The sequence below is a fragment of the Artemia sp. Qi Xiang Cuo genome, chromosome 6 (genome assembly GCF_049724085.1).
Source record: "Artemia sp. Qi Xiang Cuo chromosome 6, ASM4972408v1, whole genome shotgun sequence".
Classification (NCBI taxonomy): domain Eukaryota; kingdom Metazoa; phylum Arthropoda; class Branchiopoda; order Anostraca; family Artemiidae; genus Artemia; species Artemia sp. Qi Xiang Cuo.
This window is the reverse complement of record NC_142799.1, coordinates 24,337,554-24,481,732: the sequence shown is the minus strand read 5'-3', so window position 1 is coordinate 24,481,732 and position 144,179 is coordinate 24,337,554. Positions and strand designations below refer to the sequence as shown.

The following is a 144,179-nucleotide window of genomic DNA, read 5'->3' as shown; positions in this document are numbered from 1 at the left end:
GTTTTTTCAGAGGTTCGGCTTTCGTCAAGTTATAGGTTCGGAAAAGTGGAAGATTCCCAAACGGCTGTTTTTTTTAACATCGCACATACCGTTTCCGCTTTCTTCAAATATCTGGCCTTTTTCGAACCTATGGCATAAGAGCGAAAGAAGGAAAGGCAAAGCAATTGAGACAATTTCCTTAATTTTTACGGTAACTCCCACGGAAGGCAGTTTTTTTTCGGATAAAGCTAGAGGCAATTTTTTTTTATACAAGCCTGCTTCAGGGCCCATGTCGATTGCTTGCCCACCCTAAGGTTTGGCTGAAATGGTGCCTCTGGCTAGAATCCCATATGTAGAGACACTTGTCTAGCCAGAATTCAATGTCTAAGCATCAACCATTCATAAGTAAAATTTGGCACTTAGCAAAAACTACAAATTTAATTTTAAATTGTCATTTCTTGCCAATCAATAGAGCTTATGCAGGCAAAACTCAAAATTATAATCCTTATTTTTACTGTCACTAGATAGTGGATGAGATAAGCAAAAAAATTGTCTTAGTGTGCTTCACTATTAGGCCTTTTTTTTAGCACTAAGATCTTACATCTAAAGATTATTGTTTTTTCAACTCATCCTTGTTCTAAGATCTTACAGCTCACTGATCTTAGCAAAAAGCATTTAAGATGCCATCTTTCTGCCATATAGAAAAAAGATGAGAGAACTTTGATGATCTACTCATCATTGTTCTCAGACTGCTGATCAGAATGATGAAAGACATTTGCACAAAAACAACAAAAGATTAAAGATCTTAGTTAAAAGATTTCATTTTTAAGATTTTTCTGACAAAATATGTAAGATCTTAGCACATTTATGTGTTAAAAAACGGCCCTATTATCTCTGGTGTTGCATGTTTCCTAAAATGAAAAAAAAAATAATGAGAAAACAAAATTAAATTTCAGTTTGAAAATGTAAACATAGATGATGAAAATAGTGGAACTTGACACATTCTGATTGGCTGTAATCAAAAATCCTAGACATTGAGTTCTAGAGTCAATGTCTAAGCACCTTGTCTAGAGTGTGTAGCTAAGCTCCAAATTTTACTTGTGAATGGTCATTGCCTAGACATTGAATTCTGGCTAAGCATGCTTGTGAACTCTGCTTGAAGGCCTCCACACTAAGGGCTGAGACTGCTCCCCTGCTTAGGGAGCTCCAGAGCCCCATGACTATTTGGGTAGTTGTTCTGTAGTCTGGTGTTGTCTTGTTTGCAATGCAGCCTCATGGTGTGTCCTCTAGTTCTTGTTGACTGGTCAAGTTCAAGCATATTTTGTTGCAAGGACTGAGTGTGTAGCATTTTGTATGCTATGATGACATTCCCACACTTCTCTCAGTAGGAGAGGAACTCTGTAACTTCTCTAAGCAGGATGGGTAGTCCAGGCTTTTAAAACTCTATTGATTTAGTTGCTTGCCTTTGGACACTCTCTAGATTTTTCTTGTTGCTTTTATTTATTGGGGTTGCCATTAAATACATACCACAGACATACACACATACCAAATTCACCAGTTTTGGTTGAAGAAGTCCTTTGTATAGCTTGACATCAGCTTTGGTCACCGACTTTGGAATGTTCTTTTTACAATTCCCAGGGTCTGGAGTGCTTTGGAGGCAACTTGACTAAGCATGTTGGTCAAATTTCAATTCATCATCTACAAGCATACCCAGGTCTCTTTCAGCATGTGAGGAACCAATCATTTGCCCAACACCATCCATTCCACACATGTAATACTGACTCTTCACATTTTTTCTGCTAAACTGCAACCTCCAGAGTTTTGCCCAATTGTAGTTTGTCTAGGTCAGGTTGTAATAAGGCTTGCTCTTTGCCTTTTTTCCAGGGCTGATGATTTTCAAATCATTGGGATACAGGTTCAGTTTTTTTTTTACAGATTGTGGGGCAATGTTGATATAGATGTTATATAATGTTGGACCAAGGATTGTTCCATGTGGGACTCCACTTTTCACTTCAGTGCCATCTGAGTAAAATACCTGACTGTTTTCTCCATGCATCTTTACACTCTCCCTTCTATTTATCAGGAATGCCATCCCCCACTCAACAACCTCTTGGCCTACCCCAATTACAATTATTTTGTCTGTTGTCAATTATGACATATTTTGTCAAATGCTTTGGCATGATCTAGGAGAACAAGGTCTACTGGGATTCCTCTATCTAGAAGCTCTGACAAATTGTACACATCTATCAGATTTGTATCAGTAGATGGTCCTTGTCTAAATCCATGCTGACTGCATAATAAGATTGATGGAGGTGAGATGTCTGACAATGGCAGTATTTACTATTCCTTCCAGAATTTTCTGAACAAAAGATATAATGCCTATAGGGCATTAATTTGATGGGTCTATTCGGCTGCCACCTTTAAGGGTAGGGGTGATTCCTAAATTAAAAAAAACATTTATATGGATTAAAATTCTACTTAAATTACAGGAATTGCATTTTCAGAACTAAATTCAGAGAAACAGAAACTGAACTGAAATTAACAAAAAAATTTTTTTTTTTGTCAAAATTTCTATAGGTATAGAACACATTTCTTTACCTGTCTAGTAGGCGAATTTCTAAGACTTAGAATTTAGAAGAGGGTTAACATGGAAGCTTGGTATCTTCCAGAGTATTTTTAGCCTGGGATTCATTACTGAAAGTTTCATTTTCTTAACCTAACCTCTTTCCAAGATAGCAAAAAGTACCTAAACTAGAGTTTTACTGAAGTTCCCCTTGTGTCTTCATATGCAAAGATGCTTGAATCCATAGTAGAGATGCTAGTGTCTTGAGAAGTCATTCTAAAAAATAGGACTGCATCAAAATCATCTTCATTCTGACACCTGCATTTATTAAAGACTAACAACCTCATTTTTGCCATAATTGAAAAATATAGCTTCTTCACAAATGTCTATTGGTATTGCTGTATATGTATCAGTATTGGCACCACAGCAACTGCAATTGCTCCCGCCAAAGTTTCCATATGTAGTCTACCGCATAGCCTACCGCAATCTTTTAGAGAGGTAATTGAGATTAAACAATATATAAATATAAATTTTACTATAAATAGAGATACAGGAGGTATTTCCTTAAGCCCAGTTTATAATAACTTAATATTAAAAGATTCAATCAATATTTTTCCCCAGTCTAATTTAAGACAACCTGTCTGCATATCTAATGAAAATTGAGGTTGCAGGCAGGCAAAATCTATAACTAAGCAAAGAATATTTGTTAAATCCAATTGGTGAATTGTCTTTCATTGATTCTGGCTGGGTTTTTTTCAATGTCTTTTCTCTTCTTGTAGAGTTCACTTCAAAAGGTTAGATTTTGTCAGGTTGATTTTTTTTTTTTTTTATTATTATTATTATTATTATTATTGAGCACTGAGGACGACTTGGTAGAGGTCCTTGTCGAAATATTTAATTTGTTTTCGTTTTCATTGTTTGTTACTGGCTGATAAATCCTCGTTTTTTCTCACCTATTTGATTTTATTTTTCATTATATCCTTTCTTCTCTTTGTTTCATACATCTGGTCAGCAGCAAACATGAGGGATGGATGGCATATCCTTCCAGATCTCCTTCCGGACCTATATGGCTAGATGTTAAAGTGTTCTTGAGAACGAAACCAACAATCATTTGGGAACATAACCCTGGAAACTTTTTCTGGGTTAGAATGGTGTTATGGCCCAATTTGAGCTAAAAATAGTTTTTTTTTAGCACAAAATGGTGCCAAACTTTATTTTTTTAATTTTTAATCTTTTAGCCAAATATTATTGTTTGGGACCCCCCCCACCCCCGTGCAAGTAAGCATATGAATATATATTTTTTTGCTCAAACTAATTGAAAAAAGTGGCGTTGCTTCTCGCTCCAGAATCGTAAAGAACGCCTACTCCTTATGTATTCTTTTAGATTTAGGAAATTTCTTTGGTAAACTGTCCTGTTGTTCCAAATTGCTGTAAAGAACATGGAAAAGAATGGGAAATCTAGTTTTTAAAGGACCTTTAAAAAGCTTTATCTCAACCCCTAACCTCCAAAGGAAAATCTGCTGTTTGACTTTTGTACGGCAATGCTTCAAGACTTGGGGGACGGTTTAAGTGCATTTGTACTAAGGAGGAGCACAATACATATTTGATTTTTTTGTTTTCCTAGGATCAATTTCTGTCTCAAATTATTATCAAAGAGTTTTGGGGGAGCCTGGTGTTAAATAACAACTTAAGCTCCCCTTGACTTAGGTTAGACAGGTAGTTTGATTCACATATGTAAGATATTTTTTGGAGGTTTTGAGATTCTGTGGTATGAGAAAAGGTTTGGAAAAAAAAGCACATAGCTTAAATTGTGAATAAATTTCACTTAACTCCTAATTCCACACCAAATCAACCCCTAATCTTACTTGCCACCATAATTGCGGCAATATTTGGCATAATTAAAAACTCATTCAATTGGAGCTAAACTATCAAAAAATTTGTTTATACCACTTCCTTGGCATACAACAGTGTACAACAATATTTTGGTAGAAACATATGGTAGAAAGAATGTCACTGTCGTAGATTCAGTCCTCATTTTTTTAGCATCTGTTAGATATAATGGATAAACAATAATTTTCATCATATAAATTAAATAAATAAATCAAATAAAAGTCGGATAATTAAATCAATAATAAATATTCAAATATAATCATAATGGGGTATTATATATAATATTTAATATCTGGGTACATTTTTGCATTTAATTACGCCTGCTTGTATCAGCACCTGGAAAAACTTCGTCTCCGGCTATACAGATTGTATCGAATGTGACATGTATTACCCATATAAAAAAGCTTTTTTTAATCTATTATCTTAATTCGTTCTAGGACTTGCATCACTTACTAGAAACTTTACGGGCGCTGAGCTTGAATGATTGGTTAGGGCAGCTTTCTTATCTGCCTTGTGTTGTAATGTCAAAATTGAAAACAAGATCGTGGTAGACCCAGACATTTCACCAAAGATGAGACTAACATGGGACGACTTCTTGTTTGCGGGGAAAAATGATGTTAACCAGTAAGTTTTTTTTGATCTCATGAACCTTGCTTTATTGAAAAGCTTAGATTAAAGTCTTCTTCAACAGCACAGTTGAGCCCCGAAGGAAGAACCGTGCTCATGTTATCACGGACCTTTGCGCAAACCACTTCGGAGATGTTTTAGTTCTTTTTATGCGCTATCCACGACGGAAGCAAGAGGAGCCCGATCCAAGTTTTAAGTTTTCTTAGTGGATATCTGGAAAAGTAGCAACTTCACTGAATGCATTTGCTACTCCTTTGGTTATTTTCTTAACAGCTTCGCCGAAGTTTTCTTGGTATGATTCGAGCTGAGATTGTTGAACCGTTATAATATTGTGCGGGCCGTCACAAAAAACGACAAAATGTGTTCCGTTCTTCCTTTGTACTATGTCCACGATTCGAACGGGCCATTTCGGATAACCTTGGAATTTTACTTATGCCAGTCATCTAATTTCAAGTCCGCCAGGCATCTTATTAATTATTATTTAGGCATATTATTAGGCATCTTAATTTAAGATTTATTAATTGATTTACACCAATGGCTCTTTTATGTATATTTCCATTGATTGTATGTTTAATTTCTGTTCGTCTTAAATTACATTTACACATTAATTACAAACTATTTTTTCTATATTTAAGCTTGATTTTTTTTTTTCGTTTTAAGCATTAATAATTTATTAATTACTTTCATTTATTAACTGTGCCCTCTACTTTATTTAATAAAGATAAACTTCCCAAAAATTATTGTATTTTTTTTTTAAAATTACATCTGTTTGATTGTCTATTTGAAATTTTGCGCCCCTAAAATTTCTGTGCCCTGGGCTAGTGCCCCCTGTCCCTTGGTTTGAAGCCACATAATAAAAAAAAAATTTTTTTTGCAGATTCCACAGGTTCATCCACATTTCTTGTTGATACTGTGATATGTGATACTTTGTAATGACTGTAATGCCCGTGCCACATCATAGTCACATCTATCGATAAAGAAAGCCAAATATTATGAATGACTAGGCAATTTTCTTGATTTTAGCGTCAAACTTATATTTAAAAAGCAAAAAATTAAAATTGCAAGAAATTAGTTTATAGAGTTTGCACCAACAGTAATTTGTGTCCAACTGTTCTCTACTAATAATAAGTCTTCTTAATTTTTGTCAGATTCCTCTCCCAGATGGAAAAACCGCTGTTTTAAGCTTCAATCTTTTCTAGTTTAAAAAAATTATGCCTTAAACCGTGCCTCTGATTGGTCAGTCAAGAAATTTATGTTTTAAAGTTGAACAATGTTCAACTCGAGAAATTACGAACGACGAACGTAATTGGCGCTGTAGTCGGGCGTAATTTTGGTTTTATCGACAAGTGTGACAATAATGTGGCACGGGCATAAGTGGTATAGTATAGCCTACTCAGTAATCGGTACTGTATGATGAGACGTATTGTTAATAAACATTAGCAACAGTAGTAGTATCCGATCTAACATTATCTATGTATGCTTTATCTGAGTGTGTGGTTTTTTATTTGTGTATGTGTATCACTATATGTGTATGTGTGTATATTTTAGAATGTGATGTCTGCCATTAAAGCTCACAAGAAACAAGATTTAGTGGAGCAACGGGCAGCCGAAAAAGAAAGAATAGAAGTTCAAGCGATAGGACCTGGCCCTTCGTCAAACTCAAGTGTAGTAACCTTCATAAGATGAATGAACAACACTTTTTAATAAATAACAGGTGGTGAAAAAGAAAACATCTTTATCATTCTCTGTATGGGTATATAGTCTTTAGCACCGAGAATTTTTTTTTAATTATTTTATGTATTCTATCAAAACAATGTTAAGCCACAAAAAAAAAAAAAAATTTAAGTGAGAAATATTAGAAAAAGAATTTATATGATTAAGGTAACATGATTACCCAGTACCAAAGAAAAAATAATATAAGAATAGAATTTACAGCTAAGAACAAAAAAAAAACAGAATAGTAAAGATAAGAACAGACAATGTCATGATTAATAAGGGCAAATACTAAAAAAAAAAAAAAAATTTGCGTTCGGACCAATGAGGTCCGTGCATTGCATCTGCATTGTCTGCAGTGCAGTGTCTGCATGTTTTAAGTTTTAATGTTTCAATTTCTTTCAGTGGATGTTTTTTTTTGTTTTTTTTTTTAGATTTTATTATTAGTAATGACGGTGGGTGCGGCAAAGATATTAAATGTTTAGAAAAGTTTGTCAGCCTATCATCTAGGATGAAACGAAATGCTGGGCGTCCTTGAATAGAATAGAGGGAGGCCGTAAGGAAAGTTTTAAGAGAAGTTAGAAAATCCCGGGAGTTGTAAAGAGAGAGGCTTTGACGGGATTGGGATAGAGAAGTGTGCGTAGCTGTTTTGGCCTCAAGCGGCTTGCTGATGCAGTGAGTAATTAATAGTAGTAGTAGCAGTAATAGTGTTGAAAGGTGAAATCAAGCCAGCGTTTTAGTTGTTCAGTATCTAAACAAGATAAAAAAATTGAAGAAAAAAAACTCGTTGCGAACTGTGACCCTCTGTTTTTTTGTCGTGCCAATCGGAACTCACGTGAACCTCTTGTTTGTTCACCTGAACCACCATCAGAATTACCTATATAGATGAACAAATAAATCCTAAAACGAATCTGAGCTTCCCCTTACAAGTTCACCCTTACCTTTCTCCTTACTTTTAGGTTCGAGTAAGAAAGTCGTCCATTTGGATATTTTAACGCCCAAACTTCATAGAGGACCAAATATTAGTCCTTTATATCTGGGGTCGGTTTTAAGTTTTAGTGCCGTTCTTTTGTTGTTGTTGTTTTTTCTGATTTCTTTTATCTCAAGTTGATTTACGTATTTTTTTCTAGGTTGAAAATTTAGCCGAGCAGTAAATTTAGAAAACTTCTGTGTAAGCTTGTATCTGTTGCCGTCTTTGTGTGTAATGGCATTCATTTTTACATACTAAGTCGTTGCAACAGATCAGCCTTCTTGTAATTTAAAACTTTAATTTTAAAATCAAGGGTTCTCAACTTTTAAGTTCATTTAATTCTCAGTAAAATTGTTGTTTATGCTCTTTTTTTTCCTTTTCACATTTTAAAAGAAATTGAACCCTTTACATTTTTGAATCTATTATCATTTTTACTCATCCCTCGCTAAACGAATTTACTGCTCATCCAAGCTCTTCTGCTTATGCTCCTCATGGCCTCCGCTCCTCAACCAAGGAACCGCTTCCTGAGTCAACAAGTTGAAAAAAAATGTATTTTATTTTCCCTCTATTTAATAAAATGTCGTCCTCAAAGATTTAATTTCCAGAATTTTCAACTACTTTGAACAAAATGGCTATCCCAAAATTTTGATTGGATGTGTTTGGGGAAACGATGGGCGTGAGAGAGGGGTTAGTTGCCCTCCAATCACTTTGGACTATAAAAATGGGTACTAGCCTTTTAAATTTTCAATCGTATGAGCCCTTTTTGTAGTTTCTCCGACAAAGCTCAATAAAATCCTTATATGCCCCAATGGCATAACTTACAACCCTTGTCCTGGGGGCTGTTTGTCATCCTCAAAGACATAATTTCTTGAATTTTAAACTACGTCAAACAAAGTAACTATTTCGAAATTTCGATAAGAAGTGTTTGGGGAAATGATGGGCGTGAGGGGGGGGGGGTAGCCCTCCAATCACTTTTGACTATTAAAGAGGGCACCTTTCAATTTCCAAGCGAATTTTACCTATATATATTTAAATGTAAAATTTTCCTTGTCGAAACCGTCAAATGCAGGTCTAGATGATTTTTAAAAAGAAAAATTGCCAGACACTCAAAAACAGTTGGCTGATGGAATAAATCTCTTGATTTTTCTGAGTAGATTGGGTCTATCTTCTAAGGATGTTAGGATAATGAACCAGTTTCAAAACGTTTAAAACTCAAACGACAATATAAAATATCCCTGACTACTTATGTTTTAAAACGATAGATAACGAACAAATTTAAACAAATATAGACTTTACTCAACACCATGGTTAAAATAAGCATAAAAAACAAAACATAATATTAAACAAAAGCTAATCTGAGTCTGAACCAGATTCTGAAAGGTGTAAATCATCACTCAACAAACTTGAAGACAAGCTAGCATTTTTGCCTTTGTGTGTTCCCAAATTTCCACTTGTACCGCCAAGGCCTCGTTGGATCTTGGGTGCTGAGAAAGTAAGACAAGATTAGTCAAACTATTCATGGCAATATATGCTAATTTAATTCATTTGAAAGCCGTCTACAGAAACAAAAAAATGACGAGCATAAATGATAAAAGAATAAGACAGAAAACAATATTTTCATAAGAAAAAGAAGGTTATCAACTGTAAGTTTTCTACTTTTGATGCTGATTCCGAATATGTACAACTTATCATATTTGGATGGTACCAATCAAAAGGGATTAATACAAGAGCATTTACATAGCTTTGGAAATAAGAAAGAGGGGTGGGGGTGCCTATTTGAGAGTCGAGAAACGGTGGTTTCTGTCATTTTAAGGATGGTCACAGAAACTTACAAGTAGTTTCGGGCTCAGGAGTTTTTGCATCAAAATATTCCCTGTGAAAAATTTAAAGATTGCTCAATCAAACAAATATTTTGACTTCGATTTCCCCATTTAAATCCCAAAGGGGTCAAAAGTCGGATTTGTGAGCAGAAAAACCCCATCTCTTTAAATACAATTTCATGATGCATAAAATCTGCTTTGGAAAGAATTTATTTCAGAAAATAACTTATTCAATCAACTCTAATAATCAACAAATTACTGTTCATTTATGCAAAAATAAAACCATAAAAACAAAACAAATCGCCTCAATTATGAGCCCTCCCCCCTCTTTATGCTTTACTAAACGCATATTAGAAGACAACGAATATGCTAAGCTAAATAAACAGCTACTTAAAGATTTAAAACAAAACAAAGTTATCTTAGATGAGATGTTGCAGCCCCCTCAGCCCCATACTTCTTACACTGACAGAGTATTAGACTAAAAAAAAGTTCAAACCAAAAAATTGTAGGCCATTCAAGCCAAACAAGCATTTTGGTATGCTTAAAAGCACGTTACTGTCTGGAATATTCTAACCCAGAAAATAGCAATTTTTGGAAAAAATAAAAATTCAATTCTTTTTCGTTGAAAATAATTGCCCTTCCCCTACTCTTAGTCGAAATGACTTTTAATTTTGGGAGAACTTTAAAAATCAGTTTTAAATAAGGTTTCATCTGCACCTATGCATAGAACCCCACCCCCCCCCGTTTTTTTATACTTTGAAGAGGGAAGGGGGTAAATCGCTCTAATTTGTCCTTTTCAATATCCATAAAGAAAAATGTAGATACCAATCTACTCTAGAAACCCTTCTTCCGGGGTTTTCCTTCATATTACACGAACACAAACTCACCAAGAGGAGGTGTCTGGTGACTTTTAACAGGACTTGTCCGTAGAATTCCAGTTTGACTGGTTGGCGGCAAAGCTTCTGGAACAGGTTCCATGTCTGGATCTTCACTATCACTTGATTCACTGGATGAACTGCTGCCCGAGTCACTAGATGAATCCGTTAACATCAAACCAACAGACTGAGCGGAATTCTGGAAATTCAAATTCAAAAAATCATATTTATGGAAATTCAAATTTATTTGGCTGAAAAATCTATACAAAAGGTCCATGAGTAACATGTTTGACAACACTAGCATTAACTCTTTGTTTAGCTTCTAGTTTACAAAATGGTTATTTTGTTACCCAAATAGCTGAATTCTGGAAATTCGAATCAATTCAAACACAGAATTCAAATTTATGGAAACTCAAAATTAAGTTTATTTGGCTGAAAAATGTATAAAACAAGAGGCACATGTTTGACAACACACTGAGGTAAATTCTGAAAATTCAAATCTTTTACTTTCTTAATGACCTTATAAAAATAACAACAATTATGCTGAAAGATGACAAACAAGCACTTAGATTTTAATTTATTTGGTCTAAAAATCTATAGAACTATATACCGTCGATAAAGATCACAGACCAAATCTAAATGCTCTAGAGAACGCACAAGGTCTATGAGTCACATGTTTGACGTCACTGGTATTAAATCTTTGTTTAGCTTCTGCTGTACAACTGGTAAAAAAAAAATGTACCATTATTTCTCCAAAAAGCTGCAGAGACTTCACGGATGCTGATGAGCTCAATAGTGACAAATAGAAGCAGCATTAACACGCTGCAACGAAATGCTGCACTGAAAAGGAATTTCACTTCGTCTGACGAAAAAAATAAAATCTATGCGTATAAGTATTTGATTTCGGATAAGAATTAAGAAATTCATTTTAACAGCAGGAAAAACCTTGTGTAAAATAAATAAAATCTTATAAAGTGCTATTATAATTATTTTTAGGATAAACACGTAAAAAAATAATTTTTTATAGATTTCGCAGCCCGAGAATCCTGCTTTCAACCGTACAAGGCCGCCAGAATTCATATGGTCATATCGCTCAGTTCTTTTTACTAGACACAATTTACCATCTTCTCTTCTCAGAATTAAGGTCAGGTTCATATAGAATATGGTACATTTTATCAACTAAAAATGACCAAGCAATATTGCTCTATGAATGATGGGCCAAAGAGTATCTTACTAGAGGGGAAGCTGGCACTAGTCTTGACAGAAATTAACACCATCTAGCGTGTGACGACACGACATTGTTTTCAAATTCTGTAATCATTTTTTTTGTAAGGAACTGAGATCAGACATTTATTAATACCCTAATTTTACCGATTACATTAAGTAAATTAATTATTGGTATTATTACACTGAAATAAACAATAAGTGTTGCCGAACGCTAGATGACGTTGATAGTTTTTTGTTTTTTTTTGGCACTAGCGCCAGTTTTCACTCTTATGAGTTACGCAATATCTTTGTGATGAACGCTGTTTATGATTTTCTCACATACTTATCTTAACAAGAACACTAATAGCACTTTAATCTGGAACCAAAATTCTGGAAATGAAACTATCCAAAGCCTCTCACGAGAATTTTCTTAAAACCAAAACTCTTTAAATACTTATCTAAAAAACAACATGAGATTTATTTTCAGATTATTTTTTAAACAGAATTTAACCAGTCAGGTGAATGTGTTTTTTTTTTCAACGCAGAATCGAAACCGAGGTGAGATAAATAATTTACGATGTCTACCATAATTATATTTTATTCAGAAATGTTAACATTTTATAATTATTAATTCAATAAAAGTACAAAATCTTTAATGGTACAAAATTTCATTACTATTATTGAGCCTATGACAATAATTATTAAACTTCAGCCCTAATGTTTATCGCCTTATAATGGGACTCCCGAAACCAGCCAGAACCTAAACTTTATCAATTTAACATAATCCTTATGAAGTTAAAAAATTATTATTATAAGCCTAAATTTATAGGTTAAGTTGCTTAATGAAAGATAACAAACAACTTCAGCTTTAAAAACCAATTTAACATAATTTTAACAAAATATGGTAAAGTGTGTCATTCAAAAAGACAGTACAGCATTGCAAATTCTGGTTGATCTGTCTATTTGACAACAAAATTATGTAGCCTTTCTAGCTCAAAAATATTTCTGTTTCAATTACTAAAATTTCCTGTTTATTCTAATCTTCTCTAAAAAAGCATTCAAAAGAGTCTAATTTCTTCCGAAAGAAAACTAGGAAGACAAGCAACGTTTTTTTTTATTATCAAACATATTAACCACACTTCACAGCGAGAAGTCGCTTGGCCATTTTCACTTGAGAGTTTACTTTTTCCATTGCACTTTATTATGGACTAATAAATTTTATATCATAAAACCTATTTTTTTTTTATATATATATATTTTTTCGCCCCTTTTTCAGTATTTTATGCCTCTAGAGACCAAGAAATGGAAAAATGTAGTATATTAATTTAATTTGTTAAAATAGGATTCATTTTCCAGTCTTTATAAACTGTTTACTATTGATTGATAAAAAAAGATTGGTGAGTTGAGGAAAACGAGTTAAAAAACAAGATCACATTATGCATAGCCAAATCCGTTCCTCGTTTTCATTTATATTCATAAATTTTCGAAAAAAAATTAATTATTTTCTTCTTTTCAGTTGATTTTGTAAATGCATTTATTGATTTTTTCATGTTTATTATTTTTTTTTTCTCCAAGACGAGAATTTGTCGTGCCGAAGACTCGAACTAAAGTTACTACGGCCACAGGGAAGTGTTCTAACTAGACCCCGGCGCCATACCGATGAGGGAAGACCGGCGGCGGCGGGGCCAAAAATCGCGTATCGCGCCGCGCCGCTGATACGATGTCGGTGGCGCGCCGCCGGCGCCCTCAATGTTGACCCCAAACATATTAGTTTTAATAAGTCGTTATCAAATCACAGCTTAAATTTACAACAGATTCGAGCCTATTCATGAGTTCAAAATTCACAAGTCGCTGGCTGGAAACTGGTCTTCTTCGTTATTCATCAAGAGAAGTAGAAATCTGGTAGAAACGAAATGGCTGTGACGTTTCAGAACCCTTGCACAATACTTAACATAAATAATTATCAAAATTAGTAGTTTTTTTCATCGAGCATTACTGCATACAAAACTTCAAATAAATTATCACAAAATTCGTCAGTTATCTGGGTAACAACTTTGAATATATAAGTTTGAACTTAAAAGCTGAGTTTGTTTAAAATGACTTTTGCATTTATCTGCTTCATCTCCATTAGAACAGTTAAAATGGGCGAATTTGATGTTGATTGTTTTTTTTTTGCTCTTTTGGATTCCTAAAAAGCCTTCTTGTATTAGAAACTGGTTTTTAATAACTATTTAAAAAAAAAATGCATTTTAAAGTTTTTTTGGCTTCTTTATAGAATATATGTCATGTAGGCTAAGGCTGAACTGCTGCTTTTTTATTGGTTTTGGATGCTCTTTTGGATATTATTCATTTTTTCTTTTGGTGATTCATTCCAAATTATAAACAGATAAATACCTAACATCAATCAAATTATAAACTGCATCTAAAAGGAGTAAATTTATCAAATTGAAAAATACATGATGAAAACTTCACATGAGAACATTTCAATTACAATGAAACGAAAAACACTTAATGGTTTATTCGGTATGAAGAAAAATGAAGTGCCATCTATTTTCTTAGGTAAAAAATGAAAAGCTCATCCGTATTAAATGTAATTACATGAAATAATATGCAAACTGAAGTAGCTCCAGGAAGATGTTGGGATTTTCATCCTAGTTCGTCACTTTTAATCGAAGCAAAATGTTAGGACACTTAGTATCAGCTATTGAGTTTAAGCTTTGATTTCCAAATGCTCACAAAAATTACCAAATTTAAGAAAGTCGCAACAATAAGTCACATGTGGTCAAAATACTCAAAGACTCCTCTTTGATCCCCACCCAGGCTCAAAGCTTCTGCTATGGTCATTTCCATGGAAATCTCCAGAGTTTCTTCTTAAAATATCTTTTAAGCGTGACTAGGAGTCTTTAGCCTTTTTTGCTTTTTAACAAAGATTTGAAAAGAGTGATATAATATTCAGAATGTTACATTTGCTATATTTGTGTATATTTTTGATCATCATTTGTGGGGTGATCGACTTTTTTAAACCACTGAACGTTGCAACATCTAGTACCTTGAGGTCATAAGACTGTCAAAGACTCCTCCTTGAACCTCCCAAGTTGAAAGCTTTTATTATGACCTGGCCTTTTAATGTAACTTGGGCACTGGACAAAGGTTGCCATTGTCACTCGAGCACAACGTTAGGTGGGGATGTCGATATCGCTCTCGTCACACCAATTCGTTTTAGTGTGAATCTGCCTGGTACTTATGAATGAATGTTTTCAAAGTAAACCCGTTTCATCAATAAGAATAAAAAACAGGTTGGACGCATATGTCCCTTTCCCTTTTGACGACAAAACCATGCAAGTGCTGTATCAAGTATAACTCACGAAAATCTTTGTTAATTTTTGTCAACTTTTCAACTTTTTGGCATCCATGCTTTCAATAAAAAAATCAAGGTACCATCAATGAAATATAGAAACCCCCTATGCCCCCCCCCCCCTCTGGATACAATCTTGATAGGATACCGTCTCTGCTTTAAATAAAAAAAAATAATTAACTTTTTGGCACCTCTGCTTTCAAAAAATCGAGGTATTATCATTTAAATATGATAGCTCACTAACCCCCCCCCCCCCGGATACCACCTTGATAGGATGCCGTTTCTGCTTTAAATAAAAAAAAATTAACTTTTTGGGATCACTGCTTTCAATAAAAAAAAATTCGGGATATTATCATTTAAATGTAATACCTCCCTACCCCCCCCCCTCTGGATACCATCTTGATAGGATACCGTCTCAGCTTTCATTCGAAAAATAATTTACTTAATATATAACTAGGTCACTATATGGTTCAAACAAACAAGCAAAATAACGTTAAACAGCTTAGTGTTCATTGAAAAAAAATTGAGGGTATGAGTAAAGGGGTACACAGACAAAAACAAAAATGTCAAAATTTCAGATATACCTCAAATTACTGAAAAACTGAGTCATAGATTCGCCGTGGTATTCAATAAGATCTAAAGAATCTAATTAAAAGGGAGCACACACAAAAGCCAAATTAGGCCAGTAGCCTATGAGAAATCACAAAATACCCAAGACAATAAACAAATCCCAATGGGGGGCCCTGGGTCTATCAAAATATTTCAATGGTTTACCAGGGTATTTGATATCATTTTCTTCTGTCTCCACTTTAAATGAAAAAAAAATAATTATCTTTTTGGCATACCTGCTTTCAATAAAAAAAATGAGGTATTATCATTTAAAAATGATAGCCCCCTATCCCCCCCTATAGGCAATAATTTACAATTTATTTATGAAGCATATTTTTGAAGTAACTTCCGGTTCAATCTTTAATTCCCAAACCTTGTACATAGCTTAGTCTATAGCAAAATTTTGTCACAATAGAAGGTTTTTTTTGGAGGGGGGGGGGGGGTAAAAATGTGTCAGAAAGAAGATTGTATTCTCTGTCAGGGCTCAACAATTGAGTATTAAACATTATGAAAATCTTATATTAAAACAGCAAAAAAAAATCTGCAAATTTACAACTCAACTGTAGAAACAATGTGACGGCTGTCAATTTCAAAATCGAACTTAAGGCTGAAGCTATATAGTAGTGAATATGTTCTATAACTCTATTCAACTTGAAAATATAATTCTTGACAACGAATGATGTAAGAAATAGCGATTAGGAAACTGCATTTGAAATGGCTTAAACTCATTTCATAAAGACGATTCTTTTTTTGTCAACATATGAAGAACTGTGTATATTACAATATTTGCAATTGCATATTGCATCCGTCTGGTTCTTATGCAAAGTAACAAAAGAGACGAAAATTAATGAACAAGAGAGTAGTGAAGAATTATGGTATGCAAAGTAATATTTGGCAGGGAAAGTCACTGGTGATAAATTACTAGGGGTGGCACCGTGATTGCGTGATTTTCGGGGATTCGGGGAACCAAATTTTGTTTCGGGGTGACGCATAGATTTTTGGTAAAATACCCGAAAATTCGGGAATAATGTAAGCCCTGCTTGATTTCTAATCAGGCAAATCGAAATACTAAACCACACGAGAAGAAAAGGCTCCGACTTTGCGGTTGAATTGCCGCAAAATTAATTTGAAGTCGACCGAACGCCGCCGTTTCTGCCGGCGGCGGCGTGCCTGCGGCACGCTGGCGGCGGTACGACACTTCGGCGGCGTTTGACCGGGCCTCTCGTCGGCGGCGTTAGGTCGATCCGTCGGCGCGGCGCCGGGGTCTAGTTCTAACGATTGCGTTATCAAGCCTTGCATAAGATTTTTTTTTTACACTTTTTGTTGTTCTGAATTTATGGATCATTAAATTTGACACTATATCTAAATCTAGCGGCAAAACACATATAGTCATGCGCTTCGAACTTCTCCTGCTTATGCCAAAGGCTTCCAGCCTTCAGGGGTATCTAATTTTAGGCAGCAAACGATTTGTGAAAAACCAAACAGTTCGTGGTACCGAACATTCCCGAAAAGACAATTAGTCTTAATGAAAATTACACCATCAAATTCAGCGTCAGTAGGTTTCAAGCTCCCATCTACAAAAAGTGGAATCTTGTATTTTTTGCCAGAAGAAAGATCACGGATGCGAGTTTATTTATTTTTGTTTGTTTTTATTTTTACCAGGAGTGATCTCATCAAATAAAAGCTACAATATTGGCAGAGAGCTCATTCGAACGGAAATTAGAAGCTCTAGTGCCCTTTTTAAGTTAAGCTCCTTACGTTAATTTTAAAAAAAAAACAGATTTTTTAATCCTAAGAAGGACTGGGATCAAGAGTATACAAGAAAGGAAGAATTTTAATCTTTTGTTATTGTACTATCATCGGAAGCGCATACTCTAATAAACTAAGCAAGTTATTGAACGTTTGGAAGTGGTCAAAAAGTAGACAAATTATGAAGAATATTACGAAGGCTAGGAAGGAGAGCATACAGGAGGTGGGAATTTTAATGTTATACTATTGCACTGTCATTGGAAATACATATACTGATAAAACTTGAATTTCAGAAGTGGTGGGAATGCAGACAACTTATGAAAAATATTAAGAGGGCTGGGAAGAGGAGTATACACGTTGAAAAATGTTGATGTTGTGCTATAGCACAGTCGTCAGAAGTGCATATACTGAAAAATTTGGAAGTAATTGAACATTCAAAAGTGATCGAAAAAAGAATCACAAATTCAGAAGAAAAATTGAAGGCACTTGAATCGATGAGGGAAAGAACAATTACTATCATATACTTCCGGATTACAGACTGTACTTCAATTTCATTGGTTTATTTTTTATACTTGCTTACTTAGACTTAGGTCTTCCCACGCAGGCTGTGTGCTTTTGGCCAAAGTTCTTCGAGCGACGATCTCGAAAGCGCAACATCCTTCTCAAGGCCCTTTCCTAGTGTTTTCTTCTGTCGCCCACGTCTTCTGATGCCAGAAGGAACCCAACACCACACATCGTGGGGTAGGCGGCCCTCAGTCCCTCACCCATCCGCACCATGTGACCCCAATATCGCCATCGGTTAGTCACAATTCTATCGATCACGAGCGACTGCTTTGTCTTTTCACGTACAGAGGCGTTAGTGAGCTTATCAGTCCACTGGATACGAAGGATGCGCCGAACACAGATGTTTTCACTACCCTGGATTCTCATTTCCAGCTACTGAGTCAACGCCGAAGATTCGCAGCCGTACATTAATGCGGACAGGAGGTCATTGTTGAGATGCCGGAGCTTTAGGGAGTATACTGGCTTCCTCCAAACATATTTTAGTTTATTAACGGCGTTTCTTGTGCGTGCAATGCGTTTGGTAATTTCCCACTCAGGGCCACCATCACATTTAATGACACTACCAAGGTATTTGAACTCTTTAACTTCTTCCAGTACATCAGATCTGATTTTAAGCAGTGGGACAGGTAGGGTATTGACGCTGTTTTGCATGACTTTTGTTTTCTGTGTACTGATTGACAGACCAACTCACCCGGCCATACTGGAGCGTACAGCGATATTATTTTGTAGCTCCTCTCTTAAATGAGATAGGAGGGTTATATCATCAACAAAATCGCCGTCACAGAATGTGCGGGTTAGGTTCAAATGGATTCCACCTCTGAAATTACATATTCGAAGTTCATAGTCAATGAGAGTAGCAAATAAAACTGGGGAGAGGATACATCCTTGGCGGACACCAGACTTTACACTGAACCATTTGGTAGGGTCCCCATCATCAGTCCGTAGAGCACATAACTGATCCTCGTATAGCCTGACAATCATACAAATAATCTTGTCAGGGAATCCATAATACCAAAGTATTTTCCATAGTGAGTCTCTGTGGACCGATTCAAACGCTTTCAAAAAGTCAATGAAGCCAAAAATAAGTTCAGTCTGCCATTCATTTGCTTCTTCTACGACTACCCTCAAACTGAATATCCTCATCTCTTAGTATTGCGTCGACTTTTGACTGAATACAGTTCAGTAGTACTGATCAGAAAGTTTTACTACCTACCGACTGCAAAGTGATGCCTCGCCCTTTATTATCGTTGCATTTCTTTCCGTTTTTAAAGACCTTGACAATAACCCCTTCCTTTCCATCGATGGAAAATATTTTTAGTTTCCCAAATCTGAGAAATAGCCTTGTGAAGGGGCTCGGCAATGACTTCAGCTCCATACTTCAAGACTTTAGGCTGTAAGCCGTTAACTCCTGCAGCTTTGCCATTCTTCAGCTTATGCAATACTGTCATGACTTCAAGTAGGCTTATAGGTTCTTCGCTCACGTCAAGTTGGAGGAACGGTAGCTCAGCCGGAGGGGATACAGGGTTTGTAGGCAGTGGAAAGTTTTAGTACCTCATTGAGGTATTCCTTCCATCTCTTATCGGTGTCTTCCTTTTTTGTAGGAGGTTGCCCAGCCTTACTATCAATTGCAGGTGCCGGCTTTCTGAAATCTCCAGTTATTTCCTTTGTGATATTACAGACTGTCCGACTGTCACCCTTGCTGGCGGCTGCCTCTGCTTCAGCCGCCTTTGTCTCAAGAAAGAGCCGTTTGTCAGCTCTGGTAGACTGCTTTACGGCCTTGTGGGCTTCCTTATATTTAGATTCCGAAAATCTTTGTACTCGACAGTGAACTCACTCTCGCATGATTCCAACATAATTTTGGCTTCTTTTCGGTCATTCATAAGTTTCCAAGATTTGTCGCTGATCCACTGCTCACTTTTCTTTTTTGCATACCCGATGTTTTCTTCGGGGGCACCCCGCACACATTGTACAATAGACTCCTATCTCTTGTTTACTGTTGCAGTTGTGTCTAAGTCGAAAGACTTGCAAACCCATTAAGAAGATTTATACAGTACGCTTGTCGAAGACTCTTGTCCTGGAGCTTCCGGACGTCAAAAAACTTGATAGGGTTTTTAGATTTCTTCACGGTCTTCAGCTTAAGTTTGAAACTGGCAATCACCAGTTGGTAGTCAGAATATGAATCTGCACCACGGTAAGTTCGCACTTCCTCCAGCAATCGTCTATGACGCTTTTTCACTAATATGTAGTCAATCTGGCTTCTTGTAACACCATCAGGTTAAGTCCAAGTATATTTGTGTCCTTCACGGTGGGGGAACCATGATCCACCTACTATCAGGCAATGGCTGGCACACATATCAACCAGACGCAATCCATTATCATTGATAACACCCAGGTCATGGCGGCCTAGCACATCAGGCGCAAAAGTATTATCACTACCAACTTTGGCATTAAAGTCGCAGCACACAACTAATACATCGTGCTCAGGTACTGTATTGAGTATGTCGTTCACATCACTATAGAAACTGTCTTTGGTGTCCCCAGCAGTATTGTTTGTGGGGGCATAGGCTGCAACAACAGCAAGTCTAGACTGGGAGCTTTCAAAGCGAGCCTTAAGAATTCGCTCATTCATAGGTACAAATCCCAACATCGACTGTTTTGCTTGTTTACTGACAACTAGGGCAACTCCGGCTTCGCGTCTCTTCTCTTTACCTGAGAAGACGACTACATAGTTGTCAACATATATTGAACCAGAGCCTGTCAGCCTGGCTTCAGAAATAGCTGCTATTTCAATCTTATATGATTGAAGAATTCTAATCACGCCCTCTAGACGACCTGGTTGTGTGTCAGGATTAACAGCCCTGACATTCCAAAAAGCAAGACGAAAAGGTTCACTCGCTGTCAAAAACCGAGTCTGGGGACGGTCAGTAGTCGTTACCAGAGAAATTAAATTATGTCTGAGGCTTTTCGTTGTCATTTCGAAAATCATCTAAAATTTTTACAGGGATAGGAGATTAGCCTATCACCTAACCCTCCTCCTTTCCTGGCTTGGGACAGGCTGCTCACCGAGCCCCGAGAGGGGCTTGTATTTTGATACAGGTTTTATTCAAACGTTAATGTATACGTCAAACTTTTAGACATTAAAAAGAACTTGAAAAGAATACTGGTTCTTTTGCATGAAATTATTAGCCAATAAAGTAAACAAAGTCTCTGATTCATAGCCTTTTTACAAGTGAATCATTTGTGGCATAACTAAAGAAAGTGTTGTTTTATGAAAAACATTATTTGTCATCAAATATTACCATGATGTCAAGTCTTGAAACTTATTTGGCAACTCCGGTTGAAGCTGGGATAGGGATTTTTCTTTATTAGCTGGCCAACAGACCAAGTAGAAGCTATAAACTGAATGAGATGGCTTAAGAGTGTTTGCCAGTGTCTTAACTTCAGGTGACTCAATACACTAACGAATCTGAACCACCTACCTATACACTAGCACCCACCCTACACTAGCACCTGTGTTTTAATAAATTAAAACACAATTTGACAATTGTCTCAGTTTTTCATATAAAGTTAATAAGACTATTCTCAGAACCTATTTGCGGGTTTACAAGGCATTGGGTAAGACCGAGCAGATAGGCCAATCAGAAAAAAACTCGAATAATAAAAAATTCAGTAAAATCAAAGTATAGTTAATTAATTATTGATTCATGTTAAGGATCCTCTCAAAACAAGGAGTAATATCAAAATAAGACAAACAAATTTTGGCCATCAAGCCAGTTTGACTAATATTGTATTGAAATAGGCTTTTAGGTACTACCTGATTTGCGTCTGGTGGTGCAGGCGAATCCAGAACCTCAGTTAGTACCAGAGCAGGCATACTTGAAGGTACCTTTGAAGGCTTAACACTACCTCTAGAACTATTAGCATGTGACGTACTTGGTGGTTTAATGACTCCATTTTTATGCGTGGGCGAAATCCTAGGGGGAGATACTTTTCGATGCTTCTGAGCTTCCCTGAAAGATAATAAATCATTAGTAAGCAACCAGAAAGGTTAAATACTTTCTTTTGTGATACGTCCTGTAGTGGTGAAGTGGGTTTGATCTCAGCTTTGTAATACAGGACCCAGAGTTCAGACCCACTGCAGGGCTCGACATTATTTTTAGCTAAACTAGCTGTGTGGTTAGAACGCTTGACTTACAAACCTGTGTTTGTAAGAACAGGGGTTCAAGTCCTGGTATCACTGATTACTTGGTTTGGAACGGGGTCAACGTCGTGATTCTGTAAGCTCAACCAGAGTCATCATTAGAGAAAGGAAAAGGGAGAGAGAGAGAGAGAGAGAGAGAGGGGCCATGCCGTGTCTGTTTTGCAAAGAATGGTAGCAAACCCGTCACCCAAACTTGCCACAGCTGGGCTCAAGTCCCAGAAACTGTACTGCCAAACAGAGCATCAATCTACTGTGCTACAATACAGTAAATGAAGATTTGCAAGAATGAATACAATATAAAATAAGCAACGTTATTATATTATAAATGCTTACTTGTGACTATGCTGCTTAGCATGCAACTTCTTAGTCCCAGCAAGAATGTCCATAGGAGGCATTGGTCGATTAATTTTGCTACTCCCTTCAGCTCTAAAGAAATAAACATTCATTAACTCACATACGACCATACAATTGATAAAACTTGATTCTATATGACATAAAGATGTAACAGATTTATGGCTTAACATATATGCCTATATGACGGAACACATATTCTATATGACATAACAGATTAGATATTATTGACTTCATTTGCAGTACAGGACACAAGTTCATCAATGCTTGTAGAATAGGGTAGCATTTTATTGTTTTGGAAAACTATAGTTTCTGACTTGACGAGTAAAAGCAAAATTGACAATGATGAACTCGTGATCTGTCATCGCTTTAAGGATGGCGATGAATAGCAGCTGAGTCTTCTCTTGTTGAAGATTGTTGGTACTGTAAGTAATAAGTTTATCCCCACTGATTCAATGGTTACATCTTCACCATTCTTTGTTACCATCTTGATATATTCTCAAGATTCTTGGACAATAATGCAAAAAGACATCTACATTATGAACATTAGAAGCCTTCTGAGATGATCGATTCACTTAATACTGATCACATGATGGCAGTCAGGCATGACCAAATAGTAAGATAGAATAATTTTATCCATAAACACATGTAAAAAGTATTAAAAAAAGAACAAATTGAACATCCCCCATTTGTCCCAATTTCTCAGAGTTTCTGGGAGGCGGCAGTGAGGAGTTGGAGCAATGAGAGAGCAGGACAAAATTGGCATAGGAAGGCAGGATGTAAGGAAACAAAGGAATATCTTCCGAAGTTCAACCCCACCCTGACTTAACATTTTCTATGACTGAAAAGGTCCAAGACAAGAACGGTTACAGAAGCCATAACAGGAATTGGAATTTTTGGGGAACATCTTTCCCAAATAGGGAGGGGTGAATCACCATTATGCTATAAATGCAAGATGGCCACTGTGGAAACAAGAAGACATCTGATAGAAGAATGTCTAGCTAGGATTAGACACTGGCTTGACAAGGAATATCTCCCAAAGTTCAAACCCACCCTGACTTAACATTTTCTATGACTGAAAAGATCTAAGACGAGAATGGTTATAGAAGCCATAATAGGAATTGGAAATTTCGGGAAACATCTTTCCCAAATAGGGAGGAGTGAATCCCCCTTATGCCATAAATGTGAGATGGCAAATGTGGAAATAAGAAGGCATCTGATAGAAGAATTTCCATCTAGGATTAGATAATGTTTTGATAAATTTCATAATATCGTTGTTAAGCTAGAGGAAATAGTAAGGGAAAGAGAAGTCTGACAGATGGCAAGATATATGGTAAAGGTGGGGAGGTTGAATCCTTCATTGGCCCCATCCCTCCAGCCATAAATGGAACATAGTTTTTGGGGTTTAATGTAATGAAGGCCTGAGCCTGAACTCACTGATAGTGGGTCCACCCCTCCTCCTAATAATACCAATAATAATAATAATCCCCCATCCATCTAAGTAACACTGAATCGTTTCAATATCCAAATTCCCTAAACACCAGAAGTCCCAATAGAGTGGCAAATCTTACCAGTCAGCAGAGCACTCCACAGTCTAATATAGGCATGATGACAATTAAAATCTGACATTAATGCAGCGAGTTTTTACCATTAAAAATAGAAATTTAGCTGGTTTGAAAAGTAATCAAAAAGAAAACAGTGAAGATGCTTGAAACTGAAAACAGAGGTAAGAAGTCTCAGAGCTATCACATGGTTTATAAAAACCACACTCTGAGCTAATTTTATACATTAAACTACTTATTAATACACGAAATCCCCCTTAGAAAGCATTTATAAGGATTTTGCTAAAAATGTATAGCCTACTACTGATGGGGAACATCTTGTTCTGTTTCATTCCATGGGTGATAAAAAAGCACAATCTTTGCTCTTTATAATTTTCATCAATGAAACATGTCCAAGCAATCTCAACCTTTCTTTCATTATAGCCCAAGAAAGTGGGATAGAACAATATTTTTTGCACAACTTCTTATTTGACATATGGGTAGTCAAACTTTCCAAATCATACCTGAGACCCATTATTAAAGCTGGTTTATCAATAAAATTGACAATGAAAACAGAAGTGTGGTCAATTGTTAAATACAATACTTTTTCAGTCATTGCCTGCAATAATTTTCTCATCCAGGCCTCTTTTGCTGCAAAGGGACTACCCAGGAACTCTTTCCCTACTAAAACACAGCATGTATAAAAAAAAAATCTGATACAAACCAGACATTAATGAGCTTAAATTTCTTGCCATGGGTATACAAATTGCTTGCTTGTACATTTCCCTATGACAGACTTATACCATAAAGGGCAAGTTATAAGATTATATATTTTAGAGTCAGAATTATACTATCCTCAACTTGGTGTACTTTTAAAATTATATGTAAAGCTAACTTGTTGCTATTGTGAAAATCAAATTTAAAATCCCCAAACCTGAAACAAACAGTAATAATTGTCTAACAGCACAAATAACCAGGAGTCAATACTTAAGTTTTTATATGTTGAAACTTTAATGAAAGTTAGCCAAAGCTATTTGAGAACAAGTCTTGCTTGGAATTACTTTCAGACATAGCCATATAAAAAGACAAAAATCAGCTGCAGAATTTACTTCTATGCCTAATAAAAATAAAGAAGAAAAACATTAAACAGACCTTGTCTTTTTCAGCTGTACATTTACACTGGTGTACTTTTAAAATTATATGAAAATCTAACTTGTTGCTATTGTAAAAATCAAATTTAAAATCCCCAAATCTGAAACAAACAGTAACAATTATCTAACAGCACAAGTAACCAGGAGTCAATACTTAAGTTTTTATATGTTGAAACTTTAATGAAAGTTAGCCAAAGCTATTTGAGAACAGGCCTTGCTTGGAATTACTTTCAGAATTACCATATAAAAACGACAAAAATCAGCTGCAAAATTTACTTCTATGCCTAATAAAAATAAAGATGAAAAACACTAAACCAGTGCTGTAACTTACTTGAAGTACTTTTACTTCAAGTACTACTTAAGTAAAATTTTCAAGTACTTGTACTTGTACTTAAGTACAAATTCCACAGAGTACTTATTACTTGTACTTCAGTAAAAAATTGCAGCTACTTATTACTTCAAGTTGCAAATAAAAGTCAAGTACTGTTTCAAATACATTACGAGGAACCGTTCCATTTTTTTTTTTTTTTTTTTTTTGCAAATTTTTAATTTTATGGTTGTGCTGCGTATTGGTTTCGTTTCGTAATTGCTGTGGTTTTCCGTTTCCGTCGAGCGCATTTCAGAAGAAGAAGAAACAAGGTGTCACAAAAAAAAATGGCTGACGCAGGCAAACAACAATTACCGTTTATTCTTCAAGGCAAATATTTTTCTGTAAAAGGAAAAATCGAAAAAGATGGCGCACTGAGTGCATGGTGCAAGAACTGTCCCAACAGGGTTCTCAAAGGACACCTGCATGCACCTTCAAATTTCCACAAACACTTGCGTGTAAGTCTCCTTGTCCTTTTTATGTCTGTTTGTACTTTTTTTCTCTCTTAAACTTTGACAGGTATCACCATACAGATAGCCCAGTAGTTTCCTTACAACACAACCTACACATCATACGCAACTTTAATCTGTTTGTTGTTTTGGTCTATTCGGATATCGTTCAGATTGGATTGAACAAACCTAGGCTAGAGTTGTGTAGCCTGGATCTCCTGTAGGCTAAGCTTACTGTTAATCCAGCATTATGAAATTAATGCACAATTTACCCCACACCTAGCTTGATTAACTTCACCTCAGGAGAAGAATGTTCAACGAACCAGAATGGGCCGAAATTAGTTGTGGTAGGCTAGGTGTCATTCAAAAGGGTCTCGGAACCAGCAACCAGCAGCTTTACATTTACGAAAACTAATGGATTGCTATGAGCCTTGGCTTCTCTGTGTTAATCTTGAGGCTAAGTTGTGTATTGAGATTGTTGTGTATGAGGCTGATTGGGATTGGAATAATTGTTATAGAATGTAGAATTCATATATAATTTTTGTTTTTGTGTGTGTTTTCCATTTGCAGAACTGCAGAACTTGCAGAACTTGCAGAACTTGCTAATTTGCAGAACTCAAAGGAAGTATCAAATTTTCTTGAACAAGTAGGCTAGCCTAGGCTATTTGATTAGGCTGAATATTTTAGCCATATGGATTGCTGAATGTTTTGAATGCATTGATAGTTAATAGTAAAGTCTAATGACAAATACACAATTTAGTTTAAGCATAGCCTAGGCTAATTCTAGAAAATACTGCCCAATCTTAAACACATGATCCTATAGGCCTTGTAGGATACAAAACCACTCAAACATAAATAGATTCAATCCCAGACATGTGCTGTAAAGAAAAAATAGGCTACTAGGGTTTGCTAACTTTTCTTTAAGCTTAATTTTCAGTATAAAAAAGTTTCTGAGATCAAATTGAGCTAATCCCAACAAGGTAATCTAAATCTATACATATGCAAGACTAAGAGCTTGCTTGGAAATATAGGCTCTATTTGAATCAAATTATGCTCGGTTGCTTGTCCAAAGTTAGTGATTATCCAAACACCAGGGGTGCTTGGATAATATACCCAGTTCTTCATCAGCAGCTGATGTGTATTACCAAATAAAGCTAGTTTAAAGAAAAATCAAACTGTTTTGTTAAGCCTAAAGGTGTATCTGGCTTTGTGGGGGAATAGACAAGGAAATAGAAAATCTAATGGTATATTTCATTTTTTTCTTTATCTGATTTATCCCCTTTAATAAATATTAGAGCTAAAAATATGTTTTGCTATTACTAGGCCTAGACTAGTCTATACTTACAAAGCCTATCTTTAGTCTACTAAAAATTTCATTTTCCTGACCTAGCCCCATTTTCCATTTCCTGACTTGAAGTAAAATCAAGTAATTGGAAGCATTGCATCAAGCCACAATGTCCATTGGGCTTGTATAGCCTAAGCTTAATAGGCTTGCCTGCTTGTGATCTACTGATCCATCCATAATTAATACACCAGCATTCAAACATTCAATTAGATTTTCATCCACAAATATATTGTCAATTAGTGTTGCAGATTTCCCAGTAACTCATGTAAGGATAGTTATCAGTGGATATAGAAAAGAAGAAATTACTAAATTGAGAAAATCTGGACAATCTGAACTTTTAAGGAAGTCAGTATTGAAATCTCCCATTTGCACTTTATATTTATGTTCACTATTAAAATTTTAAATTAAATTATCCATCTCCCTTATAAAAATTTAATTTTATGATATTTTATATAATAAACCACTTGTTATTTTTTTTTTATTTATATAATAAAAAAACAACTATATTTTTTTTTTATAAAAATTAAAGATTTTTTTATAGTATCAAATTTATTTTCTGGGTTATAGGCATTTTGTTGAGATTGAGAAGCTAGTATAGCAGGAATGTTAATTTTTCCCATTAAATTTAATGTATTAATAGGGAAATCCTGAGACCTAGGCTATTTGTTACATAGGCCAGATATCCCAGGCTACATACCTTATTGTATTTTCAGTTAACCTGCTTCCAGTTTAACTGCAGCTCAACTAATGCCTGGATATGTCCATAAGCTATTTACAAGTTTGATGATAGGCTAGTTGTTATATTACTATGTTTCTATATTGCTAACAACTCAGTTTATTTCTGGACAAATTTTCGGTTGATGTTGATGTTTCAACGATGCTGCAGAAACATGAGGGTTCATTGCTTTTTTGCAGAGGATGGTCCAAGTTTAAGCTGCAAAAAGGTTTTCTATGGTGATCATTGTAATCGTTGAATCTGCAGTAATGTGAAGGTTTGTTGTTATTGTGAAGGATCCACCAAACCCAGTCAGGAACTCGTATTTTGAGACTATTGCCGGATACAAGGAAGTTCACCTAATGAGAGGATATGTCTCTAGTTAGTAAATGTCTGAAATGAGATTATTCCCAAGTAAAGGAACCTTCCACTCAGGAGGAGAATGTGAAGATCTCCTCCTGAGAGGTATATGGCTGTACCTGGGACCTGGGAATCATTTCATTTTGGGCATTCACTGACAAGCAGGTGACAAGGGACATATCCTCAAATTAGGTGAACTTCCCTCTATCAGGTGATGGTCTCAAAGTAGTTGAGTTCCTGACTGACAAAACCAAACCATCAAACCTTCAGAAAGTGATGGTTCATTCATATTTGTTATACTTGTTATACTGCAGTTTCAATGTTCAGTGGATCCTGTGGAAAAGCAATGAGCCTTTGGATTTGATTCATATAGCAAAACTAAACATTATGTCTGCTTTCAGACGGCTCATCCTTCAACCTATGTTGAATTCTCCAAAGTGAACACTAGGAAAAAAAGGAGGAGAGATGGAGAGGAGCAGACCATTGATTCTGCTGATGACGCAACCGATGAAAGCATCCCCGAGCCTAAGCAAGAGGATACACCTTTTTCTTTCTTTGAAAAAAAGAAATGTACGAAAAAAAGGGCTGATGAGTTGATTATGAATTACATAGTGTCTGACATGCGCCCACTCTCTACAGTGGAAAGTCATGCATTTAAGCAAATGATTCTGGGGATAAACCCAAGTATCGGACCAATAATGTCAAGGAAAACTCTGGCCGGTAAAATTGATGAGTCTCTGTTAGTTGTAAAGAAAGAAATGATTCAGCTCTTTGAAAAAGTAGACTATGTCACTATGACGTGTGATATCTGGTCTTCTAATAATAAGAGCTTTATTGGAGTAACAGCTCATGTGTTAGATAGTCAAAACAAATTTGTGCCTATGGTGCTTGCAGTTAGAAGGTTTGCTGGAGCGCATACCTTCGACAGAATTTCAGACTTGCTGTTTGCAATATTTCGTGAATATGGTCTTGACAAGAATCTGAGCAAAATTCGGGCAATTGTAACAGACAATGCTTCAAACTTCGTCAAAGCTTTTAAGGAGTTAGGAAAATCAAAGGAGCAAGAATCCAGCTCTGAGTTTGCAACCAGTGAGAGTGACACACCTGATGAAGAAAGCATGGATTCCGAATCCGAAGAATTAGATGTTGTTGACGTTGGTAAGATCTTTGACAGGGTGAATGTGACTGATGTCGGGGAACCAGAATTGGGTTCTAGTGTCAATCCCAGAAGTGGTGCACAAGACCAAGATGAACTAGAAGCAGGGGTTAGAGGGACCTCTGATAGTTATTCTGATCTTCCCGACCGTATTGTTAACACAAATGATGACGATAGCGATATTTCTGAGCCCGAAGGGAATGATGGCAGATCGGACTCATTAGGTAATATAGGTATGTACTTACCTCCACACTTTCGCTGCTCTAGTCATACCCTGAACCTTTTGGCCACCACAGATGCCAAGTATGCTTCAAATACGGACGTGAGTTACAAAAGAAATCTGCAGAGTGTCAAGAGCAAGTGTCAGGGCTTATGGAATTCCCTAAGCCACAGCTCAAAAAACAATGACCTATTGAAAGAGGTCTTCGAAAAAAAGCTGATAAGACCCAACGCAACAAGATGGAATTCTGAATACGATGCACTGAAAAGAATTCTTGAGTGTCACATGGCTGGAAAGCTCTCAGCAGTGTGTGATGTCTTGAAAAAACCAAGATTCAAAACAAGTGAGCTTGAATTTCTTGCTGAGTACGTCTCAGTCCTTGAGCCCATAGCAATCGCCCTAGATATGCTTCAGGGTGAGGAGAAAGCCTATTTCAGGACTGTTCTCCCAACTATCAAGTGCTTGGAAAGGAAGTTGGTGAAGTTGCACCAAAGTGTCAAACTCACAAGGGTCTTAACCCAGACGCTGCTCGAAGGACTTGGAAAAAGATGTCCGTTTCTCAGTGGATCTCCAAAGGTTCATTCGGACTACCATCTTGCTACGTGGTCATTGCCGTTTTTCAAGGACAAGTTTGGGAAAGAAGAACACAAGGAACTGGTGCTGGGTTTGATGACAGAGGAGGCCATAACAATGAAGCAGAAAATGGGTGCCACTAGTGAAAAAAGCAGTGGCATAGTTCTTGAGAGATCTCCTGAGGCTTTTTTTGACTTTTCGGACGACGAATCAGGAACAAGCACTCAGCAACCAACTGTGGCAAATACGGTCAAGATCGAGATTCTGAGATATCTCAGTGATTCCCGAAAGACTCTCTCGATCTTACAAGAGTACCCGGCAGTGAATTCAGTGTTTCGGAAGTATAATTGTATGCTTCCTACATCGGCCCCAGTTGAGCGTCTCTTTTCGAAAGGTGGCATTATAATGAGTCCAAGGCGTAATTCCTTGGCGGACGGAAGGTTTGAGAGCCTCGTTTTGTTGAAAGCCAATGAGAAATTCAAGGTTTTTCAGCAAAATATGGACGTAGTTTGAGAGTTCGTTTTACTGTTTTGATGGTTTCCTTTTCAACCTATTTTAATGTCACCTTTTGAAAAGCAGATGTCAGAATCAGCTCCTTTTGCGAAACTGTCTTTGAAGAATGGCACTGAGCGACTGAACCTGACTATATATACCGTATGTGGTAAGACGATTTTCTGACTGAGTGAATCGCTGGAAGATCCGTTGAGAACGGGATATTTATTTCCGTTTCTTTCCAGCTTTTTTTTTTTACCTTAATGATGTTGATAATGCTGGAAAAGTAGAGTTGGAAAAAACACACCTTTTCAATTTGATTCTGTTTTTGTACTCGTTCTTTAATATAAGAAATGAAACCATTAAGTTAACCTGAGTGTCAGTGGCGTAAGTGTGTGATTGTTGTGATGGAAAGAGCCTCCCATGGAATAATTCCCTTTTTTTTTTAGCTCAATAGTAATTTTAACATCATATAATTTGATTACTTGAAGTAGTACTTGAAGTACTACTTAAGTACTATTTCAGACTACTTATTACTTGAACTACTTAAGTACAATTTTGGTGGATTACTTGATACTTGATACTTAAGTAAAAAAATTGATAGTACTTGGTACTTGTTACTTAAGTAAAAATTTGGAGTACTTGTTACAGCACTGCACTAAACAGACCTTGTCTTTTTCAGCTGTACATTTACACCAAGTCTTTCCAGCGTAATTTCTCCAGTCTTATGGTCAATAATTAATATACACTCTTTTGTATAAGGACGTTTTGACCCTTTGAATACAGTATGGGTAGTGCCTGAACCCTCTAAATGAGGAACTGTCACTGAGACTTCATTGCTGGTTCCAATCTCAAGATCTGCCATTTGGGATGTATCAACACTTGCTGGTTTAAAGTCATCTACAAAAATATATTCCCAGTAGAAAAATCATAGATTATCCCTAATAGAAGAATAAAAATAATCACTAACAGAAAAATCCCTAAAAAACACCTAATAGAATTGCAACAAAGATATATTAATTGTTTATTAAATTACTTTATCCTACTATATACTTTATCTATTTACTATATCTTAATCTGTTACATTATATTCACTATATGTTTAAATTTATTTTATCTATTTACTACAAAGCATAGTGACTTTATCCAACTTATTTACTAAACTACTGAATCACTAAAAAAAGGAAAAAAAAAAAAAACTACAATAGCCTATATAAGGGAAAAACAGAAATGATTGAACTAGGGAACAAAATAAGTCAAGCTAATTGAACTTTATGAAGTGCTAAAATTTGAAGTTTGCTAAAAAAAAATCTCTTTTGAATATGACTTTTGTAAATAATATTATAAAGCAATTATTATTAGTAGTAAATTGCTCCACAATTTTTTTCACTTGGAACTCTTTGTCACTCAGCACAGTCACCAGTTTTCTCAGAATAATTTTAGGAATCCATTAAAATTCGAGGATATATCAGATAAAATCTATTAAAATATTCTATTACTTTAAGGATCCATTAGAATTACCTTAATTTGCACTCCAGAGTGAAATAAAGTCCTATGTTGAATCAGTTTGGCTCCATTGTTGTGGTGGTAGTTGAAACACTACAAAAAATACAAAAAAGAGGGTTGTGACAGTGTTTACAGCCCAGTGACAGGCCTTCCAACTAGAAGAGTGCTAGGATAGATGCATTTAATCCCACTTGGTAACAGTGACCAAAGATAGGTAGGATCCAGGGGACCATTTTCTGTGGTTTAGAGTAGACACCACCACACAATATTAATTTCTGATAGAGTATGTGAGTTAGTTGGGTATGACAAGCATGTGAGTTAGTTGGGTATGACAAGCAGCATCAGCATCCCAGCCCAACTCCTTCATATATACATATTAATCACGATTTATGAGACAAAGATGATGGGCAGCTCTAATTGCATCTTGAAGATTTGGCTTCCCACTTGTTGTATCCTTTTGAAAACTTTGGCTGATGTTGAAGACACAGTCTCTCACTTAAACACTTCCAATGATTAATGAAGATTTGGCTAAAAAAGGCTTGTATGATTTTGCAGTTAACTCTGGGCTTATGAAGCTTCTTAGAGTGACATTATGTTTGTCTTTCTTTGGGTAACTGAGTAAAGAACTTATTTTGGGGTTGGTCAGTATATTTATATGTGATTAGCAAGTCACTGTGCTAGCATTGGAAGGTCAAAGATGGGAGTTTTAGGGTAGATAGCCTTTCACTATATGGTTTCAAACCAAGATGCACTTGGTGGTCCTCCTTTTCACACCTTGAATCAGCTGTATATCTCTTTTGCAAAAGGACCAGCAAGGCAGGTTCTGAAGTCAGTAACTGGTTTCACAATTGCCTTATATAGATTCAAGCAGATTCCATGTGATTGGCTAGTAATTGTTCTATTGAGTCCAATGCTTGAATTTGCTCTTGAAACAGTTTGTGTAGTGTTTATAGAGTTTTAGGTTATCCATAGTAACTCCCAGGTCTTTACCACAGGCACAAATTAGGAGAGGAATGGGGTGATGATGTCTGGTTATCATTAATGGTATATTGGTGCTGATGATTATTGTAACCAAAATGAATGGTGACACATTTTGATACATTAAAAGAGAGAAGCCAGCTGTCCAGCCATGTCTGTATGTGATCAAGGTTGGATTGTATTGATGATTTGTTGGATACACCAAATAGATTTAAATCATCAGTGTAAAGGGTTAAGTGGTTGCTAACTTTGGGTATCATATCATTAATATAAGGAAGAAACAATGTAGGTGCAAGATCCATTCCCTGGGGAATACCACTTGGGACTTTACAAGGCTTTGAGTAGGTATATTTGCCATCTGTTGTGAAGAGCTGTACAGTTTGAGATCTACCAGCCAGGAAGTTCATTAGCCAATCTACTAATTCTTGGTTGATATTTGTTGCTGTTAGCTTAAAACAAAGACAGTTAATTAGGGCCTTGTCAAATGCTTTGGCTAGGTCTAAAAGAATCAAATCAACATGAAAGACTTTATCCAGGAACTGGGCAACTTGTTTGTAAGTATCTAGAGGGTTAGTTTCTAGATTATCCTGCAAGAAAGCTGATTCATGTTGGATATAATTTCATTATTGACAAGGTGTTGAAGAAGTGCATCATTAATACCCCTCTCAAAAACTTTTGCAACAGCAGACATGAGGCTGATAAGTGTACAATTTTCTGCTTTGGATCTATCCCCTTTTTAAAGATAGGCATGATATAGGCTAGTTTCCATTGGGAGGGGGCTCGCTTATGATCAAGGGAATGTTAATAAAAGTAAAGCCAATGCAGGGGCAATTTCATGGGCAGCCTCTTTTAGCAGAAGGGGATGAATATTGTAAAGACCAGCAGTCTTGTTGATGTCCAGGCTCTTGAGTAATTTTTTAACCATAGATACAGTAACTGTAATACAGCTTGTTTGCTTCTGGATGTTGTTTGTTATGTAACCTACACAACATAACATAACATATGACAGCACTAGATCCTCAAGGTCCAAACTGGTGGTGTTGTTGTGCTTTCAATTGGAAATGGAAACATTATCAGGTTCATTAGTGAAGACTGATGCAATTTGCTCAATTAGAAGATCAGCAATACTTTGGGTGCCAGGGACTTTGTTTTAGTCCCTTGTTATTAAGCATTTTATGGATCTCAAGTTGTGGTCTCTGCTAGATACATAGTTCCAGAATTTTTTGGGATTCAACTTAGTTTGGTTGGCAAGTCTTGGCTTGAAAATTACAGTACAGTTGTTTGGTAAGGTTCCTTAATTTATTTTGGGCTTTAACATATTTTTCATAATGACCTGGCTTATCCTTTTTTTCTCCAGTGATGTTTATTTAAGTTTGTCTGTGGTCTTATGCTAGCTGTCATATATGATAAGGTCTTATGCACAGGAAAAAAAAAATATTGTGTTCTATTGCTGTGTCTCCATGACTATAGATTGGAATTTCTATAGCTTGGGTACTCCCAGAAAAGCAACCATGATACTTGAAAATAACATAAAACAAAGAATCTGATGCTTTTATTATATTAAGATGTTTCCTTTAGAAGAGCCCCTCTTCTATAATGTTGGAATGTTTTTTCAACAAGAAAAGTGGCACAGTTAGGAGATGAAAAACAATTTTAGCCTTAAAGCTGTATTCCTGCTCTCTAGAAGGAAAGACAAATACCATTCTGAAAACTTCTTTAAAACACTTCAACATACTGACTAAGCTAGGGGAAAGGTTTGAAGTAGCAGCTCTCCCAAAGCAGATATGCTAAAACATAGAGATAATTTTATATTGCTAGTGTTACGTTCATTTTTATGATTTTCTCTGTCTTTCTGACAATTCATTTGATATTTCACTTGACAATTCATGTGTTTTTGACCTGTCTCTCTTTAAAAGCTTTACCATTGACCTCCTAATTGTTGAATTTATACCCTGAATATTATAGCCTATAGGCTAGACTACAAATTTTCTAGGTAAAGGTTAAGAATATTGGCTCTTTAGAAGGAGACATGCTAGAAAAAAATTAAAGACATTTCTAGATTGTTTATTTAGTGATCATTTTCACAGCTTTGTTTGCATTTTTGACAATTCAGCCTTAGTCCCCCTCAAAACAAAGATTAGAAATGATAGAAGTCTTACTTTGTGATATATGCTGATTAACAAATTATATTTTCTTGTTTTTTTCCTTTTTCATCCATGTTTTAAATCATTTTTTTAAAATAAAATAAAGCCTTTTCAGAATTATAGAATCATAAGAAATATGATTTATTACAACCTGTTTATGGTTATGATTACAGGCTATAACCTTTGGCTATGATTTTTAAGACATAAATGATTTGTGAGACCACACTGGGTAATCATGATAAAACGAAGAAATTGTAAATAAGAGAAAAACAAGGATTATACAAGCCAGTGAAAAATATGGACTAAAATGCAAATATTTTGGTCAAGACCTATGCTTGACCATCCCCAGCGCAAGATAATAAAATAAAAATTACTAATAAAAATCCAAGGATACAATAAAAAAATTTCAAACCTTAAAACAAAGCACAACTAAAATTTTAAGACCATTTCCACATAACAATGAAAGGGTTACCCTTTCACTGTTACATGGAAAGGGTCTTCAGCCTAATACATGGAAAGGGTTATCTATAGCCTAATGTCCTGGAAAGATTTAGCTCTAATCCAAGAAGATTGATTAATGCTGAAGCTTATTGATAATTTTTGCTGATTAGGCTACTTAGCCTATTAATAAAGATTTCATAGGTATGATAAAAACTTGCTGGCACATAAGGTTTTATGAACTGCCAATATAACTTCAGCCCTTCATCACAGAATCAGCTGCCCTCTCCTAGAGAAGCTATGGTAAAATTCTACTTTAGCTACTTTTGGCTCTCTTGGAAAGGCATAAGGTTAGGAAAATGAAACTTTCAGGGATGGGTCTACAGACTAAAGTATGGGTAAAATTCTACTTTAGCTACTTTTGACTATCTTAGAAAGGGGTTAAGAAAATGAAACTATCAGGGATGGGTCTACATGACCTATTGAAATTTTGACAAAACAACATTTTACCTGAATTTTCAGTTGTAAGTTTCTTTTTCTATGGCTTTAGTTCTGAAAATGCAACTCCTGTTATTTGAGTAGGATTTTAAGCTACATTAGTGTTTTTTTTACAAAATTTAGGAAATGAATTTGAATATCTTTAAAACTTTATACATTGGGATTGAGCAAAGTTGTGAAACTGAAAACAATTATGTTGTACTTAATTGAGGCAGAAGATATATTTTGCTAGGTTTCAGTTTTAAAACACTCTGAGTTTTAAAGATCATCAGAGGTCAGGACCCTTTAGAGGGAGAAGGAGTGGATTTAGGTACTTTAAAATAGCTTCCAGGGACATACTTTGGCATGTAGACCCCTCCATGGAAGTTTTATTTTCCTAACCTAACCCCTTTCCAAGATTGCCAAAAGTAGCTAAAGTAGAATTTGCTGGGAAGGTATTTTGAAGTACCTATCTCTACTCCTTCTCTCTCTAGAGGGTCCTGAAATTGCCTACATAACAGGTCTGTACCTTTTGAAACTTTGACAAAAAAAATATTTTACCTTAATTGTCAGATATCAGTTTCTTTTTCTTTGGCTTTAGTTCTGAAAATGCAATTCTTGTTATTTGAGTAGAATTTTAAGCCATATCAATGTTTTTTTTTTTCAAAATTTAGGAAATTCACTTGCACATATTTAAAAATTTATAAATTGGGATTGAGCAAAGTTGTGAAGCTGGAAACAATTTTATTGTACTTCATTTAGGAAGAAGATCTAAAGGTTTCACTTTTATAATACAAAGATTTTTAAAGGTCATCAAAGGTCAGGACTCTCTAGAGAGAGAAGGAGTGGAGGTAGGTACTTCAAAATACCTTCCAGTGACATACTTTAGCCTGTAGACCCATCCCTGAAAGTTCCATTTTCCTAACCTAACCCCTTTCTAAATTAGCCAAAAGTAGTGGTAAATTTTCAGCAGTTCATATTATTGACTTACAAATACAGTGAACATACTTCTCAATGCCCCTTTTTATGCTCTTTACAAATATAATAATCATTTTTGTCCAAAATGAACTTTACCCCTACCCCTATATATACCAATTCAGGGTATATATTTGCACATTAGGGGGAGTAGGGGTAAAGTTTAAACTTACCTCTTATTTTCATTAGAAATAAACTTTACCCTATCCCCCTAATGTGCAAATATATACTCTAAATTGGTAAATTTTAAAAAAAAAGGCAATTGTTAAAAAAGGCATCAAGTAGTATGTTCACTTTATTTGTATGTCAATAATATGAACTGCTGAAAATTTACCAAAGTAGGCCTAGCTAAAGTAGAATTTTACCGAAGCTATATATACCCATGTGAGTTAATACAGAAATTTACCCTGTAGCCTAGCCTAAATCTAAACTATCCCAAATAAATAGTTCTCCTGGCTCAATGTAACAAGCTTCAAGAGCACAATTTGGTAATTTTTTTGTTATTCATATTATTGACTTATGAATAAAGTAAACATACCACTTGATACCTTTTTTATGCTTTTTCTAAATATAATAATCATTTTTTTTGGAAATGAATTTTACCCCCACCCCTATATATACCAATTCAGGGTATATATTTGCAAATTAGTGGGGGGGGGAGTTTAAACTTACCTCTCATTTACATAAGAAATAAAATTGGTAAAATTCTACTTTAGCTACTTTTGGCTATCTTGGGAAGGGGTTAGGTTAGGAAAATGAGACTTTCAGGGATGGGTCTACAGGCTAAAGTATGTCCCGGGAAGGTATTTTGAAGTACCTACCTCCACTCCTACTCCCTCTAGAGGGTCATGAAATTTGCCTAGCCTACATGACATCAGTTATCAGTTTCTTTTTCTCTGGCTTTAGCTCTGAAAATGCAATTTCAGTTATTTGAGCAGAATTTTAAGACATATAAATAGTTTATTTCCAAAATTTAAGAAATGTATTTGCATATCTTTAAAACCTTAAAAATTGGGATTGAGCAAAGTTGTGAAGCTGAAAACAATTTTGTTGTACTTCATTTAAGCAGAAGATCTATTTTGCAAGGTTTCACTTCTATAACTCACATATTTTTAAAGGTCATCAAAGGTCAGGACCCTCTAGAGGGAGACAGAGCGGAGGTGGATACTTCAAAATACCTTCCCAGGACATACTTTAGCCTGTAGACCCATCCCTGAAAGTTTCATTTTCTTAACCTAACCCCTTTCCAAGATAGTCAAAAGTAGCTAAAGTAGAATTTTACCATAAAATTTACCCCCACCCCCCTAATGTGCAAATATATACCCTGAATTGGTATATAGGCTCTATAGGCTAGGGGTGGGGGTAAAATTCATTTCCAACAAAAATGATTATCATATTTGGAAAGAGCATAAAAAAGGCATCAAGTGGTAGTCAATAATATGAACAACAAAAAATTTACCCACAATTTTACTTAAGATTTATGCAACTTACATTTCACAGTGTGGAAGGGTGAATCTTTTTTGTAGAGTGAGGACCCCAATTTCAGCTCTTTGATCTCATTGCTAAGCCCAAGTTTGTCCACCATTCTCAATGTAGGCCAATGAATCAAAGGTTAAATATATTGAAGAATTTTCCACCTGAGATATTCTCAGGAGTCTCACCAAACACTTTTTTTAGTGGCAAAACTGTAGCCAGGGTTGCCACATAACGAAATATAATCACCAGTTTTTCACCAAGAAAATCACAGATTATCAAAAAAATCACCGAAAATCGGTGGTCAATAATGATGAGCTTTACACCAAAAAGATGCGTTGAGCACCCTGAGCTAAGACATTGTGTTTTTCAAAGTCCGTCAACTGCTCAAGAAGGAAGAGAATTTATACCTAAAACCGGAATTCCAGGCAAAGACTGAAATTATTACCTGAAATTCTGTTACTGGACATGAAGAGCTTTTTATTTACTTAACTACTATTATACTTTTATTTGTCTTTACTTTGCAAAATCTTTTCTTTTTTCTAGGCTTCTATTCAAAAGAATAACCCCAATAATCCTCTTTTGTCCTCAAATCGAATGTTATTTGCTTATGAGCGTTTTTAATCACCCTGCCATTGTTGGTATCCTTAGTGGCATACTTTAACTCTGAAAAGGACGACTCAAATGGTGTCAATTTCTTATATATTTATTTTACTTCAGGAAAATTGTCGTGGGTCAAGTTTAAGCTGAAATATCACATAAGCGGTGATAAATCTTATTTCACTGATTCCTTAGACGAGAGCCACTTGGTTTTTTGAGATTGTTAAGTCCCTTGAAAAAGACCTAGCCTAGGCTACTGAATAAATGTTCATGTGGGACTGCATTTTTTACCTGAGAATTTTTTTTTTCGTTTCTGAGCCTCAATCCTTTTTTATCACACATGGGACATACATGTATGTATTTATAAATTAAAATTTGTAACTATAGGGAAGCCGATTACCAAGCTAAAAGGATACACAGAAGCCCTAAATAACGCCACTCTTAAGAAATAACGAATAAAAACAAGACATAAAATATGAAAGTCACCGATTATTTCACCTCAGTAAGACAGCAAAACCAATCATGCATAGAATATCAACCAATTTTGTAAAAAATCACCAAATTAAATGAAAATCACCAGAAATCACCAGATTAAAAAAGAAGTTTAACCAGAAATCACCAGATTCAAGAAAATCACCAGGAGGATAAAAAATCACCAGATCTGGTGATAAATTACTAAGGGTGGCAACCCTGATTGTAGCCTAGACTCTGGTTTCGGTTTCTTCTCTTTGTTGATGAAGTTAGTTAGCGCGATTGCCCAACACCTTTGTAGCGAAGTTTCAAAACTTAGGCTTTATTTCATATTTAAATGTAAAAATGGTAAATTTTCAATTTAAAACATGATTTAGCAAGCATAAAAGTGGATAACTTAATTGATGCTTTTTTTATGATCTTTTAGCATTCAATTGAATTCTCTGGAATTGGATTTAGGATTCTCCGTCCGAGAGGGCAAAGGTTCGAATCCTAGTGTATCCAATTATTTGGTTTGGGATGGGGGCCAGTGGTATGACTCTGTAAGCTCAGCCAGAGTTGACCCAGCTCTAAATGGGTACCTGGAGAAATCTGGAGAAGGTAAACAGGAAGGGTGTGCGAAAGCACAGGATGGTTGGCCCCGAAAACCCCATTGCATTTCCTGGCTGAAGGGCCAAAAAATGGAGATCAGCACTGCTGGTAAGGACTGTAAAGTTCAATGCCGTATTATTCACCTTTTTTTTTGCCTTCAATAATCACTTCTGGGGGCAGCTCCTTACAATATACCCTGACGCCACACCAATTTTCTTTCCGGTAGCAAAAAGCTTATTTTAGGGAAAGCATCGTTGGGCTCCCGGATGAAAGTGATTTTTCTAATTACAAAGGAGTTTCAAATTCATTCAAAAAACCCCGAATGACATATTTTTTGGATCCGAATAAAAAAAAGAAAAGAAAAAGAAACATTAAACAAGATTCACAAAGAAAAAAAAAATCAATATGCAACAAGTTTCACGAAAAAAAATCCACATACAACAAGTTTCATGAGGAAAAGATCAACATACAACCAGTTTTATTCAACCTGTTGAATGAACTTGTTTTCTTTATCTGAGTTTATTAGCGAAAAAAAAAATCAACATACAACAAGTTTCATGAAGAAAAACAAAATAAAACAAGTTTCACCAAGAGAGAAATTAAACATACAACAAGTTTCACGAACAAAAAATCAACATGTAACAAGTTTTATGAAGGAAATCAGATACAACCAGTTTCACAAAAGAAAAATTAAAACACAAGTTTCACAAAGAAAAAAAAACAACATGCAACTAGTTTCACAAAGAAAAACACCTACAACAAGTTTCAAGAACGAAAAAAATCCACATAAAATAACTTTCACGAAAAAATCAACATGCAACAAGAATCACGAAGATAAAATGAAAATACAACAAGTTGCACGAAGGGAAAAAATCGATATAATACAAGTTCCACGAAGAAAAATATCAACACACATCTTGTTTCCCAAAGAACAAGTTTCATGAAGAAAAAAATAAAATTACAACAGGTTCACGAATAAAAAATAATCAACATACAGCAAGTTTCATGAATCTTTATTACCAGTATACAATGTCAACAAAAGGATTTTAGATTTCCTTAGAAAATCCGTCATACTGCACAGTAGCATCTGTCTGAAATGTCATCATGTATTTATTGTAACCACAAGGGGAATAGATAGCAGCAATAAGGGATGACCATTACATCAATGGCGGCGATACTATTCAAACCCCGCAGGGTTTTCATGAAAAAAAAATGATCTACTTTAAAAAAATATTACAAATAGAGGGGTATTCAGAGTGTTGTTGCGATTGATGGTGGATTACAAAAATACAAAATTGTGGGAACATTTTGAATCATTCATGAAAAGCACCAAATGTGCATCTCCTCAAATGCAGATTAATATCGTCGGTAGTGTACGTAACGTTCGCGAAAATGGAGCAAAAATTGCGAAGTGTTTTTTTTTTATATTGGCTGATAAGATGAGTGATATAACTTCAAAAGAGCAGATTGTACTTGTCGTTCGTTATATAAGGATCCTCAAATAAAAGACATTTTATTTGGAGGGGGGGGGGGGGGGGGTTGAAACTGCAAATTAAACGACTGGTATAGGTCTTGCAAAGCAGATTATTAGAATTTGCGAAAAGTTAAGATTAGACGCGGCCAAATTAGGCGTAATTAATTTTGAAGGAAGTACTAACATGTCAGGTTTGTACAGAGTGCTCAAAAAGAGTGCTTTGTACATTGTGAGCACATTGTGCTTTGTGTTGTTTAAACCTTCCCCTGGTGAAGGCTTCTAAACCGGACTTCATTCAAATGCTATATGGCTAAATCAGAACTGGGGTTCTCTCCGTGTTTGAACCCGGGTTCCTTGAATCTGGAACCCGTAGAAATACCAGGTTCAAACCCGAGTTCTGATTTCATTGGCGGTAAATTCAAAAATGGCTAACCACCCTGAATTCACAGCAAATGAAGTCTGTTCCTTGGGATCCCAAACATTTGATTTTACATTGAAAATCAAGTATTTTGCAGTAGGCATGAATACATGGCTAATTGTAGAAAAACTAATACAGATAGTCGGAGTAATTGAGAGGGTAATTCTATTCCTTAGCATCAAGCGTTTTCATCTATGAAGTTTCAACGCCGTGTTTTCCTTGAGAACCCGCTTTGTGAAAACGCTTGATGCACTAGACGAGAACAACCCGATGAGCCTGAAAACGAGGCTTTTGTATTCCCTCTAACGAACTGACTTATCAGCTTCTGCTCTGCCACATAAAAAAGACAAAAGATCCTTCAATTTCGTGACACATGGTAGGCTAAAAGGCATGATAGTATTATCACTTTTCTGGAGCTTTTCCCTACTGGTAAAAATTTTAATAGCCTAGGTATAGACCTGTCATGTAGGAAACTTTCAGAACCCTCTAGAGGGAGGAGTGGAGCTAGGTACTTCAAAGTACCTTCCCAGGACATACTTTAGCCTAAAGACCAATCCCTAAAAGTTTCATTTTCCTGACGTATTTCCTTTATAGGAGAGCCAAAAGTAGCCTAGCTAAAGTAGAATTTTACAAAATCTTTGTCTTGAAGGAATATAATAATAATCTGTGTTTAAAAGCCTTTTAAAACCATATACAAAAAAAAGACAACTACTAAAGAAAAATTACACTCCATTTGACATCCTTCCCTTCAATAGCCTACAAAATTTCCTGCTTTCCAAAAGTGTAAATGTATCCAAGCTATCAAAGAGAGTAAACATTTTTTTGCTGATGGTATCAAGTTTCCATTTCAGGTCAACTAGAGGAGGTATGAAACTAAGTTAAACAGTATTATTTGTGTCCAGATTTTTAAAATGGTGTATTTTGTTAAAAGTTGCTGAAAATTTTTCTCCAGCATACAAATAGCAGGCCAAACTCTAAAGTCTTAAAAAACAAAAAGATTTAAAGTATCATTTTCTTTTTCCCTGAAAAGACCAAGTCAATATAAAACAAACAGAAACGAATTAAAACAACTTTTTCCACAAAATATATTTTTCACAGAAAAGTAAAGCGCTCCATTAAACAAAAAATGAGCAAAAATAAAATCAAATAATCTACCAAGCTCAAAACTACCACAAATCAGCATTGATAAATAAATCAAACCCAAAACAAACAGAAATTACAAGAAATTACCAAGTCAAACTCAAAACGAGCAGAAATTAACATAAGTTGGGTGCAAAACCCATATGCCTTCCCACGGCCAGAACAAAATTAGCACTTTACTGAAAAAATACAAATGAATGTGCATTGTTAGTTTAATATACACATAGCCTACTGATATTTAGTAATCAAAATGTTAATATTATTTGATTTATTAAAGTTATAAAAGTAGAAATATTTATATTTTTTTCAGTAAAGTGCAAATTTTGTTCTGGCCTTGGGAAGGCATAGGGGTTTTGCACCCAACTTATGTTAATTTCTATAACCTCTTTCCAAGATAGCCAAAAGTAGCTAAAGTAGAATTTTACTGCTAAACTATATATATATATATATATATATATATATATATATATATATATATATATATATATATATATATATATATATATATATATATATATATATATATATATATATATATATATATATATATATATATATATATATATATTTTTTTTTTTTTTTTTTTTTTTTTTTTTTTTTTTTTTTTTTTTTTTTTTTTTTTTTTTTTTTTTTTTTTTTTTTTTTTTTTTTTTTTTTTTTTTTTTTTTTTTTTTTTTTTTTTTTTTTTTTTTTTTTTTTTTTTTTTTTTTTTTTTTTTTTTTTTTTTTTTTTTTTTTTTTTTTTTTTTTTTTTATATATATATATATATATATATAGTTTTAGCAGTAAAATTCTACTATATATATTCTATATATATCTAAATTCTATATATATATATATATATATATATATATATATATATATATATATATATATATATATATATATATATATATATATATATATATATATATATATATATATATATATATATATATATCTATATATATATATCATCACTACTATCACTCACTATCTATCATCTATCACTATCATCACTATCTATCTATATATATCTATCTATATATATATCTATATATATATATATATTTATATATATATCTATATATTTCTATTCTCTATATATATTTATTTATATATATATATATATATATATATATATATATATATATATATATATATATATATATATATATATATATATATATATATATATATATATATATATATATATATATATATATATATATATATATATATATATATATATATATATATATATATATATATATATATATATATATATATATATATATATATATATATATATATATATATATAACCTAGGCTATTAAAATTTTTACAAAACAGCATTTTAACTTAATTTTCAGTTATCAGTTTCTTTTTCTCTGGCTTTAGTTCTGAAAATACAATTCCTGTTATTTGAGCAGAATTTTAAGCCATATCAATTGTTTTTTTTTTTAAATTTAGGAAATGTATTTGCATATCTTTAAAATATTATAAATTGGGATTGAGGAAAGTTGTGAAACTGAAGCATTTTTTGTTGTACTTCATTTAAGAAGATGATCTATTTTGCAAGGTTTCACTTTTGTAATACACAGATTTTAAAGGTAAGACAATTGAAACTCAGAGATGGGTACTTCAAAATACCTTCCTGGGACATACTTTAGCCTGTAGACCCATCCCTGAAAGTTTCAATTTTCTAACCTAACCCCTTTCCAAGATAGCCAAAAGTAGCTAAAGCAGAATTTTGCCCTATAATTATGTTTTATTTATATATGATCCCCCCTCCCCCTGCCCTACCTCTCTCAATCAACAAAGGGTTACCATCCCCTGGATATGAGTAGCTACTGAACTTTCAGTAAATTAAATGTAGATAATAGTACCAGTATGATCATGTTTTATTTTATATATAATCACCCCTTTGCCCCCCTCTCAATAAATAAATGGTTAGGGGTAAATTATAGTAGAGAGCTGCATGATTTTCCCCAGGGTATTTAGGCTAAGTGGAAGGTCACTTGTACCTGATGCTGTCCCTACTGTTTTCAGTTGGATGGAAAAAATCAAAAGAAAGTGTCATTTGAAAAGAAAGAGCCCAAATATGAGATTGAATTTGTCAAAGCTTAGAGGTTTGCCCCTTCGATCTGTTTAAAGAAAACGGAAACATAATTGTATCATTGTTCATTTCAATCTTAAGGGTGACCAATATTTGTAACACTTTATTAAATGGTTGTAAAAGTGTACATTCATTTGCCTTGTTTGTTTTCTACAAGTTTTTTTTTAATCTTTAAATTGATATACATTTCTTACAAATTACTTATTCATACCAGAGGTCCATTTGCAAGTTTCTTACCTACTTTGGAATCCCTGGTCTCAAAATAACATTCAAATTTATTGAAGAAAGGAAAAATAGAACTCCTGTTTTTCTAAAGAAAATGAATATACATAAGTAGGTCTTATTGCACTAAAGCTTTGCGGTCATGGCAATTAAAAAAAAAAATAATAACTTTAAAATACTTGACATTACTTAAGCATAACAGAAACAAAGAAAAACAAATCAAAAAATTTTACTTCTGTGCTCAATTGCCAACCTGAGCAATTGTCCTAAATTTTTAAATCTTGCAAAACATTCATCCCTCATTACATTCACCATCTCTCATGACCCACGCTCATGTCCATACATCCACAATTCAGGCAATAGGAAGGACCATCTTACTTCCATTTCTTCATATCTGCTGTCATTTAATGAATTTAAAAGAAGGTTTCTGTAGCTAAGTCAGTAGGCCTACTTAAATATTTTCTTACACCTTTTTGAACAATCTTAAGTTGGTAAAATAGGTAAGATTTTCAGAATTTTTAGTGACCACAATATATTTCTATCATTGTTAAGTGCATTAGAAAGGACAACCACTGGTAAAGATCCCAAAAAATATTTTATGGTGATTAAAAATTGTTTATTGCCTAAAAAGTTGGCAAAGCAGGAGAAAGTGCTTCTCAATAATCAATAACTATAAAATCTCTTCTTTAAACACAGCAAAATACATTTGATTTAAATGCAGTCAGAATGGACTGAAAAATTACTCAATACTAATCATGCTTTGAGACCTGATTGTCTAAATGCTTTTAAAAATCACTCAAGATAAAATGTTGTGTGCAAACTGAAGTCCAATATGTAAGTTAGTATAGTGGCACTAGACTTTCAAGGTCCAAACTCACAGTACTGATCTCCATTTTGTGGTCCTTTAGCCAGGAAGTGAAACAGGAAGCTAGGAGACAGACATCCCATGCTTTAGCATGCCTTTTTTGCTTATCTTCCCCAGATTTCTCCAGGTACCCAACTAAAGCTGGGCCAACTCTGGCTGAGCTTACAGAGTCACATCCCTGATCCCTATCCCAAACCAAATAAACTAGCAGTGCCAGGAATTAGACCTGTGCCCCTTGGACAAAGGATTCCCAACCCAGAGTGTCAATCACTTTGCCAGGACCACCAATGTGACCAGACAACAACAATTATTTTATGTGTCCTCTTTTTCTGCTCTGTTGCTTTTTTAATGTTACTAATAGGGCACTAAAACATTATAGAAAGTTGTTTAAGGGCTTGTTTTAAAGGTAATTTTTATTAGTTTCAAATAATTTTTGAACTTTACATCATAGTCTAAAAACTATAGACAAGGTGATAAGATATCTTTTGGGTCCCTATTAAGGGGTCAAAACGAAATTTGTTACAGAAGCAATTATTATGTTTAGAGAGGAAATAATAAAAAGGCATCAAGTACCAAAGCTAAGTTGTGTGAAATAGTGTAAATTTACCAGAAAGCCTATAAAATTCTATGATACTGACTAATATCATTTTAAAAGCACCCCCTTCTCTCTATGTGCCAATGTATAATCCAAATTATATATTGACCACTTATGATAACTTTAACAACTTATTTATTATAAGTTGGAAGTGAAATTGACTGAGGAGTGTTAATGCTGATGCTACTGGCTGTCTTATGTCTTGTTGACTTTACAAGAATTGTAGAGCAATCTAGTACCATCTAGCAAACAAACTACTGCAAATTAGCCAATCAAGTTTCAGTATCATAATTGATAAGCTCCTGAGCCTGTTGTAACTTGTCAGAAACTAAAACAGTGAACCTGTAACAACTCAGCACATGTGAAGAATTTTTGGAGATAGGTTGAATTTTGCAGTGTTTTCAAATCAATGTTTGCTATTTTATTGTGGCATTTTATTGTAATTATTAATTAGAAGTATTACCCACAACTATGGTTTGACACCTCATAATTTATTTTTTCTGGTTAAATTTCCAGTGAGGAAATTCTGATTTTGTTAAAATTAGAAGGAAGGAATCATTCACCTCTCCTATGTTTTTCCATGCAGTTTAAGAGATACTACTCAGTTTGAATTAAATTGCTTTAATATATTAATGTTTAGGTTTTGTTTTTTATTTCTAGAAACAAGCCATTGTTTTGAAGATCCACATATGACAGTGTAAACAATTAAAGATAATTTGTGCCCAATAAATATGGAAGAAAAACCGTTTTTCACATATAGGAAAATCCAATTTGTCCCAAAGAGCCAACTAGTTGATGTATCTGTTGGTGTAAAGCATCTTGCTATTGGATTACAAAACAAAACTCTACTAAAGATCCAGCCAAACCAAATGCAAGAGGAGACCGTCACTGAGAAGGATTTAACCAAGTCAGTGAGCTCTTCTTCAATTGTGCATAGAGTTTTTCTTGATCCAACTGGGAAACATATATTAGTTTCACTATCCCCAAGAGATACAGCTGATAGTCCAGCAGAGCTTTTGTATATGAGGAATGGAGTTTCAATTGAAAAGCATTCCAAGCCTAGATTAGTAAGTATATTGTTTTACTTTTCTGTAATCTTTTCAGTAGAATCAGAAGACTGGCACTGCATATCCCCAAATTTCAAAATTAAAATCAGCTGTCATAGACAAGTCTAAAGGAGGCTGGTTTTTTTCAATTACATACTAGAAAATTTCATTTTAATTTGTTTATAAACAAATTAAAAGGAAAAAAGGTACAAAATAGTTGCTGAATCTGTTCATATGGCATGTAAGTGGCTTTTGTTTATTTCTTATGCAAGGCTTTGTATTGGCTAGCAGAACAGGTGGTAGTTAAATGAAATGTTAGGAAGTTTGAGGCAAGAAGTGGGCAAAGCAGAGCATTGACTGAAAGTGGCATTCATGGGGACTTGGTATGATACATATAGTGATTTCAGAGCCAGATTGTAGTCATTCAGCAAGAATAACCCTTAAGCTTATTTCTGGATCCCCCTCAAAACCATTGATCAGCTGCTCAGCACTGTGAACTTGCAGGCCCCCTTACAAGATATGGATATTTTAGATGATTCAAGGATATGTAAGATGTACTGTTTTTAATTGATAAATCAGAAAACCTAAGAAATGTGTTGCTACCAAAATCTGTGAAGTACAATTTCCCTTCTTTGCCAGCTGTTGGACATGAATAGTGAAGAAACAGACATCATTTAATGTTATCCTTAAGACTGTTGCAGTGAAGTAAAGGAAAATAACATTTTAGCAGGTAGAACCTTAGAATTTTGATTTGTTTCCAATGACATGAATGCTGTTTGCTGTACACTGACATTTTGAAATCATCAAAAGATTGAGTTTAAATTGAATTACAGCCTTTGGAGGCTGTACTTGTACTTATAAATCATCAACATATTAGGATATAATTGATAACAGCAGAAAAAAAGCAGAGCAGCTAGTTTAGTTCCTTCTGGGATATCACACATGATTTCCATTCATTCTGACTCACCATCACTGAGAGAAAGGGCTTATACTTTTGAAGTTTATCTATTGGTAAAATACCTAAATTAAAAAAAATCAACTAGCACTTGAAGAATGTGCTTACGAGAATCTATTACCTTGAGATTCTGAGCTGCAAGAAGCTTTATGACAAATCAAAACCCTTTCAATAGTTGCAAAAAGTTCTTCGTAAACAAAAGTTTTGATAATAGGGTATAACCTAAGCAAAAGATTTGGTAAACTTTAGCAAATAGCTTTAGCATTTTCTGCTAAAGCTTGTTTAAGACAGTAAACTGTTTTATTTCATCAGTTTCACAGTCAACTGAGAATTAATATAATTCAGCTTCAGTAATCAAGGGGTAAGTAGTGCATTCACCAGCAAAGAATACATTCACTTCTAAAGCACTTTATGAAATCTGTCTGGCTTAAGTATTTTTGGTTCACTGTTGACATACCCACTGGTCATTTGTTTCACTATAGGGTGCCAGTTGTGCCTGTCACTTTCTTGAAATAAGGATAAATCCATTTATTAGACAGTGATAATTCACAAAAAATACTGGATATTTTGGTCACATGGACAGTGACCGTCATCAGCAGAAATACTGAGACGATCACTGTGCATGTGGCCAAAATATCCAGTATTTTTTTTTTTTGAATTATCACTGTCTAATAAAAGGATTTATCCCTATTCGAACTTTTATTTATTGTCATTGAAAAATAGTGTGATCTTCGAAATTACCTAGCTCTATGTTATTCTTTGTGCTGTCAAAACTGTATATGAAGGTAATTATAAAAAAAGAACTTGATGGTTGGGCAGGTTTGCATGATTAAAAAAGAAGTTTAACCAGAAATCACCAGATTCAAGAAAATCACCAGGAGGATAAAAAATCACCAGATCTGGTGATAAATTACTAAGGGTGGCAACCCTGATTGTAGCCTAGACTCTGGTTTCGGTTTCTTCTCTTTGTTGATGAAGTTAGTTAGCGCGATTGCCCAACACCTTTGTAGCGAAGTTTCAAAACTTAGGCGTTATTTCATATTTAAATGTAAAAATGGTAAATTTTCAATTTAAAACATGATTTAGCAAGCATGAAAGTGGATAACTTAATTGATGCTTTTTTTATGATCTTTTAGCATTCAATTGAATTCTCTGGAATTGGATTTAGGATTCTCCGTCCGAGAGGGCAAAGGTTCGAATCCTAGTGTATCCAATTATTTGGTTTGGGATGGGGGCCAGTGGTATGACTCTGTAAGCTCAGCCAGAGTCGACCCAGCTCTAAATGGGTACCTGGAGAAATCTGGAGAAGGTAAACAGGAAGGGTGTGCGAAAGCACAGGATGGTTGGCCCCGAAAACCCCATTGCATTTCCTGGCTGAAGGGCCAAAAAATGGAGATCAGCACTGCTGGTAAGGACTGTAAAGTTCAATGCCGTATTATTCACCTTTTTTTTTTGCCTTCAATAATCACTTCTGGGGGCAGCTCCTTACAATAGACCCTGACGCCACACCAATTTTCTTTCCGGTAGCAAAAAGCTTATTTTAGGGAAAGCATCGTTGGGCTACCGGATGAAAGTGATTTTTCTAATTACAAAGGAGTTTCAAATTCATTCAAAAAACCCCGAATGACATATTTTTTGGATCCGAATAAAAAAAAGAAAAGAAAAAGAAACATTAAACAAGATTCACAAAGAAAAAAAAAATCAATATGCAACAAGTTTCACGAAAAAAAATCCAAAAAAAATCAAGTTTCACGTAAAAATTGTTTTCTAACTCCACACTGTCCAAATACTTTACCCCCATCCACCCCCCTAATGTGGAAATATACAGCCTAAATCATATATTTTCTTTTTATTATGTCACTTCTCTTTGTCTTGTCTCACGCTAAGCTGAAATAAACCAACAAAAAACCGGTTCTGCAATGCGTAAATGAATGAACAACTTGAGCGGTAGGGGGCATTTCATACAAGTACCAAACTGTCTTGTAGGAAAAAATTGCCATTTCTAGCTGATTCAGGAAAGGTAACTATTATTTCAATTAGTTTATATAGTAAAATGTTATTTTTAAAACCAATTTATTGGAATTTCAAATCCGCTTGAAACCCCTTGAAAATGATTTGGATTTAAACAAAAAATACACCATTGGAATGACTATTGCCGAAATTGCAAATGAAGAAAATTATTGACCCCCCCCCCTCCCCACTTCTAACAACAAGAAAAATCAGTTTTTGAATTAATAGCACTAATGTGGACTTATATTGAGAATGCTTTTTATATTTATTTGTTGCATTTATGAATAAATTACTTACTTAGGTATCCCGAGCCAAAGGACAGCTCATCACAGCAGTGGGGTGGAACCCCAATCATAGTTCAGATGAATCTACTGGCCCTATTCTTCTTGGAACTAAGAATGGTCTGCTTTTTGAAACTGAACTCAAAGGTGATGAAGGGTTTTTTCAAAGCGGCATTGAACAATATTTTAAACAGGTGAGCACTTAGTGTGGAATTTTGGATTAGGGGAGGGGGACCTGAAAATAGTAAAAATTCCAGTTGATTAAATCTATGCGTCAGTTTAGTCTATGTTTTATGTAGTGAGATGTAGTAGAATCTCAGGGAGTAGACTCCGCGTTCCACCCCCTCTCCCCCTCAGAAATAACTTTCTCCCCAAGGGAATTTCTGTCACGTGTTAAACCTGTGGAGCCCAAGCTTGAATAATTTAATGTAAAACTTTCTTCCTCTTTTTGTCCATCCTACTTTTAAACTGGATAATCTTTTAGGATTTTGGAATTAACTTTTTGGGGGAAATAATTACATTACTGCAATTATTTGGGAATAAAAAAAAAACACACTGCTACAGTCAAGGAAACTTGCCTGGTCGCTTTCTTTTTCTGATCGAAGTACAAGCATGCTTCAAGGCTTTAGCGGTCAGGTATTACCCAAAGTGTAAAATTGACCCTAAGTTTATCGGCCTAATATTCAATTGAGAAAGTCTCTTCGGCCTTAGAAACATCCTTAATAAACTTTAATTGACACTTACTTTTTCGATTGCTTCCCTTCAACAATTTCCTTCCCTACAACAGAAGTTACCAACCGTAGGCGATAAATTCTTAACAATCATACAAATATATTTTACAAATGAGTTTAGGATAGAAAAACGGGTTTAATTTAAATAAAGCAGTGACAAACGTAATAAAAACAAAAGCAACAGCAAAACATTAATTTATAAAAAAAAATCCGAATATTTCGACTCCACATCTGGGAGCCTTTATCAACGGGAAAGAAAAATAAAAAGAAACGGTTAATCACCTAAAGAAAAACACAAAGAATAACAGAAATAAGAGAAAAAAATACCGACAAAATAAATAAATAAAACTCACAACTTAACAAAACTTCCAAAGTACAGCAAAACTCTAATCACAGATAAGACACCAAAACTCTAGATAATGTTCTTCTATAAGATTAGTTTGGTATATGCGATGTCTTAATAACACTTCCAAAGTCGGCAAAACTGTAATAGCAGAAAAGACACCAAAATCATTAGATAATTTTCCTCTATAAGACCGGAGTGGCAAATGACAATTTTTTTTTATTATTATTAATTAATGTTGTGTTGTTGCTTTTGATGTTATTACGTTTTTAACGTGTTTGTCACTGCTTTATTTAAATTGAACCTGTTTTTCTCTCTTAAACTCTCTTGTAAATGGAAAAGCAGTGTGGTCTAATAAATTATTTAAATATATTTTAAGTTCCAACCTCTGTCTGCTGCACTGTGATCCGGGACTAAAGCAGTCTTTAAATGTCCGCTGGCGTGTATTCAATTTGTTTTTCATTTTTCATTATTTATTTCATTATATTTATTTTATTTCATTATGTTTGTATATTCTTTTTGTTTTTTTGTGTGATTGAAGGCATATACCCCTCCACTTAGCTTTAATGCTAGTAGCGCTGTTTCTTAATAATTGTGTTTTCATCTTAACATAGAAACTTGTTTCTGTTGAAGACGGGCGTAAGTATTTAATTTGCAATTTGTAATGAACTTATAGTGCATTGTATTATTAGAAATATTGTCTCTATTATAATCGTATATATTGCATATCGTATCATCAGAAATATAATGTATCCTATATATTGTATATTGTATAGTCAGAAAAAATACACTTTGGTATTCGAATCAATGCTTTATTTGATTCGATTTTTTTTCGATCCTTTATTCCATGCTTTAAAGATTCTGGTCAGAAAAAAATAAGATTGAAAAAATAATATTGTTTTATAAAATAACCTAAACTGAATTTTACCTGGAGACGACACAGCAGATCCGTTTTGTAAAAATGGTAAACTTGTAATACTTAAGAACATTAACCTGTACAGCAAAACAGAACACAAGAAGACTCCTTTAACGAAAAGAAAGAATGGAGCAATATAAATCCATTTTCCAATACACCTCTGGGGGTTCCCCGAGCATGGAGGCTAGGTTGCCGTCAGTCCCTTAGAAGACAAAAACCTTGGAAATGTTTTCCTAGCCGTTTTATTGGAATTGTTGATTCCCATTCATTCTGGATTTCGCCTATTGAAAAAAGCACAAAATCCAGCTGAATGAAGAAATGTGGAGAAACAGAAATTTGGAAACAAATATACATACAAAAATCTCCATTTCATGCTTATTTGCCAATATGTAAAATCTTTTGTGTGTAAGCTTGACTTTTTAAAGTTATTAGCATAGGGCAATTTGCATTATTTCAGTAAAGGGGGGGAATACTTACAAAAAGAAGTTTCATCTTGATGAAAGTGCAGATTCGAATTCTTAATATTAATAAGTTACTTAATATTCTAACAAGTTAATAACAACTAACATAATATTCTAGCCCTTTGTTACAAAAATGTGTATCTTGTACTTCTCGTGTCATCAGTGTGTGTAACATTTGTCATCACTCGGGGAAGGTAGTATCAAATTAATGCCTGTTGAATTTTTCGAGTCTCATTTGAAAAGTGATTGGAAGCCAACTAGTCCGCTTCCCCAGAAACAATTATTGCTTCTGAAATTCATCATGGGGATACACTGTTTGTGTCTGAATTTTGAAGCGGTTATTATGAGAATAAAGAAGAATGAATCGAGTTATGAAAAGACTTTGTCATGCTCGTTCATGACGTCATGAAAAGAACGCATTTAAATAAAAAACAGATAAAAGTGAAATGGAAGTCTTTTTTCGGCTGAAATTAATAAGAGATATTGAAATTAAAAGAAAATAAGAATTTGCCTGTGTATGAGAGGGGGAGGAGGCTCCTCAACCCCATGCTCTTTATGCTAAGTTAAGTCACCAATTGGCTATAAATTTTCACTCTGTAATGACTTCAGTAAAGCACAAGCGGAAATTTAAACTAGTCAGCACAAGCGGAACTAGTTCAGTTTAGTGATACACAATTGTACGTTGACTGACTGATACAAAACTAAACGTTGCTTATCAGTACCAGCAATTTCGGTGAACTTCTTTATGAATTTAGACAACTGCAAACTTCACACTGGTTTATATGTTGCATTGTCTATTATCTTCTCTCCATTTTATACAACTTACAGAAGTATATGTTGCTATTAATTAAAAAAATGTAAGTATATATTGTACGTTCCCCAACAAAAATGAAAGGAAAATAGCTTATTAAATCACAACAGTGTTCAAATAATGTATGTGCTTCGTGTAAACTTGAAAAAAATTGTAATAATTATATAGTGCGGATTGTCATCCTACGAAAACTTATTGTTGTAATTTAATGTAACCAGATATTAGATAATATTAAAATATATTTGTTATATTTTAAAATATATTTTAATCATTTTCATAAATGTTCAAGAACAGTTCGAAAGTTAGCTTTTTCTCTCGCCAGTTAATGTTCAAGGAATGACAGTTCGAAAGCTAGCTTTTTCTCTCTCTCCCATCAAGAGGTGGTTTGACTCATTTACTTGTTTCCCTATATTCAGAATTTAACTACATTTATTTTAGTTATTGAAACGCTTTAGAACATCGAACCTACAGATCGATTTGTAAACCGACTCGATATTCGACTCTCATATTAATTTTTCCTTTTTTTTTCGAAGCTGCCCTACCTCCCAGTTTTTTGGGAAAGTGAATATGAGGTTTTGGTGAGTGAAACTTATTTAAGCTAATAAATTTGCGCAGTTGCGTATTCCATCCTTTTCAAATATTTAGAGTGACTTGTTTTCTGATAGATATGTTTGAAGTTTTTTTCAATAAAATAAAAATAAATATATATTTTAAATACGTTCTAAATAATTCTAGTTATTGATTAAAAAATTATTAAATAAAATAAATTTTGTATTTAAAATAAAAAATGAAGTGAAACTTCATTAAATAAGATTATAATCAAACTGGAAACGGATTTATCAAAACAGATAAATTGGGATAATATCCCGCAATACCTAATTCTTTTTTAACTAGAATTTTTTTTTAGAGTAATTAGACTTGAGAATCTACCAATAAAGAAAAAATTGTTTAGCATTTGATTCATTCTAGATTAAAGTTGCTTCCCTTAAGGACTGAGGGCGAAACTCCTGTCGATAATTATTGTTGCGTAATTTGCATTCTGAATATTTTAACCGACATAAATCCTTCATCTATTGAAAATACTTTAGGGCAGAAAAGTTAACGCCTAAAAATAGCTTTGAATTTTTGAATAGAAAAGCTGACATTCTACAGATTGCAGAAAAAAACTTTTATTACATTTTATACTGATTGTAAGTTAGTTTTTGTTTAGATTCTGAAACAACGTGCTGTTTTTATTTGTCGTTTTTTTCCCTTTGAGTCTGTTTGTAAAGAGTCTGTTTACAAACATTTTTTGGTTGCTGGTTCGCATGTATTTTCCAATCTTGGTGTTTACTTTGCCACTCAAATGGGGCTTTGTTTAAAGCAAGAAGTCGTGCGATAGCATTTTTTATTTGTTTATTTATGCGGTTCTACATGTAAAAACCTATCTGAAGAAGCACTTGTTACTCACTAAAGTTTTCACCTCAAGGAGGGGTGGGGACTTCGGGGACCTCTGGTGACTCACCACGAGGTGAGCTCTGGCTGTCTACGAAAGGCTTTGCCAAATTTTAGAGGGCGAGTGCGTCGAAATTGTGAATCCGTTGTGATGAATTTGTCATCTGTATTTTTTTTGTTTAGGGGGTACTGCTTTGCGATGATGTATGATTCCGGTGGATGGTATATATTAGGTTGTGGTGTTGTTAGTTACGGTGAAGAGGCAAGGAAAATTATCTATTGAAAATCTTTGCGACAAAGAATTCAAACTCTGAAAATAGTTTAAAACTTTTAAATAGAAACGTAAGGTGAAATGGTTCTGGATTAGTTATATCCTTTGGAGGGGTAAAGTCGGTATAAAATAGGTGCACTAGATAGACCATGAAATAGCTGCACAAATTCAGCTTAGAGGAGATTAATAAATAAAAGAAAATCCAAAGACCTATTGTGAACCAAAGTGGCAACCGGGGCCAAAGCAAAGCAGATGACGAAAACTGAATTTATTGAAAATTATTAAAATTAATGTTATATGCGATGTTAAAACGCTATCGATCTCAAAAGATTTTCACCCGTTTTTTCTACTGAAAAAGGTTACCTAGATTCAGAAAAGATTGAGCCCTCTCTCTACTTTCTAAATTGATTGGCTCACTAATATCACCCTTTTAAAGTTGTTTTTGCACGAAATTAAATTAAAAAAAACAAGTTTTTTCTACTGAAAGTAAGGAGCAACATTAAAACTTAAAACGAACAGAAATGACGACGAATATTAGGTGGGGTGCCCCCTCTTTAACATCTCGCTCTTCAGGCTGGAGCTTTTTTGCAATTTTGAAAAAAGATTCGTTTTATTCTACTTAACACACCTTTGTGTCTCATAACTCTTTCTTCAATAATTTGTACAAAAATAAAACTTTAGCTTAAAGAACATGGTGTCGAGGAAGAGATAACCCCCTTCATATACGTAATAATTTTTGTTCGTTTTAAATTCGTTTAATGTGTTCGATCGATGTTTCTCCTTACTTTCAGTTGAAAAAACTCGTTTTTTTACAGTATTTAATTCCTGATCGTTTTTCAAACAATGCCAGGAAATCTGGCCCCAACCCCACGGAAAAATGCCCTCCCCACGGAAATATCCTCTAGAAAATTCCATCCCAGTGAAAATTTACCAGTTAAATTACCCTTACAAACTCCACGTGTGAAATTGAGACGGAAAAGAGAAAGCAAGACATACAAAAAATCTTGCAAATTCTCCCAGTGTATAATTTCCCCTGACAACTCACCCCCTGGAAACTTCCCTTCCCATGGAAAATTCATCCGTGAGAAAAATCCCAGAAGAAAATTCGCCCCCCCCCCTTCGAACAATGTGTGCTTAGTTTCCAATAGCAAATAATTTGTGCAAAAAATGGGCACATCTTTTAAATTAACGACCTTGACCCTGGGGTTGTGGGGGGGGGGGGTCCTTTTATAACCAAAGGAATAGTTATTGAGTCTTTTAGATATAATTAAAAAAATTGCTATTTCAAAATTTTGACCGGACGATTTTGGGAAAAAGGGGCGGGGAAGGGGCCTAATTGCCCTCCAATCTTTTTGGTCACCTAAAAAGGGCACTAGAACTTTTAATTTCCGTTCGAATGAGCCCTCTCACGATATTCTAGGATCACTGGATCGATACGATCACCCTGGAAAAAAAATCAAAACTAAAAAACACGCATCCGTGATCTTCCTTCTGGCAAAAAATACAAAATTCCACATTTCTTCAGATAGGAGCTTAAAACCTTTACAGTATGGTTTTCTGATACTTTGAATCTGATGGTGTGGTTTTCATTAAGAATCGATCACTTTCGAGGGGTGTTTCCCCCTTTTTTCGAAAATAAAGCAAATTTTCTCAGGCTCGTAGCCGTTAATGGGTGACACTAAACTCGATGAAACTTATATATTTGAAATCAATATAATAAGCCGATCCTTTTGATATATCTATTGGAAACAAAATTCCGTTTTTTAGAGTTTGGGTTACTATTGAGCCGGGTCGCTACCTACAAACTAAATATGTTCTCCAACTCGTAATTTGCTTTTAAAAATGGATGTGCACAAAACCTCCACTCTCGCATAAAAATTTTCTCGGTAAACCACCCCAAACAGATTGCTTTCGGGCATCCCCCATCCCCAGATTTGGGACCCCCTTCCTCTGCTTGTTACCATTAAGTTTTGTCATTAAATCAAATGCTTTTGCTTCAAACGTTTATTGCTTACAGCTTCTATGCCTTATGTAATTTATTTGAATCAAGACAAGTGGTTGCAATGCTAAGATGATTCGAGTCCATAAAATCTTTAAAAAATTATCAGCCATTTATGCAATGCGGAGATCTTTGGTATTGTTCCTTTCGAAATCATAAATTTAAACGAGTCTCTCTTAGATTTTCTATGCTAATCATATCTTTAGCCTGTTTTTTATACTCCCCCCTCTATTGAAGGTAAACTGTGAATCGTAATTTATTTTTCTCGATTTATTGTGGAATAAAAGTCAGACCATACATATATATATATATATATATATATATATATATATATATATATATATATATATATATATATATATATATATATATATATATATATATATATATATATATATATATATATATATATATATATATATATATATATATATATATATATATATATATATTATATATATTAAATCTCTTTTTTGTCCTTATTCCTGAATTTGTTTTCCGCTATTTTTGCTGTAGATTATGATCTGCATTTAATTTGATTTTGCAAATTCTTAACCTTGAAAGTTAAGTGGTATAAAGGTCAGGTGAGCCTTCAAGTGTAAATATTGATCTGTAAGGATTATTTTATTGTAATTTTTTTTTTTTTATATTCATTTCCTATCTTTGTGTTTCTCCTGATTGACTACCTGTCAATATTTCTGTTACTGTTATCGTTAATCATACTGCAAACAATTCTACTAAGTGTTATTTTGTGTATTTATTCATTTGTATATTTTATATATTTTTATTTATCATAGATATTTGACGTTGGAAAAGGTCAACCGACAAGAATAACTGGCATAGAGTTTCATCAGTGCAACAGGAGTGATGGGATTGGGTACTTCATATTTGTAACAACAATGACAAGGTTTTATCAGTTTATTGGAAGTGTTAATTCGGAAGACACTCGTCCTCTTCTAGTGAACGTCATGAACTTATATTTGAACATGCCAGGTAGGTTACACGTCATTTCATTAGCTTTATTATGATTTTAGACAGGTTTCCCTACCCGGGCTGATAGGGGCGATTCAGCTTAAAGATCGTCCTTTCACGCCTCTTGGACAAAACCTAAAAAGCAAATTAGATGTACCAAAAAAATTAATAAAATATATGCAAATTTCTTAAAATATCCTAAAATATACGCAACATGTACACTATTCTCATAGTTTTGAATGTGTATATATTTAATAAAAAAAAGCGACATTTGTAGTGAATTTTCGGAATTGACTAGCGATTTTTTTTAATATCTCCCTCTCTCTCTCTCTCTCTCTCTCTCTCTCTCTCTCTCTCTCTCTCTCTCTCTCTCTCTCTCTCTCTCTCTCTCTCTCTCTCTCTCTCTCTCTCTCTCTCTCTCTCTCTCTCTCTCTCTCTCTCTCTCGCTTTCTCTCTCTCTCTCTCTCTCTCTCTCTCTCTCTCTCTCTCTCTCTCTCGTGATTTTGCCATATATCTGATATAAACGAACCATCAGTTTAATGATGATGATGATACATTTATTTCCAAAAGAGACGCATAAGTGTAGTATTGGAATACAAATAAAAGAGAAAAACAACGAGAGAAACATAAAACCAAATATAAGAAAACGCAACAGAATCATAAAATACGCTGAGAACAAAACAACACTACATCATAGCGATTTTTTTTAAATATTTCTCTCTCTCTCTCTCTCTCTCTCTCGTGCTCTCTCTCTCTCTCTCTCGCTCTCTCTCTCTCTCTCTCTCTATTTTTCTCTCTCTCTATCTCACTCACGCTCTCTCTCTCTCTCTCTCTCTCTCTCTATCTCTCTCTCTCACGCTGGGGAATCAGGCAGTTCACACAAATATGACATAATAGGCAATATTACATCATCTTGTATATGAAGATGCTGTTTTCGATGCAACCATGATCTGTGTTATGTTTTGTCATCATGACCAAAATGATCCAAACTGTTATTTTTTTTCTCTGTTAATTTCTCAATATACTTAAATTGGCTTTATTGTGTTTTTAATCTTTTTAATTTTAGAGAAATTTTGGGAGTTTCCTTCTTCTGATGTCCATGTAGAGCATCTCCTAAAAACTAAGCCACTACAAATTTGGAATCCTCATCTTAAGTTGGCTCCTTCTCATTTTGCCTGGCTTACAACATCTGTGATTGTTTGCGGAAAGGTGAATTTTCCTTTCATCTTTATTGTTTATATTTTTTTTTTTTTTTTTTTCTAATTTCTCGTTAATATAAAAAAATGATTAGGAGCGTCTTAAGTTCCGATCACAAAAAAATTGCATTTCACGAACAAAAAGAAAAGAAATGCAACCAAAATTTATTTATACCTTTACCTTAGAGTGTGTCGCATTATACTATCCGTAATAATTTACTGATGAAAATAAAATTTATTTATATGTAAAATTTGTTTAATACTTGCCGTTCTTTGAATTTAACATCCTTTTGACTTCAACATCGCTCTTAAAATATTGCAGATTATCTTTATTGATAAACTGGATGCATACCCCTTGACATTCTCCGAAGTTTCATCTCAATTCTCTTAGCCTTTTCGGATACACCAGGAATTAAATAGTTCTCCTTTTCCTACTGATAAATCCTGCATTTGACAATGGTCGAATTCCATAGTTTACAATCCTTGCCAAGAGGCTATGGGGGGCATGACTTCGCTTAAAGTATAGCTATTAGACCTTCTGATTGGTTTTAACAAAACAATAATTTCGAAATTTCGATCAGGATTGAGCAGCGGGGGTGCCTAAATGAGGAAAGTAGGGATGTTTGTCCTCCAATCGCTCTTCAACATCCACTCAACCTCAACATACCTTGAGAGTTTAAGCCTGATATCATCAGCTGTTCCATAAATATTGCTGATATTCCCTTTTCACAACTAGCAAGCACATAGTTCGTTTTGATTATGATCAGCATCTTTCTCAACATTTGTTTAAAGTTTCACCTTAATACCCTAAACTTTTTTGAGATCCACGGTCAAACATACTGTCTTATCTTAATAAAAAAAACTTATATATTGACAAAGGACGACTTCCATAAGTTATAGCTTTTGCCCCGGTTGCTGTGGGGGTTTCGTCAACCCTGAGTTGTAGTTATGTGACTTCTGGACTATTTTGAACAAAATAGGCATCTCAAAATTTTGATTGGATGCAATTAGAAGGGAAAGAGCTTTGGGGGGGGGGGACTGGCGGCCTTCCAATCACTTTTGACTGTCAAAAATGGCGCTAGAGTTTTCGAATTCCAATCGAATAAGCCCCCTCCAAAGTTTTTGTACGACCACTCCTTCCATAAATAACTTTATATGTTAACAATTGGCAGCTTGTATAATTTACAGCACCTGCTCTGGGGGCTGTGGGTTTTTTTTTGTCAACCTCGGATGCATAGTTATTAGAAGTTTGGATTATTTTGAACAAAATGGTTGTATCAACAATTCGATTGGATGCATGCGGGGAAAAAAGGGCTTGGAGGGAGGGGGCTAGTTGCCCTTTGATCACAATTGACTGTTATAAAGGGTACTAAAACTTTCAATTTCTAATCGAATGAGCCCTTTCTGAAGCTATATACGACCAATCCTTCCATATGACTTGCCCCTGGAAAAAAAAATAATATATTGAGGCCTTATGGTTATTTACTAAAGGCAACGCTATAGCGTTGTCTCTGATTTTTTAAAGTTCAAACCAGAAATGGGTCGTCGTTTGCTGCCTCTTAAAAGGTTCACTTAAATCTCCTTGATATTTAGTATGTTCATTATGGAATCGGAAACAAATGGCTTCTTTGAGCCTGATTTCAGTATCAAACCGATAATTTATTAATAAGAATACATACATTTAAAGTGATGGACTATTTTATGCATTAAGATGCCCCAGAACAGTAATAAATAGATGAGTTCACTCTGGCTACACCTATGGTACTTTGTCTAAGCCACTTGTCTATGAACCTAGTGCCGCAGAGTAGTCTTGATTTCATACCTGCTGATTTTGAAAGGGATATTCAGTACCACTCTGCGATGGCAAATAATATACACTGTTGTCTTATCTCGAATTTCATCTGGTTTAAATATTCACTGATATTATAACTACTTAGTCTTGATGTTCAGAAATGACAGTTGCAGGGCAGAATTGTTTTCTATATATTATGGTTGACTGTTGAATATGCTCTTTTACAGTTATCTTCTAGTTTTGAATTGTGTTTTGATTAAAGATCATAGCGTTACGGCCAAAGTTAAAGGGTACATATAATATTTTTCCAAAGTTTTGTATAAGAACAAAAATGAGGTTTTCACTTTTTTGTTCTTGCCGGAACAGTTTTTCTTCGAGACCTCGTAAAAATCTATAAAAGTTATTGTAGTCAGCATATACAATCGCCTTCAGATAATCTTTCTTTGATATTTTATAGAAAATAGTTGACCAAGTTCAACGAAGTTCAGTGTTCAGCAAAGTTTCTCAAGAAAGCTACTTCATTGACTTTGCGTTCAGAAACTTCAATTAAATATTTTGTTCATAGAAATATCTTATTTAGCTTAGTTTTTTAACTATCCGTTATGAAATATGTTTTAACTGAATGATAGCGAGCCAAACAAAAAACGTATTTGAAAATGTGACAAATAGGTGAAGACCTGATAGAAGAAACATTGTCACTTATTAACACATTTAAAACAAAAAAAGATATGAAGTTTCCCTTTTGCGCTCCTACAATGTTTAACTAGCCAACATCAGATAATCCAAAAGAATTTGTTTCCTGGTAATTTTTCTAAAATTAGGGTTTACTGCCCACCCTACCACATTTGAATTTATCTATAGGTCTGACACATTTTAGTCTACCTTGTTCGGCAATCAAACATATTTAGATGGTTTTTTTCCGTATGTAATATATTTCCTTATGCGATATAAAGTTATGCTACAAGAATAATTTAAAACATTGTTTCATAAACTTCTCTACTAATAATCCACGCCTCCTGTCATACTTAAAATAAATCATGCGAATGTATGAAAAAAATTCCAGGTTCCGAGCCTCCTGACTTTTACAGTTTAAGAAAAAGATTATATGCATCACGGGCTTTCAGTATAATGCAAATAAAAATAACTCACACCAATACTTAGGTGATGTTATTTTCATAGGTGATGCTCACTACTATCTTCTTTTGCCGAACTAAGACACGTCTCAGAATGTACTACCTTTGTCATTAGGCTGCTTACCTTTTCGTGTTTTAATATGAGAAAAGTTATAAATGAGCTTTCGGAGTAAACTGTTATTTACTTGCAGATCGATGTTTCTTCAGACCACTCAGAATCTGTTGTACAAAATCGGAAATCAATTCATTTTGAAAGTTTTGCTTCCGATTCTGCAGGTAAACCCTTAGTTCCACGTGCGATTGGACTTACGGAATTTCACCTTGTTCTTCTATATCCGGATAGAGTCGTCGCTGTTTGCATCCTGAACGAACAGCCTGTATATGAGACTACATTTCGTGAAGTAAGTTTGATTTTCACTGTCAGTAAGCTTCCTGTAAATGTAGGCAAACTTTGTTTTTTGTCAAAATGTGCCTCAATCTTAACGAAATTTTAGCTCAACAGGAATAAGATCTTCCCTCAGTCTGCTGAAATGGTGAAAGGTCCTCTAATGAACAATCCCGCGTCTGATATTAGTTGGAAACACTAGATTGAACATTCAAAGTTGTGGGAGTTTTATAAGTGAGATAACTTAAGTTTGTCTCTGGAATAAAAAAAAAAAAAATTAATATTGGATATTATATAAAACTATTGGATATTTTTGGGAAGTTAACCCGTAAAAGACAACCGGCTATGAATGATCAGAAAGAAAGCTCTCGATCACCTTTAACATACGTCCCGGACAACATACGCGTAAAGTTTCTTTAGTACGCCACGATCCTTACTCTATCTAAAGCTTTAGCGATGTCGAATATCATTAGCCTGATCTATCTTTTTGCTAGAAGGTCGATCCACTCTTGGTGCTTGGCTACTAGGCAGTCGAAGGATGAATGTTTTTGGCGGATTCCATATTGGTGGTCGCTTAAAAGATCATCTGACTCTAGGCATTGATAAAAAGTATTTTGAAAACGCTTTTATTTTATTTTATGGTGTTTTAGTACCTACAGTACTAATGAATAGAATGACCGTATCGTAGTCGCCATGTGCGTACCTTGTGTGCCAGAATTTTGAATAAATTCGTTTAACACCTTCTTAAAAAAAAACTTTTCGCATGCTAATCAATGGTCTGCGTTGCGCAGGTACTGATCTCCTGATTCAATGCCTTCGGCCGGGAGTGCAGTGTGGGGTTGGGGGTAAATCATCCCACCCTTCGTTTAGCACACTTGAGTCCTAAAAAGCTTCTTCTTGACTAATATTTATGCAGTTTGAAACAGCCCGAAAAGAAAAATCAAAAATGAAGAAGATATTAACAGAATTTAAGTTTTGTTCCTAGTAGCAAGGGGGGAGGGTGGTCAACCAGTTCAGCAGTAGGTGTCATTTACTGAAAGTGCCAAGGACAGAAAAAATGATATCTGTTAAATGGAATTGGTTAAGTCGAAACTTACGCAACCTTGAAAAAAACTCAAACATCAAAAAAAATTTACAAACAAAATATAGGAACATTCTTAGAAAATCGCGGTTTTTATAAATCAATAGACCTAAGTTTTGGCCAAAGGGTAGAACAATTCTTTATTTGGATATCCTTGGCTTTTTTTTACGATGTGATTGATTTGTAGTTCCTAAAGTAGCACGAATTATGCAACGCAAGAAATCTGAAAATATTGTTAAATAGGTATTAAAAAGTTAATGTTGCATATTTTTTTATTTAATTTTAAGCTAGCTGATGAATTTATATTCACGATTCAATTTGATTCAACTCGGTTCAAATTGGTTCAACTCTCGCGATTCAACTGCCGAAAACTAATAAAAAATAAATATTACCTAGAGTCTACAGTAGCCACAAGAAGAAGGGAAATAAGGCGCCTGATAAAGGACAATTGCAACCCTTTAACTCTCTACTGATTAGTTGAAGAAAATTTTTAGAAAAAAGAAATTGTATTTCAGGTAAAATTTCTTGGAATGACTGGATTTTCAAGTGGACATTTTTGGGCATATTCTGATCGCAGTGTCTACGAATATAGTATTTCTGATGAAAAACGTAACATATGGCGAGTAAGTATATCTATTTTATGGATGGACTGGATTCTTTTGATTTAAAGTTTTTATCATGATGTCATGTAGTAACTAAGTGATTTATTAGGAGGGTTTTCTCCCGCACAAGCATGCTTCAGGGAATCGATGATGTATACTTTATTTTTTTTAAATAAACCCAGTATTACATAAAAAAAACCTTTTCTTCCCCCCAGGACACCTCGATGGGTGCAAGCAGATCTGGAGCTTAGTGGTAGTGGGTGCGTGAGGTGTTTTGTCAAACAAGAGGGGGATATCCGAACCCCAAAACGCACATTTTTCCTCCTAAATTTTCCGAACATCCCTGACAGATCCTAGGGATTATTCTTGGAAGAAATATGAAGTATAGATAAATAATAAAGTATATTACTCTCATTTTGTATATATAACTGCGATATTCTTCAGATCTATTCAATTAGTCAATTTATCATCTTCAATTGCACAATGCTACCAAGGCCATACCCAGGGGGGGGGTAGGGGGTTTGAATCCCCCCCCCCCCCTAAATGTTTTTTTGACTCTTAGAAAAGTAACAAAAATGGATCTAAACAAATTTTTATGCATTTTCTATGTTTTTTTGTGTAACCCCCCCCCCCCCGAACAAAAAAATTCAGCTTAATGTATGAGTCTTTAATATTTAAACCTGATTTTTATTCTAACTTATTAATATACTCTATATGTGGTCCCCAGTACTCTTTTGTGCATTCTTATGTTGGAAAATATCAACTTTTTGGAAAAAGAATTCAAAGTTTATTCTTTGATCTTATAGATGAATTGGTTTCGAAATCTAGAAAGTATCTATACTAATGGTAACCTGACAAAAAGATCAAAAACTAAAGGAAAATACGAGGATATGTAAACAATTCTTAGGCCCCAAAAATATATCCCAAAAAGTATCAGATTTTTTTATTCCTAAATTCATGGTGCCAGGTATAGTTAAATATATGATTTTTCGCTAGTATTTTATCGAGGTTTTAGATGTCTGTTGATTTTTTTTTTTTTTTTTTTTTTTGAAAAAGTAAATAGATGAAACATTTAGGGATAACTTCCTCGGAGGATAATCCCAAAATGACGTGCAACATCGAATGAAGCTCTTCTTCAAATACTCTATTCTCGCCTTGCCGGCCTCAAGCTAATTGGACCGAGCTATGTGCCTTCATGTCTGTATTGTCGGTTGGATAATTTAGGACACAATACGAGAATGCTCTAGAGAAGGATGGATCCATACTCGGCGATGGGTATGATACAAGACTCATAAAGTCGGATGATCGAGCTGAGTGGTGGAGGGATTTTGCAGCGAAGGGTTATCCCCAGCTTTCTTCCGCAGGAGCTTCTGTTCTAACCCCGTTGAGGTGGGTTTTCCAAAAGAGATCTGTGGAAAAGTAGATTCCAAGGAGACGAAGCTCGTCGGCTTTCTTTCTTGCTTTATCCATGAAGATGAAGTTGGGGTGTATGCTTGGTAATTTGGATGGGGAGATCATCAGCTCATTCGTTTTCAATGCATTGAAAATGACCTGATTATCTGTTGTTTATATTTTCTAACGAAAGCTGAACAATTTTTTTTTACCATTGTTCAATTTAGGAGAAAAACTACATTTGACAGGCCCTTTCATTAAATTCCCCTAAATCATGACCCATAAGGTATACAGCAAAACGCTTGGGCAACTTGTAAGAGTTGGAACAGGTTCTTTTTTGTCATACGAAAAATCCCTAAGGCCGTCTGGTGTTTGGCGTTTGGCGTTTTTTGCCATTTTTTAAGCTTCATAACGGTGTTTTTCTCAGAAACCGAGTTCAGACAAATGTTTCAACATTAATTTTATCAGTTACGCTAATTACAATGATTTTGCTATTGTTTTCATTGCCCTGAAAACAATGCTTTGGAACGCCAAACGTTAGATGGCGTTGGTGTTTTTCTCGACGCTGCCATCAGTTTCCACTCCTTTGAGCTACCATTACTTTTATCAGAGGCAACGCTGTAACGTTGCCTATAGTAAAGGCCATACGGCTCCAATGTTTTATTATTTATTTATTTACTATTTATTTTTCCCAGAGGCACATCATACGGAAGGGGTCGTTGTAGAAACTTCAAAGAGGGCTCATTCGATTGGAAATCGAGAGTTCTAGTGCCCTTTTTAATAGTCAAAAATGATTGGAGGGCAACTAGCCCCCCCCACGCCCGTCATTCCCCCAAACACATCCAATCAAAATTTTGAGATAGTCATTTTGTTTAGCGTAGTTGATTTCCAGATAGAAATATATTTTTGAGGAGGACACTCCCCCCTCAGGGCAATAGTTTTAAGTAATGCCCTGGGGACATATATGGTTTTTATAGAATGCGTTGTCGTAGAAACTTCAAAACAGGCTCATTCAATTGGAAATTCAAAGGGCTAGTGCCCTTTTTAATAGTCAAAATTGATTTGAGGGCAACTAGCCCCCCCCACGCCCATCATTTCCCCAAACGCATCCATTCGAAATTTTAAGATAGCCATTTTGTTCAGCGTAGTTGATTTCCTGATAGAAAATATGTTTTTGAGGAGGACACTCCCCCACAACCCGCAGGGCAAGGGTTTTAAGTTATGCCCTTGGGGCATATAAGGTTTTTTTAGAAGGCGTTGTCGTAGAAACTTCAAAAAAGGCTCATTCGATTGGAAATCCGAAGGGATAGTGCTCTTTTTAATAGTCGAAAATTATTGGAGGGCACCTAGCCCCCCCCCCCCCCCCACGCCCATCATTCCCCCAAACACATCCAATAAAAATTTTGAGATTGCCATTTTGTTCAGCGTAGTTGATTACCAGATAGAAAATACGTTTTTGAGGAGGACAATCCCCGACAACCCTCAGGGCAAGGGTTTTAAGTTATAACCTGGGGGCATATAAGGTTTTTATAGAAGGCGTTGTTGTAGAAAATTCAAAAAAAGGCTCATTCGATTGGAAATTCAAAGGGCTAGTGCCCTTTTTAATAGTCGAAAGTGATTGGAGGGCAACTAGCCCCCCCACGCCCAGCATTTCGCCCCCCACATCCAATCAAAATTTTGAGATAGCCATTTTGTTGAACGTAGTTGATTTTCAGATAGAAAATATGTTTTTGAGGAGGACACTCCCCCACAAACCTCAAGGCAAGGGTTTTAATTTATACCCTGGGGGCATATAAGGTATTTATAGAAGGCGGTGTCCCAAAAACTTCAAAAAAGGCTCATTCGATTGGAAATTCAAAGGGCTAGTGCCCTTTTTAATAGTCGAAAGTGATTTGAGGGCAACTAACCCCCCTCTCACGCCCACCTTTTCCCCAAGCAAATACATTCAAGATTTTGAGACAGCCATTTTATTAAACGTAGTTTTAAGTTCTGAAAATTAGGTCTTTGAGGATGACAACTCCCCCAGAGCCCTCAGGGCAAGGGTTGTAAGTTTTCCCCTGGGGGCTTATAAGGTTTTGCATAGACAACATTGTCGTATAAACTTCAGAGGGCTCATTTGAATGGAAATTGAAAGTTCTAGTTCACTTTTTAAGCGTCAAAAGAAATTGGAGAGTAACCAGCTTCCCCCCTCCTAAACCCTATTTTTCCAAATGTATCCAATAAAAATATTAATATAGCTATTTGGTTAAAAATAGTTAAAATGTTATGTAACAAAAAAAATCCGGTGTTGACACAACCCACCAGGGCCCGAGGGCAAAAAACCAACAAAGAGAAAAATCTAAATGAAAAAAAAACAACAAACGAGACTGCGGCCAGTGGAGAGAAAAGAAAAATGCAAAACAACGCGGATATTTCGCCTGTATCACAAACAAGGCGTATTCATCACGAAAGACAAGATAAAAAAAAAACAAAAAAAAACAAGTTTAAAATAAAAAACAAATAAAACCACCACCAAAAAAAAAATTTATACAATTGGCGCAAACTGATCCACGTAGGGAAAAGATGCTATTATGGAGTTACTTTAGTGAGAACACCAGAGCAACTGAGGAAATATAAAAAAAAATGGAAATTACTTTAACTATTCTGTTTCGAAATAATCCTTTTATTGGCTATTATTGCAGCAGTTCATTTTGTTCTAGTAGGTAAAACAGTCCCCTGGTGATTATTTATAATCTTAATTCCCTTATTGACTGTTGATTCACTCTTTAGAAGATTATCATAAATTGGGTCAGTATTTAAACTACCTGTGTCCCTATTTATCGAAAGGTTAGCAAATATATGCTTTTTAATTTCAATGGCTTCTCTCGCCCATTGTGTCTACCCCTTATCATTTGAAATAGCTAAGGGCTCATCAAATTTTACAAAGTGGTCTGGTTGAAACCAAATATGTTCAGCTAAAGCTGAAACAAGTTTCTGGAGTCTTGCTTAATTGTAGGGTTTTTTCTATTGAATTTCGGTGTTGAATAAACCTTTCAACAAATTGTTGGTGAGTCCTATCAATATAGAACTTCCCACAAGACAAGAACTTTCCACTTTTACCTGCAAGACCAAAACGAATTGCTTCAATAATAGCCAATAAGAGGATTATTTCGTAACAGAATAGTTAAAGTAATTTCCATTTTTTTTTATATTCCCTCAGTTGCTCTGGTGTTCTCACTAAAGTAACTCCATAATAGCATCTTTTCCCTACGTGGATCAGTTTGCGCCAATTGTATAAATTTTTTTTTTGGTGGTTTTATTGGATTTTTAGTTTTAACTTGTGTTTTTTTATCTTGTTCTTCTTCTGTCTTTCGTGCTGAAGACGCCTTGTATGTGATACAGGCGAAATATCCGCGTTGTTTTGCATTTGTCTTTTCTTTTCTCTCCACTGGCCGCTGTCTCGTTTGTCGTTTTTTTTTCATTGAGATTTTTATCTTTGTTGGTTTTTTATCATGGCTGGCCAGTTCGGCTTAAGATCTTTCACCCGAAGGCAGGCGTTATAAGTTATTCCCTGGGGGCATATATGGGTCTTATCGAAGGGATGCTCGTTTTAACTTCAAAGAGGTATTATTTGATTGAAAATTGAAAGTTCTAGTTACCTTTTTAAGAGTCTAAAGAGATTGGGGGGCATCTAGCCCCCCCTCCACCCTCTGCGCCTTTTTTCCTCAAACCCATCCGATAAGAACTTTGAGATAGTCTTTTTTAAATAGTTCAAAGACCATATAACGCAAACTCCGGGGTCAAAAAAGCCCCCCAGGGCTCGAGGGCAAGTGTTGTAAGCTATGCCCTGGGGGAATATTTGGTTCTTATTGAAGGGATGCTCGTAAAAAATTCAAAGATGGCTCATTTGATTGGTAATTGAAAGTTCGAGTTAAGTTTTTTCGAGTCAAAAGATATTGGAGGGCAACTAGCCCCCCAAGCTCCTTTTCCCCAAATGCATCCAATAAAAATTTCGAGATAGGTATTAAGTTAAAAATTTCTCAAAAGTCAGATAACAAAAACTGAGGTGTCGTCACAACCCCCCTGGGCCCGGGGGCAGGCGTCCCCCAAATACATCTGATAAAAAATTTGAGGTAGCCAATTTGTTAAAAATAGTTCAAAGATCTTATAACAAAACTGCTTTACGTATGGTCATTTCGTTAAAAATAGTCCAAAGGTCACACAAGGAAAACTCCCGTGTTGACACAACCCCCCCTCCCCAGAGCCGTGGCAGGTGGTGTAAGTACTGAGCTGGGGGCATCTATGGTTTTTATGGAAGGTATGCTCGTATAAACTTCAGAGATGGTTCATTTGAATGGAAATTAAAAGTTGTAGTTCATTTTCTCAGAGTGAAAAAGATCGGAGGGCAACTAGCCCCTCCCGCCCTCCACGCCTTTGGGCATATCGGATGGATAAACCCATCCGATAAAAATTTCAGGTAACCATTTTGTTAGAAATAGTTCAACCATCAGATATTGAAACTCCAGGGTCGACACAACCTCCCAGTGCCGAGGGACAGGCGTTGTAAGTTATACTCTGGGGATTTATATGGTTTTATAGAAGGGATACTCGTATAAACTTCAGAGAGGGCTCATTTTATTGAAAATAGAAAGTTCTAGTTCACTTTTAAAGAGTCAAAAGAGACCGAAGCTTAATCTAGTCCCCCCACGCCCTTTTTCCCCAAACCTATCCGATAAAAATTTTGAGATAGCAATTTTGTTAAAAATAGTTCAAACATCAGATAATAAAACTCCGAGGGTGACACAAACCCATTTTTTCACTTTGATATTGTTACTTTGATGCCAGTTTTGATATTTTGATGAATATTTGATTTTTTTGTTTTAAGTTTGATTTTGAAATAAGGAATTTTTAAAAACTTGAAATTTTTTGCAATCAAAAACGAACAAAAATTAATTAAAAAAAAATGTCCTAAAAAATAATTTTTTCAAAGAAAATCAATGGAAATTTTAAACTTATGCTCAGCATATAAAAATAAATTTTAAAATTAAATCACACAACGACCAGAAATTACTATTAATGAATAAATGAAACCCAAAACGAACAGAAATCAAATAAACAATCATAGCCAAAACATGCAAAAAGTAATGATATACATGAATAAATAGATCTTAAAGCGAGTAATGCTTAGATTGAATATGAAAATCAAGCTTAAGACGAAAAAAATATTTTCCTATTGAAGTACAAATGAAACTTAGAACGAACAGAAATTAAATAACCAATCAATGCAAACAAACATACAATAAATATTAATGTAAATTAATAAATAAATCTTAAAACGAGTGAAGCTTAAATTGAATATGCAAATTAAGCTTGAATATGCAAACAACATCAAATTGAATATTTGATGTATAATTGTTGAAAGATCCATCAGTTCAAGAATTTATTTCGCTGTAATTGTATTTTTATTTTCAATGCTCTAAGAACTGGAAAAGAAAGTATTTGTAATATAATCCGTTTTCAGTTAAGCGCCAATGACGCAGTAGGCTTTTGGTTTTTATTTACAGTTAGGAAAGGAGGCAGTATCCAATGACTTGTTTGTAGGGAAACTATATTCGTCTTTAACAACTTTAAAAAGAGCTAATAAATTAAACTGAATATTTGATGTATAATGATATTAATTGCTGAAAGCTCATCAGTTCAAAAAGTTACTATAATTTTAATGTTTATTTTCAGAGATAAGTACAAAAGAAAATATTTGTCACAAAATTGGTTTTCAGTAAAGCGCCAATGACGCAGTAGGTTTTTATAATTAATGCATAACTACAACGACATGTCCAGTTTTGCTTATTTAGTGGGTAATATAAAACTTTAATTATTTATATAAAACATTAAAGTAAGAAGTAATTATACCACTTTGTTCTGCTTAACTACTTCTTTTTAATTTTGTTATTTGATTACATTAATCTACGAAATAGAAATATTTAATTTTCTGGAAATCGAACAGATAATATTTTTGATTTTAGTACTAATATTCTTATGGATTAACTAGTCTAAATATATAAATGTGGAAAGGTAGAAGGAAAAAGAGGTTAGATTATTTCTTTCTTGAATATCAAGATTAATTTTTCTTTTCCTCTAGATTTGAAAGTTGTAACAGAAATGGGCTCTAATAATACTCATTTCTTTTCTTAATTAACAATTAAAACTAGCAATAATTTAACGACTCCTTGTTAATAGGGACTGGGGTAAAAAAAAAACTCCACTGCAGCTAATCTAAAAAATGCTTATAGAAAAAATACCACTAATACGAAGAAAAAACTATTGCACCATACATACGGCTCCGCATAGTTTTCCTAAATATAGTTTAAGTTGGGCAAAGTGAGTCATGAGTCAGTTTTTCTTCTTTTTTCTTTACTTTTAATAGTACAAACATTTTTTTTAGCTCAAAAAAGATTTAGCGCGTTTTTCTTAAATTTAGCGTTGTTTGGGATGAAATGAGTTAATAGTCTATTCTCTTTTTTTCATTTCTTATTTATTCCAGTCTTAATTGTGAAGACCATGGTTTATATTTACTAGATATCAGGCTTAAAAAGGGTTACGCATGTTTTTCTTAAATTTAGCAGTATTTGGGGTGAAGTGAGTCATGAGCCTTTTTTTCTTATTTTCTCTATTCCTTATTTATTTACCTTTAAAAGTAAAAAAAGTATTCATTTACTAGATATCAGCCTCAAAAATGGTTTCGCGTGTTTCTCTTAAATTTAGTAGTATTTGCGGTGAAGTGAGTCATGAGCCTTTTTTTGTTCTTTTCTCTATTACTTATTTATTTACCTTTAAAAGTAAAAACAAGTTTTATTTTACCAGCTATTATCAGCCTCAAAATGGTTTCGCGTGTTTCTCTTAAATTTTGTAGTATTTGGGGTGAAGTGAGTCATGAGCCTTTTTTTTTTCTTTTGTCTATTAATTATTTATTTACCTTTAGAAGTAAAAACAAGTTTTCATTTACTAGATATCAGCCTCAAAAATGGTGTCGCGTGTTTCTCTTAAATTTAGTAGTATTTGGGGTGAAGTGAGTCATGAGCCTTTTTTTTTTTTTCTTTTCCTAATTACCTATTTATTTACCTTTAAAAGTAAAAACAAGTTTTCACTTACTGGATATCAGCCTCAAAAATGGTTTCGCGTGTTTCTCTTAAATATAGTAGTATTTGGGGTGAAGTGATTCATGAGCCTTATTTTTGTTCTTTTCTCTATTCCTTATTTATTTGCCTTTAAAACTAAAAACAAGTTTTCATTTACCAGCCATTATCAGCCTCAAAATGGTTTCGCGTGTTCCTCTTAAATTTAGTAGTATTTGGGGTGAAGTGAGTCATGAGCCTTTTTTTTTCTTTCTCTAATCCTTATTTATTTACCTTTAAAAGTAAAAACAAGTTTTCATTTACCAGCCATTATCAGCCTCAAAAATGGTGTCGCGTGTTTCTCTTAAATTTAGTAGTATTTGGGGTGAAGTGAGTCATGAGCCTTTTTTTTTGTTCTTTTCCTAATTCCCTATTTATTTACCTTTAAAAGTAAAAACAAGTTTTCACTTACTGGATATCAGCCTCAAAAATGGTTTCGCGTGTTTCTCTTAAATATAGTAGTATTTGCGGTGAAGTGAGTCATGAGACTTTTTTTGGTTCTTTTCTCTATTCCTTATTTATTTACCTTTAAAAGTAAAAACAAGTTTTCATTTACCAGCTATTATCAGCCTCAAAATGGTGTCGCGTGTTTCTCTTAAATTTTGTAGTATTTGGGGTGAAGTGAGTCATGAACCTTTTTTTTTCTTTTCTCTATTTCTTATTTATTTACCTTTAGAAGTAAAAACAAGTTTTCATTTACCAGCTATTATCAGCCTCAAAAATGGTTTAGCGTGTTTCTCTTAAATTTTGTAGTATTTGGGGTGAAGTGTGTCATGAGACATTTTTCGTTCTTTTCTCTATTCCTTATTTATTTACCTTTAGAAGTAAAAACAAGTTTTCATTTACCAGATATCATCCTAAAAAATGGTGTAGCGTGTTTCTCTTAAATTTTGTAGTAGTTGGGGTGAAGTGAGTCATGAGCCTTTTTTTGTTCTTTTCTCTATTCCTTATTTATTTACCATTAAAAGTAAAAACAATTTTTCATTTACTAGATATCAGCCTAAAAAATGGTTTCGATTGTTTCTCTTAAATTTATTAGTATTTGGGGTGAAGTGAGTCATGAGCCTTTTTTCGTTCTTTTCTCTATTCCTTATTTATTTACCTTTAAAAGTAAAAACAAGTTTTCATTTACTAGATATCAGCCTTAAAAATGGTTCCGCGTGTTTCTGTTAAATTTAGAGTATTTAGGGTGAAGTGAGTCATGAGCCTTTTTTTGTTCTTTTCTCTATTCCTTATTTATTTACCTTTAAAATTAAAAACAAGTTTTCATTTACTAGATATCAGCCTAAAAAATATTTTCGCGCGTTTCTCTTAAATTTAGTAGTATTGGGGTGAAGTGAGTCTTGAGCCTTTTTTTATTATTTTCTCTCTTACTTATTTATTTACCTTTAAAAGTAAAAACAAATTTAATTCACTAAATATCAGCCTCAAAACTGGTTTCACGTGTTTCTCTTAAATTTAGTAGTATTTGGGGTGAAGTGAGTCATGAGCCTTTTTTATTGTTTTCTCTATTTTTTTATTTATTTACATTTAAAAGTAAAAACAAGTTTTCATTTACTAGACATCAGCCTCAAAAATGGTTTCGCGTGTTTCTCTTAAATTTAGTAGTATTTGGGGTGAAGTGAGTCATGAGCCTTTTTTTGTTCTTTTATCTTTTTCTTATTTATTTACCATTAAAAGTAAAACAAGTATTCATTTACCGGATATCAGCCTCAAAATGGTTTCGCTTGTTCCTCTTAAATTCTTCAATATTTGCGGTGAAGTGAGCCATGAGCCTTTTTTCGTTCTTTTCTATATTTATTATTTATTTACCTTTAGAAGTAAAAACAAGTTTTCATTTACTAGATATCAGCCTTAAAAATGGTTCCGCGTGTTTCTGTTAAATTTAGAGTATTTAGGGTGAAGTGAGTCATGAGCCTTTTTTTGTTCTTTTCTCTATTCCTTATTTATTTACCTTTAAAAGTAAAAACAAGTTTTCATTTACTAGATATCAGCCTCAAAAATAGTTTCGCGCGTTTCTCTTAAATTTAGTAGTATTGGGGTGAAGTGAGTCTTGAGCCTTTTTTTATTCTTTTCTCTATTCCTTATTTATTTACCTTTAAAAGTAAAAACAAATTTCATTTACTAAATATCAGCCTCAAAACTGGTTTCACGTGTTTCTCTTAAATTTAGTAGTATTTGGGTTGAAGTGAGTCATGAGCCTTTTTTATTCTTTTCTCTATTTTTTATTTATTTACATTTAAAAGTAAAAACAAGTTTTCATTTACTAGATTTCAGCCTCAAAAATGGTTTCGCGTGTTTCTCTTAAATTCAGTAATATTTGGGGTGAAGTGAGCCATGAGCCTTTTTTTGTTCTTTTCTCTATTCCTTATTTATTTACCTTTAAAAGTAAAAACGAGTTTTCGTTTGCTAGATATCAACCTCAAAACTGGTTTCACGTGTTTCTCTTAAATTTAGTAGTATTTGGGTTGAAGTGAGTCATGAGCCTTTTTTATTATTTTCTCTATTTTTTATTTATTTACATTTAAAAGTAAAAACAAGTTTTCATTTACTAGATTTCAGCCTCAAAAATGGTTTCGCGTGTTTCTCTTAAATTTAGCGTCGTCTTGGATGAAGTGAGTCATGAGCCTTCTCTCCTTCTGTTTTCAATTTCTTGCTTACTCTTAAAAGTAAAAGCATGATTTTAGTTACGAGTTATCAGCCTCAAAAATGGCCTCGCGTGTTGTTCTTAGATCTAGTTTCAGTTGAGGTAAAATGAGTCATAGGTCTAATTTTCTCCTTTTTCTCTGTTTCTAATATCTTTTACTCTTAAAAGAAAAATTATGATCTCTACTAATGAGGTATCAGCCTCATTTAAGGTGTGCTTCTTTCGTCCCAATTGTGGGTAATCCTTTCATATCAGTACTCTTCCATTGATGTTTGAAAACATGTAGTCTGGTCAAAGAGAAGAAGACGGATTTGGTAAAAAGGGGTGCGCTAATTTCATTGGTTTATGTTTGTGATATATTTTTGTAAGCCCGTCACAATATTCCTTAAGTGTATGTAAAAAATGAAAGCTAAACAGCTCAGCCTTTCTAAAACGTGATTGGTCCCTGTGAATTTTCTACGCGACAAAATAAACAAAAGTTTTATCTGATTGGTTCATCTGTGTGAAATTTTTATTCAATAAAAAGAACTAAAAGTTTTTGACCTTATCGGTTCATTTGTGAATCAATCGCGCTAAAGGTGGAGCCAATTAGCCCCGCTTTTCTAAAACCTGCTTGTCATTGAAATGAACCAATAGTTTTTGACCTGAGTGCTTCACTTCTGAGACATTTTAGGCAAATAAAAAGAACAAAACGGCTTTTTAGTTAAAATATCCTTCTTTTTCAGAAGTAGTCCTTCTGTTTCCCTTTATTTCTATCTTTGAAAACTTGTTACCAACAGTTCTGGCAAACACATGATATATAAATAAATTAAAATGGAACCCAGAAGTATCAAAAGTGAGTTTGGAAACTGCGTTTGAAGGTTCAAACAAGGAAATAATAAAAAAAAAGCTGTAAAAGTAGTCGACAATTATTTCGCGCAGAAAGAAATTCATACACTGAATTTTGATTCTCCTATTTTTTGGCTGAAAATCGAGGCAAGATCGATATTTTGAGCTAAAAATTGAGACAAGATTGAGATTTTGAGCAAAAAATTTGTAGACAAGATTGAGATTTTGAGCTGAAAATCAAAACAAGGTTGAGATTTTGAGATAAAACTCGAGAAAATATTGAGATTTTGGGCTTAAAATCGAGATTTCGAGACAAGATTGAGATAGCTAAAAATCGAGACAAGATTGAAATTTTGAGCTAAAAATCGAGACAAGATTGAGATTTGAGCTGATATTCGAGAAAAGATTGAGATTTTGAGCAAAAAAATGAGGCAAGATTGAGATTTTGAGTTAAAACTCAAGAAAAGATTAGATTTTCTGCTAAAAATCAAGACAAGATCGAGATTTCGAGCTGAAAATCGAGAATTTTGACCTAAAAATCGAGACAAACCCATGACTTTCTCCGTTTTTGTTTAAAAAATAAATAAATCCACACAGACAATCCCTTAATTAGTGTCCCTTTTTCCCAACATTTATTAGCAACAATCTTCTCAATGTACGCGGGCACGCGTTTGTGAGCAAAAACCAATATAAACCGGGATAAAAAGAGGGAAACTTGACTATGATGAACACAGTATACAGATATAGCAGTAAGTTTACTGCAGATAATTTCTGGCTCTTCATTCTCGGTGCAAAAAAACAGCTCCTCCCACTTCTTCTTGAATTAGCGCGTACAAACAGCTCCTCTCATTTGATCTGCCATCAGCGATCCAATTACCCTGGAGCATGTATTTTGGCAGAAACTTTCTCAAAATGCCTTTCAAACCAACTTGAGACTTCAAAACCTATTTTAATTCCTAAAAATATCTAATAATAATATTGCACTACTAGTTGCCAATTTTCATGTATGTATTGGAATAAATTAATTTAAAATTAGATTCTTTAAAATTTAGTATTACAACGTTGAAGCCAAGTTTGTCGTTCAAGAGAAATCTGACTTGTCTACCCGTGAAAAGATCTAATGTCGCTTATGTTTCTACGTTCTCTGGAGCACTCGCACCTCGGTCCGGGTGTTTATAATGGGTGAGATAGGGAAAGATCATACTGCCTATAATTTATATACTATGATGATGAACTATGTAAAGTGTAATAAAAAAAGGTAAAAATTATACTATAAATAAAGAATAAAACGTGAAATGAAAAAAAACAAAATAATCAATAGGGTTCATCCTAGGGATTCAACTTAAAAAAAAAGTTAGCCCACTTTAATACTACTTCTTTCAGCTAATAATATATATCAACATTATAGACTCACGACGGGTTTTTTATTTCAAATTGCATCCTTTTGCACATTATGTTTATCATTTGGTCAATCAAATCTACCTGTCAGTTATTAATTGGTCTATCTTCCTTTAGTATCCCCCACCCCCAAATAAAAAGTGAATTGGATCAATAAACGTTTTTTTACACAAACTAGGAATTATTTTTACGATTCTTGTAAGCTTGAGACTTAGTGACGAGAGCCGGGACATTTCTGTAAAAACGGATGGGTCAAGCCCACAAAGCATGGGCATAGTGAGTTACTTCTTATGTAGCTTGGTTATGTTCTTTGGTATGGATGCACAAGTGCAAATTCCTGGATGGTTTTAGTAAACACCCTAAAAGAGAGATTAGAAAATCAGGACGTGCGAGATTAGGTTATTGTGTGATCATAGAAGCGCATTTAAGTCTTCTGAAGTAAAAATGAGAGGCTGTTGAAGTAGAAATTTTGATAAAGGTTAATTGAAGGAGTGTGTTTATTTCCCACTAAAAAAGACATGATGTCGAAGCGGAAAAATCAATAAGAAAAAAACCAATAATGTGAATAACAAATAAAAAAAAATATGAATAATAGTAAATAATAAATAAAAAAAGACAGAAAATTAAACCGAAACAAAACAAATGAAGGTACGCATAAGCACAAATTGGACCATTAAAACCACTGATGCTGAAGTGCTTAGAATTTTTTTTGAACATTGATTTGTGTGAGCAATATTGGGTCTCTAACTTACTGAAGATGTTTCAAACAAATATATCAGAAAGCGATGCTTTCAAGAATACGATGTAGCGGACATTATAAAGAAACGCCAGGTAACGTGGTTTGGGCACTTCTGCCGACATACCAAAAAATCTTACGAACGTTTGACGAAAAATTATAAAAATAATTAAATAAGCGAGAAGAACCAGGGGGATTTTCATCCAGTTTACTAAACGAGGCGAAAAGACAAAAACAAACATTCGGCAAGGACCTCCACCAAGTCGGTCTTCAGCGCTAAAAAAAAACAACTAACATTATGAAGTGAAACATAACAAAACACTGAAGACTTCCTGAAAAAAAAGGTCAGAACGAATGAAAGATAATTCATGAATTCGATTGGGCAAGAATTCTGTCCCTAGCGATTAACCTTGCCTGTCTACTAACGTGATTTTTGCTAATAGGGTCAAAGGATCTTAGTTTGAAATGAGCAAGAATATTACTTGATTATCTTTGTATTGAATTGTCGTAAATTAGATTTATAGAAATATCCCCAGTATCTTTATTTGAAACGAGGTCTTGATTTATCGTATGTGATTTTTAATTTTAATTACCTCCCTAAAAGATTGTGGTAAACCATTTACTGTCGAAATTTAAATTGCCTCGTCAGAAAGAAGTAACTGATCAAGATGCTCAGAAGCACGGATGGTCAAAGCACAGTCAAATTCATCATTTTAACTTTTAAATTTTAGAGATTTATTTATAAAAGCTCTTGTTCGTATAGTCTTTCTCCAAATTGTTGACGGAACACACGCTATCATTAAATAAATATCTAAACGTGAAAATGATGAATTTGACTCTGTTTTGGCCCTCCATGCTTTCGACCATCCAGATCTTTTACTTCTTTTTGACGAGGTAATTTTGATACCTTTTTTTCATCAAACATTTATGTGCCAGCGTGGCCTTAGATCAGATTTAAATCTCTCGAAAAACCTGCATGGTTAGTATTCCCTACTGGATCCCCTAGGTTGGTTTTGTCGATAAAGAAGAACATATGAATCATGGTGGTTGTAGATGACCCCCCCCCTCTTTTTACCGAAGATGGATCTAGGTGGCAACAAAAACTCTCTCAACTTCTAAGCGTCAAAGAGAGTCTATAGGTGTTGTGTCCTAAAAGTATAAAGTAAGGAAAATACAAAACGAACAAACAATACTAAAATAAATACAAAAAACGACAAGAAAGCATGAAAAAACAAGAAGAAAATACAAAAAAAAAACAAGAAAGCAAGAAACATGCACAATACAATAGTGTTTCATCGTATTCGATACTATGGAAGTATGGAACCAACTATTCAACTACTATTCAACTTCTACGGAATCTCTCAATTCTCTTCTACAGTCAGTTCTCAGTTTTCACCTGTGTCTTAACCTCGTGTACGTTAACGCTGTGATTAGTAATGTGACTCCGCGGGCTGTATATGGAAATTTTGTAAATGAAAACTGAAAAACATTTTCAAGTGTAGGCTAAAAAAAAATATTAATAATAATAAACAAATATTTTGGTAATATCCTTTGCTAAGGTATCTTCAATCGAAGAAGAAAGTTTTAAGAAAATGGAAAAAAAATAGAGAAAACCAAAAACTAAAAGCTGTGAGAAACAAAACGAATACAAAATAAAGCCAACCTGATTAAAAAGAAAGTAAAAAAGGTTTCCATAAAAGGCGAAATAAAAGGTCGATTGAAGATTAAACTAAAAAGCTCTACAAATTATCACAGAAATTAAAGAAAAAGGGAATTTTTCCCCATTTCACTTTTAGATTGTCTTAATAGAATTAGAAATTCAAACTGTTTAAAACTAGGATAAACTGATCTAGGTATACATGGACCTGAGAAGATTTGACGAAGCCAAAAGCCACTGTAGAGGTAACGAGAGTAAATTAAATACGATAATGATTCGACAAGCCGAACATCTGCTAGAAAATAGGAAATTTGAAGAAAGTGCAACATGTTTTGCTGAAACCAAACTTTCTTTTGAAGAAATTACATTGAAGTTCTTAGAACTGAAGCAGACTGAAGCACTTCGTGTATATTTGTTGAAGGTAATGCTATAATGTATTTTATCCTCTTTTGTATTTTGCTAGTTTATTTATGGTCTATCCCAGAGGCGTAATTTGATATGGGGCAGGAGGACAGCTGCCCCCTCCAGACTCCAATTTGCCCCACCACTCATTCAGACCCCCTCCCCATCTAAAATCTAGTTTCTTCAAAAATTTTGTCAAAACTAAGATAAGCCTACATAATTCAAGCATCCAGAGAAACAGGTCAGTTTTCTTTAGTAAATCTGTGCCTTTATGGTACTATATGGCTCATTTTCCATTTTTCACTGTAAGTTTCACTTGATTTGGAAAAAATTGGATCCAGCTTTGCCCCCTCCCCAGGATTTTGAAGACATTACGCCACTGGGCTAACTATATTTTGAAGAACGGGGGAGACATAAATTGTTTAGTCATGTTGTTGTGACATCTTTTTCACTGCATAGCAGTGATTTTCATTTTCCCCTTATTTTGGGGGGATAATCCGAATCTGCCCAGAAATAAAATTGGGTTTTTCGAAATCTCCCAAAACATTAAGGTTTTTAAACGTGCGAACGTTATTAAAAATATAGAAGATGTTAATTATTGGAAATATCTCTGAAGAACCTATTGCTCTTTTCGGGAAATTCGGCGACAGTAGAATTACTTTTGTATAACTAGAAATATTTTTGGAAAAGTAAGATTTCTGGATGATTTTTTTCTGACTATTTATTCGTTTTTATTCATTAGTATTTCAGCTCCTTGTATTATTGACGAAAACAATGTGAAAAAATGTTTTTAAGAAAAATGTCAGAAAGGCTTTCTTTTGCATTAAGGTAATAAATTATTGAATCTATTGTTTAACAATTATTTATTTAACTTACTTTACTAATCGTTAAATTAATCAATTTTTAAAATTAAATTATTAATGGAAACTAATTATATAATAAAAATTAATTAAGTTAAATTAGTTACTGTAATTATCTATTTAAATGTAATTGTATTAAACTAATTATTAAATTAAGTCTAACGAACAATCAAATTAATATTTATTAAATTAAATTTTTCTTTATTAGATTATTATTATATTTTAAGTATCTGTTTATGAAATTATTTAAGAATTACTTATTAAGCTATTGGGAGAAAAATTTGTGTCAGGTTAATACTGCAAACAATTCCTTCAACACTCAGTTTTTTAAATTAGAACCTCAATCCGAAATCGAAGAATTGGATTGTGCAAGTTCTGTCAAGATAATTGTGCAAGTTCTGTCAAGTAGAAGCCAATTGTATCGTAATTTAAAGCTTCAAAACGATAATTTTATTCAGGCCCTAGTGTATTAATTTGTGATTGTTTGATTGTTAGTGACTGTCTAATGGCCCATAAACTGCAAGTCAGAATCCTTCTTTTATTGTTTTCCTTTCCCCAGCCCTTAAATAATCAAGACTTAATTACCTAACTAAATAAACTGAACTGCATACTAAAAAAAATAAGCTTACAATAAAGTAAAAGTTGGATGTGTAAGGTGTCGGTCATAATAGTCACAATTATTTGCAACAATTGAATTGCTTCAGTAATTCGAAGTTCTATAAAGAGTTTTAATGATGAAAGTAAAGAGCGGAGTTGAAACTTAAAACGAACAAATATTACTGCTTAGTGGTTTAAAAATATTTTTTGAAAAACTGTTTCAAACAAACTGGCTCATGATATTTTCTTACATCTTTGGAATCCAGGAAACTAGTGCTTTACTGAAAACACAACACCGACACAATAAAACAGAAATATAAAAAGGAAAACCTGCAGAAAATAAAATATTATTTTCCTAAAGCTATAGATAGTCTTTTAACGGGCATGAAATCAGTCCTGTTACGACACGATTTTAGCCCTCTAAAAAAAACTCAAAGAAGCTTAGTTGTCGGTAATGCGCTAGTTCTTCAGAATTCTACAAATATTTAATTTGAATATAGAAATTATTTTCCTTTTTCGTCTTATTGCAAACAACGATTGTATTACTGTTAGATGAGTGCAAAATTGTGTCACGAATATTCGCAAAACTTTACTTATTATTAACAAGTAAATAGATTTGAATTAAATATTATTAAATTTGTGTATTTCCTCCTTATTCACATGATGCTAGATGGTAAGAGTTGTTTTTCTTTATCATCTTATTACAAACAAGGATTGCATTACTGCTTCCTGAGTCTGGCTCTGGAGCGTTCTATAATTTAATGGAAAAAAGCTGCAAATAAACTAAGTTACCTGTCAAACTGCATTTATTTAACTTATCGTTTAAAATAGTCTATTAGAGCTTGTCTTTTATTTTAGAGATTATCAATGCTGAAACCTGACATGGTGACTCAAGCGTCCCTAATCGTTTTATGGAGTTTGGAACTGTTCCTACAAGAACTTGGCACCCAAAGAGATTCAGAAAAATTGTTCGATAGCTCTCAAACATCGTCGTGGAACAACTTCAAAAAATTTATCAAGCATCCTCAAGTCCAAGTAATTGTTAATTATTTTAATATTTTCATGCAATATGGAACACTGTTGCGAGGGACCTTTAGTGCTTTAACATAAGCTTAATATTAAGTTTTAACATACTTTTCTTTAATATATATCTTGAGCTCGAGCTTTAATAGATCTTAACCTCTAACATATTAAATAATTTTTTTACCATAAGCTTAATCTTTGGTGGTTTAACATAAGTTTCAGCTTAATTAAAATTAACATAAGATTAAAACTATTAATGCTACCAAAGGTGCTGGGATGCCTCGCAAAACCGTTAAAATTGAAAGCAAGCTTAATTTGAGTTTATTTAAATTTGAGTTTTGATTGGAGGCAGCAGTGCCAATTATCAAAAATGTACAAGGGTGGGACAAGTGCAACAAATTTGTAAGATATATTTGTGAAAATTTAACTGACAACTGCCCCCAAATCAAGGTTTGGAGCTGTCTCCCTGAGTTGAGAACATTGTGAATTGGCAGTTGTTTTTTTTTTTAGTTTTGGGCCTATAAAAGTACACTAAAATTAGACACTAAATTTTAACAATTGACATCGAAATACTAGCTAGGAGAGGCCGATAGAGCCTCCCCCCCCCTGCATTCACCCAAAATATCCTGATTTTCATGCTTTTTCATATCATATCTGACATTTTTCATATAATCTGCCTATTGATTGTGAGTATTGTTTACTGATTGTGATTAGTATTTGTGATATTGTTAAAAAAATAATGTGATTACTCATTGTTTACTTTCTTGTAATTAGTTTCTTTCTTTTTCGTTTACCCATCTTCCTTCCGAATCTGAACGCTCTAAAATAAATTTCCTATTGCATGCCTAATACGTGTAACAGCTAAAATGCATATTTAATAATATGCGACCCAGAAAATTTTATGGAACAAGATATTCTATGCTGCAAATATGGTCTAAAAAGGGATAAAACACGGCCCTAAAAAGGCTATATTTATTTACATATATAAAATATAAGGCCTAAAAGGGGCTTATATTTGTGTGATGACTGATCTTAAGACTAAAGGCCCTCCAGATTCTGATATTTTTTGAATTCATCATTATTATCATTTTTCATCAAATAAAATTATGCATCCACAAGTACTGTAAGCCACTTTCGAACTAGGTATGAAATCTTCTGAAAACAGGTGGGTCCACATCCAGGGGATCCGAGTCCCCTCTCGAATTTTCTAACAGATAATCTTTTTATATTTTAAACATAATTCACATATTCTTTTCAGATCCCCATCCCCACCCCTAATCTAACCCCTGTATATGCGCTAAGAATATATTTAACTGATATTATTCTATGTGTCAATAGATGTTCTTTTTTGGCATCTTATTGCATAACCCAGTTATTTCTAACGTAGCCTTCACTAAATTTACATTGCTTATTTTTTAACTCATGTTTAACTTATTCTATATTTCTTCATATTTCATGTAACTTTATTTCAAATGAAATCTTAAGTTTTTTATTTTTTTCTTCTTTTTTGTCACATTTTCCTAACAATTCGGCTATTCTTTTTGGAATCAAATTTATATCCCCTCCCATTAAAAAATGAGTCGCTCCTTACAAAAATTTCCTGCATTCTTATCCGATCAAGTATCTACACAGAGGGTGTCGGTCCCCTTCATAAATGTAAAGATACTGTAGTTTCCTTTATTTTTCAATAATGACCCTGAATTGTCTGCTGCTTTTTTTGCTTTACTCCTTCCTCCCCCGTCCTCTCCCTCCCTCGCCTCCTAGTTTCTTAAATCGAAGCCAACATTCTCTCATATATTTGTTTGATAATAGTCAAGTAAACAAAACAGGGTCAGTCAGTTAATTTTTCGGAATTTTTAAGTAAACTGTCTTGTGTTTTTATTGCATTTATTTATACCTCTATTCACATGTCATTTTTACAGATCCCCGCCCTTGCCCCTAAACTAATCCATGTGTACGTTCCTAGAATAGAGTTAATGGATTCCATGTGATTCATAGATGTTCTGTTTTAATGGCTTTTTATTACATAACTCAGTTATTTCATATTTAGCCCTCATTAGATTTACATTGGGTATTGTTTGACTCATGTATTCTTGTTGCTATATTTCTTTATATTTTCTGAAAATGTATTTCAGCTGAATCCTTGTGAGTTTTGTACTTTATCATTTTATATATTATATTTTTCATGATATTTATCCTGTTGTTTTTTTTTATCGAAGTTCTGTCTAAATACAAAAAAAAAAAAAAAAAAAAAAAAAAAAATAATGACAAATAAAGCCAACCCTTGAAAAAAAATCCGCATTCATATCTGATCAAATATGTACACAGAGGGCAGTCTCTCAACATATCTAGAAACACTACCATTTCCTTTATTTTTTTTACTAGTGTTTTGTAGTTTTTTGTTTACCCCAAACCCTGTTCAATTTTCCGTTTGCTTTTTTCCAGTATTTAAACCAATATTCTCTCGTGTATGTATTTCATAATAGTTAAGTGGACGAAACATGATCAGTTATTTTATTTGTAAAAATATTTAAGTAAACTGTAAGTAGGACTGGTGTTCTAATTGTAAAGTTGTAAGCTCATTGACTAATTTATATTTGTTCTCCAGATGACCATGGAGCGTAACAAAAAGGCTGTTTACAATTTGATTTCAAGTCATGGGGACAAAGCCGCTTTGTTGGAGTGTGCTTTAGAAGTGGGAGACTATTATAAAGTTCTAGATGAATATATTCAAGAAAACCAGTTCAAAGAAGGTAAGTTTACTTGTGAATTTAAGCATTCTAGTAACAACTCATTAATTATCATGTAATAACCCTTCTTTAGTAATCAGGTAATTAGATAATGAGGCATTAAGTAAGGAGCAATCATGGGTAATCATCCTTAAGGCCTGCGTAACTTCTAAAGTGTTTCTCCCAAGCAACTCAAGTGCCTCCTTAGGAGATAAATCTGGGAATATTCTCCAGATACATAGAATAACCTCGGCTATTAAGTATAATGACATGGACTAGGGGCTCTTCTTGTTTGCTAAGCTGCACTCAAAGAAAGTATCATTAGGGCTGTGTATGCTAAACCCTCATGATCCCCTCTTTGATCCCCATGATCCATATTGTCTTAAAAGTATGTTGGAAGTGTAACTATGGTAGAACTGACCTTTATGCGCAATAGCAACAACATACATAATGCGTGATTATGAATTGTATTGAAAAAAGGGAAAGTTTAGGCAGTGTTTCCACTTCTATAGATTTTTCGGGAAATCTGCCGAATTCCCAATTCATCTCCTGACAAAAAAAGATTCGTAGCTATTTTCAGCAGAAAATCTTCAAGATTTTAACAGATTGTTTGAAAAGAAAAGTTGAAAAACTGGGTTAAGTTCTGTTTTGTCTCTTTGGAATCCAAATCATATTTGTATATGCCGTAATATTATTGTATATGCCTTGTACTATGTATTGTATATCCCATAATATAGTAGCAATAACGTGTAATTATCTTTGAGTCCTACGTAACTTCTCAAGTGTTTTTCTCGAGCAACTCAGGTGCCCCCAGGATCTAAATCTTAGAATATTCTCCAGATACATTTGTCCCCCTTCGCTATTAAATAAGATGGTGCGGATTAGGGGGTCGCAGTCTCCAGGGGTCTTGAACTGATGGAGCACCCTTTTTGCGTGCTAAATACAGAGAGGATGGGATAGCAATCTTGGTGGGCTCACTTATGTGTGGGTCCAGCCCAAAGACGTTGAACTCATTCCTAATAATAAAGGTGAGCAGTGATTCAAGTTGCACTCAATGGAATGAAGATATGAACCCTAAATTTGACGACAAGCTGTACTTCAAGGAGTAAATTCAAATATATCGCCATTTATGAGACTTTTACAGATAGCTTGCATTTCGAACTGCTTTGATTTGAAGCAGTGTTGTTAAAATATGTCGTTTTAAATATATGTGTGTACCAGTGATTACTGTGTGCTGTGTGGTCACATGTTTTGCTTGTTACCTTGACAAACGAGGGCACAAGAAGAAAGGGCTTCTTAGAAACAGATGGCGCTGTTTGCTTTTAGAAGATGGTCGTTGGTGCGTTATTCAACTTTGCCTTTAAGTCTTGCTTGTCCAAGAATGAGCATACTAAAAACTTGTTAAACCAGAGGAGCAGAAAAATTGAGAACTATGTTTCCCTATGTGCTATGCCTTCACATTATTATTCTGATAAAAATTAATATCACAAGGCTGAAAAAATAATTAATTTATTAACTAAATCAATAATTAATTTATTATAATTAAATAAGTAAATTATTAAGGCTGACAACCGAATAATTTACAACAACATGAAACAAGCAAACAGAGCCTTAATAGGAATGGCGTTCTAGTTTCTATGAGCCTCTAATCTACTACTACTAACAACTCACTGCAGCATCAAGCCGCTGGGGGGTCAACTGGTGAACTGAATCTTTGAATCCATTGAATCAGAAACAGAAAAATTGAAGCAAATAGAACAAAGAAAACTGGATTGTCCTGACAGGGCCTATAAAATGTCGATGAACTGAACAATTCATTACAAACAAAAAATTGACAAGCCCGAATTTAAGATAGTAGTCTCACAAGGTATTGAATCAGGTCTAAAAACCCTAATCAAAAGAATCTCATTTGAAAATAGATAATTGAAAATCTGGTGAACTCAGGTTAAAAAGGTGCCCCAATTTTTCCTAGTATGCCTAGCAGGGTATTTGATGGATACGATAGTCACTTGCTTAAGTAAACAAAATAATGAGTAGCAATGGTAAAAATGGATTTTATTTGAAATGAGGATGTAATTCTATACAAAGCTGCCCTGGATCAGATGCGACCTAGTAGCAACTTGTTGGACTTCTTTAGAGGGATCTCAGGTTAGTGCTGAAACATTTTTTTTCAGTCAGTAGAGGATATTTTTCGTTATCATAATTTTTATTTTTAGAAGAAATAAAAATATACGAATAACGAGTGAAACTTTTACTAAGGAAGTGAGAAAAATATATATATTAATAAAATTCGTAAAGATTTGTCTTAATTAGAAACTTCACTCGCTGTTTTCATATATTTATTTCATTTTATTTGTAAATTGAGTAGCAGCATCATCTAAAACATTATTTATTTTGTTCATTTTTATGTGAATTTTATACTGTTTTGGTTTATATTTCAGCTCTGGAATTTTTAGAAGCTAAAAGATCAGCCGAACTTTATTACCGTTATATTGGTCCGATCCTCGTTGCAATACCCGAAGAAGCCTTTGTTATCTTAATTAAAATTGGTCACTTGCTTAACCCGTCTCTGTTATTACCAAGCTTAACTGCATGTGCAGCTGAAGGGTCTTCGAAGAACGTAAGTTCATAATCTTAGCTTCTGCTTTTTTTTTTCACAAAAAAAAGTATAAAACGAATACTACATGCCTCCATATTTATGCCTCCATAAATATGTCTCCATATTTATTTCAAAAAATCACTGTAACAAGGCCCGATGGGCCGAATTCGACTTAGGAGTCAAAAATATCATAAAGAAACGCGAAAAATGGAAAACTGGCAAAGAATGCCAAAACGCCAAAAAAATAGCAAAACGCCAAGACGTTTGGAGAAAATGGTTCCCGACCGAGGGTTTGTTATTGCTTTTTTTGCAAAACTGAGGCACAATGTAACCCTCCTGTAATCAAAGGTTTTTAACCTAGCTTTCTTTAGAAGCAGAGAGTATGGTACCTTGCTTTTCTTAAAAATTATTCGCAAGGCTCTGTTTTGGATTTATTCAGTTTTGTCTTATTCTTCGCAGGAGATACCATGGTGCCAAACTGGACAAGCATATTCTAGATGCGGGTGGACAAATGAAGTATAAATCCTTAAGGAATGAGAAGGGGGGACGATAAATTTATTCAGGAGCCTAAGGAAGGAGGTAGACCCATTAGCTCTATGAATGATTTTTTAACAGGGATATCTCACCTTAAATTAGAAGAAATTGTAATGCCAAGTAATTTTAAGGAGGATACAGAAATTTCAGGAGGGATAGGATTAAGAAAACGAGGTTAGGATTTGAGGAAACAAACCGGAATTATCATGGACTTCGAGGGAGAAATTTCTCAAGCAAGTCGTAGCAACTGTTTGGTTATCGATGAATTTCTGTCTGTCAGGAAATTCCTTAGCGAGACTGTTACTCATAATGAAAAGAGGCCTAGGAGAGTACCTTGAGGCATTCCATTGTGGACAGGGAGAGGATTAGAATAATGATTCTGGTATTTGACAACTTGCGATCTGTTTGATAAGAAGGAGTAACCAATTTCACCAGAAAAGAGTCAATATTGAATCCACTGACAACTATCTCAGCTAATACATTGTGGTTAGCAAGGTCAATGGAAATTAAATTTAGCCAGGAATTAAGCTTTTCGAGGATTTTCCCAATGTGGTCGATCAGAAAAACGAAGTAGTGGGAGGTCAAAGTGGATTTTAGGTCCCCGTAATCCCGAATTGCCTCAGGTTAGTTAGGGGTAGGATGTTTTTTTCCTTTAATTTCGAGAATAGTTTCGAAAGTTTCGAGAATCTAGGAGTGAGAGAAATAGGATTAACGCCTTCAAAACCAGGCTTTCCGTTTTCCTTTTTCCAAGGGGTTTTGAAACTCTGTTTCCATATTGTTGGAATTTCCATATGAAATGGTGGGCGTGAGAGGGGGGATAGTTGCCCTTCAATTACCTTTCGACTATTAAAAAGGGCACTAGCCCTTTTAATTTCCAATCGAATGAGCCCCTTTTAAAGTTTCTACAACAACGGTTTCTATAAAAAACCTTATATGCCCCGATTGCATAACTTGCGGGCCTTACCCGGAGGGCTTTGGGGAGGGGGGGGGTGTCATCCTCAAAGACCTAATTTTCAGAACTTTCAACTACGTTGAAAAAATGGCTATCTCAAAATTTTGATTGGATGTGTTTGGAGAAATGGTGGGCGTTAGTTGCCCTCCAATCACTTTCTACTATAAGAAAAGGACATTAGATCTTGCAATCTTCACTCGAATGAGCCCTTTTTGAAGTTTCTACGACAATCCTTTCTATAAAAACCTTATATGCCCCCAGGGTATAACGTACAACCCTTACCCTTAGGGCTGTGGGGGGTTATCATCCTCAAATATCTAATTTCCATAACTATCAACTACGTTGAACAAAATGACTATCTGAAAATTTTGATTGCATGTGTTTGGGAAAATGGTGGGCGTGAGAGGTGGGTTAGTTGCCCTCCAATCACTTTCGACTATTAAAAAGGGCACTGGCCCTTCCAATTTCCAATCGAATGAGTGTTTTTTGAAGTTTCTACGACAACGCTATCTATAAAACCTTATATGCCCCCAGGGCATAACTTACAACCATTGCCCTGAAGGATGGTGGGGGGTTTATCATCTCAACTACGTTGAAGAAAATGGCTATCTCAAAATTTTTATTTGATGGGTTTGGGGAAATGGTGGGCGTTAAAAGGGGGTTAGTTGCTCTCCAATCACTTTCGACTATTAAAAAGGGCACTAGCCCTTTCAATTCTTAATCAAATTAGCTCTTTTTGAAGTTTTTACAACAACGCTTTCTTTAAAAACCTTAAATGCCTCCAGGGCATAACTTACAATTCTTTCCTTGAGGGCTCTGAGGTGGTTATCATCGTCAAAGACCCAATTTCCAGAACTTTTGACTACGTTGAACAAAATGGCTATCTCCAAATTTTGATTGGATGTGTTTGGGGAAATGGTGGGCGGGAGAGGGGGGTTAGTTGCCGTCCAATCACTTTCGACTATTAAAAAGGGCACTAGCCCTTTGAATTTCCAATCGAATGAGCTCTTTTTGAAGTATCTACGACAACGCTTTCTATAGAAAACCTTGTATGTCCCCACAGCTTAACTTACAACCCTTCCCCTGAGGGTTGTGGGGAGTTGTCATCCTCAAATACCTAATTTCTAGAACTTTTAACTTCGTTGAACAAAATGTATCTCAAAATTTTGATTGGATGTGTTTGGTGAAATGGTTTGCGTGAGAGGGGGGTTAGTTGCACTCCAATCACTTTTGACTATTGAAAAACGGCACTAGCCCTTTGAATTTCCAATCGAATGAGCGCTTTTTGAAGTTTCTACGACAACGCTTTCTTTGAAAACCTGATATGCCCCAGGGTATAATTTACAACCCTTGCCCTGAGGGCTTGGGGGGAATGTCCTCCTCAAAGACATAATTTCTATATCTTTAAACTACGTTGAACAAAATGGCTATCTCAAAATTTTTATTGGATGTGTTTGGGAAAATAATGGGCGTGGAAGGGGTGTTAGTGGCCTTCCAAGCACTTTCGGCTATTAAATAGGGAACTAGCCCTTCTAATTTCCAATCGAATGAGCCCTTCTTGAAGTATCTTCAACAGCTCCTTTGGTACAAAGTGCCCTGGTCTCTAAGAAACAAAAAACAAAGAACACGTTGTGTCAAAATCGTTCTCTACTTAAGCAGTGCTATTGCGCTGCCTATGATAGACAAATGCTTATTATGTTCAATATTAGTCAATTTTTTTTTTATCACGACTGAATGAACTGATTAGTTCTTACTGAATTATTTAATTGCCAAAGTAATTACTTAGGTATTTGATTCTGCAAATGAACATGTCTGTACTTCTTTATAGGCTGGTTTCGTCGTTCGATATTTAGAGCACTGTATAAAGAAACTCGATGTCAGAGATCCAGCTATTCATCATTTTCTTCTTTCTCTTCTGGTAAAGGAATCCCCTGAAAAGGTTTTAGTCTACTTACAAGAGCAAGGTAATGGAAATTATTGTTTCTATGGTAAGTTCAGAAACAATGGCAACAGGGTCTCTCAGCATATGTAAATAGTTATTTAGCCTCAATAACTCTTTACCATTGATATATAATTTCAAGTTATAAAAAGTCTAGCTGACCTCTCCTTAACTCCTTAATACATTAGCATTGCGTCTGAACTTAGCCCATTAGCATTGTTTCTGAACTTACCTGCATCATTTATAACAGGAGTTGTAGTTGTGGAGAAAAAAGAAGGTTCTCCCTTGCACTTACTGTTCTAAAGTTCTCACAGCCGTTTGTCAAGTTGTTTTCTCCTTTTAAACTATTTCGTCTCTCTATACCCATGTATAGTTGGCTTTCTATCTTAGTTGCTAATTCTGTGCTAATGTTGTAAAAACTGTTTATACCGTCAATTCGACATTTTACATAATTTCCGCTATATTTTCTAATGGACCTGGGTCTTATGTAAAAAAGAAGAGTTGTTTTGAATTCGGTGATCCAGGTTATTCAATGCTACATTTACGTTTCAAGCTTGATTAGTTTAGTTTATTTTTGAATGCATACGAAACTGTGTACGCACATAAGCACATCTTATTTTGTGTATATGGGTAGTTTTATAATGAGTTTTAGACAAGGAGTGGGAAAGTTATTACATATCTCTCAGTCCTATAGCCTCTAATATCCACTAAAATTGTCCAATTTTCATCTTCAAGTTTTAAAACAATTTATACCCACTTCTTAATTTAATAATCCCAAAGACAGTAAATCAAATTTTATCTTGTTTCTGATTGATTGCATAAAAAGTAAAAAAAAAATTATTTATGAAATTTTTCAATTTTTTTTTTTATTTATTCAAAAGTATTTTTTTTCTTAACAAAAAGTTTTTTTTAATGCTTTTATGGCACTTGTATGATAAACCCCCTACCGCTCAAGTTGTTCAATCATTGACGTATTATAGAATTGATTTTTTTTTCGTTAGTTTCTTTCAGCTTAGCGTGAGACAAGACTAAGAGAACTGATAGAATAGATAGAAAATATATAATTTAGGCTATATATTTGCATAATAGGGGGGGGGGGGCAAAGTATTTAGACAGTGTGAAGTTAGAAAACAATTCTTACTACATAATATGCAGAATAATTGTACTAAACACATTAGGCATGCAGACCCGCTGTACCTTACCCCCCCCCCCCCTAATGTGCAGATATACAGCCCAAATTTGTTTCTAAGGTATTATATTTTTATCTTACTTTGGTATATTTCATTAGGATTGAGCGCCAGAGAAATATATTAGAAGTATATTAGGTAGGGGGTATATTATACAAGTACCGCTTTTATTTCTCTATCTTCTAAAAAATTTGAAATCATTCTTCTTCCTTGTCACCCGAAAGAAATTAAATTTCAACGCTAAAATTTTTATATCTTTTAAAAAAAATTATATCTTTTAAAATTGTGTATATTTACAATCGTAACCTTACAGTTATAAAGATGTTGCAGTTTTTACCACTCCATGCTTTCATGAATAGACTAAAAAAATCAATTTTTGTGGGTAGATGGTAGGATTTTCTTTTTAATGCTTTGGTTGTTGAAAGTAGTTAAAAAGTGTTGTTTCCTTATTTTGGTTATTATATAAAATAGTCTGCCCGCATATCCATATGTTCAGGCACATATGGGTGTGCCTGTACATATGGTTCGTAAAATAAAAGGGGTACCAATTACAATTATTCTCTATCGTCAAACCCTTCCCCCGTCTCAAGTTCTGTCTGTGATCACTAATTTGTTATACGTAAATATCTTTTGGGAAGTTCCCCGTCGTAGGTAGACCTCGCGAATGACATTAATGCGAATGCATCTCGTTGGCTTAGCTCTCCTGCTGTATCTAAACTATAAAAGTATAGCCAAGAGTCACTATAGTAAGTCACTATAAACTTACTGCCTATAGCCAAGAGTCACTCCCTATTTATTAAGAAAAGAAATTAAATGTACAAGTGACGAAATTAATATTAATTTATGCAGCGTTTTATATGACATGTTTGCCAAAAAAACTATTAAATGTTTGAGTTTATGATTCTGTAGAGGTTTTTTCTATTGCATGGATTTGTAAAATTTAAATGGTGCAGATCGAAATTTCTGCTCTTTCTTGCACACGTGCTTATGCGTCAATTTTAAGCAAATAAATGTGCCTGGTAGAGCATACACGTCCATTTGAGGCCTTTAGATTTAAACTATTGCCTTCACTAGGACACGTTTTGGCAGTGATTCCTTTATAGGCTAATAATGCCAGACTCAAGAATTCGTAGAGGGTATCCTCAGTGAGCAACTATTGAACTCCCTCTTGAAGGACATTGTTAGAACCAATAGCAGTGAAAATTGTATCTTATTGGTTAGATTGGTCAAGTGGAAATTGGCACAAGCTTATAGATCTTAAGAAATTAGGAAAAATCGGGAATTCAGTTTTAAGGAAAAAGACATCCGTATGCAATAAGGCGGTTGTGGGAGCAGCGGGTATCAAATTAAAAGAAGAGAAATGTGAAAGAAAAAAGCTAAAATAAAACATATGGAAATAAAACAGCTTAGGGGGGTTGTAACTTTCCTCTGAAAGTGAATTATATATTGGGAATAGATAGGATGTTAATTTTTGAATTTTACTAAAAAAAAAAACGTCACCAAATCTAATTAAGTAGCTTAGTTGTTTATCTCAACAGTTGAACATAGCAACACTGACTAAAGTATGGCACTGTTCTAAGAACCTTATTTTGAAACAGCCAAAAGAAAAATACGAGGAAATAGAACATACCTTCAAGCACTTGGTAGGGCTACTAATCAAAATGTAAATACCTTCCCCCTCGGTTTTGCGCATAATACATTTGGAAGTTGTACACTTGCACTACTGATAGTCTGGATCTCACCTACATAGAACGTGACGATATTAGGAGCATAGAGGTCAAATAATAGACATCATCTTTCAGGAAAGGACTCAAAAGCATGAAATGTTACAGGTTTCTCATTATACATACAAGTAGTTTTATCAGTAACAAAGAAAGAAGTCATTAATGAGTCAAACAAAGAAGGAAATTAGGTCATTAGCTAAGTCCGTGTCACCGATTTTAAATTCTATTGATTTTGTATATACTGTGGACGTTTATGTTTAGCCATGCCTAGCAACATGCAAGATATTTTTGTGTATATTTACCCAAGTCTCATTTTATAATTATGAGTATGGATATTTTGTAGGGAATGATCCATCTGAGATAGCATATTGTCTTCAAACGGCGCTTCGTATTTGCTTAACTGGAGGGCCAGCTCAAGATCGATCATTGATATGGCTTTACCGACTTCTTGAACGATACGAAGAATCCGTTGAAAAAGCTCTTTCGATAAATGCTATTGATCTTGCAAAAGAAACCGCTAATCAAGTCGTTGATGACGATGTGATGAGGAAACGCCTTTGGCTTAAGATCGGTAAGTTTTTACTTATTTTCATATTCGGCCACACATCTCGTCTCATCTTGCCACATTCGGCCGTCGTCCTGCTAACTGGGAGATGGAGAGTCCCCTCAAGGGGCTAATTTTTATAAGTTACTCGTTATGAGGAGACCTTCCATGAGAATTACGAAAATACATGGTAACATTTGACTAAATCGCGTTATTTTGGCACAAATCTACACAATTTTTGAAGTGACGGCGGTATAATAGTCTGCTGAATCCCTTCCCCCTCCCCCCGAATTCTCCCATGTCTAAAATCTAAGCACATATGAGCTTTATATTAATGCATTCAGGCCCCTTTAAGATACTTTCAGACATCCCTTCTGAGCAGAAAAGGTGTTCCTTTATTTCTCTCTCTTTTTTTGTTGTTAAAATATTCTATCACTATTGTTATTGAACTTGAGGGCTTTTGAATGAATATAACGAAATAATACATATATAAGGCTTTAGGAAGCGGGTGGATTGTCTGATTACGTTAATGTTGTCTGTACGTATGATTCTCATACATATTAGAACAAACCAACCTGCACTTAAAAGGGTTGGTAATCATCCTCAACCTCATTAGTTTGAGGGATACCTGACCCTAAGCAAATCCAACAATTTTTAACTTATGGTGCTTTTTAGGGTTTTTAACTAGGCCCCTCGGTGAAATCGTCTGGTCATTTTAGCCCCTAACCATTGCGACTGTTTCGATGTGTGCCATAAAAGACTGTTCCCGTTCCTTGCCTTTTATATAAAGAACCTTATTTTTTATTGGGATCATAATTTTTTTTTCTCCTTTACGGCTTTCAACCACCCACCTTATCTGATAACCTCCACTCGCCACTATTGCATCTGTAAATGCCACAAAGGAGTTGCCCCTTACCTTGTCATTTATATAAGGGACAATAGTCTGATCTCACTACTTGCAGTTCTTATAATATCCTCCCAGCCTAAATACTGGGTTTTAAACCCTCCAAAGAGAAAGAGCGGCTAGAAAAGGTTTTTGCCTTCTTTGCCTTCTTTTCTGATGATGATTAGTTACTCTGCTGTCATTATAAGGTTTTTTTCTAAAGGATTTTCCCTCTTATTCGTTTTCCTGATTCATTTTTCTATTTTCTAATTTTCTATTTTCGTTTCGTTTTCCTTATTGGTTTTTCTTGATAAGTCAGTATCATTCCAACGCCCTTTGCAATATATTACTCTTCCTAAGTTTTTCCTTCATTTCTAGCGCGTCATATAATAGAGGAAGAAAATGACATATCACGGGCGTTACAAATGCTTCAAAGCTGTGAACAACTCAAACTAGAGGAAGTACTACCGTTTTTCCCTGACTTCACTACAATTGATCTTTTCCGTGGAGCTCTTTGTAGTTCTTTGCAGGTATGTTCCGCTTGAAAGATCTTAAGTCGAACTGGTCAGCCATGACAAAGAAACAAATAGATAAAACTTAATTAAGAAAACAGACAAGACGAGACTTGGGCCAGTAGCTAAAAATAAAAAAAGCCAAAACGACGCGGATTTTTCGCCTGTATAAAAACGAGGCGTCTTCAGTGCAAAAGAAACAAACATTAAAAAAAAACTAAAATAAACTAAAACTATTACTACTAACAACTCACTGCAGCACCAAGCCGCCTGAGGCCAACACAGCTACCTACGCTCCTCCTCCATCCCAATCTATTCAAAGCGTCCCTTTTTACACCCTCTCACGAAATTCCCATCTCCTTTAAATCTTCCTTTATGACGTCATCCCACCCCAGACTAGCGCGACCTGCTTTCCGTTTAGCCCTAGACGGTTGGCCGAAAAGAACAATCTTCGGCAATCTGTCATCCTTCATCCGCACAACGTGCCCCAGCCACCTCAATTTTCCTTTAATTATAGCCCTAGAGAGCGGTATTGAACCACATTTTTCGTATAGCCTATTGTAAAAATAAAATAAAAACACATATAAAAAAAAACCCACCAATATTAAACTACAATTGTCGCAACAGACCACCTGGGCTACTGTTACTCATAGAGTTACTTCGACGAAAGCACTAAAGCAATTGGATTAAAATTATATAAAATGGAAATTATGTTAATTATTCTGCTGTGAATAATTATGAATATTTGTGGTGTTTTTTTATGTGTTTTTAGTTTATTTTAGTTTTTTAATCTTTGTTTCCTTTACGCTGAAGACGCCACGTTTTTATACAGGCATAATATCCGCGTCGTTTTGACTTTTTTTATTTTTGCTACTTGCCAAAGTCTCGTTTGTGTATGTTTTCTTCATTAAGTTTCCTCTCTTTGCTTCTTTGTCATGTTTCGCTTCTATAGAAAAAACATAACAGTAGACCGCAATAACAATTTTTAAGAATTGAACACCTTGTGGGAATGAAAAGTAAGTGAAGAGCTACCGATCCAATGGTTAATCAGAAATTTAAGAACAACAGTTTTGAAAATGATGTGTTCATCTGGTTTTTGATGATTAGTTATATGTGAAGGTAATATTTAACTTATTTATTAAAAGTTAGCAGCTCTAATAATTTTATGTAAATTTAGAAATGGGGTGCAAAGGCCTCTAAAAAGAAATGTGGGTGAAATGAAAATTGCATGATGGAACTCAAAATGTCTGAGAACAATAGAAGAAAGGTTTCAGTCCTTTATCTAAAATAAAATCATTCCTTTTGTTTTGTTTCTTTTACCATTGAAAATTGCTACAATGATCATGAAAAATTGAAACATGGTCTTAGGTGACTTGCCACCAGCACTGCGCCCAGGATTTCGATTTGAAAGGCGTGGCCTTAATTCAAAATTTTTTTGAGCCATTTTATAATCGAAAAGTTCGTATTTTCAAACGCTTTTTTTTTATTTTGTCCGTCGAGATTCAAACCCAAATCTCTCCCCTGAGATACTCAATGAAAAGGTTTATTGATTGTAAAAAATAAAAAATTACCAGCCAAATCAAAAAGAAGATTTTCGAAAATTTTTGGTCCAAGTAGGACCTAATTGCTTGACCTAGTAAGAAAATTAAATAAAAAACAAGTTTTTTTCCACTGAAAGTAAGGAGCAACATTAAAACTTAAAACGAACAGAAATTATTAGGTATATGAGGGGGTTCGCTCCCTAGTCAATACCTCGCTCTTTACGCTAAAGTTTGTTCCCAAGTAAAGAGCGAGGTATTGACTAGGGGGCGAATCCCCTCATATACGTATTAATTTCTGTTCGTTTTAAGATTTATTGTTGCTCCTTACTTTCAGTTGAAAAAACTGGTTTTTTTATTTAATTTGAGATGGTTTTTTAAATAATGCTGGGAAATCTGGCGCCCCCTTCATAGAAAATTTCCTTCCACCATGAAAAATTCCTCCATGGAAAGATCCTCCCATATAACAACCTTCCCCCCCCCCACCCGAAAAAATCCCCATGAAAACGTCTGTATACTTCATAATAACCAATACTATCTGTAAACAATGGGCAAAGTTCATAGATTGCAGCCCTTTCCCCGGGGACTGTGGGGAATTAATTCATCCTCAAAGACATAGTTATTAGATTTTTCGACTATGCTGAACAAAACGGCTATCTCAAAATTTTGATCGGATGATTTTGGTAAAAAAAGAGTGTGGGAGGGGGCCTAGTTGCCCTCCAATTTTTTGTCACTTAAAAGGAGAACTAGAACTTTTATTTCCGTTCAAATGAGCCCTCTCGCTATATTATAGGACCACTGGGTCGTTACGATCACCCCTGGGAAAAAACAACAAATAAACACAAATCCGTGATCTTTCTTCTGGCAAAAAATACAAATTTCCACATTATGCAGATAGGAGCTTGAAACCTCTACTGTGGGGTTATCTGATACGCTGAATCTGACGATGGGATTTTCGTTAAGGTTCTATGAATTTTAGGGGGTGTTTCCACCTTTTTCGAAAATAAGGCAAATTTTATAAGGTTCGTAACCTTTAACAGGTAAGATTAAACTTGATGAAACTTATACAAAATTTAAACTTTACTGAAAAAATGTAATTGTGTTCACTTTTGTGACTTTGATTGATCAAAAAATATTCACATTTTGATTACTAGATATCACTATGTCCATAATAAAATAACAATGCAAATTTATCTACATTGTTTCAGCAATGTGACATTTATGTTTTGGCCTTGGAATTTTGCACCCAACTTATGTTAATTTCTGCTCGTTTTGAGTTTGACTCGGTTAATTATTGTAATTTCTGTTTGTTTTGGGTTTCATTTATTTATCGATTCTGATTTGTGGTAGTTTTACGCTTGGTAGATTCTTTGATTTTATTTTTGCTCATTTTTTGTTTAATGGAGTTCTTTACTTTTCTTTGAAAAACTTATTTTGTGGAAAATTTTTTTAAATTAATTTCTGTTCGTTTTATATTGACAAAGTCTTTTCAGGGAAAAAGGAAATAATACTTTAAATCTTTTCGTTTTTTAAGACTTTATAGTTTGGCCTTTTATTTGTATGCTGGAGGAAATTTTTCAGCGATTTTTAACAACATACACCCTTTTAAAAATCTGGACACAAATAGTACTGTTTAATTTAGTTTCATACCTCTTCTAGTTGACCTGAAATGGAAAACTTGATACCATTCGCAAAAAAATATGTTTACTTTCTTTGATAGCTTGGATACACTTACGTTATTTTGATTTGGTTAAATTTTAAAAGCAGAAATGGGAGGGTGGGAGTGGAAGGGGGATTAGTTGCCCTCAAATCACTTTCGACTATTAAAAAGGGCATCAGCCCTTTCTATTTTCAATCGAATGAGCCCTTTTCGAAGTTCCCACGACAACTCCTTCGATACGAAGTGTTCTGGTCTAAACAACAGGAACAACAAAAAATAATACATTCTACCCACTTCGATCTTTGCTATAAAAATCTCAATCCTTCCAATCACTTTTGACTCTTAAAAAGGGCACTAGCACTTTCGATTTCCAATCGAATGAGCCCTTTTGGAAACGACAACGCTTTCTATAAGCACCTTATATGCCCCTTGGGCATAAATTACAACCCTTACCCTAAGGTCAGTTAGGGTGGTTGTAATCCTCTAAGACCGAATTTCCAGAACTTTCATCTACGTTAAACAACATGGCTATCTCAAAAATCTGATTGGATGTGTTTGGGGAAATGGTGGGCGTGAGAGGGGCGGTAGTCGCTCTCCAATCATTTTCAACTATTAAAAATGGCCCTAGCCCTTTTAATTTCCAATCAAATGAGTCCTTTTGAAGTTTCTACGACAATACTTGCAATAAAAATCTTAAATGCCCCCAGGGCATAACTTACAGCCCTTGCCCTGAGTGCTGGGGGGGGGGGGGTGTCACTCTCAAGGACCTAATGTCTATAAATCTTTACTACGTTGAACAAAATGGCTATCTGAAAATTTTGATTGGATATGTTTGAAGGAATGGTGGGCGTGAGAGGGGTCTTAGTTACCCTCAAATCACTTTCGACTATAACAAAGGGCACTAGCCCTCTCATTTTCTAATTGAATGAGCTCCTTTTGAAGTTTTACGACAACTCTATCTATAAAAACCTTATATGCCCCCAGGGCAGAACTTACAACCTTTGCCCTTGGGGCTCTGGGGGGTTTGTCATCCTTAAATACATAATTTCCAGAATTTTTAACTACGTTGAACAAAATGGCTATCTCTAAACTTTGATTGAATGGTTTTGGAGAAATGGTGGGCGTAAGAGGGGGGTTAATTACTCTCCATTCACTTTCGACTATTAGAAAGGGCAATTTCAATTTCCAATCAAATGAGCCCTTTTTGAAATTTCTTTAACAATTTTCTATATAAACTTTATATGCCCCCTGGGCATAACTTACAACCCTTGCACTGAGGGCTCTGAGGTTGTTATCCTCCTAAAAGACCTAATTTCAAGAACTTTCAACTACGTTGAACAAAATCGATATCTCAAAATTTTGATTGGATGTGTTTGGAAAATGGTGGGTGTGAGAGGGGCGTTAGTCGCTCTCCAATCCCTTTCAACTATTAATAAAGGCACTAGCCCTTTCAATTTCGAAGTTTCTACGCTTTCAATAAAAACCTTATACGCCCCCAGGGCATAACTTACACCCCTTGCCCTGAGGGCTGTGGGGGGGGGGGAGGGTTGTCATCCTCAAAGACCTAATTTCCAGAACTTAAAACTACGTTGAATAAAACGGCTATCTCAAAGTTTTGATTAGATGTGTTTGGGGAAAAGGTGGGCGTAAGAGGCGGGATAGTTGCCCTCTAATCACTTTCGACTATTAAAAAGGGCAATAGCCCTTTAAATTTCCAATCGAATGAGCCTTTTTTGAAGTTTCTACGACAACGCCTTCTATAAAAAAAAACTTATATGGCCCCAGGGCGTAACGTACAACCCTTGCCCTAAAGGCTGTGGGGGACTGTCCTCAAAAAAATAATTTCTATCTTAAAATTAACGACGCTGAACAAAATGGCTATCTCAAAATTTTTATTGGATGTGTTTCGGGAAATGGTGGGCGTGAAAGGGGTGTTAGTTGTCTTCCAATCACCTTCAACTATTAAAAAGGTTACAAGTCACTCCAATTTCCAATTGAATGAGCGCTTTTTGAAGTTTCTATGACAACTTCTTCGATACGAAGTGCCCTGCTCTAAAGGAAAAAATTAATAAATAATAGTGTGCCAACATCGTACTTATATGCCCCTGGGGTATAACTTAAAACCCTTGCCTTGAGGGTTGTGGGGGAGTATCATCCTCTTTACTTAGTCCCCGTTTCTTGTCTCGTTCTCGAGTGTCCCCGTTCTTTACTTCGGCAGCGCGATCGTGCTGCCTATGATTTATACAAGAAATTTTTATATAAACCTTATATGCCCCCAGGGCATAACTTACAACCCTTGCACTGAGGAATCTGAGGGTGTTATCATCCTTAAACACCCAATTTCCAGAACGTTTAACTACGTTGAACAAAATGGATATCTCAAAATTTTGATTGTATGTTTTTTGGAATATGGTGGGCGTTAGAGGGGCGTTAGTTACTATGTAATCATTTTCAACTATTAACTTAGGCACTAGTCCTTTCAATATCCAATTGAATGAGCCCTTTTGTAGTTTCTACGTCAACGCTTTCAATAAAAACTTTATATGCCCCAGGCCATAACTTACAACCCTTGCCCTTAGGGCTGTGGGGGGAGGGGTTGTCATCCTTAAAGACCTAATTTCCAAAACTTTCAACTACGTTGAATAAAATGGCTATCTAAAAATTTTGATTCGATGTGTTTGGGGAAAAGCTGGGCGTGAGAGGAGGGTTAGTTGCCCTCAAATCACTTTCGACTATTAAAAAGGGCATTATCCCTTTGAATTTCAAATCGAATGAGCCCTTTTTCAAGTTTCTACGACAAAGATTTCAATAAAAACCTTATATGCCCCCAGGGCATAACTTATAATCCTTGCCCTGAGGGTTGTGGGGGAGTGTCCTCCTCAAAAATATATTCTCTATCTGGAAATCAACTACGCTGAACAATGGATATCTCAAAGTTTTGATTGTATGTATTTGAGGGAATGATGGGCGTGGGGGGGGGGGCTAGTTGCCCTCAAATCACTTTCGACTATTAAAATGGGCACTAGCCCTTTGAATTTCCAATTGACTGAGCTTTTTTTTGAAGTTTCTACGACAACGCCTTCTTTAAAATTCTTATATGCCCCCAGGGCATAACTTAAAACCCTTGCCCCGAGGGTTGTGGGGGAGTGTCCTCCTCAAAAAGATAATTTTCTATCTGGAAATCAACTACGCTGAACAAAATGGCTATCTCAAAATTTTGATTGGATGTGTTTGGGGGAATGATGGGCGTGGGGGGGGGGGCTTGTTACCCTCTAATCACTTTCGACTATCAAAAAGGGTACTAGCCCTTCAAATTTCCAATCGAATGAGCCTGTTTTGAAGTTTCGAAGACAACGACTTATTTAAGAACCTTATATGCCCACAGGGCATAACATAAAACCCTAGCCCCGAGGGTTCTGGGGGAGTGTCTTCCACAAAAAGATATTTTCTATTAGTAAATCAACTACGCTGAACAAAATGGCTATCTCAAAATTTTGATTGGATGTGTTTGGGGGAATGAGGGCGTGAGGGGGACTAGTTGTCCTCCTATCACTTTCGACTATTAAAAAGGGCACTAGCCACCCCAATTTCCAATCGAATGAGCCCTTTTCTAAGTTTCTATGACAACTCCTTCGATACGAAGTGCCTGTCGAAGAAAGAAGGAAAAAAAAACACCTTGTGGCCACATCGTTCATTACTTAGGCAGCGCTTGCGCGCTGCCTATGATATTATGCCATATGTTATATGTCCTAAGGCCAAGCGTAAAGCAATATCGATAAAAAGCGTACATATAAGCACTAAACAATTTAACAAAGAAAAGGTTTGCTTGTCATTAAATAAATGGTATCAGAATAACGGCTATTGATTGAAACGCTGATTCAGGATCGCTCAAAAGCAACTTTTAACATTGGTGTTAGAAAATGGTTAATTCTAAGTTTCTTGCACATTATATAATGATGAAACTATTTACCTGGATGATTATATACTATAATTTATACAATTCTAGTTCTTCTCTAAATCGAAATACTCAATTGGCTTTGATTTTGCACTGGAGTTGCACATTCTAGTTTGCTATTTCCTGCTTTGCTCAATTTAAGATTATGCTTGCATTATATATATATATATATATATATATATATATATATATATATATATATATATATATATATATATATATAAAAGAAAGAAAAATTAATTGAAAAAAAAAACATATCAGCAAATAATTATTACTTCCGCCCCTAAAAAACAAAGCTTATCCGTGGGCGAGGAAGAGAAAAAAAATCCTTAAAACAAAGAACCCTTGGCCACCGATACCACTAATACCATCACACTAAACAATAAATACAAAATAATATCATATATTATACTTCCTCTGGGAACATCATATCAACAGAACCCCCACAACAAATAAATCAATCAATCAATCCAAACTCATATTCAGCAAACAGCAGTTCCTTAATGATTTTTCTAAAAATATTAGGGTCACCAATAGTCTTAATATCACCATTCAAACTATTCCATTTCCGTGTACCTCTATAAAAAACAGAAAAACATGAACGGGAAGATATACCTCTAGGTACACAGAAGTCCGCGCTACCCCTTGTATCATGAGAATGAACAGTAGACCTAATGGACAATTAATCACCAAAACAACGATGCTGAACATCCTGTTGCAGTTCAAAAATAAAGCACAATATATAGAATTCACGAAGGCCTGCAACCGGCAAAATTTTAAAGTTCGGTGAATTTCTCGAACAGACATACGTGGAGATATACTGGCTAAAATTCTTACGGCATGATTTTGTAGAACTCTTATTGGTTTTAGGATAGAAGAAAAAGTAGAGAGCCAAATACTCGAGCAATAAAGTATATACGGGTGTATTAAAGAAAAATAAAGATGGTGATGGAAAGACTTGGGGAGAAAACGTTGGAGTTTCTTCATTATACCGACAATTCTTGCCAAAATTTTGCTACTTAAAGTTACATATTCCTTAAAACATAGAGTTTCATCTATCACAATCCCAAGGTATTTAAGAGATGCAGTCTGTTTTATAACGTTATTGGGCATATTTAATTCCCTGATCCATGGGTAAATGTCTGATTATCACGAGAAAATAATAAAGTTAGACTTAGCCATGTTAATCCTTAATTTATTTACCCTCAGCCATGCTATAATTCTATTAACTAATTCCTTCATGGACATCTGCAGCAGCTCCGCTGTCTTAGCTGTGCTAATGACTGTTGTATCATCAGCAAAAAGTAAAATTGTTTCATTAGTCGGGTTTACCGTTAGTTCATTTATTCTATAGCAAAAATTATTCAGACAATTTGGTAAATCATTAATAAATATCAAGAATAATATAGGGCCAAGAACTGATCCTTGCGGAACACTTATTTCAATACGCTTTTTTTCGGAAGAAGAATCATTTAGTGGGACATACTGATAACGATTGCTTAAAAAACTTCTTAAAAAATTTAATGATTTACCCCTCAAACCATACACCTCACACTTCTTAAGTAGAAGTTCATGATCAACAGTGTCGAAAGCTTTCATCAGATCTAAAAATATAGCACTTATTTTAAAACCTTTATTTAATACGTCATTAATAATAGTTGTCAAATAAATCATTGCCTGTTCCGTTGTCCTTTTTCTACGGAACCCAAATTGTGTCTCTACCAGTAACTCTACCAGTGTAACTCTGTGTCTCTGTAACTCTGTGTCAGTAACTCTGTGTCTCAACCAATGTCTCTACCAGTTTTTTGATCCTCCAAAAAACTCATCATTCTAATACTAAAACACTTCTCTAAAACACGGGAAATGATGGGTAAAACAGATATCGGTCTATAGTTTCCTGGGTCATTTTGAATACCACCCTTATGAAATGGGGTTATACGGGCAACTTTAAAACAGTCTGGGAATTTTCTTTGACGAAAACACTCATTAATTAACCCACATAAAACTTCAGCTATAACAGGAAAAATACATTTAAGTGTTTTTGGAGTAATATGATCGCTACCAGATGAATTACTAAGCAACCCATAAATAATTTTTTGATTTTTATTAACTGTTGGAAGTCTAAGGTGAAGAGATACTTCAATTGGCCCTCGGTAAGGACTCGAACGTTGGATCACCACTATCAGGTACAACTGACATAGCTAAATTCAGACCGATATTCGAAAAATAACTATGAAATTCGTTGCATATGTCCTTTTCAGAATTCAAAGTCTTTCCCATTACACTAACTAATTCATCAGGTACACTATTTAGTTTTAATCAAATCACTTCTTTTATTAGTCCCCAGGTTTTCTTAGGGCATCCTTCGACCTCCTTAAACTTTTTCTCAAAATATTTCTATTTTTCATTTCTTAAAATTGTATTCGAACTATTTCGAAAAATTTTATATAACTACTTACTTTCTAGTGTTGGGTTATTTATTTGAGCTCTAAGTAATTCGTCTCTTGCATTTATTTGGTTCAAAATCACTGGACAAATCAAAGGTTTTTTATTTGAGGGTTTTCTATTAAAAAGTTTCAACATGACTACTTGACGTATCAAACTCTGCAACTTTTCATAAAATAAAACAAACTTAGAATTTGCGTCCTGAACTGTGCCTAGAACATCGTACCAATCCACCTTTTCTATATCATTTTTAAGTTTTACCATCGCGTTTTTACTGATCACTGGAATCTTTGATTTTTTGCCTTTAACCACCTTCGTGACAGTTCTAAAGCTAGCTGAAACTCCAAAGTGGTCAGATACATCGTTGATAAGGACCCTGGGAAGACTCAAGGGTACATTAGAAAGGATGTTATATATATATATATATATATATATATATATATATATATATATATATATATATATATATATATATATATATATATGTATATATATATATTCCAAGTATACAAAATTCATTAAGTTTAATGTTTAATGTTATCCGTCAAGAATTGCGAGTCTGAGAAAATTTGCCCAATTTATGAAATAGAGGAGAAACACCCCAAAAATTTAAGATATCTTAATGAAAACCACAACATCAGATTCAGCATATGACAAAACCAAGCTCCTATATACAAAAGTGCGGAATTTTGCTTTTTTGCCAGAATGCGTGTTTATTTTTTATTTATGTTTTTTATGGATGATTTTATCGAACCAGTGATCCTAGAAGATCGGGCGAGCGATCATTTGATTGGAAATCGGAAGTTCTAGTGCCTTTTTCAATTGACCAATAAGATTGAAAAACAACTAGCCTCTTTCCGTGCCCTTTTTTTCATCAAGACATTCCACCAAAATTTTGAGATAGCAATTTTTTTCAGCATAGTTGAAAGGTGCAATAATATGCCTTTGGGTATGGCATGACCCCCATATTCCTTGGGGAAAGGGCTGTAAGTTACACAATTTGCTCGTTGTTTACATATAGTATTAGGTTTTTGGATATATACGATTTCTTTTTAGGGGGGGGGGGGGGTTCTCCATGGGGAGCATTTTCTGTGGAAAGTAAAGTCTCCCGGGTGAATGTTAAATGAGAGGGGAAGGGGATTTCCTTGCGTGATTTGAAAAACAATTAGAAATAAAAATAAAAAAAAACAAGTTTTTTTCAACTGAAAGCAAGGAGCAATATTAAAACTTAAACGAATAGAAATTATTCTGTATATGAGGGGGATGATCTGTCCCTTCTTCAACCCTTGCTCTTTACGCTTAAGTCTAACTTGTTGTCCCAGTTCTTTAACAAAGAATGCTCAAACACAAGGCGCGTTGAATTTGAATTAAAAGTATTTTAAAGAACTTCAAGACTTTAGCGTAAAGAGCGAGCGTGAACGTATATGAAGGGGGACAACCGTCATCATACCCTAAAGTTTAAATTCTTTAAGAAAAACTACTCAAACACAAGGCCTGGTGAATTTAAGTGAGAGGTGTTAAAAAAAAAATTTCAGGGGTTAAGCGTAAAGAGCATGTGCATTCGTATTTGAGGGGGGGGGGGTAACCCCCCTCATGTACGAAGTAATTTTTTTCATTGTAAGTTTTAGTGTTGCTCCTTATTTTTAGTTGAAAAAACGTATGTTTCTGTTTAATCACTAATTAAAACAACAATGTAGGCTAAGATTATCATGAATTATTTCAAAGTTTGCTTATCGAAGTCATAAATCAAACAGTTCGTGGTAACGTTTCAACTGAAAGTAAGAAGCAACATTAGAACTTAAAACGAACAGAAATTATTACGTATATGAGGGGGTTCTCCCCCAAGTCAATACCTCGCTCTTTACGCTACAGTTTTTTTTAGTACTTTCAAAAGAGCTATCTTTTCTAATTAAACGGCCTTTGTGATTCAGGGGTTTGTGAATTAAAATTTTTTTTAACTTTTATCGTGAAGAGCGTGGTATTGACTAAGGGGGAACCCCCTCATATACATAATAAAATATACGTATTAAAAAAAAACAACAAAAAAAACAAGCAATACGGCTCAATAGTAATCGAAACTTTTAAAAACGGAATTTTGATGACAATAAATGTATTAAAAGAATGCGCTTATAATGCTGATACTAAATATATAAATTTTATTAAGTTTAGTATTACTCATCAAAGGCTACGATCCTGAGAAAATTTACCTGATTTTTTATAGAGGGGGGAAACATCCGCTACAAGTGAAAGAATTTTAATGAAAATCACACCGTCAGATTCAGCGTATCAGAAAACCCTATTACATAGGTTTCAAGCTCATATCTGGAAAAATCTGCAACTTTGTATTTTTTGCCAGAAGAAAAATATACGAATATAGAAGTTCATTACGTAAGATAATTTGTAAATTACGTCAGAACCAAATTTAGAGACAGCCATTTAGCAAAAGAAAAGTAAAATTTTTATTAAAATTTTTTTTACATAGTCAATGACGGCGATCAAAAATAAAAGCTGCATTAACTAAAAAACGATCAGAAATTAAATAAAAAAAACAAGTTTTTTAAACTGAAAGTAAGGAGCGACATTAAAACTTAAAACGAACAGAAATTATTCCGTATATGGAAGGGGCTGTCCCCTCCTCAACGCCTTGCTCTTTACGCTAAAGTTTGACTCTGTCTCACAACTTTATTTTTTAAAACAATTAAAAACTTTAGCGTAAAGAGCGAGGCGTTGAGGAGGGGACAGCCCCTTTCATATACGGAATAATTTCTGTTCGTTTCAAGTGTTAATGTTGCTCCTTACTTTCAGTTTAAAAAACTTGTTTTTTTTTATTTAATAAATTATAAAGAATCATGAAACAGAAAGTCAGAAATACTGCTTGAGCCAGACACATACCAAGTATATGTCTTGGGGTGGGGATAAGATTTTTTTGGAGGTAGACTTGACATTTTGGAGGGAGGGGAATAGGGAAAAACTTGGGGGAATATAGACAAACTTTATGCAAGACCTTTATAGGGAAAGACCCAAAAACAGTGACAGCCGTGTACAGTTGGCAACCCTGCGGACCGGTACTTTGAGCTGTAAATGATTTTACTTATTAGTTGTCATGAATCAGCGTGACGGCTATCCAAACAGGATTATGTGACATCGCAATTTGCGGGATGATCAATGACAGCTCTGTGGGCATTCTTCAGCATCCGTATCATCCCAAGACGTATCAAAAATCGCCGGCCCTCAAGATAAGAGTTGAATCTTCAGAACTTGGCCTTGGATACTGGATGAATTACAGTAAAGAATTCAAGACAATATTTATTGCATCCCAGTCGAAATGTTGTACCAACTAATTTAAAGCCCCAATCGCAGATCGGAGGAATGCTTGCCCATGGGAGGACGCAATTTTCAGATAATAATATTGATCATTGGCGTGAATTTATGGGGGAGCATTTGCTTCCTAGCTTCCTAGAATATGGTGAAAACAATGCTAACACTGAAAGTTCCATGTTGCAACCGAATGTCAAAAGCGTTACAGAACATAATTAAAGTTGTGATAGATAGCGTTGATTCAATGAACCCTGTATGTCTTATTTTCATGCTTCAAAGAATATTTTATTTGACAGGCCTATAGCGATCATCTTGATCAACTTAAAGAAGAAATGGACGAGGCAACGAAATCAGCAGAAGCCATCCGTCAAGAAATCTCCATTGTGAAAAGCAGGTCATAATTCTTTTTTAGTTTTTCTCTTTCTTTCCTCTCTCTCTCTCCCCCTCTCTCCCCTTTCTCTCTCTCCCACTCCTCTTCTCTCTCTCTTTCTCACTGTTTCTTTCTTTTTTTTTATTTCTTCTTTATTTTAGGTAATGGGTTTCTTTCTGCGTGCATGGGTATTTACTCTTTTTATAAATCTGACCTACTCAGTTTGAAATTTGAAGCTGTCATATACTCTATCTCGGGTTTCCATTCGCCCTGTACCTCTTTCTGTTCTCGCACTCACTTTTATTATGTTTGTAACTAAATATTAATCGGGTCTTAACAGTTTTGTTTTGTTGCAGGCCAATTCTTATCAAATCCAACGAAAGATGTTCTATATGTCACAAAACTTTGTTGATATCTAGCGTGTACATTTTCCCATGCAGTCATAATTTCCATGCATATTGCTTAGAAGCAGAAGTCCTACCCCAATTAAGTGGCATCAAGAAGGAACGAATTCATGATCTTAAGGTTGCAATCTTTTTTTTTTTGTTTTTTTTTTTGGCGTGATTTTCAAAAACAGTACAGTCATTTAATCCATTGGTACAATGTATGATCAGGGCTAGATCTAAAGGGACGGGGTAGAAGGAGGTACAGGTCTCAGACACTAGAGAAAGATGCTTAAAGATATGTTAATTTTCTTCCTTGAGACAAAAAAAATCAACTTTTTTCAAAAAATATTTTTCTTTTGGTGTATTTTAAATATATAATTTATTTGTTAAAAAAAATTCATGATCTAAATGTGAATTTTTTTTCACTCGGTTCTATAAAACAATAAAATGCAGTAATCTAACCCCTAAGTATGGTATACAACCAGTGCTAGATTTTAAGGGCTAGGGGCAGAAGGGGACACGGCCCTCTGATGCTAAAGAAAGTGGTGGCAAAGAGACATTTTTTATCATGTTTTAGACTAAATAAATTGACTGTCTTAAGGAAAATCTTTTTTCTTTGTATTTTAACTATAAAATTGAATTGTTTTGGAATTTTTTAATTTTTTTATTTAAGAAACTGCTATCCATCACTATTACTTTTAAAGGTAGTATAGGATATTTCCACATTTTTGAGACAATGGCCAAAACCTGTTTGCTGCGGTGCTCTCAACAGGAATATTAGCAGAGCTGTGTAGATCTGGAGGAGCAAAGTGCCATTGAGCGCATGTTGCCTCACTGATCATTCTGTGAGACCAGCTCTGCAAATGCTTTTTGGTCATTGTGTCTGAAGTGCCAAGATGTAGGATAAAACGTTCAAGGATGGCACTGTACTTTGCAGCAGAAATAAATATCATATGGTAAGAACAAAACATCAGCTGCCAGTATGTTTCACTTCACTAGTACAAGACAAAATCAAGTTAACCGAGCGATGTGCATATTACTGATATGGATTGGTATGTGCGCAGTTGAGCATTAGAAGAAGTGTTTTGCGTTGTCAAAAATTGAATTTTGTAATATTGGCTTTTATATGGTCAAAAATAATTGGTTTGGTGTTAAATTAGTTTTTGCGATGCAATCGCCCGAAAATAATGCAATGGTTATTTTTTTATTAATTTATTGAGCATATTTGAACAAACCTATAAACTTCTCCAAAATACTGTCCTTGGGCCTCTTATACATTTTTTCCAGTGACTCTGCCATGAACGGAACGCGTTCTGGAAGGTGTCTTCGTGAGCCTCTCGCATGATCTTTGTAACGGCTGTTCGGATCTCGTCTATGGACGAAAAATGGGCTCCTCTCAGGACTGCCTGTATCCGAGGGAACAAAAAAAAGTCTGGTGGAGTGACGTCAGGACTATAGAGAGGAGACTATCAGGGCTATTGTCGTGATTGAGTTGCCAGGTAGTCGAAATTTATTTTTTCGTCTTGATGACCCTTTTCCGGAACCGTTCCAGCACATTCAAAGTGTAGGCAGCGTTAACTGTCTGTTGTTGAGGTGCACGACCTCTTATGGACCACTCCTTTGCTGTCAAAAAAGATAATGGGTATTGTTATTACTTTTCATTTGCTCATTCTTTTCTGTTTGGGTTTGGGACTGGTTTGTGAATCATCCCTAGCTTTGGCGCTTTGTTTCTTGGTCGCTAATGAAATCCTAGGTTTCATCACAAGTGATGACGTATTTCAAATAATCAGATGCATTTTCAATACGTTGCAAAAGTTCCTTTGAATTTTCTGCTCGGTTGGTCTTTTGGTCCTCTGACAGAACATTGATCTCGAGCCTGGCGTACACTTTGCTCACCGCTAAACCTTCAGTAACAATGCAACACAACAGCAGACGAAAAGCTTACTTTATTGGCGTCCATCTTGATACTCAATCGACGGTCACAGTTGGACAATTATGGAGCACAATCCCCTTGTTGTCTGTTTGGCTGGTTGACAGCCACCCAAAGGGTTGGTTGTTGTAAACCTTCTGGCTCTCCTTAAAGGCCTTTACTCAGCTCAAAGTTTGTGAGTGTAACAGACAAGAGCTTCACAAATCAATTTTCAGTCTCCTCAAGAGACACTTTCAGTTTAGCACAAAACTTAATCGTTTAACGGTGCTCGATCATCGATTTTTTTTTGCATGCATAGTCGGTATGCCGAGGTTCACTATAACTGACGTCCTGCTACCTCCATAGCTAAAAGAGCACTGAGGTCGGTTCTGTGACAAAGCTTAGCTTCCAGCTCACATACTCCAAGTGGTTCGATCCAACTCCGATTAATAAGTGCGACATGGGAAATTCAATCGCATTAATTTTGGAACGCACTATTAGGTCCTCCCACACCTAGAGGTGTATAATGCAGCGATGATAGCCCTCAGATTTGGCTGACCTTGTGTCACGACAAGATGATAAAAAACTCAAGAAGGAGAAAATACGAGAATGTTTCCAGCCAGTGAAAAAGTGAAAATGCAATGCAAATATTGTGGCCGAGATCTCTGCTCAGCCGGACTCAGTGCAAAGATAGAAGAATAATAAAAGACCATAAAACAAAACCACTAAAATAAATAAAAATAAACCGTAAAAAACAACTGCTAAAACAAATAAACCCTTTCCATGTAACGGTGAAAGGTTCTGTGACCGATTTTGGCACGATCTTGTTGCAGGGATCAATTTCAGAAGCCAATACAGTTTTTTTTATTCAAGAAGCCAAGCGAATTCAGAGATTTTCCTGAGGCCAATTGGACCAACTTCATACTCAAATGTACTTAAGTATATGCTTCATTCTCAAGTGTGTGCAAAAGATTCTTAACAATTTTTCTTCCAGGCTTTTGTAGATGAAGAGAAAATCTGTCATTTGTAAGTGACGAGGCACTTATATTTTTCAGCAATAGTAAGTGACACAAGCTCCCCCTGGGCATGCATGGGGTGCTATTCAATTCCAAGTAACCATCAATATTATGATAATATTTAAGACGGTTTTGATGCTCAAAACTGTGGATGGATTTGGGATTTTTTGCTTGCCCAAAATATTGGTTAATTTCCTTTACCAATTACTAATACCACTCGCACTTACTGCGGCACCGACTGCAGCACTGTGGTCTACATAGCTGTGCACGCTCCTGCTCTGTCCCAATATATTCTAAGCTTCCCTCTTTACACCCTTCCAAGAAGTTCCATTTTTCCTTATATCCTCTATTACGACCTCTTTCCACCTTCCCACGACCTCTTCACCAAAATGCGTAGAAGAAAATAAACTGTATTCACGTTCAAAATTGATTTAAAAATGTCACTTAATGGCCTGTAATCCAGACCGGCAAAACAGTCCATCCTTAGCGCCAATATAAATTACTTTAAAAAAAACTTTTCGCAACCTTTTCGCAAGCTAACCAATGATCTGCATTGCACAGGTACCGATCTCCTGATGCAATGCGTGGTTAGGGGTAAATCATCCGAAGATTCCCGTGTTTTTTCCCCCAGGTTTCTCCAGGCACCCATTTAGAGCTGGGTCGACTCTGGCTGAGCTTATAGAGTCACACCATTGACCCCCGTTCCAAACTAAATAACTAGCAACACCAGGACTCAAACCCCTGACCTCAGGAAATGACATCAATAGAAATGACGGACAACGCAAAAACGAAAAAAAATCAGCTATTGGATAGGACCAATTAAGGGTGAACAAAGATTTTAGAATTTTTTTTTTTTTTTTTTTACACAATTCTTCAGAAAAGCTTGAATGCACTGTGGAAAAAGCTTTTGCTGTGGTTATGGTTGGATGGAATCCAACCAACCCCCCACCCCATTCCGTATGCGGAGGCAGCATCTTGTCTAGGGGGGCAGCCGATTTTGCGATGGAAGGGGGGGGATTATGAATGCTTCCCGAGGTCCTTTGAATATGGATCTTTAGAAACTCGGCATTCTATATTTTGTTAAAGTATTCTAAATATAATTAAGATATAATTAATATTCTATATTTCGCTCAGCCTATAGCATCTTCCATATTTTACTTTTCTGGCAATACTATAATATAACAACCCCATCATCCTACTTCCAATTTCCAGAAAAGAAACACCATAAAAGCTATTTGATACAAATCACATTTCGGTTAGATAACAGCTTCTTGTTCTAAAAATTCAATTCAAAAGTTTAAAGCTGGGCAATATTAAATATCAAAATTGATATAGGGGTGACCAACACACATCCTCAGCTGACGCCACATTTTTATACTGAATTCAAATGATTTTTGTCTGTTATTTTTAAATATATATATATCTGAGTCAAATTCATTATCATAGCCCGCCTGCCACATGTGGCATGTGGGCTATTGGTAGGAGGTGTGTGCAAAAATTTACCCAGTATAGGCTAAATTGATAGTTTCACAACTAAATTGAAAAAAAGATCTATAACTATTTTGCAAGCTATTTATTTAATGATTATAATGTTTATTGAATGAAACATAGTTTTAAAAATTAAAGCTAGTAAAAATGTAGCTATAAATATGGCTGAAAAATTATTTAATTGTGGGGTAAGGGAGAGGGAGAGATTGTTGGGGGGGGGGGAGAGATTAGGGGTACAGATACATACCCTCCCTTCTCTTCCTAAATGTGAAAAAGTATATGAAGATGTGCACTTTCAATTATATAACAAGGCGTGTGAGCCTGGCTCACTCGCTGTTGAAGGATTTAAATGATTAAAGATCATTTAAAATTAAAGTGAATAGTTGTATACTATGGCTTCCTCTTGGTATATTGCATCTTTTTATTCAAAATCATGTGTCTGATTATTCATTTCCTTCATTGTGGCTTAAAGTAAAATCTAGAATGTTCAAACTTTAAACTTGCCAGACACTAGTTTGATGAGTATAGTTTATTTTTCTGTATAGGCACGAAACGAAAAAACACACACTTATATATATATATATATATATATATATATATATATATATATATATATATATATATATATATATATATATATATATATATATATATATATATATATATATATATATATATATATATATATATATATATATATATATATATAGATATATATATACAATGTATGTATTTAAAGCCAAATAGCTGGCTTCCTTCTGCTTTTTGTCTAGCAAAAATGTATCTTTTGTGGGCTTTTTGCTGCCTCTCTCGTCTCTTGGGTCTTTGGCCCTCGCATGGTAGGGTTTTTCAAGTCTCCCTTTTTGCTTCAGGCATCATTTTTAAGATTCTAATACCCAATAGCTCTAGGGTATAAATATAAATTTTACGGAATTTTTCTTTCAGTAGTATTTTAAACTAATCTTTCAAGTTTGACATGCGTGGTTCTCTTTTTTCATTGAATTATAGACTTTCTAAACTACAATTACTTTTCCTCTTTTTATCTAGAGGCAACTAGCTTCTCTCAGCACAAAAGATGACACTGGCTCTTTAAAATCTGGTTCTAAAAACGAGCATGATACCCTTAAAGAAGAAATAGATGAAATTCTTGCAGGAGATTGTCTTTATTGCGGAGACTTTATGATTGAGTAAGTATCTTTAGCTTTCTCAGAAGGTTGATCTAAAAATGTTGGGGTATCTTTTTTTTTTTACGCTTTTCTTTTGCTTCTTCTATTAAGGTCCATGATCACTTCCTCAGAAGTCAAACAATATTCCACTAAAACTAGGGTTTCGCTTCGGAATGAGAAATAACAAACTGGAAATGCTTATACACCTCCATTTTGTTGGTTTAAAAGTCGTTTCATAAGTGTAATAAAATCTCGTGTCTGTGTTACAAGTTATTCGAGGTCGAAGGTGATGAGGCTAACCTATGATGGTAACATTTATCATAAAAACTACTGATCACAAAGTTTTCGGAATTTTTTTTTTTTCCGAAATCTTTTCATTCTAATACTTGTTGTAATATTATAAGGAACGGTGATAATGTTAGCATCTTCAAGAGACTAGAGACACGTTGAGGAAACATTTAAAGCAGGGGGTGATTATATAAAAAAAAAAATAAAAATTGCCAAAATCTTCAAAATTAGAAGTGCTAGCTTTTTCCGCGAGAAATATTAAGCAATTAAGCTATTTTCTCATCTGAATTTTGTATCATCTAGACGTAGCTTGTCAGTGCCTACTCTTGTATTCCAGTTGCAAAATACAACTACTAGGAACTTCTAGAAGCTTCGCTCACTTTTTGGTTTTCACTCTTATTTCCTGAATTTTGTCTCATGTTGCTGTTGCTTTCTTCTTCTTCATGTTTCTTCATGTTGCTTTCTTCTTTGTTGCTGGCTTTCCCATCAATCCGTCATTTGTTCACTTAGGTCTAAGATTGCCTGCCTCCCCTACGTATGTGCTGCGAGCAAATAGGCGTAGATAAAACTTGGAAATTTTTAATTGCCCTCTCCTCCCCTTCTCCAATAGTACTTAACCTAAAATTTTTGCCTCGATCTCCCAGATGCAAGACGAAAATAGTAGACTACCAAAAAGAACAACAAAAAGAGTTTTTTAAAATAACATCAAAATTAGTTTATGTGCATTGTTACATTTTTGCAAGTCCGTCAAAAATTTCGGAGGGGGAGCTCCCATCCCTAGATCCCCCCCCCCTCTCCCCCCCGAATACAGCCTTAATCCAGGATAATATGACTGCTGAAACTTTTCTCTCATCCCTCACTGAAGATATCCTCCCCCCTCCCCTTATAATATAGATTAAAGACGAAAAAATTCGTTATTTGTATTGTTTTTTGAAAAGTGTTTAGGAAATATTACTTTTCAAATTTTGAGTATATTCAATTACAGACAAAGTTTTGTTTTCTAGTTTTGTTCAAGAATACTGGTTTTTTATTTCATTGTTTGGTAGTCTTTGCGTCTAGATACTTTACTAAAACACTTGTTTGAGACCCTTGAAGTAAGTCTCATGGTAAAAAGTTCTACGTGGCCTTTTGATTTTATTAATATCACTTTCTAAATTCTTAGGTTTTCATGGCTTCAGGTTTTTCTTTCTTTAGTAAAAGGGGTATGTTTTTGTTTAGGGAATTTTTATTATGCAGTGTTTTATGCTAATTTTAAGAATGTAATTAGATTATTTTTTTTTCGTTTTTTCAACGATCATGATTTTGGGAGTTTTATGTTAGATTTTTGGGTGTTTCAAACAAATCTTATTAGATTTGTACATAAGAATTATGGGTGCTGATAAAGATTATATTTTGAATTAACATTTTTTCACACCTTAGAAATTTCAAAGGCTTGAAACAGAGGAAGATCAAGTTGATATTTTTCTTAGCAAGTAGCCAGTTTTTTAAACTTAATACCAGCAATTTAAAAGGAACCTCGAAAATTATGCGTCGTAGGCAGGCATTGGAAATCGTCGTAAATTTAATCTGAAATCTGGGGAGGGTTAAGGTTCTATTAATCTATTGAAATTAAAATGGTATAAAAATATTGATAAAAAAAGTAGTAAATTATAAAAACCACACCGCCAAAAAAAAAAATAAAAAGCTGTTCACCATCTATAAAAAATTATGCAGATATTTTCTGCATAATTTTTTGCCTTTGCACTTCTGACCACTATAGCGAGTGAGTTAAGCTTTGTATTGTCAAAAGAAAAATTGGTCTTGAACCATCTTTTGGGGGTCATGCATTCTTTTTGACTATTTGTATAGGTCAAAACTTATCACTTAGTAAAAATGATAGTAATCAAGGCCGTATCCAGGGGGCGTCAGGTTTGAACCCCCTCCCCTCCCCCCCCAAAAAAGAATGTCTTTCTGAATCGTAAAAAGGTAACAAAACGATTATATTTTTTTGTGTGTGTTTTTTTAGTTATTTTGTGTGTAACCCCCCCCCCCCGCCGAAAAAAAATCCTTTTGCAAAACCCCTCCCGAAAAAAAGAGCGTGGATATGGCCCTGATAGTAAAGAAGAGTAGGAAATGAGGATTAAGATACAACTTGTATACTCATTAAAGATGTATTAAACATAAAATACTAGTTCTTTTAGGGGTGTAACAGGAAAAATAAAACAAAAAGATAGAAATACATAGAAGACCTTTAAAACGAGTGTTTTAAGTATAGGCAATCAAGCATTAACTAATCACTATTTTTTTTGAAAATAGAGTTTTAATAAACAGTGTCAACTTTGGCGAAATCTAAAAAATTTACAAATAAAAATTTCACTTTTCATAACAACGTAGCGTATCTTTCCACATTTTAAAGTTCGATATATTTTGCTTAAATTACATAATTCACAATTTTATAAGAAACAGTCTATTTCTTTATTTCTACTCCCGCCTTATCTATTTACTAGACGGTTGATGTCCACCTCAACATTTCGGTGAACGTTTATAATGGCTAGTCCTATCAGTTTAAAGCTCTTCGTTAGTATTTCCTCTTCTATTCATCCTAAAATATTCGAATAAAAACCAAAATCGTCAGAAAAAGCTGAACTCTAATAAAGATGCATTTAGGTATCTTAAATGATTATTTTTTCTATTCTATTTTTTATGATTCTATATCTATTCTATTTTATATGATTCTATATCTATTTTTCTTAAATGATTACTCCGACCTTTGAAGGAGTATTTCGACTCATATACTTAGTTTTTTGGCCTTTATTTTAATGTTTTAGGATCAATAGAGGAGGTGATATGTCATATAACGCAGAACTTTAGTTGGATGAAAATAGGCAGTAAAGTGGCCACCATTTGCTCCTAAACATATCCAAAACATAAAACAATAATATGTTTGCACTTCTCATACATTTACTTTCTATTATACAGATCCCCTAAAAAACAACAATATTGTAAAAATCACCCCGCTTCGCAAAAAAAAAAAAGCAAACCCAAATTTTATGACAGCCAAAAAAAGTGATGATATCAATTTCTAAGCCTCTATGCCACAGCAAGACTCAAAAACAAATTTTTGACAGTAAAAAGAAATTTAAATATTAAGTTTTTCAGCCCCGTTGTGACAGTAAAATCCTGAATTATCATTTCTAGAGCGAAAAGAAGTTATAATTTAAATTACCCCTCCTTGTTATTACGAAACGAAGATTCCCTCCCACTTGGCTTTTGTGGTAATACAGACGGACTCCCTTGATAAATCTGCATTTAATTAAATACTTTTAGGCGGTATGCGTCATCAGTAAAATCTAACAGAGACCACACAAAGTAACTGAAACTTTGTTCTTAACAATTTAAAACATTACTAATTCAACTATTAAAAACCAATTACAAAAAAATTAATTTCGTCCCAGCCTCAACCAGAGCAAGCGGTCCCATCCCCAAATCCGTCACTACGTTAGGGATTCCCCCTAACGTTAGGATGGAAATGCACTTAATTTCTTTTTGTTCATTTGTGAAAATTGTGAAGACACTTATTGATATAAAACTGTAATGGAGATTTTCGACCTGCTCTAGTTTGTTCAAATCTATAGGGTTTTCACTCTTTTCGTTTGTTTTTTCTTCTGTTTTCTTTTTTTTTGCAAAATTATATTGAAATTTGAAAAAATACGGTTCTTATAAACATCACCGAAAACATATTGATAATTTCATGAATCTTTAAAATTTCTTAAGGAGCATATTCTAGACTTGATCAGAGTTCTTAACCTCAGATCAGAGGTCTAAACCTCAGAATCAAAGGCTTGCATCTCAAATCCGTTTGATACTTCATTTGTCTTTTTTTTTTATCTTTGTGAGAGGATAAAATGCAAAGTTTGTAGGGTATTTTTGAACTAAATAATTAACAGTAAATTCTATAACGAGGTCCTCAAAACGTGGTCGTGGTCCTATCATCTATAACATGGTCCTTAACAATAATAAAGGGTTGTGATCAATGAAATCTTAACCATCTGAAGGTATGAAAATACTTTCCAAGAATACCTACTTCGAAGAGGATATGATGGACAAATCATTTCTAGATATATTGGGAACTAAGGTCAGCATTTTCTTGATGAGGTACATGTACATAAAAGGGATTTGACTGAAGTCAGAGCCTGAAGTGAGCTCCTTATCTGATGAGGCAAAGTCTGTCTTAGGAGTTCTTTTGTCCGCTGTTTGGGCCAACTACCCATCCAGTCGGTATTTACCAAGTTTTCAAACGGAAAAAAACAGCCTCGGATCGGACTTCCTTCCAGTAGACGACCAAATGCGTTCCCCAAGACAATTCTTTCGGATACGTTTATTGTTACCCACTGCAATGTACGTGGTCTCTGATCCAAGTTGGATCACTTACAGCACATGATGAATGAGGTCTCCCCTTCTGTCATGTGTGTATCCAAGACCAACCTGAATTCTAGCGTCATTGATAGTGAGATCAGTATTACTGGTCACACTCTGCTCAGGCTGGATAGCAAAAACCCAAGAAGCTCGACTTTTGGTGGAGGTGGTGTTGCTATGTACCTTAAAAATAATATCCCTTTTTTGGCACTTTCGATTCTTAGCGATAAGGAGGTCCTTTGGGTTAAAGTAAACCTATCAAACAAATCGTTTGTTATTGATAAAGTCTATAACCCACCAAAGATGAAAATCACCGAACGTCTGGAAGATTGCTTGGAATTTGTGAAGCAAAAGTTCCCTAAATCAGGTATAATAATCCAAGGAGACTTGAACATTCATCATGGCCACTGGCTGAAAAGTCGTACGACTGATGCGGAGGGCTTAGCTCTGCCAGACCTGAATCTTGCCTATGGCCTAGAACAACTTGTTGAATTTGACACTGACATCGCCCCTCATGGATCATCCAGGCTTGATCTCTTCTTAACTGATCATTCGGATTCTTTTAGTGTTGAAAGCTATCCTTTTGCTAGTGACCATTTGGCAGTTATAACTCGTGGAAATCTCAAAACACCTCCACCTGTAAAGCATGAGCGGATCATCGGGCAGTATCACCGCACAGACTGGGATAAAGCAGTGGCACTCTATGAAAAAGTGATTACAGAGGCTATTGAGCAATTCGTCCCACCAAAAACAGTAAAAGTCTCATCTCGAGATAAGCCATGGTTCAATGCTGGTTGTAGAAAGGTAATCAGGGCCAGAAAGAAGGCTCACCAGAAATGGTATTCAACTAAATCCGACGAGGATGGGACTGCTTTTATTAGCGCTCGAAACGAGTCTGTTAAAGCTGTACATCAAGCTAGAGCCGATTACAAGCACAAGATTGTAGACAAACTGAAAAGTGTCCCTGCAAAGTGGTGATGGAGGGTCGTCAAAGAAGCCCTACCGTCATCTAAATCAACATCGATTCCCTCGCTTCATGTTGAAGGGACGATGATCCAGTCAGGACAGGAAAAAGCAGATGATCTTGCACAAGCCTTTTCAAAGGTCTTTCAACTTGATGGAGGACGGACTCTCCCCTCCCCCCGTTCCCCCACGAACATATGCAAAAATCACCAGTGTTAACATAAATATTAAGAAGGTGCTCAGAACACTAAGCCAGCTGGATGTCACCAAAGCTTCAGGACCTGCCAAGATTCCCAATCACATCGTTAAAAGATGTGCTTCTGAACTTGCTGGTCCTCTCGCCTCTCTCTATAGAAAATGCTTTGCAGCGGGATTATTCCCGAAAGCCTGGAAAACTGCTTATGTGTTCCCTGTTCCAAAGGCAGAGTCTGACTTTACTAATGTAGGATCATATCGTCCAATAAGTCTGCTGTCCTGCGTAGGTAAAGTTTATGAAAGCTTCATTAATAAGACCCTTTACCAAAACCTGGAGTCACATCTGTTGTTGGCAGACACGCAATATGGTTTTCACAGAAAACGGTCTACGTTAGACTGTATGATTGCACAGTATCAAGAGTGGCTTGAGCTTCTTTCTCAGGGGCACGATATTCGCCTTTTCTCCTTTGACATCGCAAAAGCCTTTGATCGTGTATGGCACGAGGGACTTCTTTGTAAACTTAAAGTCTATGGAATTCATGGTCGACTATTTGACGTGCTTGCTGACTTTCTTCGTCAACGATCGTTGCAAGTTGTCCTCGATGGCTTCATATCAAAAGAACACCCACTTTTATCAGGAGTACCACAAGGAAGAATTCTTGGGCCAACTCTTTTCTTGGTGTTCATAAACGACCTAGGGGACAACCTTGCGAAAAAACCTCACCACTTTAAGGAAGAAACAACAACAAAAACATCAATCGAAAAAAGACGAAGATCCCATTGAACCCCACAAGAAACTTCAGGCTGACCTGGAGAAAATTGAGGCGTGGGAAGATGCATGGCTTGTAAGTTTTAACACACCGAAAACGAAATAGCTGTTAATTTCTAAGGCGCGTAATATGAGGGCTCATCCTGATTTTGTCTTCAAAGGAGTGGTAATAAAGCGAGTTGATACACTGCGTCTACTTGGAGTTAATATCTCTTGGGATCTCTCATGGACTGAGCATCTCAGTAAAATTAGATCCTCTTGCAACAAGTTAGGAGTTATCCTAAGATGCAAAAGTCTTCTCCCTGATGATTCTATTCTGCCACTTTTCCATTCGTACATCAGACCTGTCATGGAATATGCATGTCCTCTTCGCTAGTGCACCAAAAAGCCACATCGCTCCACTCCAAGTTATTCAAAATAGAGCAGTGTGTGCAGCAATCTCTGGCAACATGAAAGCTAAAACCCCACAGCTGATCCAGGAACGTTTCGATGTGGCGTCCACGTAGGTTTTCTGTAAGTACTTGTATAAACCGCCATCAGAGGAGCTATCAAAGCTCGTTCCTGATAAAGCAAAGCCCTTGTGATCAACTCGCCGAAGTACAGCTCGTCAAGACTACCTTGAGCAGGGTACTCCCTGGCAAGAATATCTGAAAACGAGTCCCCCGGCGATCGGTTGCTACATAGAATAGATTGCCGGCAGAGGTAATCCTGGAGAATCCTTCCCTTGACGTGTTCAAGAGAAGGTATAACAAGTACCTCAGTGTTAGAAAATGAGGTAACTACCAAGACTAGCGGCAAATCATCATCTGTGATGGAGCCGTGAAGCCTGTAATAAAAAACAAAACAAAAAAATAACATAAGAGTTATGATAAATTAAATCTTAACCGTTTAAAGGTACAAAAAGACTTTCAAAGAATCCTTAATTTGAAGAGGATATGAACAAATCATTTGCAGACATATGGGGAACTAAGGTCAGCATTTTTCTTGATGAAATACATGCACAGAAAGGGGATTTGACTGAAGTTGGAGCCTAAAAACGTGGTCGTCAAAACTTGGTCGTGATCTCGTTGTCTATAACGTGATCCTCAACAAAGCGTTATGATAAATGAAATCTTAACCATCTGAAGGTATAAAAAGACCTTCGAAGAATACTTACTTTGAAGAGGATATGATAGACAAATCATTTGCAGATATATGGGGAACTAAGGTCAGCGTTTTTCTTGATGAGGTACATGCAGAGAAAGGGGATTTGACTGAAGTTGGAGTCTTAAAAATATAGTCCTCAAAACTTGGTCGTGGTCTCGTTGTCTATAACGTGATCCTCAACAAAGAGTTATGATAAATGAAATCCTAACCATTTGAAGGTATAAAAGGACCTTCGAAGAATACTTACTTTGAAGAGGATATGATGGACAAATCATTTGCAGATATATTGGGAACTAAGGTCAGCTTTTTTCTTGATGAGATACATGCACAGAAGGGATTTGACTGAAGGCAGATATTAAGAAACGCTTATAGCATTAGAAGATTTGCATTGTTTTAGAAATAGGGAAAAATCTTGCAGATAAATTATCAATCTTGATGGAAATTACTCTATCAATTTCAGGGTGTGTAATAACCCTATTTAGGAGGTTTCAAGCTCCTAAATACAAAAACAAGGAAATGTGTATTCAGTGGATGACAGGATATTGTGGACAAATCATTTGAAGATGTATGGAGAACTATTATAATTATACGCAACTATAGCTATAGTACTATAACTGGAGCACTTTATCACACCTATAACTATTATGTAAAATTATGGTTAACCATAAACGCACATTTAAAGTCCCAGATATTAATCCATACCAACTTTAATTGAGATCTAATAGACCCTTCTTATGAATGTGGATGACAATATAGGCCTTTCTTCACAGAGTTTTGACTAAAAACGGAAACCCAAGCCCAAGGCTGTAGTCGTTAGCCCAATTTTGTTGAATGATTTCGGCCAACCTACCTAGGAATTACTTTGATGGAAAATATGGAAGCTGGTGAGGGACACATGCTAATTTTGTTTCCCCGTGTTGATTATATTGAATCCTTGCTCATAAATCATGAGCAGTATCATGCTTCCTCAGTAATATTAGAAGTTCGAAGAAATCTTATTTTATGATCTCATGACCAACCTCTACTGCTAATATAGTCTAGGTCGCATTTGCTGTTAGGGAGGTTTTCTTGTTCCTACTGCTACGCAGTACCTGGCTTTCATCTTGTAACATCGCTTAACCATGGTTTAGATGGTGAAATCTAGTGGTATCAGAGGCAACGCTATAGCGTTGCCTATAGTAAAGGTCATACGGCTCCAATGTTTTTATTATTTATTATTTTATTTCAGGGGCACTTCATATGGAAGGGGTCGTCGTATAAGCTTCAGAGGGGGCTCATTCGATTGGGAATCGGAAGTTCTAGTGCTCTTTTTAAGAGTGATCAAAAGTGATCGGAATGAAACTAGGACCCGGGGGCAGGCATTTTAAGTTATGCCCTGGGGGCATGTATGGTTCCTATAGAAGGGAAACTTCAGAGGGCTCATTTAATTGGAAATTGAAAGTTCTAGTTCACTTTTTAAGATTCAAAAGAGATCGTAAGGAAACTAGACCCCCCCCCACGCCCTTCTTTCCCCAAATACATCCGATAAAAATTTAAGATAACTATTTTATCAAAAACATTTCAAAGATCATATAACGAAAACTCTGGGGTAGAAGCAACCCCCTAGGGCCCGAGGGTAGGCGTTGTAAGGTATGCCCTGGGAGTATATATTTTTCTTATAGAAGGGATGCTCGTATAAGCTTCAGAAAGGGCTCATTTGATTGATCCCCTCCCCCCCCCCAACGCCCTTTTTCCCCAAACCCATCCAATAAAAATTTTGAGATAGCCATTCTGTTAAAAATAGTTAAAAATCAGATAATAAAGACTCCAAGGATCGACCCCCCCCCCCATAGCTCCGGGTCAAGTGCTCAAGTAATGCCCAGGGAGCATATAAGGTTTTTTTATGTAAAGGGAGGTCGAATAAAATTCAGAGGTGGCTCATTTGGTTAGAAATTGAAAGCTCTAGTTACCTTTTTTCAGTCAAAAGGGATCGGAGGGCATCAAACACCCCCCCCCCCCATATACACACTCTTTTCCCCGGATGCATCCGATCAAAATTATGGGATTGCCAGTTTGTTTGAAACAGTCCAACGATCAGATAACAAAAACATTGGGGTCAACATACCATACCCCCCCCCCCCCCTGAGCCGGGGGGACGGGTTGTAACTTATGCCTATAATGAAGGGTCTATAACAAAGACTCCAGGGATAACACAGCCCACCAGAACCTGGGGCAACTGTCGTAAATTATGCCCTGGGGTATATAAGGCTTTAATGGAAGAAATGGTAGTATAAACTTCGGAGGGGGCTCATTCAGTCGTAAATTGGAGTTTCTAGTGTCCTTTTTAAGATTAAAAGGTGATCGGAAGGCAACTACTCCCCCCCCCCTAAGGTCTTTTTTTCCAATTGCTTTTGATCAAAATTTTGAGATAACAACTTTGTTCAAAATAATTTATAGATCAATTACAAAAAAAATCAGGGGTAAATATAGCCCCCCAGAGGTAACCCCTGGCCATTCCTCCATGCCCCCCTGCCAACCAAAAAATCTTATTAACCATATTCTATTCCAAAAATCATAGGGATTCAATTTAATTTTATTAGCTCTTTCCAAAACTGTTCAAGACACCTATAGTCTTCACTACAAACAAGAGCATGGCTACTGCCCATTTCCCTAACGGTAAAAGCATAAGGCTTACTGCGTATTTCGCTCTTTACTAAAACCAATTATATGACAAATTTTTTCTTTTGTGCTTATTACAACATTGAAAATAAAATGAAAATGGCAGTGAAACCAGACCAAGATTTACCAATATGCCCACTAGGCTCTGCGGTTTTCACTATTTTGGAAATTTTGAGGATTCCCAGAAAATCTTGCAAAAACGGAGCTGCAAAAACGCTTGGGCCTAGAAGCATCAAAGATATAAATCCGGCTCTGGGTGAAACAAAATCTTGAGTTGGTGAGCTTTCAGCAATTAATATCATTCTATATCAAATATTCAGTTTGATTTTATTAGTTCTTGACAAAACTGTTCAAGACAAATATAGTTTCACTACAAACAAGAGTTTGGATACTGCCCCTTTCCCTAACTGTAAAAGTCTAAAGCCTACTACGTCGTTGGTGCTTCACTGAAAACGATTTATATTAAAAATATTTTATTTTCCAATTATTGCTGCGTTAGAAATGAAAATAAAATCAAAGCGAAATAGAATCTTGAACCTATTACCTTTCAGTAGCAAAAATCATTATACGTCAAACATTCAGTTTACATATATTTGTGCTTGCAAAGAATGTTCAAAGTACGTGTAGATTTCAGTAAAGCACCAATGACGCAGTAGGTTTTATACTTTTACAGTGAGAGAAGGAGGCAAAGCCCAAACTCTTGTTTGTAGAAATGTTGTTAATTTCAAAGCTTGAGTTGCATATTCAATTTAAGTTTCACTCGTTTTAATATTTATTTACTCATTTATATTAGTACATATAGTATATTTGTTTGCTATGATTGTTTATTTAATTTCTGTTCGTTTTGGGTTTTATTTATACTTCAATAGCCAAATATTTTTGTTCGTTTTAAGCTTGATTTGCATATTCAACTTAAGCTTTACTCGTTTTAGGATTTATTTATTCATTTATATTACTACATGTTGTATATTTTTTGCTATGATTGTTTAATTTCAGGTCGTTTTGAGTTTGAGTAATTGTAGGTTTCTATTTCTTCTGAACCTAAGTTTAATATTGCCTTTATTTTTCTTTCGAAAACTTCTTTTTCGGAAAGTTTTGTAATTGATTTAATTGGAATGTTCCCCTTTCGCTAGGATTTGCTACCAGGCTTGGCGTATACTCTGAATTCTTTTTGGGCACTGTTTTTGGAGCTATCCAAAATTTTCGCAAAAAGTTACGAATTTACTCAAAACAGAAACTGTAAAAAAATAGATGGATGGTGAAAAAACGGTGATGAGCAGATTTAATAGATATTACAATACACAAGAGCCCGAAGTCTAAAACCAGATGTAGTTGTTTAAACATATTTATTTTGTAAATGTGTTGTAACTGAAGTGGTATGATTGATCTAATCCATCTCTTCTGTAAATTTTATAATTAAGTTTCTTTTTTAAATCCCAAGACATGAAAATTCATATTTTCTCAAATGTGTATTTCCGATTTCTTTCATTGAAATTTGTCAATGAGACCCGTGGCCTCCAACGTTTAATATCTTAATTTATTTATTATTTTTTAGCTCTGTTGATAAACCATTTTCAATTGAGGACAGTCTTGAAGTTCAACTCCGCCAATGGAGCTAAAAGCACGTGTCTGTTTACCTGCGGCTTTCGTTGAAATATACATTAAAATCCTAATTTGTTCTGCTGCTGATCTCTCACTTTTTCTGTTTTTTTTTTTTTTTTTGTGGTATTTTGATTGGTCTGCTGTTGTAGTTTATTTTATAGTATGAAGTTGATTTGTCGCTGTGAAGTGTTTTTCAGTCATAATAAATCTAATAATTCATTGATTTGATGAAAAAATTATTAAGGGCTTGTGATTTATGGCACCATATTTTCTCAGGTAATTTTGCTTGTCCAGTCCTTTGGGGCGGAGCCACCAGCTAAGTCTGACCATGGGTATGGTGACTTCGAGAACGTACATCTTCTGCCAAAACCAATAAAAAAAAATACAATAAACCATACATTTCTGTGTAATGAATGCTCACTTGCGTGGGTGAAAGATCCAAAATTCAATCAGTTAAATGATGATATCCAGTCAGGGGCACAGCTAAGGGGGGAGGGGGCTGTTGTGAGGTTTTTGTGGGGGGGGGGTGGCAAGGTGTTGCCTCCGCGTATCAAAACCTTGCAAAATTTACCTATTTACCTTGGAAATTTCGCTTGTTAGTTGGCATACTGGACAATTTTGTCGAAACATTCTTTAAATCCTCCTCCAAGCTTAAAACTCTACCTGCACCCCTGTATTCAGTGTGCCTAGCATAGATTTGTTGGTAAGAGACCATATCATTTGAATGGAAAGTAAAGTTTTCATATTAATATGTGAAAGGTAAAAATTCAAAGTCCCGCTATTGAAATTTGGGTTTTGAATAATCAATTTTAATAAATATCTTACACTTCTTTCAGTCAGATTTTCTCGTATTTGTGTTTATGTAACTAAACCAGCTTAATTTTAACCAGGATTATTTTTTTTTCTTATTTGTCACTTCTGAAAATGTCCGCCATTGCGTTTATGTGCTCGGAAGCTTCTGATCAGAATAGGTAAAGAAAATCAAAAGTCTTGTAAATGACCTAATTTTTTGAAGCCACAGTAAATTATTGATGTTGTTCTTTGTTGTGTAACAGACCAGGGATAAACATGTGAGTATGAATATGGGCAGAGAATCGGGAGGTGTAAATTTTAGGTAAGGTTTTTTTCTGAAGGGGAATTTATCGGCAAATTATATCGGTATCGTATCGGTAAGATTCCGATATATTGGTATCGGACCCAAAAATCCATATCGTTGGGACTCTACATAAAATACCCCCTGTCAAAATCTCTATTCCACCCTTAGTAAAAGTATAATCCTCCTAATGCAGGGATTTTAAAAGATGTATTCTTGTGGATTGATCTGAAGACCTATCGGAAGCTGAAAATTTTGCGTCTAAAATAAAATTTTTTGACTCTAGGTACACTCTCCATCCCCCTACCTATTTCACCATCGACAAGATTCACCGACTCTCCTCCAATGCCTTGTGTTTAGCTATGCAATATTCTATAACTGTTAATATTACTGGACAAGCTTTATATAATAATCGTTCATTTATATGAACTGTATGCGCATTTAGACAAGTGTGCTTCAGTGCTGTAGTATGACCTCCGAAAATAGGACGTTACATAAGTAAATTTTCGATTTTTCTGAAACGACTGGCTGTCTTAGAATTTTGGTTTGATAGATTTTTGGCCATACCTGAACCGGAATTGTTTTTGTGTGACATAGAATGGTAGAACTTAACATTTTTCTGGGGTATGCTTGCTTTTGTTACTTCAAAGGGACACTCGAACTTCAAATTCCTGGTCGAATGACCAGGACGCTGGATCAATACAAACACCCTTGGGAACAAAAAACAAATCATACTGATTGAACATGTTCTTGTGACTCTAACTTCCATCCTTCTATTAAAATAAGACTATGGACTCTTTGTTTTATGTCTGCTGTTTGAAAATTTGGGCCCTTGCCCCTCTGAGAGCACTTACTATGTCATATCCATGGGCAAGAATTCATTTCAGGCATTCTGATTGAAATATCTTTTTTGAAATTTTTATTTGACCCTACAAGAGAAGACAAAGGCTAATGGGGTGCTGAGGAATTGCCTTCTCGTTAGTTTTAGCCATATGAAAGGCTAAAATTTTATGTTTTATTCTTATATATAATGAATATACAAGAAAAAAGAGACATATATCTTCCTAGGTCAATATTATTGCATTGACAATGGGTGAGTCTTCCTTTCAATTGTAACATGTAAAAAGCTCGAATTTTCTCTTGAGAAGGTGCAAAAAAATATAAAACAATTATTTTGAACTCACAGCCTCATCTTTCTTAAAATAATTTAGACGCTTTAAGTACAATGGCAACAATTAGGGAGGCAATTTTTACCCCCTAAATTTTTTGGTCCCCTTCACCCCCTAGATTTTGGGAAATGCCTTTTTGAGGTATTGCCATTGAAAAAAACCCTTTTTGGTATTTTGTACAAAAAATTGAAAAACCAAAATCCCTCGGGGCTCTATGTTTCAAAAAAAAATATTTTTCCCTCCCCCCCCCCCCCTAAAAAAAAGAACTATCGTGTTTTGTCACCTCTGTCTAAACATCTCAAATGAAACATCCCTGTAAACTAAAATTTTAGATAGATGTCTTTCGATTTGGAATGTCGATTTGACATCCTATGTGACATTAATGAACAGTGGCGGTTCCAGGGGGTGCCCCCCCCCTAGCGTAGGGGTGGATTTGGGGTTCGGACCCCTTGCTCTGTTTGGGGTTGGGATGCAAGTTATTTTTTGTAAATGGTTTTTAGTAGTTGAATTATTAATAGGTTTTTAATTGTTAAGCCTGTTTCTTTCTCCAAACAAATTTGAAACAAGGTTTCAGTTACTTTGCGTGGTTTCTGTTAGATTTTACTGATAACGCATACCGCCTAAAAGTATTTAATCTGTCTGTATTATCACAAAAACCAACTGGGAGGCGACAATCTTCGTTTTGTAATAATAAGGAGAGGAAATTTAAGATCCTAACTTCTTTAAGCTGTCAAAATGATATTTCAGGATTGTATTGTCACAACGGGGCTGAAAAACGTAATATTTAACCTTGTTTTTACTGTCATAAAATTTGGGTTTGCTTTTTTTGCGAAGCGGGGTGGTTTTTACAAACTTGTTGTTTTTTAGGAATTTTTATAATAGAAAGTAAATGTATGAGAAGTGCAAACATATTATTAATTTATGTTTTGGACTTCGGCGAGTAAATGGCGGCCACTTTATTGCCTATTTCATCTAAGTAATGCTCTGCATTGTATGACATATCATGTTTTTGTATAGGGGTTGCATATATTTGTCCATAAGATTGTATAAGCTGGTATATATACCGCTGACTATGTTTATGCTTATTTTGATACTTTCCATCCAATAATATTTCCACGATTAGTTGTTTATAAATCAAAATTTTTACAGGACAGTTCTCTTACTTAATGCTAAATCTGAGCCGAATATCATTTATTTTTTATTTTTGTGCTCAACAGACATATCGAGATTTAATTGTCTGAATTGAATATCTGAAAATCTCAAGATTGAAAAAAAAATAAATAAAAAATAATAATTAGAAATGTATCCCAGCTTGAAACCCTTAGAATTTAAGTTACCAGTCTACACCTATCAAATACTAAAATAACAATCACATAATTTTTTTTTTCTTATTGAGTACTTCGACTCATATATTTAGTTTGAAGCACATACCTACATGCATCTGCATTGACTATTTTATGATGAATAGAAGACGAAATACTAATGAAGAGATCTAAACTGACAGGACTCTAGACTGACAGGATTACCCATTATAAAAGTTCACCGAAATATTGAGGTAGACATCACCGTATAATAAATAGATAGAGCGGCAGTATGAATAAAGAAATATACTTTTTCTTAAGAAATCGTGAATTCTGTAATTTAGACAAAATATATCACACAACAGCAACACTTTAAAAAATTTAAAAATAAATTTCTTGTGAATTATTGTTTCGATTTATCAGTAGTTGTACCGAACCAATCGTGCTCAAAATCCTCCTCAGGGCCATACTGTGGTGTTTCTTTTGTGGATGATGAAGTTTTCCCCACAGTAGAGTACAGACGGTCTTGTATCATAATACTATCCTTTCCTGATTAGATTGAAGCTTATTCCAATAGGCAATGCAAAGAACTCCCCCTAAAAAAAAGTCCCTCCGGATCCCACCCTAAGTACTAATGGAATTCATCCATTTTTGCCCCATCTTGGCTGGTCAAGCTCTATCACAAAGCTCACATGAAAGCTCAAATTCTGAGAATAGGATAATGATCAGTGTTGGAGCTAATGTCACCATAGATGCTAATGGATTTCAAGAGGTCTTTCTAGGAGCTCCAAAAAAATGAAAAAAACGTCCCCAATCAAAAGTATTTCCCCTCCCCCTGTCCAAGTTTCTCCTTCTCAAAACTTAGGAATCTACCTCAAAATTTCTCCTAATACCCCCTTTGAAATAACAAAGATTACTACAATTAGGGTTGCAATTTTCAAAATGTTAAAATCAATGTTTTCTCTTAACATTCACCGTGATGGATCTTTGCTAATAGATTTCCAAATCAGAAATCAGTAGATATAATACTTAATCTAAAATCTTTTCTGAATACCCCAATTAATTCTTCTAAATGGAACCCAAAACAATCCCCAACAAAAATAGTAGAATATAATGTTCCCCTAGAATTACCAATTCAGGAATTAAAAGAAGGGCTCTCAGATAGGGCTGGTAACACAATCCCTGTAGAAGATGTCACTCAACTCGGTAAACCTAACTCTAATGGATTAAAAACATGCAGATCTTTCTTATTTACAATGAAGAAAAAAATTAATATCCCAGAAAATTTATTCCTATTTGGGCAAATCAAACCGCACAAGGAATACAAGCTGAAGCCTATCCTGTGTCAGAAGTTTCTGAAACTGGGACACAAAACAAATAAATGCAATAAAATTCTCCTAGCCTGTAGTAATTGTAAAGGCTCCCATCCTAAAGAGTTGACAACTTGCAACAACACTCAGCCTACATGTGTCAATTGTAAAGGCCCATTTGAATCCACCAATACATCACAATGCCCTGCATATAAGAAAAGAGCAATAACACTCCAAATAGCAACAGAGAAGGCCATTCCATACTCTTTTGCAGCTATGGAAGCAAATGCTGCCCAATCACACCAAATAAAACCTATATTGAAATATAATAAAACTCCCAACCCAAAGATTCCCATTGCATCAAGTACCCCTGACAAAACACTATCCTTTAAGCCCTCTAGCTCACATATCTATCAAAAAGAATCACCAAGGCAGCAAGCTTCCTAGCCTAGTGAGATGAGGTCAGCCTGGCACCCCCTCCCAACAAGAAAAAACCAGAAACACTACCAGGAATCAATCCCTTAACTGACAAACTGGATGCACAACCAAACATGCAAACCCCAAATACATGCTTATTCATTCTAAACTGCAATGCAGTTCAGGCATGAATATACAACAACAACAGAAAACAAAAATCATTGCTGAATTGTCAAAAATCTACATCCCTAATCATATGCTCATTCAAGCAAAAAAAGATCTTGCTCTACTATTAACAAAGCTGAACATTGATACACAATCATATGAAAATTAAATCAACAACACAACACATATCAATACTCGGAATGTAAGATCACTTACAGTAAATAAGCTAAATGAACTAATATCTTTTATGAATAATAATTCCATTGAAATTGCTTGCCTCCAGGAAACTCATTTGAACCAAAATAAACAAATTAAGTCTCTAGGATATACTATCCTGAGAAAGGATAGATCATCAGAGAGAAAAGGAGGTGGAGTAGCCTTAATAATTAATAATAATGTAAAATTCGTTGGCATCAAGTTCCCAGGTTGTGTAAATGATGTTGATGCAATTGGTATCAGTGTTTGGCTGAATAATACAAAAACTTACATAATAAGCTTTTACAACCCTAATGGCCAAACTACAGATGTCATGGATTTCTTCAGTTATATAAATATTCATAATATGTTGAAAAATATGATTATTTGTGGAGACTTTAATGCCAACAGCCTTTTGTGGGTGAATTATGTTTCCATTTCCCGAAACACATTCAATCAAAATTTTGAGATAGCCATTTTGTTCAGCGTAGTTGATTTCCAGACAGAAATTATGTTTTTGAGGAGGACACTCCCGCAAAGCCCTAAGGGACAGGTCTGTAAATAATCCCCTGGAGGTATATAGTACTTTAGTAGAACACGTGGTCATAATAACTTCAAAAAGGGCTCATTCGATTGGAAATTGAAATGGCTAGCGCCATTTTTAATAGTCAAAAATGATTGAAAGGCAGCTAACACCCCTTCCACGCCCAGCGTCTCCCCAAACTCATCCAATCAAAATTTTGAGATAGCCTTTTTGTTCCGCGCAGTTTAAAGTTCAGGAAAGTATTCCTTTAAGCAGGGCACTCCCCCAACAGTCTTCAGGGCAACAGTTATAAGTTATGCCCTGGGGGCGTATAAGGTTTTTTTTTTGAAATCTTTGCCGTAGAAACTTGAAAAAGGGGTCATTCAATTGGAAATTCAAAGGTCTAGTGCCTTTTTTAATAGTCGAAAGTGATTTGACGGCAACTAACCCCCCTCTCACGCCCACATTTTCCCCAAACACATCCAATCAAAATTTTTCTCAGCAATTTTGTTCAGCGTAGTTGATTTCCAGATAGAAATTATGTTTTTGAGGACACTCCCCCCCCCCAGCTCTCGCGGCCAGTGGTGTAAGTAATATCATCGGGACATATATGATCTTTATAGAAAATGTTGTAGTAAAAACTTCAAAAAAGACTTATTTTAGTGGAAATTCAAAGGAGTAGTGCTCTTTATCATAGTAGAAATTCATTTCAGGGCAACTAACCCTCCTCTCACGCCCACCTTTTCCCCAAACACATGTAATGAAAATTTTAAGATAGCTATATTGTTCAACGTAGTTGAAAGTTCTGGAAATTAGGTCTTTGAGGATGAGAACCCCCCCACAGCTCTCAGGGCAAGGATTGTAAGTTATGCCCTTGGGGAATATAAGGTTATTACAGAACGTGTTGTCGTAGCAACTTCAAAAATGGCTCATTCGATTGGAAATTGAAATGGCTAGTGCCCTTTTTAATAGTCGAAGTGGAAGACAACTAACACCCCTTCCACGCCCACTATTTCCCCAAAAATATCCAATCAAAATTTTTAGATAGTCATTTTGTTCCATGCAGTTTAAAAATCAGGAAATTATACCTTTGATTAGAACACTCCCCCCAGAGTCTTCAGGGAAAGGGTTATAAGTTATGCCCTGGGGGCATATAAGTTTTAATTGAAATCTTTGTCGTAAAAACTTGAAAAGGGACTCATTCGATCGGAAATTCAAAGGACTAGTGCCCTTTTTGATATTCTCAAAAGTGATTTGAGGGCAAATAACCCCCCTCTCACGCCTACATTTTCCCCAAACACATCCAATCAAAATTTTTAGATAACCAATTTATTCAACGTAGTTGAAAGTTTTGGAGATTAGGTCTTTAAGAATGACAACCCCTCCACCCCCACAGCCCTCAGGGCAAGGGTCGTAAGTTATTCCCTGGGCGCATAAAAGGTTTTTCAGAAAGCGATGTTGTAGAAACTTCAAAAAGGGCTCATTCTATTGGAAATTGAAAGGGCTAGTGCCTTTTGAATAGTCAAAAGTGATTGAAGGGCAACAAAACCCCTCTCACGCCCACCATTTCTCCAAACACACTCAATCAAAATTTTGAGATATCCATTTTGTTCAACGTAGTCGAAAGTTCTGGAAATTAGGTCTTTTAGTATGATAACCCCGTCAGACCGTCAGTGCAATGGTTGTAAGTTATACCCTGGGGGCATACAAGGTTTATACTGAAAATTGTTATAGAAATTTTAAAAAGGACTCATTTGATTGGAAATCGAGATTGCCCTTTTCAACAGTCGAAAGTGAGTGGAGAGTAATTAACACCCCTCTCACGCCCTCCATTTCCCCAAACACATTCAATCAAATTTAGAGATAGTCATTTTATTCAACGTAGTTGAAAGTTCTGGATATTATGTATTTAAGGATGACAAACCCCCCAGAGCCCCCAGGGCAAAGATTGTAAGTTATGTCCTGGGGGCATATAAGGTTCTTATAGATAGAATTGTCATAAAAACTTCAAAAGGGGCTCATTCAATTGGAAATTGAGAGGGCTGATGCCCTTTTTAATAGTTGAAAGTGATTGAAGGGTAACTAACCCCCTCTCGCACCCACAATCCCCAAAACACATCAAATCAAAATTTTCAGATGACCATTTTGTTCAACGTTGCAGAAAGTTCTCGAAATTAGGTCTTTAAGGATGAAATTAGGTCTTTAACCCCTCCCGCCAGCCCTTAGGGTAAGGGTTGTAAGTTATGCCGTTGGGGCATATAAGGTTTTTATTGAAAGCGTTGTCGTAGAAACTTCAAAACGGCTCATTTGATTGGAAATTGAAAGGCTAGTGCCTTTTTAATAGTTAAAAATGATTGGAGAGCGACAAAAGCCCCTCTCATGCCCACCATTTTCCCAATCACATCAAAATTTTGAGAAAGCCATTTTGTTTAACGTAGTTGAGAGTTCTGGAAATTAGGTCTTAGAGGATGACAACCACCAGCACAGCCCTTAGGGTAAGGGTTGTAATTTATGCCCTGGGGGCACATAAAGTGTTTATAGAAAGTGTTGTCGTAGAAACCAAAAAAGGATCATTCGATTGGAAATTGAAAAGCCTAGTGCCCTTTTTAATAGTCGAAAGTGATTGGAAGGCTTGACATTTTCATAGTAAAGATCGATGTGGGTATAATATATTATTTTGTTGTTGTTGTTGTTGTTTAGACCCGGGCACTATGTATCGAAGGAGTTGTCGTAGGAAAATCGAAAAGGGCTCATTCGATTTAAGGAAATCGTGCCAAAGAAAATCGCTGATTGCTGTCATTTTGTGCCTTAAAAGAGAAAAGTGCCGAGTAGTGGAAATCGGCACTGGCCATAGCCAGAAACTCCTAACTGGAGATTTACAGTTGCCTCCATGGTTTTAGCAGTAGTTGCTACCTAATAGCATCACAATGCCAACTGGAAATAAGATTTGATACTTAATTAACTCGTTATCAAGAGCAAACTCTAGCCCATAGTAACCAAAAAATAAAAACGGTTTGCAAAAATAATATCAAGTGAAAGAAAATCGCCATGCAAAGTTAAATCAAGAATGGTACTATTATTTCGAATAATTTTAATGGTAAAAGTTCATTACGAAAGCAAACTTATGGGGATTTCGTAAGACTGAAAACCCTCAAAAATGCTATCGGATCAAGGTGAAAACTGCAACATTGGAAATGCCATTATCAAAAACCCGAGTTACAGCTACCCACCATGAAGAAGAATAAAAATCACTTTTTTGCATGAGAGGTACTGATGTGTCACTTTTTGTTTTATTCATTTTTTTTCGTAGCCACTGGCGGAGCACTGGAACCATATACAGAGCTTTTTAATGAATCTTTTGAAAGAAAGTTGCTATGTGTAATGTCTTTTGTCAGTATTAATAGAATACGATTAAAATAAAATCGATTTTTGATAAAAAGTGCATGTTTATTTGCAAGTTGGCAAATGACATCATACGTCGTAGGCTACAACTATAAATGAAGTCAGAGTAAAACTTATATCGGGATACATAAAAATATTTTGAATAAATTTGCAATGACGTTATGTAAAAGTATGAAAGGATGACAAGGCATGTGGCCTCAACAATAAAGAGTGGCTTGAATAAAAGTGATGACAGCGTGTTTGCCCCCTCCTAATACCTTGAGGGGGTAGCCCCCTCTTAAATACCTTGCTCTTTACGCTAAAGTCTGACTTTTTGTCCCAATTATTTAAGAACAATTCCTGAAACAGAAGGGTCATTTAATTAGAATTAACTAAAAAAAACTTTTTCCACAAAATAAGTTTTTCAAAGAAAAGTAAAGAACTCCATTAAACAAAAAATGAGCAAAAATAAAATCAAATAATCTACGAAGCCTGAAACTACCGAAATCCGCATCGATAAATAAATGAAACCCAAAACGAACAGAAATTACAATAAATAACCGAGTCAAACTCAAAACGAGCAGAAATTAACATAAGTTGGGCTAAAAACCCCTATGCCTTCCCAAGGCCAGAACATAATTTGCACTTTACTGAAAAAAAAACATAAATGTTCTTACTTTTATAACTTTAATAAATCAAACAATATTAACATTTTGATTACAAAATATAAGTAAATATATATTAAACTGACAATGCACATTCATTTGTATTTTTTTCAGTAAAGTGCAAATTATGTTCTGGCCTTGGGAAGGCATAAGGGTTTTATCTCAAAATTTTGATTGGATATGTTTGGGGAAATGGTGGGCGTGGAAGGGATGTTAGTTGCCTTCCAATCCCTTTCGACTATTAAAAAGGGCACTAGCCATTTCAATTTCCAATCAAATGAGCCCTTTTTGAAGTTTCTACGACAACGCTTTCTATAAAAAACCTTATAAACCCCCAGGGCATAACTTACAACCCTTGCCCTGAGGGCTGTGGGGGAGTGTCCTCCTAAAAACATAATTTCTATCTGGAAAACAACTACGCTGAACAAATTGGCTATCTAAAAATTTTGATTGGATGTGTTTGGGGGAAAGGTGGGCGTGAGAGGGGGATTAGTTGCCCTCAAATCACATCCGACTATTAAAAAGGGCACTAGACCTTTGAATTTCCAATCAAATGAGCCCTTTTTGAACTTTCTACGACAAATATTTCAATAAAAACTTATATGCCCCCAGGGCATAACCTATAACCCTTGCCCTGAAGAATGTGGGGGGAGTGTCCTGCTGAAATGTAGTGGGAGCCTTTCTGCAGCTGCTATACCTAAAGATGGGAAGTGGACTCCACAAGCAGTCCTGGAATCTGCTTTTGAAGCATTCACAAAAATTGGGAGGTGGTTGATATATCTCTGAGACTCAAATTCATGAAATAATGATTTTACAAACGAAAGGGAAAGGTCTTTTTTAATAACTGGTACAAACAAAAGGTTCACTTCTGGGTAGTGGTTAGCCCAGGAAGGTATCCAGGGGTATATTTGAAATAAAGAAGATAAAGGTATGGGGTATGTCATTTGGGTGGTTGCAAATTCCCGTGCAAGGCCCTTAAAACTCCAGGGTTTCTTACCCAGTCATGTAATCTATGGGAACTGTTACCTTCAATTTTTGTGAAGTAGCGGGCAAGTAGGATGTCTCTTCGCATGGCAATAGATGTGAGACCACTTTTATTAAGGAGGAAGTTGGTTTTGGTGTGATTCCTGAGGCCAAGTATAGCACGAATCATAGTATTCTGGACAGTCTCCAGACTGCATAGTAGGGTATTTGAGAATGAGCCATATACAATTAGTCCATAATCAATCTGAGATCTAATATAAGTCTTATAGAAATTTATTAGAGTTTTTTCATGGCAGCCCCAAGGCGTATTGAGTAGCCTTTGTAAGATACGCATTTTTCTGAGGCATTTTATTCTCACATTTTCAATGCGGAGCCTGAAGGTTAGTTTTTGGTCTAGAGTGAGGCCAAGATATTTGATGTGTTGTTGCTCTTGGATGACAACACCATTTAGGATTAGTAGGGCAGATTGGGGATTTCTCTTGTTATTAAACTGTACTATAGCTGATTTTGATGGGGCGGTGGGTAGGCATGAATTGTTGGAGAAACATTCAAAGGCATAAAGCAACTTTTGTAACTTGGATTGGGCTAGTTCAAAATCATTTGAGGTAGACCATAGGACTATATCATCTGCAAACTGAATATTTGTTTGGGGTAGGTTGAGATCCCATAAATATAGTGAAAACAGGAGACAGCTGAGGACATCACCTTGGGGAAGGCCTTTGGAGACAGACTTTTTGGAAGTGATGTAGGAATTTACTTGGGGAACAAAAGAGCATTCAGATAGGTAACTTTTAAAGAAATTCACTACAGGTATTGGAAAACCCATTTTTGATAATTTTTGCAGTAGGAGTGGATGTTGGATATTATCATATGCATTTTGGAAGTCCAAGAAGGCTGCAACTAGGATTTCGTTGTCTTTCAGACACTCAGATATGGCGTTGGTTAGGCGAACAAATGCATCAATGGAAGAATGATATTTCCTAAATGCTGTTTGGGTATGTGGGATGAGGTGGTTAGACTCAGCAAACCAATACAATCGGGAGTTGATTATCTTCTCATATAATTTTCCCAGAACTGGGGTGATCATAATGAGTTTGAAGGAGTTGGGGTCCTCTTTGGGTTTATTTTGTTTTAATATAGGGATGATGAGTGATGTTTTCCAAGCAGATGGGAAGAAAGAATTGCTCCAGGCGTTGTTGAAGAGAGATAAGAGTGCTCATTTAAACTCTATTTGAAGGTATTGGAGCAAAGATGGATGGATCTGGTCGTGGCTACGCGATGTTTTGGGTTGAATTGAATTGATTGCTTTATTCAGCTCCATCATTGTAAAATTTTGGAGTAGATACTTGGACCCAGGCAAGTCGAAATGGGGTGTTAGGCTGATCTGAGGTGGATTATGAGGGGTATTCTTGAATTTTTTCTCAAAACAATCTGCTAAAAATTTAGCTTTTTCTTCGTTGGTTTCCAGCTGCTGACCATTTAGAGTTAGCTGGTAATGGAAGCGGTTCTGTGTGGAGAATTTGCCACAGATCTTGTCTAGGACTTTATGAATCTTTGACTCTTGCGTTTTGTGGGACACTGATAAGAGAAAGTTTTTGCAAGAATCTTCTTTTGCAAGTTTGATTGTTCTCTTAAGTTTTGCCTCTGCTTGTAGCTTTGCAATATATTTTCCAGTGGATGGATTTCTCTTGAAGGATCTGATGGCATTCCTTTTATTGTGCCAAGCCTCTTGGCAAGAGGATGTCCACCATGGCTTAGGGGGTTTGTTATTCTTCAGTGTTTTAGGGCATTGGGACTGGGGTATGGTAAGTTTTGCAGGATTAAGAAGTAGTGATGTGAGATTTTTGGAGAGTTGGTTTGGGTCAGTGGACAGTGAAGAGTAGTCATGGTTTGAGAGAATGTGGGAGAAGTTTGGCCAGTCTGCTTTTTGCCACACATAGTGGGAAATGAAATTGTCAATGATGGCTAGGTCACCAATTTTTGTGTATATGGCAAAATGGTCACTTAGGAGGTTGTCAATTCTGTTGACAGTAGTTTTATTTATTAAACTTGATGAAACTAATTGAAGATCAATAGTTGAATAACTCCCACTTCTTTTGCTGAAGTAGGTGTTTAGGTGTCTAGGAGTCGCTAGTACTATATTGGTAAAATTGGTGAAAGCGCGTCTCCATTTGGCAGATTCTGCAAATCTGCACTGCCAATCTGCAAATTTTATTTCAATGGAGACTTCTTTTCCGTCTCCGTATTGGCAGTTGGCAGATTCTGCAACCTTCGACGTTGCTTTTTCTGCAAGATGGCAGAATCAGGGATAATGGAGATCAGACTTGGCGAATGCAAAATAACTACCGGACAAATAAAAGACTCTTGTAAATATTTTCAGAAAAGAATTTTTAAAAGAAATTGTTGATGATTTATGAAAATGGGTAAAACAGCTAAAGATACAGAAGCTATAAAGGGTTCTAGAAAATGGACATCAGAAGAGGTGATTGTATTAATAGAAATATGGAAGGATTTTTATGACCAACTTTGTTCAATGGCAAATAAAATTCTTATATGTGAGGAAATTGCAAATCTGATGGGTGATAAAGGCTATGAGAAGAGATCCCCTACAGATATAAAAATAAGAATTAGATACTTAACAGATCAGTACAATAGAGTGCGACCAAGATCTTCTGATACAGGGAAAGGTGGAGAAGAAAAGCCAGCATGGATATTTTACAGTCAGGTGCATGAAATCTTAGGTAAGATTCTTTCTTAAACTTGTTATGGCTAATGATACCTTTTTAAGATTTTAGTGAAACTTGCTTTTATAGGCATTGCTGCTTTGAAAAGTGTTTGCTCAGTCTCTTCTAAACCAAGTGCTGTAATACTGAAAAAAGTAGCCTACCATCTCATCCCCTTTCAACACTATTTGTAAATATAATAGGCATCCTTGCCCCCCTCCACCTTAATGGGGCCAGGGATAAACCTAGGCTCTTTATAAAACTTTACAGGTTCTGTTGAATTTTACTAGGGTAAAAGGACTTTACTAGGGTCTATGACAGTCCCAAATCTCATACTTATATCTACAAAACTACATATGTGCTTTGTCTGTATCTTACTGATTCTATTAGCAGCCAAAACATGGAAAATGAAGAAAAAACGGGTTTAAGAAAAACAGAAATGTCAAAAACAATTAGGCTATGTTTCAGGTTGTAAACTATTGTGGGTAGGCTTTTGCTATATTTGTTATTAGTTAAAGTGTTTTATTTGAATTATGCTTAGCCTTCTAGTTATAATATTCAAAGACCTAAATTTTAAATTGCAGTTCACTGTGAGGTCTCTAGAAACTGACTAAAATAAAAATGTAGAATCTTGCAACCTAAAAAGTTGTTGGACACACTATCTAGTATTTAAAGTATTTATTATGAATCTTTATAGTTATGGATTATCTGATTTTTGTATGATTTCTTTTGACTATGTTCTATTTTCAAATTTATCTCTAAGACTAGGCACCCCTGCCTCTACTTTCTAGAAGAAACTTTGTATTGGCCCTCTTAAACTTTTGTTGTAAATGGAAACTCTTGGCATTAAATTAACTAAATGACAGGGCAGAAAAAATTGCTGACCAATTTAAATTTTCTTGAATACCATATAAAAAAAAAACTTTAGATATAAAAATATTCTGAGTCAAATATAAACAAATGAAAA

The 144,179-nt window shown here is 35.0% G+C and overlaps 4 protein-coding genes across 8 annotated transcripts in view; 3 read left to right on the top strand and 1 right to left on the bottom strand.

The window, feature by feature from the left end:
* Window positions 1–9,022: 9,022 nt before the first annotated feature.
* Eaf (ELL-associated factor) lies at window positions 9,023–39,041 on the bottom strand. The gene is made up of 6 exons (XM_089090104.1): window positions 38,851–39,041; window positions 31,510–31,741; window positions 22,455–22,547; window positions 21,735–21,930; window positions 10,450–10,636; window positions 9,023–9,226 (listed from the first exon to the last, which is right to left on the bottom strand). Exons 1-6 carry the CDS (start codon window positions 38,942–38,944, stop codon window positions 9,093–9,095), a joined length of 936 nt encoding a protein of 311 aa, XP_088946230.1. The 5' UTR covers window positions 38,945–39,041; the 3' UTR covers window positions 9,023–9,092.
* On the top strand, window positions 25,819–30,862 carry LOC148951021 (uncharacterized). Its single transcript, XM_089090334.1, has 2 exons — window positions 25,819–25,989; window positions 28,802–30,862. The coding sequence occupies exons 1-2, from the start codon at window positions 25,819–25,821 to the stop codon at window positions 30,860–30,862; spliced, it is 2,232 nt and encodes a 743-aa protein (XP_088946460.1).
* Window positions 39,042–42,646: 3,605 nt separating the features above from the next.
* Window positions 42,647–129,498, top strand: LOC148951019 (vacuolar protein sorting-associated protein 18 homolog). 4 transcript variants are annotated; one of them, XM_089090561.1, is made up of 19 exons: window positions 42,647–42,762; window positions 47,967–48,373; window positions 51,619–51,792; window positions 55,394–55,438; window positions 59,362–59,557; window positions 60,603–60,745; window positions 63,849–64,058; window positions 65,639–65,746; window positions 81,731–81,955; window positions 84,252–84,428; window positions 87,025–87,169; window positions 89,587–89,765; window positions 93,059–93,194; window positions 96,424–96,651; window positions 97,886–98,037; window positions 111,232–111,329; window positions 111,662–111,830; window positions 117,152–117,291; window positions 129,240–129,498. In XM_089090561.1, the coding sequence occupies exons 2-19, from the start codon at window positions 48,038–48,040 to the stop codon at window positions 129,301–129,303; spliced, it is 2,925 nt and encodes a 974-aa protein (XP_088946687.1). In that variant the 5' UTR covers window positions 42,647–42,762; window positions 47,967–48,037; the 3' UTR covers window positions 129,304–129,498. The 4 variants fall into 4 exon arrangements, with proteins under 4 accessions (XP_088946687.1, XP_088946686.1, XP_088946689.1 ...); XM_089090560.1 differs by having other exon boundaries at window positions 42,686–42,815; XM_089090562.1 differs by having other exon boundaries at window positions 42,704–42,774.
* Window positions 129,499–142,822: 13,324 nt separating this feature from the next.
* The window catches only part of LOC148951018 (uncharacterized), a 5,311-nt gene continuing 3,954 nt past the window's right edge, over window positions 142,823–144,179 (top strand). For both annotated transcript variants that reach the window (XM_089090103.1, XM_089090101.1), the window contains exon 1: window positions 142,823–143,230. In XM_089090103.1, the coding sequence (XP_088946229.1) occupies window positions 142,903–143,230 (328 nt within the window). In that variant the 5' untranslated portion in view covers window positions 142,823–142,902. The remainder of the gene's footprint in view (window positions 143,231–144,179) is intronic.

Bases quoted from the DNA above. Each gene is read 5' to 3' on its own strand.
- LOC148951021 (XM_089090334.1), top strand. From the start codon at position 25,819: ATGGCTGACGCAGGCAAACAACAATTACCGTTTATTCTTCAAGGCAAA. The intron at 25,990-28,801 runs GTAAGTCTCCTT...GTCTGCTTTCAG, and splicing joins ATTTCCACAAACACTTGCGT to ACGGCTCATCCTTCAACCTA.
- Eaf (XM_089090104.1), bottom strand. From the start codon at position 38,944: ATGGTGGACAAACTTGGGCTTAGCAATGAGATCAAAGAGCTGAAATTG. The intron at 22,548-31,509 runs GTCTGTTTAGTG...TTATTTCTTTAG, and splicing joins GTACAGCTGAAAAAGACAAG to AGCTGAAGGGAGTAGCAAAA. The intron at 9,227-10,449 runs GTGAGTTTGTGT...TTACTTTCTCAG, and splicing joins TCACCAGACACCTCCTCTTG to CACCCAAGATCCAACGAGGC.
- LOC148951019 (XM_089090561.1), top strand. From the start codon at position 48,038: ATGGAAGAAAAACCGTTTTTCACATATAGGAAAATCCAATTTGTCCCA. The intron at 51,793-55,393 runs GTGAGCACTTAG...TTTTTTTCGAAG, and splicing joins TTGAACAATATTTTAAACAG to CTGCCCTACCTCCCAGTTTT. The intron at 96,652-97,885 runs GTAAGTTTTTAC...CTTCATTTCTAG, and splicing joins ACGCCTTTGGCTTAAGATCG to CGCGTCATATAATAGAGGAA.